This window comes from Cryptotermes secundus, unplaced genomic scaffold (genome assembly GCF_002891405.2).
Source record: "Cryptotermes secundus unplaced genomic scaffold, Csec_1.0 scaffold968, whole genome shotgun sequence".
Taxonomy (NCBI): Eukaryota; Metazoa; Arthropoda; class Insecta; order Blattodea; family Kalotermitidae; genus Cryptotermes; species Cryptotermes secundus.
This window is the reverse complement of record NW_019719376.1, coordinates 206,433-321,283: the sequence shown is the minus strand read 5'-3', so window position 1 is coordinate 321,283 and position 114,851 is coordinate 206,433. Positions and strand designations below refer to the sequence as shown.

The 114,851-nt window shown below is 40.7% G+C and overlaps 2 protein-coding genes across 3 annotated transcripts in view; both read left to right on the top strand.

Annotated features, from left to right (window-relative positions):
* The first annotated feature begins 14,792 nt into the window (after nucleotides 1-14,792).
* On the top strand, nucleotides 14,793-100,893 carry LOC111865717 (protein tincar). Its single transcript, XM_023853953.2, has 9 exons — nucleotides 14,793-14,877; nucleotides 63,968-64,000; nucleotides 68,313-68,886; nucleotides 78,234-78,460; nucleotides 84,004-84,868; nucleotides 85,079-85,250; nucleotides 96,459-96,600; nucleotides 97,051-97,257; nucleotides 97,581-100,893. Exons 1-9 carry the CDS (start codon nucleotides 14,875-14,877, stop codon nucleotides 98,283-98,285), a joined length of 2,928 nt encoding a protein of 975 aa, XP_023709721.1. The 5' UTR covers nucleotides 14,793-14,874; the 3' UTR covers nucleotides 98,286-100,893.
* A 3,513-nt stretch (nucleotides 100,894-104,406) lies between these two features.
* The window catches only part of LOC111865750 (metal transporter CNNM4), a 61,913-nt gene continuing 51,468 nt past the window's right edge, over nucleotides 104,407-114,851 (top strand). Inside the window, exon 1 of one of the 2 annotated variants that reach the window (XM_023854027.2) lies at nucleotides 104,407-104,529. In XM_023854027.2, coding sequence (XP_023709795.1) covers nucleotides 104,510-104,529 — 20 coding nt within the window. In that variant the 5' untranslated portion in view covers nucleotides 104,407-104,509. Of the gene's footprint in view, nucleotides 104,937-114,851 lie in introns of both variants that reach the window. The other variant, XM_023854021.2, reaches the window with a different exon arrangement.

Genomic DNA, 114,851 nt, shown 5'->3' with positions numbered 1-114,851 from the left:
ACCTGTACACAAACACAGAAAAACGCGCACACACAAACTAAACATCCATGCCCTGAGTGGGATTAGAACCCACGATCCCAGTTTCCAAGCGAGCGGAGACAGTACATGCCTTAGACCACTCGGCTACCGTGACCGGCGGCCAACCTCTTTACCAGCGTCAATTAGACCTTCTGTGTTATTCTTTAATGTATCTATGTTATCTCCCAATAGAGTTGCATTATCAGAATAGACCAGAACAGACGAATAGATAAGGTCCTACCTCACTGTACTGTCATTTTTCTCCAGTATCTGACGAATGCGCCGGCCACGGTAGCTGAGCGGTCTAAGGCATTCNCAACGCTATATTTCTCTTTGTCTTATTTAAATACACTGGGTTATTGGGGTTCCACAGTTCCGGTAGGGCTTCCTATGTCTCTATGAAGTTTCGAAGAATTTCGCCCTCTTCTGCATTCACTTAACTTGTAGGGGATTCAGTGACGGAGATCTCTCCTTCGCTGTCTATGTCTAGTTACTGCCACTCTGACTCCACAAAGCGAACTGAGTAATGAAAGAGTAATGACTCGCGCACTCTGCATGGTCATTATTAATGACAGTATCCCCACCACGCGCCAGTAATGATGCCTCGAAATCAGCAAATCCGGATTCGCATCATTACTGACCATCATTCCAGTTCCATCAACCTTACGCGATCATTATTAATGTCATTCCGATAAGATAATGACATTATTACTGCTCGTGTAAGGTCCGCTTTACACCTTTCCCAGGGATGAGAGTTGCGCAACACTGCAGCACTAAGGATGAGGTAGGAGACAATTTCCGGTGCTACTTCCGGCACTATCTATCATCTCTGACCTTGCAGCAGCCAGTTCGTTACCTCCGTGAGATGCATTCACAAGTGAGCAAAGACGTATTCACATGCTCCCACTGTACGAGAACACTGTAGACATTTACATTATGTGTTGAAGTTGTGCTGGAAACAGAGCGCGCGCGCACTTCAGCTAAACCCACACTCCGCAATTGTGACTCACGGTCTTTGTTACGTACTGTAAACATTTTCGTTGCTTATTTTTTCATCGTCTTACCGTTCAAGAGAGGTCGAAGTCACCAATGCATACACCTAGGGCTTTCAAATTAATTGACTATTTCGCCGAAGTGAGATGTAGGTTCTGTGCATATTTTTTCGTACTCTCTCTGTGCCTACTATACTTAGCTCAGTTCTCTCCATTTCCCCACAATTTTAAACTCCGATGTATTTATCGAGTAGTACACCCGTATTTCCAATTCCTTCATTTAAATTTCGTTCGCATTTATAATGATAACACTCAACAGATCGTAATTAATTTATAAACTAATTAAATGTATATAGATATGGAATTGTACAAGCGTCGCGGGCAAATGGGTAAAACCTCTGCTTCGTATTCGATAGATCCCAGGTTCACATACCAGTCCGGAGATTGAGGTATTCATGCTTTTCCTCAGTCACTCCAGATGAATGCCAGGATATTACCTCCGATTAGACCTTGACCGCTTTCTCCCAAATCTTTTCCAATTCAATATTCATTAATTATCTTACAGTTCCATGCTGGACTGTCTGAGCAACTGGAGGCATAGTAAAATAAACTATAAAATAAGGATTATTTCCTGTTTATGTTTGTTTATTAGATTTTAATCAGTTTCAACTTACTTTAATCAACTAGGACCGCGCCGTAACTCAAGTGGGGCTTTCCACCGCGGCGGCCCGGGTTCGATCCCGGGTCTGGTCAAGTGGGATTTGTGGTGGACAAAGTGACGCTGGGGCGGGTTTTCTCCGAGTACTTCGGNTTTATAGACACGGAAAGCTGTGTTCACACAAAATTTTAATTTTGTGAAGTTTTTAAAACTTACGACCCTGAGGAAGGACCAAATGGGCCGCGGTTAGGTGAACAAATATCGAGAGGATCACATTGTGTTGTCAATTTGTTTATAATAATATAGTTTGTTATTTTGATTTTTCGGTGGCTATAGGATGGGCTGCGGACTGGGCGACCGTAGTTCGATCCTCGGCAGGGCAAGGTTTTTTCTCTTCGCCAATAAAGTCCAGGCCGGGTCTGAGGCCCACCAAGCTTCCGATTGTTACCGGGGCTGAATTTCCCGGGGGTAAAGCTCCCGGGGCTTGTGAAGATGACCACTCACCTCCAGCTATTGCCGAGGTCAAGAATTGTGGAGCCCCATATGTCTGCATGGCATTGGTAAGGGTAAAGTTGTCCCTGTGCTTAACTAATTAAGCACTAAGCCATGAAGGGAGTGGATATATAGATCCATATTTTCTTGACCTCGGCACTAGCTGAAAATGAGTGGTCAGCTTCACGCACCGGCCGCTTTACCCCCTGGGAAAGAACCCCCGGTACCCATTGGATAAGAGGTTGGGTGGACCCCAGAGACGTTCTGGATGACGTGGAGAACAGAAAATTCTAAACCGTACCGGGACTCGAACTCCGAACCCTCGGTCGTCCAGCCTGTAGCCAGTCGCTATACCGACTACGCTATCCCGCCACCGTCTTCATGGCATAGTGTTTAATTAATTAAATTAGCGCAGGGACTTTTCACCTTTTACCTTATTGCGATACCACTAGGAAAGTACAGCTAGACAAAATAAGGAGTTGTCGAAAGTAAGGTTTGAGAACTCGGAGAAAGTTCAGTAAGTACACCAGTAGATTAAGGGTACTGACGAAGGGGTATAAAAAAGTAAAGCTATCCCTTAACGGGCCATGAAGGCCCATAGGGTTGTGAGAGGTTGAGGGTCCCACATTATCTAGACAATCGGCTCAAAGATGGCGGTAAGGTTGTCATCCTTACGCGCCGGCCGCGCTTTACTCCTCAGGAAAATTATTTAATTAATTCCTAGTACTCATTTCTTTTAGAGGCTGAGTAAACCCCAGGGCCATAGTGCGGCTGGAAGAATTAGGTCAATTGAAAAAAATCCAATGACTTCATCGGGACTTGAACCCGCGACCTTCCGGCTTGTAGCATAGCCCCTCAACCACCTCGATTCTGTGGTAATTACTGGCATTTCCAATAATTCTGAGAATTACAGCAGTTTTAATTATTACATCTCTTTCATGGTTCTCGGTGCCCTGTTTTTAATTATGCCTTAAGAAAACCAGCGGTAAACTACCGAAACGCTCCCCCTCAAGCCATAATTTTGCTTGAAGAACTGCGCAATGAACTGTCTCCTCTCAAATAGCCTTGGTCATCAGCCGGATATGTGTCAGCGATATTTTGAAGGGCCTCGTTTGAACCTCGCAATGTTCCTGCAGCTGGACGGGATCACACCGTCACTTGTTTTCGTCGTGTGGTCCAGATCATCTCGCCTGCCACCTGCCGGCAGCTGCAGTAACACCTGCCCGTCCCAAGGCATACAAGAGGAGAGTGTATGGCAGGTAATAATGTCACTAATGTATTTCGGCCACTGAAAATAACATCCATCCTTCGCCATGTCTGCCCAGCACTGTGGGGACCGTAAAATCTAGGAGAGAGAGACCATTGTGTGGTGGGTAGCCCAATCTCGCCAAGTTCTTCCTCTCCTCAGGTCTTTATCGTCAGATCAAGGCAACTGTAGCAAGCAGCAGCTGGCACGCGAGTGGCCAGCGCGCCGTTCACAACAACGCCTGTCCGAAATTGGAAGGAATAAAATAGACGTGTTTCGTTTTAGGGTTCCGATAATATAGTATGTTCTGTACCATTTTATAAGCACATGTCAAGAGAAAACATAGAGAGGATAAAATACGAGTAACTGTCTCATTTCTATTTGGTTTGGAGATGATTTTGAAATTATTGACGGCATCATGAAATGATGGCCCATATTGATTGAGAACTTCGGAGATATATAGTTTCGTGAAATTATTTGCTGTAAGACCAAAATTATAAGCAACAAAAATATTTAAACTTAAAGAGACTCGTTCGTAAATTAACACTAAAAGCTCGTCTATTAGGCATCATACTCAAAACTTTGTGTGAGAAACTGCTCAGAAGAAAACAGTTCGTCTTCTACACTAAGTACATTAGCGTGCCCATGTTCACAATTTTTACATTGTAGTTTCAGAATCTATTTTTGTTGTTCGTGGTGATTACCTTGCACTTAAATTGTTTAGATTCCTGGGCTCACAACCATGTAATTTTTATGACCTTCAACACAATTATTTTGGGACAGGCCGTATACAGAAAAATATAGTCCCGCACTAAATCGGCCCGCAGCAGGAATTTCACTTATATATATATTGTAATAGGCAGGCGGTGCCGTAGTTGGATGAGGCACTATGCTACAAGCCGGAAGGACGCGGGTTCAAGTCCCGATGAGGTAATTGGATTGTTCTCAATTGACCTAATCCTCTCAGCCGCACTATGGCCCTGGGGTCGACTCAGCCTCTAACAGAAATGAATACCAGGAATATTCATGGGGGTAAAGAGCGGCCGGCGCGTAGGGCTGACAACCTTGCCGCCATCTATGTGCCGATTGTCTAGAAAATGTGGGAACCTCAACATCTCACAACCCTATGGGCCTCCACGGTCTGTTACAGGGATACTTTTCCTTTTTTTTACTTATATTGTAATATAACCTACACTATTTATAAGTACTCAAACACAAAATTGAATTATTTTAAAACAAATACAAATGAAAATATATCACACCGTAGTTTACTCGTAGTGTAAACTTTAGTTCCGTTCATCAGATCCTTCAAAGCAACTTCTTTGAGAATAACGTGTTTCACACAGAATGGAATTTCTCTGATGTGACACATATAAAATTGTTCGTTATATGAGAAACATTTTCAAGTGCGTCGTATTTTTCTTTTTTGGGGGGGGGACACTCTGTGCCTCTTCATTGAAATAGAAACATAAGACAAATTCAATTATTTCTCCAAAGATAGTTCACCAGGAAGAACATTCCTTATAGACTTATTCACGTTTTTTTTTTTCCTGCACCACTGTGGGGAGACAGGTTAATTCTGGATATTCGTGTGGTTATTTTCAAATTAAAAAAGTAGTCACTTCCTGGGCTACCTCTCTAAGAGGGAGGTTTTTGTATTTCCCTATTTCCTACTATGTCTTGTTTGGGAGACGGGACGGAACGCACATCCTAAACAAAAGGAATGTTATCGGCAAGTTTCCGAACCCGCTCATACATTCAGCCGTGGACTCTGAACACATTCGCAGTTGAGAAGAAAAATGAGATAAAAGGTAAAGTTATTCCTGTAACAGGCCGTGGAGGCCGTAGGGTTGTGAGACGTCGAGGCTCCCACATTTTTTAGATAATCGGCTCACAGATGGCGGTGAGGTTGTCAGCCTTACGCGCCGGCCGACCTTTACACCCAGGAAGATTCCCGGTACTCATTTCTGTTAGAGGCTGATTCGACCCCAGGGCCATAGTGCGGCTGGAAGGATTAGGTCAATTGAAAAATCCAGTGACAGTATTGATAATAAAGTGGTAAACAATTTGCATCTTCCAATACAGTAGACCTAAGTAAAAAGACTTTTGTAATGGTGAGATGAAATGACTGAATTTTGGGTTGACATTTTAATGGAAAAACCTTGCACGAACGTGTGTTATGTAGCAGGTCACAAACCGATGAGCAGTCTTTAGTGTCAGTATATAGTACCTATTCTGTGAGTACTTACGTGAGAATATAATGTGTAGGTACATCTTATTATGGAATTTGACTCAGTTTATATCCGTGTGGAGTTTATCAGACCACCGTCTGCTTTCATTCTGGAAGCTGTGGCTGTTTTTCGTCACTATATACAATCGTGAGACCGTCCCGGCGAAATCAAGCGAGTTGTCTTAAAAAGGCGATATCTCGCTTCTCAATTCCAATGCGTCTGTTATATCGCATTTGCCTCCAGCGAAAGCCGAGGGGCTTATATACCTTCAATAAACTGAATGCTTGTCCTTTGCAGCCAGTAGTTTCCCGCAACTTCATCAATATAATTTGCTCATATATAGTATATAAATTCGTGTATTATTTTACTTAATGCACAGATATAGAAATTGTCAAGGTTCGTACATGGGCGGGGCCCGTTTTTAGTTATTTTTGGTGTCTCATATGAACTGGTTTTACCATCTTGCAAAATCAACATTTCCTTTTTACAGAAACTTTGATTCCGTCTGAGAACCAAGTGCGCTTGCGCGCCTGACATATTTGTGTTCATCCGCTTCTTTCTGCATGAATTCCAGCACAGTAGTTACAATCTTCCGATACTGGTGTTCCAGCGTTTTTCAATCAAGTTTTCCCTGAACGGGAATATATTATACACAGCTTCAAACTTCGCTGCGAAATGCACTTTGGAAGAAGGTTCCTACGCTTATTTTAATTTGTCTGTCATTCCTGATACAGACTCCTTCACAGACATGGTCGACAGCATTATTTCCTGAGTATAAAGTTGCTTTATTAATGTAATGTGTAGAATAAATTATAGATGTAATCTTTCCTGATATTTTTATCATCTGTGATTCAATGCGCAAAAGTTTTTCTCGCTAATACGAGTTTTATAATCTAACAATAAATGGTTACACCCGGGTTCAACGCTTATTAGTTACAAGAGAAGATTACCAAGGAAGCTCTGGATGGGCTTGGAGACTTCAAATTAGGAGGGCAAATTATTCAAACTGTGAAATATGCAGATGACCTTGTGTTAATGGCTAAGGAAGAAACTGTGCTACAGGGTATGATTGACAGACTAATCAAAATTGGAAGGTGCTATGGCATGGAAATGAATGTGGAAAAAACAAAAGTAATGAAGATTTCGAAACAACCAACCCCAGTCAAATAAAGATAGACCAGAAACAACTGGAGAATATGAAATGTTGTAAATATTTGGGTAGCTTGTTAACAGATGATGGAAGGTGTACGTGTGAAATTAAATCTAGGATTGCCATGGCAAAAGCTGCATTTAGCAACAAGAAAAATCTTTTTACCAGCAAATTGGACTTAATTTTGAGAAAGAAACTAGTGAAATGCTACATTTGGAGCATTGCTTTGTATGGGGCAGAAACATGGACACTTAGGGCAGTAGATCAGAAACACCTGGAAAGCTTCGAAATGTGGTGTTGGAGAAGGATGGAGAAGATCAGTTGGACCGATTATGTGAGAAATGAAGAAGTGTTATTTAGAGTCAGTGAGCAGAGGAATATCCTACACGAAATAAGAAAACGGAAGGCTAATTGGATTGGTCATATCTTACACGGTAACTGCATTCTAAAGAAGTTATCGAAGGGAAGATAGAGGGGCGGATAGAAGTGACCAGAAGACGAGGAAGAAGACGTAAGAAGATGCTGAATGACCTTGGGGACAGAAGAGGATATTCTCATTTGAAGGAGAAAGCTCTAGATCGCATTAAGTGGAGGAACTGTTTTGGAAGAGACCGTGGACCTGTCGTCTGACAGATTACTGATGAATGAAGGAATATATATTTACATTCTAATTGTGCGACTTTAATGGTATATTTCTTTAACAAAGCTATTATGAAAATAAACCCATTGTCAACACAGTCCCATGTTTTTCTTATGGGGAAGGAAAGGAGAAATAAATTGACATGACCTCCAACTATTCAGCATAATAGCAAAATTTACATTTTTCCGTGTTTTTCCTGCCCAAGGGGAACATTTTGTGTTTGCCCTTTTCTTCAGCGACCCGCTGTTTACAAGAAACAGGGTGAGACACACGTGTAGACAAGGTAGACAGACGACCGTTCGGCTCTCATGTAAGTTATAGGAATGTCTGCCTTTTATCGAGGACTTACTTCAAAATTCCGTTTTGTATAAACAATAGAGTCTCTCGTCAGCTTGTGTCAAATTCGCTGGGAAATTTCGACCTCTGAAGTTCTATCCGCTTGCCACGTTGGTAGTTAGTTATACTGCGGTCAATTTTGATGACCATTCAACTCCATCTAGTGCCGAGGACAAGAATGGTGGATCTTTTCCTCCACTCCCTAATATGTCCACATGACAGTGCTTAGTTGGGGTACACGATAGCGTAGTTGGTCGAGGCACTAAGCTACAAACCGGAAGGTGGCAGGTTCGAGTCCCGATGAGGTGAAATTATTTTCTTCAGTTTACCTAATCCTTCCAGCCGCACTATGGCCCTGGGGTCGACACTGCTTCTAACATAAATGAGTACCAGGAATCTTCCTAGGAGGTAAAGGACGGCCGGCGTGTAAGGCCGATAATCCTACCGCCATATGTGAGCCGATTGTCTAGAAAATGTGGAAGCCTCGACCTCTCACAAACCTATGGGCCTCAGCGACCTGTTACAGGGATAACTTCACATGTTGCAGTGCTTAGTTAATTAAGCACAAGGACAATTTTAATTTTACATATTACATTAAATTTATTCTTGCCTTTGGGGAACGTTAATTATAAGGGAAGTTGAAAGAAAGGAGAATATCTGGTATCCTATTTCTCTGCTGAGAGTGCCGTATGAATTAAGAGTCTCTGTTATATGGACTCGTTTTGCTGCGTCATCTAACTTAAATTTCAAAACTACAACGCTTCAGTGCCTGAAATTTTATCTGTAGCCCCTCTTTCCACTTCACAAGACGTATCACAGGAATCATTGTTGCAACTATGTAATTGAATTAGTTTCCACTTCTTGTGCTCTTAATTTGACCAAAGCCTCATTTCCCGAGTGTACAACTTTAAGATTCCCTACATTCACAAACAGGGTGCCACTAGTTTATTCCCTTTACTGTAAACTTCTGTTCTCACATCAGTTTCACATCTCATGTGTTGAATTGAAGTTTACTTTTTAAAAAGGTTGTTTTGACTGTGCCCAAATTGTTGCCGTAGGATTCAGGTCAGGCCCGTAACTTGAATATACTTTATTAAACATTATTTCTTGCAAGACGGTTTGTGAATTAGAACGAATTCACTATTTCATTAGAATATGGGATATATCCACGAAGCTAGTGAATCATCTCACTCATTTTGCTAATTCAATGAGGGACTTTGCCGTTTGAATGGTGTGGTCTAATTTCAGGCACAATTATCGAGTTCGGTTGGAGATTTTGAATTAATATCCAACGCAATAATTCATTCGTTTATTTCACTCGCTTATGATAATCTCCATTGTTCCGGCTAGTTTTCCATACAAACATAGCTGTCCCGCTGGCACACAGTACAATTAATCATTCACCTTTGTATTTTGGTCACTGTAACATCCAATTTGTATCACCTCTCCCTGAGTTCCTTGATACATGGCAGTGAAGGATAACATTCGCCTTGATAAACACTTGCCTTTCCTCGCTATTTATATCGCGATATCTCTGTGAAAAAATATAAATATCTTTTTTCAACTGCATTACTTGTTGATTTCAGGTTTTGTCCACTAGAAGCACAGATCCCGCGAAATGTCTGCCCACGTTTAAACTTGCGGACTTTTCCAGCATCTGCCTTAACATTCAAGATGTAGAGCAGTCTGCTCAGTCTCATAAAAATCTTGTACAGTTCATCGAATAACACGTACATCGACAGTACTAATTTTCTTTTTATTGCTAGTGGGGTGGGACTAAGTCCCTTGTACTGCGGCCACTTCTGGCCTATTGTACCAGCCCCAGATGATACACGTAATTGAGGGTGATTGTGGAGAAATTGGTGGAATGAAGACCGGCAGGGGAAACCGAAGTACTCGGAGAAAACCTGCCCCAGCGCCACTTTGTCCACCACAAATCCCACTTGACCACACCCGGGCCGCCGTGGTGGGAAGGCAGCGTCTAACCGCTTGAGCTATGGCGCGGCCTCGACAGTACTAAGTCCAGTAATTGTTTGAATGAATTGCGTCATTTATATCACGTTTTGTGGAAGAAACGGGCTCTTATATTTTTAATTTTTGCTCTTCTTCCGGAATCTCAAGGGTAGGCTTATTTTTGAGACTTGAACTTCAGTTTTTGAAAAATGTCTACAATATCTGAAAATCAGCTGCAAAATTCAAACTAAGAATGCCTTTTAATGTGTTCGATCTGATGAGATAAAATTTTGGTGGAAGGAGATATGAACTTAAATAATTTGCATGGTACCTGTTGTCTACCTTGTCTTTGAATTTAAAATGACGAAGATGGAGACTACGTGAACCTTCAAAAGAAAATATTCCAAAGATATGGAAACAGTAATACATCTCATAGATATATTCGATCTGTAGACCTATGCCGTACCTCTGTGTTCTACATCCTGTTGTGTGTCATGTACTAACGGTATACTTAAGGGCCGTCAACACAATTGACAACAAATCGATATTAAAACATTTAATATTAGGGCTATTTTATTTTAGTCCCACTACATGTTTCGAGATTAACGGCGGTGTGGATCCGTTGCTCGGATCAGTATAACTCGCTTGCGGACTACAGGCAACGGAGTTTGTTTTGCTTTTTGTGCATATTTCGATTGACAAAAATCATTATCACTTGGTTTTTATGAATATATATATCGTTACTGAATTATCAAAATGAATCCATGTTTTACATTTCGCAATATATTATAACCTAAAATTCAATTTTAAGTTTTTGTGGGGGTATATCTCGAATAATGTGTGATAAAAGTTAAATATGTTAAAAGTTAAAATTTATCAGTTAAATAAAATTTAATATAAAAATAATTCTATTTTTTTTTTAACATTTGAAATGGGAGGAAGTGTTGTGCTGGGTGCCGTTTTTGAAATAGTTTAGCTGGGCATCGTGGATCCATTCTGATAATTCAGTAATGACATGTGTAATCATTAAAACCCCTTGATGACGATCTTTTTCAGTTCGAAACATATATTGGGATGAAAATAGGATAACTGGAATATTAAACATTTTAATATCGGTTTATAATCAATTGTTGTGTTGACGGCTCCTAAGTACACCTTTCATACCTCTAACGGCAGACTATCCAAAACGTTTTCCTTCTGTGGTGTGGATGTTGCAGTACAAAATGAGGCAAGGAAAGAGGCTCAGTGCAACATGGCCGAACAGTTGGTCGAGAACTGTGTTTTCAGAACATTTTCCATGTGGATGGATGGATTTATTCCCTGTCAAATATTTCGCCGCAACGATCAAGCCAGAGAATGACAATCATAGGATACGTCACACTTCCCTGACGTAGCATACGGCGCTGCTGCTTAAGGCTGATATTTGTCATCATTACGGTGTTAATTTATAGAATCTAATTACACTTCACAAGTGATTACAAATGAGTATATCGTCATTGAAAACATGGAATAGAACAAGAAATATTAACAAATAAGAATGAGAAGAACAGTAAAATAATTACGAAATTTTCCGTAAGAATGGAAATTGACAAATATATTCTTTCACATTCATGTTTTATCGTATCAAGGAAAGACCAAAAATAACGGTGAGATGGTGTAGGCGCAACATGGCGGACCACATTATTGCTGCCCCTCTCTTTCTCGCCACTATCAACACTTCGGTTCATTTGCCTTTTTTATGTTATAATTTGTGGCATTTTTCTGTTACACCCGCAATTAACCTACTGCCGGAGATACAATTTTGTAACTGAATTTTGATTTGTAAAAGTAAAAGTAAGTAAAGCTATCCCTGTAACAGGCCGTGAAGGCCCATAGGGTTGTGAGACATTGAGGGTCCACATTATCTAGACAATCGGCTCAAAGATGGCGGTAAGGTTGTCAGCCTTACGCGCCGGCCGCGCTTTACTCCCCAGGAAAATTATTTAATTAATTCCTGGTACTCACTTCTGTTAAAGGCTGAGTAAACCCTAGGGCCATAGTGCGGCCGGAAGGATTAGGTCACTTGAAAAAAGTCCAATTACCTCATTTTTGATTTGTAAACAATCTGTAAAATGGATTTAACTTTTATGATGACAATTTGCATACTCGTCGAAATATTGTAACAAGCCAGAGATTATTTTTACAGAATTTGGGTTACTGAAATATCGCACAGATGTATGTTTTTGGTTTGTGAACTCGATATCCTCTAAAATACGAGTATGTGTCTTAAAGGCAAAGGGAATGCAAGAGGCAGATATCAACGTTTCTCATGCAGAGAACACTGATTCCGGAAGTCCTGAGTCTGTAAGTTAGAATGCAGATGGATGACGGTGGGCGTGTATTCAAAGTAACAGCAGCTGAGGGAGTTTACGGAATTCGTAAATGAATCTCCTACCAGGCCGTCTGCCCACAGTTATCAACCTTCCGCTAAATATAGCTACACCTGTAAACAGTCATCTCTTTGTGAACCTTAAACAATGCCCGCGGTGTGTAACTTGATGGCTCGAATTTCTCTATGGCTGGGTCTGCTTTGGTTTCTAGCCACAACAAACATTTCTTACGTGAAAGTGCAGTAAATTGGTGTCTTCTTGCAATGTTCTGTACACCCTTCCAGCACTTCCTCAAGTAAAGTAAAGATAACAGAACACAAGCGACAGCAGGTTTTCGTGTAACAACAGAACAAGTTCTGTTCTGTTCCAGATTTGTAATAACAAAAATGATTTCGGGAACTCCCACTAGATGTTTTTGGCAATTCGTCAGTTTGAAGACTCGAAAGAAAAATAGTGCTGTAGGCCTAAATCTTGTGACAAAAGACACTAGGATGTGCACAGTAATCATGGTCCACAGATTCTAGTAACCAGAGATGCAAAAAAATCAGCGGACGTGCATGACAAGTCGGAGACGTACTTACCATATTCAATCAATATTCAATATTTTATTAACTCACTTCATTTCATACTTCCTACTGTTAAACAACTTACTGATAAGCTAATAGTATTTTGACTTGTGAAGAATCGAATCACCTTTGGTGATACCAGAGGTTCGTTATTGTGTTTACAAGAATTCGCTGCCTGTTCCTATCTTACACCGGATGAATTGGCTCCACATCCTCAAACTTTTCTTCTTTAAGATCCATTTTAATATTATGTTCCTTTCTATACTTCTGCCGGTCTAGAAAACCGAGATTAACAGCCGTGAGGATCCGTTGCGCTGACCACGTGACACCCTCTATCCACAAAAGTTGGCACTAACTTCGCCGACAAGCGGCGGTCGCTCGGTCGGTATAGTTCGCTTGCGGACTACAGGCCGCGGAGTTTATCTATACCTATGTCTCGCAAGTGGTCTCTTCTATTGATTTTTTCCGCTTAATGTTTTGCATGCATTTATCAGCTCTTCTATATGTGCTATATTCTCATTGTCGTTGACGTGATCACCATAATAATATTTGGTGAAAAGTAGTTCAAATTATATTTTGGTGTTGGGTTATACATTGTGTATGCTGGTAGGTGGGCAAGGCTACCAGCTTTTTGGAGCAATATGCTGCCTTCAACTACTCAGAAATATTGACACCGAACAGAGTGCTTTAGAATTAATGGCAGAGACTTATATTTGGGAGGTAATAGGTTCGAGTCTTGGGCGGGATACCGGTAGACTTGACTGAAGTTGAGAGAGACAACAAGAGGTATTTGTCTCACAGGACACTCGTCTACAGCAAGTCAGAATATTTGGCATGTACATTACTTTGATTTGTTACTGACAACCTAACTTATTACAGTCACAGTTCATTCAGATACGAATGTATAAGCCTATTCAGTGCCCGATTTCATTAATTTACTAACAGACTGCGATGTATGTTACCGGTACNTGCAACAGGATACTTAAATATAATATTGTAAACGGAAAGTACCGTTAAACAACTTACAATGAAACCCCCTGTACGAGACTGCAGGTTGCCAAACCAAAGGAAAACGATGTGAATCCTCATCGTTTTTAAGTTTCAGCAGAAATTAGCAGCTATTCCCAAAACACCCTCATCCTGTGTTCTTTCCTCAGAGCGAAAGGCCAAGTTTCCTTCTGCTACAAGGAATAATTTCATTTCAATTTCAATTCTTTATTTANGCCGCGGTGGGAAGCCAGGGACTAACCGCTTGAGCTATGGCGCGGCTGTTGTTACCGTTAAGTATGAAAAAATCTAAGAAATTTCTTAATTAATTTGAGGGCCGCACTGTGGGCTGTAACGGACAGCGGCGGGCATATTTCTCTAGCATTAACCTGTCTTCTCCACACTCTAGCCTCTTTAGGGGTTTTAATTACACTATTTCCCATTAAAGGCGACCTTGAGTTACTTCATTTCCTCTGCCACGGACATGTATTGTTTGAAAATGTCTTCTCATTTTGAGGAAGTAAAGAAGAAGGCAATTTATTTCTCTGGCTTTACACTGAATTTCGTTGTCGAATGTATGAAATTTCTGGTCTGAATTCGGTAGATTCTCAAATATTGGCCCGAAGACCGGATACCCTGATTGAGGGTTTTCGTGGTTTTCCCCAACGCTCCCAGCTCTTCTCCAGTAGCTCAAATTAGGCCATAATCGTTTCCTTCCACATCCGTGTTCATTCATTGTTCTCTAGTCATCCTATTATTTGACGCTAAATAATTAAAGCTATTGAAAGCGTCGTTACACAAACCAAGAAGAACTATTATATAACTTCACTTCTGCTACTAGACACTGACAGCAGATTTCTCCCACACTTAAGAAAAGGAGCACTAGCAACCGCTTTTTCTCTTTGAAGTTTAGGAATGCTGGATTTGAGATTCTCGTCAAGTTCAAAAATATTTACAAGCGTAGTGAGAGCTGATAGCATAGAACAAGTGGCCGTTATCGAGAGTCGAACCGGGTTTCTTTCGTCTCCCCCATTAACTTCACCCCCTTCCACGGAACTGTCTCTTAATATGCTGGGGTAGTCAGCGCCGTCAGCGCCATTGCGGCCGGCATGCGATCTAGTAGCTTGTGGGGCGTTCGATCGCAGAGAGAAGTGCGACCGCGCGCATGGAAGGAGGGTTTGGTGTGTGCTGCTGTGCTGATGTGTGTTGCGGTCGGCCTGCTGGGCTCGGCTTTGAATGGTATGTATCCCGTCTTGTTTTCTGAGTGTTCAGTCTTTATATGCTAACATTGAGGTTAATTTCCCCCACACGTGGGTTAAGCCCAGCGTTGAATGTCTCTTGTATAGTGAGATTGTAAAATGTGTATTCAGTTAGCATTCTGTATTCATCTGGGAAACTGTGAAACTCATAAATGTGATCCCCAGGGGGTTCTATCGGTGATATTCCCGGAAATTGCGTACTTGAAGTTCTCCCAGACTTTCTTCGACTGTGACAGCTTGTAAAATATCTTTGTTGATATTTTGAGAATCACGTTTTAACGAATCTTCGCAGCATAGTTGGATCAAAATGGCGGCACGGGGCTCAAAATTATTGGATAGCTTAATATTTACATTTTGGAATCCAGCGAGTAAGCGCAGGTAAAGGACTGTTAACTGTTGCAGCTCTACAGCAGTACGCCACAAACTGCCGCACCTTCGATTCTGGGACATGAATCACAGTTTTAAGGATGTGTATAGGTACATAGTATATTAGTGAAATTTTATTTGGACAATAATGCGGGTTTCTAACATTTTAATTTCTATCAACAAGAGCCGAAGGCTAGCAGAGATGCCCGAAGGTCATCCATAACAGAAAGCTGCAGACGTAGTCACAAGATTAGTTGACAGGCGGCATTGCAGTCTCGAAATTTTCAGAAAACTTATATCCATTTCTGGTACCGTATGCATAAGGGAAACTATGATTTAATGCATATAAAAGTTACGAGTGGAGGACTTATCTTTGGAAACCGTAGCTAGAAACGGAACTTGTTTATTTCGGGGGTTCCGCCTATAAACTATGCTAGGAATATTTTCGAGGGAGGTGATATCATATAAAATTTAAGCCGTATTAGAATATTTTTACGCATCGCCCCAGTGTCGTGGATGTCTGTATTGAAACGTAGATGGCCCACATTTAAAATATATTCTCTTCCACTTTCAAATTAGTCCCTTTCGAAAACTCGGGGGTAGTTAGATGCCTGACTTCACCCACACTGCCGAAGCACATGGTTCAGTCCATACGTTGCATCTGAGGCCGTCCTATCAAATCTGCGGCTGCGCATTAAGGGTTACGGAATTGTCCTAAAGGCAGCCGTGAATTCCAGAAAATGAATTTCCATTGCTGATTGTTGCATACCCACCAGAAACTTTATTTAATGTATGTAAGAACTGATCAGTAGAGGGCTTATGTGTGGAAATGCTTCGTCATTTGCTGCTTTCTACATAATTCAGATTAATATATGTTTACGAGTGAAATGGGAAAGTACAAATGTACAGGTATAAAGGATATGTTCATAGCGATAATGTGGAAGAAATAGATACTATTTACACTTAGACAATATTTGTCATTACTTGTTTTGTATGTGAAAGCGAAATCACTCAGGTATCAGATATTATAGTTGGCCATGTCGTGACTGAAAGAAGTGCATTTCTGATAATTTATGGTGAACTAAACGTTGGTCGTTATGATAATCTGTTGCTCGTGGAAGAAAAAGTTTGTTAGGTATTTCTGACGAAGTTTGTTGTTATAAACAATCTTTGCCGGAAATGTTTCGCAGTGATACCACCACTACTTAGACAATATTCAGAACTGTCAAGTTTAGTACTTTTCTTTTACAGATCTAGCTGTCTTTCCAGAATTCTTCAAGTTACTGAAATTAGGTATTTTTGATGATGTATGTTTTTAAACATTCCCTCTTGAAATTTCAAAGGGCTCCATGCTAATAAAAATACGAATAAATATGCGAGCTACTGATTCTTGGCAAAGGAATGGGTAGTGGCTACCGGCAACTACAGATGTTTGTTACCGTATAAATATCGCATGTCATTTCAAAATGATTAGTTATTTACCATCAGCAAACAGTAATACTCATATATTGCCTAATTGCTTAATGGATATCTTCCTGAAACAGCAAAACTGTACCGTGTGTCTATATTCGTAAACAGTATAAACGATTCACTGTACCATATACGTATATGCATTCATGTGTCCGCTTTGCATGTCAAATTTATGGGCACTTTCCACTCGTTGACTGTCCTGTGAGCACCACATCTTGTGTAACTGACTGTATCTTGCAGCAAGAAGTCTGTGTGACGATTGTACAGTGAATTGTTTATAACTGAAGATAATCGTTATAAATTTCTAAGGTCTATCACAAACGTAACATTTTGGGAACCTGCACTGAATAATGCTATTCTGAGGCCACAGAAAGTAGTTCCTTGGATGGTGAGGATGACGGCGGNGTATCTCTCGATGCTTCCCCCATCTATCAGAGGCGTTAGAGACTACTGTTGGGCGGGAAATGCCCGATCAATTTGGCTCAGTAGTCCCCTTGGGACACGATGTCCTTTTACGTGCCGTAAAGCTACGACACGGGACCCACGGCTTAAAGTCCCTCCCGGACGACTTGTTCCCTGAATTTTTCCGCCCTTAAAAATTCCACGACCTCCGCCGGGTTTGAACCCGCGTACCTTGAGTCATGAGGTAGGAACGTTACGGAGGCCGCTTTCCCTCTGGTCTATGTCAACGTGCCTAAAGCTCCTGCTCTCTCTACGTCTCCTATATAAAAACGTAATAGCTAATAGAATACGAGTACAAATAAATAATTTTAATTAGGCCCGTGATGGTGCATGATATAAATTGGATTCAACTGGCTCTGGGTTTTGTGTAATGAATTTTTGTAGACACTCTGATTAACCTCTGGATTTATTCTTTATAGTTGAGCAGTTGACTGCTGTCTAAGGGAAGCTCTAGGGGCCGCGCCATAGCTAAAGCGGTTAGTCGCTGGCTTCCCACCGCAGCGGCCCGGGTTCGATGCCGGGTCTGGTCAAGTGGAATTTGTGGTGGACAAAGTGGCGCTGGGGCAGGTTTTCTCCGAGTACTTCGGTTTCCCTGCCAATCTTCATTCTACCAATTGCTCCACAATCCCCCTCACCTATCATCTGGGGCTGGTACAATAGGCCAGAATTGGCCGCAGTACAAGGGACTTAGTCCCACCCCACTAGCATTAAAAAAAAAAGGGAGGCTCTATATCGTGTGGTATATTATTAGTCGATCTACTCAATTGTCCGAAGTGATGGCCATTTGGTTTCAGCATGTAATGTTTGCTGCTGGTGTGCAAAGCCTAAAGATAGCTTGTTTCTGGACTGTCGCCTGAAAGGTTGAATGGGACAGTTTAGGTCCAACGTCATACTGAGTAACTGAGAAGAGGGAAATATTTATACAGAATTTTGGTTGAAAATTCTCTCGGAAAGCAGGATTTTGAAACATGAATATGGATATGTGAGAATAACATAAAGATATATATTAAGGTATTGAATTTTTCAGGTCAAATTTATAAGTAATAAATGTAAATATGATTGTTCAAGGAAGATCTTGCATTATTTAGTTTTTTTTATATATTGCCGGTAAATGTTGTTAAGGAATCCGAAGGTTAATAATTATCAACAGAGAATCCTGCCTCTGGTCCCTGTGTGAAGTTAATTTGCTGAAGTTCATATTTTGCACAACATGTTCCAGTAAAACCAGTTTCAGAATTATCCTTCAAATTTGTCTCGGTCACTGAAGGGTTTTTCTGTGGAGTTTACCAAACGAAACGTGTCCATATGTCATGATTCTTAGCTCGTGTTGTATATCATATCCATTAAGAACTCCTTGGTTTCATAATCATAACAAGAACAGGTGACGTGTGAAAAGTCTGGGGTTTCTGATTCGTTACATTTCTGTAGACATTCTCGGATTGAATTGAGTTAATCCTGTGAATTAGTTGTTTTAAAACGAAAAGTGTTTATTGGGGACTCACAGGATAATATTTTATGAGTGTTCATGAAGACGCATTTTTTCATTAACTGGACGAGATTTCTGTGTTCGCTACCGGCCAGCACATAATGAAACTATGATCAGAATTTTTGACTGGATGAAGCAAGCAGCCAGTGCTGGCGGACTCTGTTTCGTGGGTTGCGTAAGGCTTACGGCGCCGCGTGATCAATACATTACAGTGCAAGCGAGCAGCACATTTTCGATAGCGCGCCTACTCACTTTCTAGTAGTATAAAGTAGTTTTCATGAAAATGCATTCCACGTAGTCCATACTGTTCTGTTATACAGAATATTGTATTGGTACATGCTCCGTAACTTCAACAGTGGACACAGCATCGTTAAATATACTCTGAAAGCATCTACCTGATCTTCTAGATCGGTCAGTGATAAGTATGAATAAATTTCTAATGTTTCGCTCAAACTTCTTCAAAGCGAGGAACCTTACCAGGGACAAGTCAGTGTAGCGGTAACATTTGTATCTTGCCTCTAGGCGTGTATCATCCGATAAACTGACTTGCTAAACATTTAGGCTGACATCTCGAGGTCTCAGACACGAAGACTGCTTCATGGTTCAGATGTTGATTCGGGTAGTTAGTTTAGCGTCATTGTTTAGGCCGGGCGGCTAGAATAGGGCTCGTAACAATGAAAGATACAACATAAGTAGCGATGACTAGAAACTCAGGCCTCAAGTGCTGTTACAGTTTAAATCAGACATTCATCAGTAAAGGTAGGCGATTTTTTCTTGTTTGCGATTAGTCCTTTGTCTTTGTAGGATTTGATGTGATATGGGCGCTCAGCACACTCTCGGCCTCGAACTACGTGGCTATTTTTTTATTGCTAGTGGGGTGGGACTAAGTCCCTTGTACTGCGGTCAGTTCTGGCCTACTGTACCAGCCCCAGATGATAGGTGAGGGTGATTGTGGAGCAATTTTTGGAATGAAGATTGGCAGGGGAAACCGAAGTTCCCGGAGAATACCTGCCCCAGAGCCATTTTGTCCACCACAAATCCCACTTGACCAGACCCGGGATCGAACTAACCGCTCGAGCTGTGGCGCTGCCAAGCTATGTATCTAACTAACAACCAAAAGTTGTGCCTAATGCCCGAAATGCTCTATGAGAAAGGGAAGCAGTCACCCGTACAGTTTGGCAGCGGAGAGCAGAAGAGTTTGTGCGCCTAATTCTACCTGCAAATTGGACTCGTGTGTATTTCCCGGCTTCACATTTTTCTTCCCCGTGTCTGCTTTGTGACTTTCGACGACGGATCTGAAATGTTGCAGAAAACTGCCTTATCTGTGGCTGGACCCTGCCATGATCCCAGTCGAGACTCGGAGAGGAGTGGGTCAGAAACTTGAAATAATTGGTCCGTATAAACATTTTCGTTTTAAGAGTGTTCGGTGCGTGTTTCCGTGCGTACAAGTAGTGACAAGTATAATATCCTGTCCGCATCGAAACGGCATTGGCCCACAGTGATGTCACCGCTATCAACCTCGAAATGATAGTAGGCGACAGTCACGTGCTATATGTTTTACTTGCGAGGCATAGCCCACCATCAGATTTGTCCTGGCTGCGCTTGCATACTTCATAGTTTTGACTTGAAATGAAGACCTGACAACAGTTCTCCATTAACCTTTCCGAGTTTGAGATGATACACTACACGCAGGCGGGACAAGGGTCATTAAATCGCGGTTGGGCTGTAGGGAAACCGTTCCAATGTTGGTCTCTGAGTGAGATATTGGGGCATCAAAAGCTTTTGGTTGTGAGTTTCGTGGTAGGTGGTGTATCTGCTGCTCAGCATGAATTAATTCGCGCCTGGTTCCAGAGAAAATAACCAATAGCAAGAGCACACTGGATTTATAAGATTTTATGTCTATAATTTAAGTATAGCCTGTTTATGAGATCCTTATGTTGTTCCAAAGAAAGGCCTCCAGCAAATATCATAGTACTTTCTCGTTCCTCCAATTAAGTGTTTGGTGTGTCTGCATACTTTAGCATTCCACGAGCTTGCCACATTGCTGGCTCTTCTGACCGATAAGCCCACACTCATACTTCGTCCTGAATATTCAGAATGCAATTTAAAAGGAACTAGTATACAGAAGTATCAACCTTGTGCTATTCCCGCTTCTCTTCCTGTTTTTCATAACACAGCCTAGTGTATTCGTGGATATGTATCTTCTTTGCACTGTATTTTGATTTACAAACTAATTGTTTTAAAACAGACCCACAATATGCCCGAATGAGCTAGCGAGCTGCTACAGACAAACATTCTGCCTGAAAGCATATTGACACATATTGGAATGATTATAGACAGGTTTTTAATTTATAATCGGATTTGTTGAACACTTACATACATAACTAGTGACTTAAGCAACTATAGTACTATCGCTAATTCACACATTCTGCAGTTCACTACAGCACGTACTAAGTCTTCTGTCTGCTGTGTCTCCACCGGTTGCTGCCTGATTACGGATTCCTTCCGTGCTCACGTTCTTACCGGCTGGCGACTGTCCCACAACTAACTCATTGCTCCAGTTTATAGCATCTCGGCACGGACTGCACAGAAAACACCGTTGCTTTTTTGCTGTAACCATTGTTGCGTTCGAGTCTGTTGGCATACCCACGTGATCGCTACTCAGCCATTGTCCAGCAACGTCCGTTTACTTAGTAACGGCTGTTATATTAACTGTTTATCTCGCGATCGTTGCCTAGCAACGGGTTCACGTGCCATATTATTATTATTATTATTATTAATATTAAGTTATTTATTTAATTGTAGTTCCAATATAGAGACTATTTATCGTCGATGACAAGAAGATTATTGAATGTGGAGTAGTTAATGGGACATGAATTTGCAGGGGTAACAGAAGTAGTAGGAGAGAGCACTTCCCCATAATAAAACCTGATTTTCAAAATGCCATACATGGTCTAAACCGTTTTACAGATGTTAAAACTAACTTACAAATCCTCCAGAAAAACATATCACCAAAGTAGGTCATGAATTTCCAATTTTCAGTCACATTCACCCATAATAAAACCTAGTTGGCATAAGGCCATGAATAGATATTTCCATGTATACCGTAAATTGGTACACAAATTTTGTTGAAATTATACATGGGAGGCTTATCTGATATTACTGATGAATTAAAATTTTCAACCATGTTCATCCATTAAAAGTCTAGATTCGTAAGGCCACAAATGGGATTTTTTAAGTATCCTCGAAACTCGTGTACAGATTTTGTTGAAACGCGATATGGCAGACTTCCACTTATTTGCCTGTCTTTATTCCTGTTTTAAGTAAGCTTAACACATTTCAAAAGATGCCATTACAATTTTATTTCCTTTCTCGTATTGTTTAAATTTTCTTGGACGAATTTCATGCTTCAAGGGTTACTCGAACTGTGAATTTAAGAAGTGACTAATTAATCTTGTAAACTTTTTCCTTGTTATTTCGCTTGTAATTCTTTAGCTCTTACAGTTTTGACCTCACTCTTACTATTCAGAATTAATTCTGAGAAAGCGAATATTTTTCACATTTGGTAAGAACTGGGGGCCGAGCCCATTGCAAGGCATCTACAGTATTCGAATTGCAGGCCGCGCTGTTCTGTATAGTGGCAGTGCTGCTCCCATCCGCAGAGGGGAGGTTTGATAAATGACAGAAGAGAACTGACTACACCTGCTTCACTGCCTATCCTTAAGGATCATATTACTATCATGTTAAATAGAACGATGCTCCTTGATGACTTAGATTTTCCTCATCCATTATGGGATGTGTGACTAGGATTGACTATTTATGGCGAGTGCGCCCGCCTTGTATTTGAGCGCTCTTAGCTCTCTTGAGAATGTAAGTTTTCCTTAGTTCCACCACAGTCTGCGTTCCATTTTAGTGTAATTATCGATCGGAGTGAAGTAGCGTTTTCAAGCTTGTCTTGGTTTAAGCAGGTGCCTAGAGCAAATCATGTACGGGTCGCCCGTTATCTTGGGATTTCCGTGGGGTTCAATTAACACAGGGACATTTACTGGAATAGGCTACGACCACTTCTTCCACAAACGTTTATAAGCTTCTTTGTAGCTCACTTGGTGCTATGTAACCGTTCAGCTGATGCACATCAGCATAGGCCTGATTTATTAGTTTCATGATCATTTTACAGACGGTAGAACTCCTTGGACGGGTGATCAGCTCGTCGCAAGGCCTCTACCTAAACACAGAATAAGGCGAAAACAGAAACACAGAATAAAAGCATACACACACAAAACATCCATGCATTGTGTGGGATTCTAACCCACGATCCCACCGTGACCGGCACATGGGTATAACGTATAACCTCCGAGTAATTTGCAGTCGCTGTAAGTCTTGTTTGATTTCCAATTTGACACTCTTAGTGTTGTTTGGTTTGCGCAAAGCCTTCTGTCAGCTGCATAGCTTCGAGTGGTCGGATAGTTGTGGGTTATGAATGGGGATAGACGTGGAAGAGACACTTCCAACAGTTGCTGGGAAGGACGGAGGAAAACAAATAATAACTGGAGTCAAAATATCCGCTGCTCTTGATTGAAATGCGAGCAACGACTTAGAGAATACGAAACAGAAGGGTTATCCACTTCACCGCTGTGTTCTTTTCGTCACTGCATTTGACACTTTGTGGTTAACTGATAAAGGAATGTATTATGATTTCCAACGTCATATTGCTTACAGTATGAGGGTCTGAGGAAGACCACGGCCGAGCTCATCTAGGAGGTAAGATCACAGCAACCAAACTCTTGCGCTACTATCTTCTTCAGACACACTGGTGATAGTCCTTATAATGAACAGCAGTGTTGCCAACCGAGGGCGAGATGACAGGGCTATCTTGTGAACTTATATCGTCCATGTGCTTGTCTCCCAGTCATATTTAGGATATACAGGCTGAGTTGAGGGCCGGCTGGCAGCCTGACCTACTCTCGGATTAGTTAACATATTCACTTATTAACTGACTAACTGGCTGACGTGCAGCCAATGTTTGGCTGACTACCCAAGTAACTGGAAGACCGTCAGACTATCTGACTGACTGACTGACTGACTGACTGCTTGATTGCGCTTGTTGCCTTCTTACTAAGTGATTGTCTAACGGGCTGGCCAACTGGTTGAACGATCGATTAATTTAATTGACTGACGGACGCACGTACTGATCGATGGTGACAGTAGCATCACTGATACAGAGGTAGACTAGTGGACTTCACCTACGCTCAGATATTTCAGTCCAGCAAAAAAAAAACTCCGTGGTTTTTAGTCCGTAAGCGAACTATACCGACCGAGCGACCGCCTCTTGTCGACGAATTTAGTGCCAAATTTAGCGGGTATAGGGTGTCACGTGATCAGCGCAGCGAATTCCTACTGTCGTTAATTTCGATTTTCTAGACCGGAGCTCACGAGGCTGAGTGGACCCCGTTCCAGACCCACTACTTCTCAGAAAATGTAGTAGCGTCGGGAATCGAGCCCGCACCTCTGAATCTGTAGCCAGGAACTCTGTCCACTAGACCACAGAGGCCGTCTTTCAGTCCAGTATAAATTCTAATAACATATTAAGGATACGAATGGCGCTATTGTTTTTCCTACCTCAGAATTTCGCAAGTTAAGTCAGGGACCTAATGAATATCAGGATGTTAGGGTCTCCAGTGTCATGGCGTTTATTCTGAAAGTCGATCAATTAGTGTCTGTACTGCCTGTATCTCAGCTTGCTTGCGCTTGAGTCTGCAGCATTGCTGTACGTGGTGTGGGGGCTCCGGCAGGTGGCACTAGGCCCAGGCAGGTGCAGGCACTCCGAGATTTGGAGCCGGTTTTTGTGTGGCAGATGTTCTTGCGTTCACTGATTAAAGCAAGGCAGCAGGAAACAGCGATATTGAGCATATGTCTGACGATTCGCGTACAAAGTAACCACTAGACGGAGCCCGAACAATGTTAATATCCTCAGAACAAAATCTGCAGCGAAGCCATAATCAAATAAAGATAGGGCCTAATGTATGATTTGTAAATTTTTTCAAATAAAGAATCTGGGAGCAACAATAAAATCAACTTTCTTAATCATTAACCAGCCAAGTGCCGAACCAGAGATGCAGCCCCCAACTTCAAAACCGAAGATGTTCTGTCTCTTCGGGTCTGTCTCACGCCTTAGAGGCTAGTAATGGAACCTCCTTCAGTAGCACTTCGTCCACCACAAATCTCACTTGAAGTCACTCGGTGAGTCCGGTGAGAAGCCAGCGTCTACCGGCCCAAGCTGTAGCACGGCCTTGGGAATAACCATAACAATAACAAATACAAAGTACTTTTGTGATATTATTAAGATCAAAATAAATTCGGTAAATTCTTATCGTTGATCACTCCAAAACCTGTTATTATTCGCCTGCTTTTTCTCTTTGTTGCGTTGTTTGTTGTTTAACGACGGTGTCATTATCGAGATCATGTAGTGTTTGGTGTTAGAATGATTAATGAATATGAAACGGTTGATGGAATGAAAATTGGTAGTGAAACCGAAGTGTTAGAATAGACCTACTTCAGTGACAATTTATCACAAATCTGTGATCGCAGCAGGGCCCCCGCAATGGGAAGCCAGAGGCTAACCGCCTGAGCTATGGCACGGTTGCCCCTCTGCTTTTAAAATGACGTAAAACAGTAGTTGTGTCAGTTATGTTTGGTTTGGCTGCGCCAGAGCTCAAGCGGTTAGTCGCTGGCTTCCCATTGCGGTGGCCCGGGTTCGATCCTGGGTCTGGTGAAGTGGGATTTGTGGTGGACAAAGTGGCACTTGGTCGGGTTTTCTCCGAGTACTTCGGTTTCCCCTGCCAATCTTCATTCCACCAAATTTTTCATCATCATAATCACCCGGGGAAGGTACAATAGGCTAATCAGTGGCCGCCGTGCCGAGTGGACCCAGCTGGACTCGACCCCTCACTAAGCGAATTTTATGTTCGATTTGAAACGTGGTCTCATACTTTGAGAACAGAATAAATTGCAAATGTTTGGAAACAAAGAAACCAAGATTTTATTTGGGTCTAAGAGGGATAAAATAAGCAGGCATCTTAGGATATTACATTAAGTGAAACTTCTTGATTTATGCAAGTCACTTAGAATTGTTAAGATAGTAGAATCAAGGTCGTTATGATGTGCTGGAAGTGTAGCTCGAATAGAAGAGACACGGAATGCATGCAGAATTTTGGTGCTGAAATCCCATGGAATATGTGCGCTTGGAAGAAACAGGTGACGTGGAAACACTAATTAAAATATCATGAGGAATTTGAGGGGATGAGAAATTGGTGGAACTGGCTCAGAGTCATGCTTAATGGCGGACATTTATATTGCTGATGCTGGAGTGTCAGAAGAAGACCCTCGGTCCAGATTAATGAAGCTGAGCCGCACATTTATCTGAAGAAAGCTTTCTGAACTTGCACCGCCCTGAAAACCTACGAAGTCATAGAAAAATTCATATTGGTTCGCCTGTTGGTAGGCGCTGGAAATGTTGTTCTGGATATAAAGGAAAGGCGACACGCCAACAAACGGGTTTAATTGAATTTTTGGAGAGAACCCCCCGCCCACCGACGAATAATCATCAGTGCTTCGTCAGTCGTCATTTTTCTTTCGTGCCGGTCGAGAGAGCGAAATGGAAGTTTAGGATTTCGGTGCTTCTTTATGGTTGGTAGCGCTCATGTAACTCCCATGAGATTGTTTTTGTGAGCTTTTCAACAAAGTTCTCAGTATTCTAGACTATCTGCAATACACAGCGTTGGCTGTAGGATAACTGTTGTTCTATGAATTGGACAGAGTTCGGAAGGAAGTAGTTGTGGCCTAATTGAAGAATTTTCCCGGCATTTGCTTGGAGGGACTGAGGAAAAATCACGAAAAATCAGGACCAAAATTCGAACGGAGCATCTACCGAATAGAAGCATAGAGGGCTATTTCTAGATCAGGCCGTTAGGCATTTCTGATGAAGCGTTACGAAAATGTTTATCAAATCCCAGAAGACAGGTTCAGCTTTTAAATTACCGTAGATCGGTGAACAGCATGAACGTGTTCCACGTAAATTGGGAGCCAATAGAACAAAAAATAATGATTCACAGGATCTAAATAATAAAAAATAAACAAAATTACCCGAGCTTAACTAATTAAGCACTACGCCTTGAAGACGTATGGGGGAGTGGATTCATAGATCCACATTTTCTTGGCCTCGGCACTAGCTTGAGGTGAGTGGTTAGATTTACGCCTCGGCCGCCTTAATCTGGGGAAAGAGCTCCCGATAGGAGCCTCGGTGGGAATCAGAATCAGTCTGGGTGACGTCGACAGGAGAAACTCTTTCCCCCTACCGGGACTCGAACTCCGACTCTTATGCCGTTCAGTCCGTAGCTAGTTGCTATGCCGACTGAGCTATTGCGACTCAGGTTCTAAATAATACACTCACGTTTAAGCCCGCCATATGTTTAAAACACTTTCCATATTCTGGCTCTCATGAAGAAACAACAGCAGAAATGTAAGGACTATTCCAGCATAGTTCACACATTTCTTGGTTTGTTTTCAAGTTTGCATTCTTCACTGTCCTTGGGGTTCATTCGTTTCAGATGCAAATCTCTTATTGTGAAAGCTATTCACAAAACAGATAAAATGTGCTTTGCCTAATGCCGTTCTCCTGTATTTTGTTAAATATTAATTAAAATTGTTTCAAATAAATATAGTTTTATATCTTTTTTCAGCCCCTAACAGAAATGAGTGCCAGGAATTAATTAAATAATTTTCCTGGGGAGTAAAGCGTGGCCGGCGCGTAAGGCTGACAACCTTACCGCCATCTTTGAGCTGATTGTCTAGATAATGTGGGACCCTCAACGTCTCACAGCCCTATGGGCCTTCACGGCCTGGTACAGGGATAGCTTTACTTTACTCTTTTTACTTTTATCTTTTTATGTTACGCGCCTTAATGTTTTTGCACGATCAGCCATTTTCTGAATTATACTGAGTTATATTGAACCAGCACGGGCGAACGTTCATTATCCCACGTAATGTAATATAGAGTCCAAATATTAAATTTAATGGAAATTCCTTCGTTAGAATCAGAGATGACGCACGATATATGGATCGACACGACATCCTCTCATGTATTCACTGTATGCATTTTTTTGCAAGAATAAAACAATTCATTCTGAATGTTTGTAAAGAGTGAAATACTTTTCTTTTTCTGAAAAAATAAAAAGTTTTCTCATATAAACCCTTCTTATCCGAATTAATTTACTTTTGAATATATTCCGAAATTAGAATTCAGACTAATACAAGTTTATAGGGGTTAGTCGCTGGCTTCCCACCGCGCGGCCCGTGTTCGATCCCGGGTCTGGTCAAGTGGGATTTGTGGTGGACAAAGTGGCGCTGGGGCAGGTTTTCTCCGAGTACCAGATGGGACAGAACTTCATGTAATTCAGGGCAGAGCCATTCACTTATGCTCCTAATGTGGGGTTACTTACCTTGCTGTTGTCGCGTGATTGTGTTTTGTGGCAGTCACAGTGTACTACACACACTCTGCAGTACTGTTTAGGGCGTGTTTCTACTTCCAAATTCCATAAAATAGCGTGCGTTTCTGCTAGTGGTCAGATTTTCTGAGAAGCAGTGGGCCTGGAACGGGGTCCACTCAGCCTCTCGAGGATAGTTGAGGAGCTACTTGAATGGAAAAGTAGCGGCTGCGGTCTAGAAACCCGAAATTAACGGCCGTGGGGATTCGTTGCGCTGACCACGCGACATCCTCTATCCGCTAAAGTTGTCACTAACTTCGCCGACAAGCGGCGGTCGCTCGGTCGGTATAGTTTTATTGCGGACTAAAGCCACGGAATATGTTTTTTCTTCTCACAGATATCAAACGTTCCGCTTCCTTCAAGATATAGCTTGACCTCGATACAAGGTGGAAGTGAGTGGCCATCTTCACACCGAGGCTTCCTTACTCCGGGGAAAGAAGCCATTGGATAGGAGAATAAATGGACCTCGGACCCGGTTCGGACATTATGGAGAAATTTCTTGCCCTTGCCGGGAATCAAATCTCTGCCATCCATCCCGTAGCCTGTCTCTATGTCGACCGATCTGAATATAATGATGTGGCATCAGTCAGTATAGTGACTAGGCTACGGGCTGGAGGACCAAGGAGTCGGGATTTGTTTCCTGGTAAGGACAAGAGATTAACTTTTTCTCCACAACGTCAATACTGGGTCTGGAGTCCACCCAGGCTCCTACACAATGGGTACCGGCGGATGTTTCCCGGGAGTAAAGCAGCTGGAGCGTGAAGCTTACCACTCGTCCCTATCTAGGTCCCAGATGGAGCTATAAATCCACACCCCCATAAGTCTCTTTGACGTGGTGCTTAACTAATTAAACCCAGGAATAATTCTACCCGATCTTTTAACTACCTGAATATGTTACGTTTGTGCCACAACCTTAACACTTTGCATGGATCTTCTTTACATCTCGTACAAAGTTACAGTCAGACTGTGGACTTCTATGTGAAGGGATAAAATGACTTTGTATTTTGGTCACTGTAACATCCGATTTGTATCACCTCTCCCTGAGTTCCTTGATACATGGCAGTGAAGGATAATATTCGCCTTGATAAACACTTGCCTTTCCTCGCTACTTATATCGCGATATCTCTGTGAAGAAATATAAATATCTTTTTTCAACTGCATTACTTGTTGATTTCAGGTTTTGTCCACTAGAAGCACAGATCCCGCGGAATGTTTGCCCACGTTTAAACTTGCGTACTTTTCCGGCATCTGCCTTAACATTCAAGATGTAGAGCAGCCTGCCCAGTCTCATAAAAATCTTGTACAGTTCATCGATTGACACGTACATCGACAGTACTATTTTTTTTATTGCTAGTGGGGTGGGACTATCTCCCTTGTACTGCGGCCACTTCTGGCCTATTGTACCAGCCCTAGATGATACACGTAATTGAGGGTGATTGTGGAGCAATTGGTGGAATGAAGACCGGCAGGGGAAACCGAAGTACTCGGAGAAAACCTGCCCCAGCGCCACTTTGTCCACCACAAATCCCACTTCACCAGACCCGGAGATCGAACCCGGGCCACCGCAGTGGAAAGCCAGCGACTAACGGCTTGAGCTATGGCGCGATGTTAAGGTATTAGGAAAAGATGTGTTTATGGAATACGGGTTTTTGCACAAGAGAACTTCGTTAATATAAGAAGTTATATCTTCTTGGATGTAATGCCGGGTGGTCTGTTTAAAGTCAACCGACGTTTCGGAGGAACTTATCCCTATCTTCAGTGTCGAAGAATAAAGCAAGCAAGAAGTAAGCATGAAGTAGGTAGCAAGCAGAGCTCTGTTCTTGCTTGGCCTATGCTTCAACTCTGAAGGTGGAGACGACATACTCCTCAGAAACATCGGTTTACGGTCAACGGACTACATGGGGTTATATACCAGAGATAGAAATCTTCATAGCTACCGTTGTGAGAGCCTCAAATCCCGGTCCGTTAATGTGGGCTACTAAGAAACAGTATGTCTCTCTTGATCGTACACCGAACTGTGGTCTCACATAAAGGTATGGGTTTCTCACACTAGGGCGTCTTCATTCTCTGCTTGTAAAACGACGCTTTATCAAGGAGGTAACTCGCTCCCATCTACAAGTTGTAGGAACATAGACTGGGGTTGTTGAGAACAGAGTGTTGAGGAGAATATCTGAACGGAAGAGAAATGAAGTGACAGGAGGTTTGAGAAAACTGTATAATGAGGAGCTCCATAATTTGTACACATCTCCAAATATAATTAGAATGATAAAGTCAAGGAGGATGAGATGAGCGTGACATGTAGCACGAATGGAGGAGAAGAGGAATGCGTATAGGATATTGGTGGGCAAGCCAGAAGGAAAAAGACCACTAGGAAGGCCAAGACGTAGGAGAATGAACAGTATTAAAATGGATCTTAGAGAGATGGGATGGGATGGGATAGTATGGTATGGTATGGTATGGCATGGACTGGATTGATTTGGCTCAGGATATGGAGCAGTGGAGGGCTCTTGTGAACGCGGTAACGAAACTTCGGGTTCCATAAAATGCTGGGAAGTTCTTGAGTAACTTATTGTTAGAAAACTCCAGCGCGGTCTCAGCTCAGTGGAGACCTGGTGTGAGCGCTGGAATATTAAAATTAATGAAGATAAGACTCAGTGGATTTACTTCTCTCGTGGTCGTCGACCGTCCGTGTCTTGTCTCACTCTAAATGGACGAAATATTCCATTGTAAATAGCGCAAAATATCTAGGTGTAATCTTCGATAAGAGAGTTACATGGAGATTTAACATAGAAATGATCGAAGCCAAGGCCTTCAGAACATTCATTAGAGTATATTCCCTATTCAAAAGTAAGCAATTGAGCGCTTACATTAAACTGACCCTCCACAAAGCTCTTATTAGATCCGTAATGACTTATGTTAGTCCCGCATGGGAATTTGCGGCAAACACTCATCTAGTGAAATTGCAGTGTCTGCAAAACAAGGTTCTCCGCACCATTGGCAATCTTCCAAGGCGCACACCGGTCCGTGATTTGCACATGGCATTCGAAATCCCATACGTATATGACTACATAACAAAATTGTGCAGGCAACAAGCGGAAGTCATACAAAATTATGTTCAATGAGACTGTTCACAATATTGGTCAAGGCGAAGCCCGACATAAAGAGTATAACAGGCTTAAACTTGGCGGCGGTCAGGCATACAACCGTTCAAGTGACTAGACTGCCGTGGTAGCGAATACTGGTAGAAATAGGGCATAATCTGCTGTACTGAGCCTGGACTGACAGAGGCCCTGTATATATTGTCACCTGTGGGTTATATAACGGGACAAATAACTTCACGCCGTTCTGGATCTAGCGAATTTATTGAACACTCGCTCACACAATTACACAATTCACAATTGCACAACTACTGCCATATGCAGTATCACAGTTACTTCTCCTGCTTCCTTTCACTCCGGCGAATGCTAGACTGCAACTGACTGGTTACTCTCTCTCTCTCTCTCTCTCTCTAGTAACTCACTACTGAATAGTGTTCGCTGCTCCTTATTTAGGCTCGGCACGGGCAACACAGAAAACAGTTACGTGATAGGTACCGGTGTTGCGTAACGTCGTGTTTACCGATTTCCTAGCAACAGTCGTTGCACGGGCTCCCCTGTTGCGTGACGCTGTGTTTACAAAGGCGTTGCTGGGCAACGCTGCGTAGCAACCAGTGCGCTTCGGCTCGGCTCGGCTCGGCTAGGCTCGGACAAACACCACTTACCGTACTGTTGCGTAACTTGGCAAACGACCGTTTATCAAGGGTCTGTCTTCGTGGTAACTTGTTCCACCTCCCGTTGCCCAACAACGGTTAGACATGTCACACTATTGTACGTTGGAGTAGATATAAGAATAACCTTGTAAGTAAGTGTACATACTGAAAATAGACTTAATATTACCGACTACGACTGACAAATGACAGACCCCGACCTCTCGTTAGAGAGGGCGCCCGACATGGACAGGACAGTAACTTTCGTATAAAAAGAAACATCTGCTCATGAAAGACAGACAGACTGTCTGACCGTCAGTTGCAACATAAGTTTGACTTTGACTTGAGTAGCTTCACACTTAGCGGCTTCTCAAGGAGGGCTCACTGAGGAAGATGAACCTGTTAGGTTGGCAGCGCTAGAATAGGAGGGTGGGTCATCAACATCCCTTGTCGAGGGGTAACAGCTGGTCGACATTCGGACTGGGGGGAATCATGTACACTCCCCGCTACAAGTCACAGCGACTCGAGTCCTGGCCTGCGGAGGGCTTCTTGTTTTTTTTTTTTTCAGTCTTTTCAGATAGCTTATTCTCAGGTTGCGTTCATAATCATTTGATGATCCTTCTGTTAAGGAGGTGCAATTAAATAGACTGAAAGGAAAACCTCGAGTGATAATTACGTAACTTTCCACTCCAGTGATTGCAGTAGAGAAGGAAGGCGACACGACCGTTAGCACATCGAGGCTTTAACGTAACCTGATCTGCTGCTCACAAGCTGCAATAACCGAAATACTACTCAGGATATTCTTGGATTCATGTTCCGCCATGACTCGATATTCTGGAATTAAGATAATGGCATATTCCCCGCTTGCTTGTAATGATTATGACCACGACTCGGTCTTCTGGAATAAGGCAGCAGTATAATTTCCTCTGGACCTGATGTAATGGCTCGGTCGCCAGCAACGCGTTTGTGACAACTAATATGAAGTTTACACTGAAAGAGAAGAGGCTTTGTATTGCACATTCTACCTGAGGGTTGCAGGACGGCTTGACGTGGGGACTCTTCCATCGTGAAATCTTCCTCTTCTAACCATCATCGGAACATAACAGGAGTACCAACTGTGCGAGTTGAAGAAAACAACTGTTCTGTGCTATGTGCAACTAGCGTGCTACCTGCATCCGGATTTGAGCAAATTTCGTGGGAATTATAATGATTGTGATCTCTAAATACTAATGTACAGATCGTCGTACTGCCGAAGTGCCTGTTGAAGAAATCATTATGTCGGCTTGTGATGTTAGGGTCTGCTCGAAGTTGACAGGGACAGAAATTGAGCGGCCTAATATGTTTTCATTTGTTTATATGGAAATAGAAGTGCCTGGAAGAAGAACGCATATTCTTTTAGTAGCTACGGACAGCTCAGTCGATATAGCGATGGGTTATGATCTGGTAGGTCGAATATCTGAAGTTTGATTGCTGGTAGGGGCAAAATATATTTTGCCCCTCCACAGCTTCCAGACCGGCTCCAGCCCATCCAGTAGGCACTGAAGGCTAATAATATGGCTCAGAAAAGACGAGAGAGTTCTTGATTAACTGATAGACTGTGTTATTAAAAAGGACTGGGGAAGTATCCAGTTCGAATCTCGGCAGGTACACCGAGTATGCAAGCTGAAATTTTGATGGCTTTCCTCAGTGTCTCCAAGCAGATAGGAGATTAGTAGCTAAAAGTAGGCCAAGACAGTTTTCTTCGACAACTTTGCAGTTCTTTATTTACTATTATCAAATTATTTGACTCTATAGTCTGATTTACTGACAGCGTTGTTAAATAAACTGAGAGGAGTTCTATAGCTAATTATAGAACAGCGATATGGCGAGCATATTAAATCCACACATCGTTTAGCTACAAGTAGAAAATCATTTCAGCCAATATTGTGAAATCTGCTATGGAGCTAAATCACCTGCATACCTATATCGTATACAGGGTGTCTGGATGAAAGATATACAAAATAAAATCGTTATATCTCTGAAATAATTTACTATACACATTAATGAGTTACACCATTATAAAGGAAAACTATCAAAGTTTTTTCTGCGTATATAACTTTCTCAATAAATTTAAATATGGGATCCCTTGGTGGCACGACAAATATCCATGCTTGAATCATGTTTGGTGTTACCGTAGCCACACCCTCCTTTTTACGGGCTTTCAGGTGTTGAAGGTCGTTGATATTAAACTGGTAGACAATGTTCTTCACATAATCCCACAAGAAAAAATCCACTGGGGTTACACCTGGCGACCCAGGGGCCAAGCGATTGGCCCACCTCTGCCAATTCATATCCCAGCCATCTCTCTGTCCAGGTGATTCCTAACATGGTGACAAAAATGTGGCGGCGTATGCGCGTAAGCCGGGTATGAAAAAGAAACTTTCAGTTTTCCTTTCCGATGACATAAACCGGATACGTGTATGACAATTAGTTTTCGAGATATACATTTTTCTTTTATTTTGGATACCTTTCATCGGGACATCCGGTACTGTGACTGGAAGTTGCTTTTAGCCTACTTTTCTGAAGTAGGCTTATCCTATCTTCCTCCTGTCTGTGTGTCTGTGTAATTCCCCACTCACCTTTTGAATTCCTGAGCCAGTCTTCATGAAACTTTCTATGTATCTCTTTTTGGTGGACTATTTTGATATTTTTTCCCCCACTCTACTGAGCGAACCTGCCCTATGCAAACTTCTTAGATTCCATGCCCTAAATCTCATATCCATAGGTCGTTTATCCAAATAATCCGTCTGTCACGCCTAAATAATTTAGATGACCACCATTCTGGTAAGCCGGAGTGTTTTCCCTGGCAAACACATGCCAGCTTAACTGGTTCAAACATTGTCGCAGTAGGAGGACATGCTACCCTGTGAATTGTCTACAGTGGTTTTCCTTACATGCGCCTTGAAGTCTGTGTTGAGACTGCACGCTACATAGTGTTGCCGGAGAAGTTGCCGCGCTAGCACGGAGAAGTGTTTTCCATTGCACTGCTGTAGGGGCGATAAGGGAAGTGGGGGCCGGTGTTTCCTGTTTCTGACGTCTTGAGATTGTTGATTACGCAGCTACAAGTCAGCCACGCGTCCTTTATATGCCGAATACTTGTGAATAAAGCTAAGACCTTGTGGGAGGGAGGAATGGTTTTCCGCAGTGGGTGCATGGGTTAGTGTTTTCCCCTCTTCTGTGCAGTCAGATGTCACATCACCAGCGCCGGTGTTTCCCATCAGCGGTTAGAAACTTAAAGTGCTGGTATATAAGTAGCTTATCACGTGTTTTCGGGAGAGGTAATCATTAGCAATGATTAGTGGCATGCAAGCTTGGAGAAGAGGTGTTGTGGGATCAGTAGTGTAGTTTCCGGTAACTTCATGTCTATAGTAATATTCGTAATAATAATAAAATAAAACTATGTAGTAGCAAAAAATCATCTGATAACTAGAGCAATACATACTGGAAACAACCATACTAGAACAGGTCAGGGAAATTAAAACGCTGCAGTTCGAAGCTTGGAGCCGTAGATAGGATTCAAGGGAGATACTAGGGCGAAACCTCGAAGAAGAAATCTTAGAAGACTGAGAAGGGTGTTGTATAGTTAGTTTTTACTTTTGTGGAGTGGGGTGAGACTGAGTCCACTTGGTACGTCGGCCACTAACTCGCCTATTGTACCAGCCCAATATGATGAGTGTGGAGCAGTCGGTGGAATGAGAATTGGCAGGGGAAGCCGAAGTAGTCGGAGAAAACCTGCCCCATTGCCACTTAGACCACCACAAATCACAAATGTCCTGACCTGGGCTCGAACCCGGGCCGCTGCTGTGGGAAGCCGGCGACTAACCCCATGAGCTATGGCACGGCCATAGGGTGTAGTGCGTATATAAATGTAATAAAACTTAATTTTTTAAAACAGAAAAAACTGCTCATTGAAAAGAAAAATTATGTGCTGTAGCAAGTAGTTTCTTTCTGTAATTATGCTTGAAATGATTTTGAATGGTGGACATATGACTGATCACATAGGTCTGCAGTAGCATCACAGTGAATATGTCTACAGCTTGATATATAATTCTTGTTGCTTACTCCTAATACCGAATTAAATCCGAAGATCCATATTATCAGCTGGAAGATGGCGCGTTGGTCTGGCGATCGATACAGCAAAGGGTGGTTAAGCCGTCCTCGCTGCATCTGAATTCTAAATTCGGAGCACAGAGACAAGTGTCACAGACATGTGGATTCGTTTCCTGCTTGTTTTATTCAGTTCAGTTCTCATCTGCTTTCCAAATTCACATTTCCAACTGCTCTCTGTGGTTGTAAAACGTGATCTTTCAGTTTGGGACGTAATGTAAATTGCTAATGATGGACTACAGCTTCTCAGACATAAGGGGCTTGAAGTAAATGGTGATCGGAGGATATTAAAAGAGTATATCGAGAAGCTTGGTGATTTATGAATGCCGCCTACATGTTCTAGGTTAAAGAGATTAAAGGGGCTATGAGTATCATTCTGGAGATACATTTTGGCAAATTGCCACTTGGAAGTTGAAGAAAATGAGAGAGTAATATTAAAATAAATTGTAGAGGAGTAGATTGTGAGAATATGAACTAGACTGAATCGTCCGCTGGCTGAATTAAATCCTCGGTTTCTATTACTAGATAATATGGAACGTGTTAGTTACGTCTATTATGTCTCTCCGCCTACAAAATGAAATGCGGTGACTTCTGGGCTCATGTCGACTGTGAGTGAGCACACCATTTCCGGAGCAACACTAGGAAACATCATCAGTTACTGTGCTGATCAGTAGCAACCATCTGCGCAGGCGCGAAAATATTGCAGAGAAATGTTTGTTAATGATATCGACCGCCAGTTTCCTGCAACGTTTCACATACTAAACCTTCCCGCGTGCGGGCTAGCAACCGGAAGATTTTAGTAGTCTTGACCGTAAGATCCATGACAGCGATCGGACTTACATAAATGTTGCATTTGATAAAACGTTAATGTTATACACATTGTTAATAACGTGCCTATATCCGAAGGTACTGCCTTTGTGCTGCAGCCTCATGCCTTGAAAGCATGCAAAATGCGTGGAAGTAAATAATATTCAGAACATATTTTTTGCATAGAACGCACATATTTTTCGTATTACTGGGCTTATTCTTCTTCTTACGTGCGTAGTTGGTTGAGGGGCTATACTACAAACCGGAAGGTCGGGGGTTCAAGTCCCGATGAGGTCGTTGGATTTTTTTCAGTTGAACTAATCCTTCTAGCCGCACTATGCCCTGGGGTTCATTCAGCCTCTAACAGAAATGAGTACCAGGAATTAATTAAATGATTTTCCTGGGGAGTAAAGCGCGACCGGCGCGTAAGGCTGACAACTTACCGCCATCTTTGAGCCGATTTTCTAGATAACGTGGGACCCTCAATGTCTCACAGCCCTATGGGCCTTCACGGCCTGTTACAGGGATAGCTTTACTTACTTTTTTAGGGGCTTAGCACTTCACAGATACGTCGTTCTTGTGCTCCATACCTGTCATTCGCTTCACACATTCTGTTTTTCGGCCACCCATTCTAGTCTTTCATGTTCTGCATTCTGCATTTTTCTTAATTCCCATTTCACGGGAAACTTTTTATGCACAAATTGTCCGAATCGCACTAAGTAAACGCACAGAGGGGAGGTCGTGTTTTGTCTGTCTGATCGGTTGTTCCATCACCGAAGCTTTGAATGGATTTCGGTGGAATTTGGTATTGGTTTTGCAAATTTGTTGTTGGTATTTGTCGTTTCAATATAGCCCCTACATTAAGATTACATTAAACTCAAATAACTGCCTGTCTTTTTTTTTCTAAAAATTGACTCATGCTACAAATTACTGTTGTGTGATCTGAAATTTAGAGTTTGTTAAGTTATAAAAGTTCATGTTTAGCCTTAAAGAATATCTACTGTTAGCAGCCGTTGCCTAGCAACGACTAGTTATGACAGCTAAGAAACTGAGGACTGCGTGCTGTAAGTGTAGTGATTTATAGAGTATGTAAATTGGCGAGACTCTTATAGTAATTTGTAGTTAGGAGTTATAAGCGCCAGATAAATCCAGTTATCAATCCAAACCCCATGTCTGGTTACACGTGACAATGTTGTGAAGACAAGTATAAATGTTATCAAATGTATTCAATTCTTTTATGATTAAATACTCTTACACTCAAACGTATTTCTGCCTTAATTGGCCACCTTCAAGGACAACAAGTACTAACTTGCATAACTCACATATAATATTTAAAATATTCCAGGCTTTTATATCAAGTATAATTTTTTAACCCTTAAAACATTAGAAATAATAATAACTGAAGTTAAATTTGTGGATGATATTCTTATTATGTGAATTAAAAACCAAATTTCCCCTTAAATAACAGCAACCAATTTCAATGAACAGCACGAAGCTTGCAGTTTATTTCCACAAAACAAAAGAATCAATTATTATATCTAGAATTGAACTTAAAACATGAGAAACAAACCGTAGAAATAGACGTATACAGAAAACTAACTACACCAGACATAAGAAAAATAGTACCAACTTTTAGCTGATAGATGGCGTCGCGTGGTGAGCGCAACGAATCCCAACGACCGTTAATTTCGGTTTTCTAGACCGGAGCTGCTATTTCCTTGAGAAAGCTCACGAATAAACTTGTGGCATGGCATTGACTGGTTGGTTAGTCGTTGTCGTCATCGTCGTCGTCATCATCATCATCATCATAATCATCATCATCATCATTCTGAATATCATGACTCGTCAGCTGTCAGTAAAGCGGCTACCTACGGACCGGACAATCTTTCGACAATCGGCAGGGGATGACAGTTATTTCTGCAGTAAATCGACTGTGGGTACAACAGTGAATGCAAAAGACGGTCTCGTGTAGGGTAAAGCGACCAGAATGTGGAGGGCCGTTGTATGGCGGGGTCACCGTTCACATATATTATGGACCCATTACTGAAATATGCCCATTGTTTCGAGGTCGACGGCCAGGGGTCAGCTGTTCCCACGAGATCCCATCTCGGTCACAGCAAGAGACTTCAATGTTGGACATGTAGCACATTCTACTGTATATTAATGAGGATCATATTCCAACCGTTAACAGCGACATTTCGCTTGTCTCATTCTCATTCACTGCTCATTACAAAGGTAAACTTATTTCCATAGGCCTTACATTAAAGTTGTTTTATTTCAATCTTACAGCCAAGAATTTTATCACTGAACTAAATGGGAACTTATAAACAGGTTGTCCGGCAACAGCAGTACTTATTACGTAACCGTTGTTTACTCGCTTTTGCCTAGCAACCGTTGTTTACTCGTCGTTGCTAAGCAATGACGCTTGCGTTGTCACACTTGCTTGAATGTGGGCAGTTCCCACAAAATATTTTAAGCAAATTCTCAACCTTGCGGAAGACCAATTAAATTAGCTCATTCTGTTTTTACACCTGAAACAACTCGAGAACCACTCAATGGATTTTCATCTAATTTGATATTGTGGAGTTCCAGTAACATTTTTATGCATTCTGATTTGGGTTGAAATCAAACAAATAACGGACACTGAATAAAAACGTACACGCGTTTTTGGGCGAATATAGCTAAATATTTGTCGAAGCTAAACACATTCAGAATAAAAGGTGTCAATGGAAAAGAAGCACATATTTTAAATTTACTGCAGTTTTCCTGTAACGCGGTTTTGGAGCTAATTAAGCCACACAGGCGCTAGCGTGTATTTCTGAACTTGCATATTCACCAATCAACTGTTATTTCCCGAACACATCCAAAAATTTTAGTAGCCTCTCTAGTCTCTCCCGATAATATTTACAGACGCTTTCTCCCATTAGATTCACGCGTCGACATTCATATGCATTTGTAACTGGTCGTCTTTCCGAAGCAAAAACAAGCTAATCTACACAAAAGAATTACATTAAATATTTCAGAAAAGCAACACAACTTAGAATTGGAGACAAAGTCTTGGCCGAGTTTAGACTGCGTTGAAATCGGACTTTTTTATCCATGTAATTCAGGACTAGTCACATATTGAAATAGACATCGAAGTACGTGTATACTAAACAGTTTGTATGTATTTAAATGTCTGTTTTTTTAATGCTGATGGGGTGGGACTGTTTTTTTTAATGCTGATGGGGTGGGACTAAGTCCCTTGTACTGTGGCCACTTCTGGCCTATTGTACCAGCCCCAGATGATAGGTGAGGGTGATTGTGGAGCAATTGGTGGAATGAAGATTGGCAGGGGAAACCGAAGTACTCGGAGAAACCTGCCCCAGCGCCACTTTGTTCACCACAGATCCCACTTGAGCAGACCCGGGATCCAACCCGGGCAGCCGCGATGGGAAGCCAGCGACTAACCGCTTGAGCTATGGTGCGGCCTAAATTTCCGTTAGTGTTTGTAGTAACAGTAAATAGTAAAGCCTTAGTATTGATCGCCTATTTATTTAGTATACAGTTTGGATTTCGTATAAATTGAAATATACCCGTATATCAGCCAAAATTGAATAATTACCTGTGAGTATAAGGAGTACTTATCATGAAGAAGAAGTTAATTTTAGTTTTAATTACTCTGTTTATCTAAAATAATTAAAATGGCAATTACACAATCTCTCTCCCCTTTCTGAAATGAAGTACAGTTTCTTTTCTTCTTGAAGGTCATAGATTCTATCATAGGATAGTATGTATGAATGATTCTGTCTTAATTGCCTATAGCATTATTTCACATTTTTATTTTAAATGCAAATGGGTGTTACAGAGCTGGTCTTTGAAATCAGCTGTAAATTGGAAATATTAATACAGGAATCCTTTTTGTTGTAGTTTGGTTCAAGAGGAACCCATTCCTTATTGGAAGGAATACATATATGAAATGGAATGGAATTATTTGTAGAAGCAGTACAGTTTCCGAAGTATGTCATAACAGAGGGCAATGTGATTCATACATATTTACGCTATAACAATGTTGCTATTCAAAAACAGCTTATAATCATTACATCACTAATTAAGGATATATCAGAAGAATACAATTGTAATTGAGTGTACATATTACATTAATAAAGCAGTTTTATGCTCAGGCAGTAATGATGTCACCGTATCATTGAATAAGTTTTACAATCTTAACAAAAAAAAACTCCGTTGCCTTAGTCGGCAAGCAAACTATACCGACCGAGCGACTGCCACTTTTCAGCGAAGTTAATGCTAACTTTAGCGGATAGAGGATGTCGCGTGGTCAACGCAACGGATCCCCACGGTTTTCTAGACAGGAGCAGCTATTTCCTTGAAAGAGCTCCTCAGTTATCCTCACGAGGCTGAGTGGACCCTGTTAGAATCTTAACAGGTATATTAAAATAAATGTACATTACATTTTGTGTAGCTCACCTGAGAATATACTATATTTTCCCGTGTATTTTCAAATCATATTTAACATATTTCTCTTAATTTCGTAGTAGGGTCTACTGTAGACGTACACATTTGCAACAGATGATCGCATAATTTTGTTGCTTTTTACGCTTAGAATTGAGAGGAATCATACACGGATGGAGTGCACTCAAATACGCATTATCATCCCAGAGATGTAAATTCAAACAGTGGTGTAGGTATATTGCCGTAATATTACGCACCAGACTTGTCAAGTATCCGCTTGGGCTACCTTGTTGGTTTCAGGGCAGAGCTCTGAACACAGTTTCGCTGCAGTGGTCTTTATGGATACTTTCTATGTGAACACAGTTTCGCTGCAATGGTCTGTATGGATATCTTCTATGTGAATGTTTCGAAAAGGGGAGGGGAACCTTCAAACTATTCGTAAGCTGAGTCATACTCCACGATAACTGCTAACTAAATTTCACATGCCCACAACAATATAAGATCAGTGCCAACAGAAAGAGGCACGGCACACTGAACCAAAAGACTGCCCTCTCATTCGTGACAGTTCATAAATTACGTTCATCGAGCGTGTTATCGCTAGGCAGTTTGTCGTTATGGTAATACGAAATTGGCGTAATTTCTGATCTTTCACTCACAGAACTTGTTTGTATGCCCTTCTTATATGTGTAATACGCATCTATCATATTCAAATACACTCCACCTCCACCCTCGCCCACACACATCTAACAGCATGTCGGTGTAGTGGTTACATACGCCGCAAGGTTACGTGAGTACCTTGCATTCCTCTCCTCAATTCTTATGCAAAAATTGAAACCACCGAATCAGTTTTGGCCTACATTCCCTCCTTAATATAAGACAGTAGGCTTATGGGATCATAATTCTATGCCAGTGCCGTGTGTGTGTCTGTCGGTCTTCCTGCCTATTTGTAGTCCCCCATTTCAAAATTGAACCACTTCGTTAAATTTCACGAATGTTTATATGAACGTTATGCATTGGAGGTCACCCGTACTTGTACTTGTTGATTCATCTACACACGTACAGTCGACACTGCTAACCTCGTGAGCACATGAACTTGCAAGGTGGGAGCGACAATAATTAGAGAAAGGATTAGAGACTATCTGATCGCTACCTACCTACCTACGTACCTACCTACCTACCTACCACTAAATCCATGCACATCACCTTCGCTTTGAGACACGGAACCTTCCCTCCGGTACTATTAAACGGAACACGCATACTACAAGAGGAATCAATCAAATACTTAGGCCTTCACCTGGACAGGCGGTTGACCTAGCGCACACCTATTCTCGCCAAAAGAAAACAATTGGACATCAAATTTAGTCAGATGCATTGGCTAACTGGCAGAAAGTCAGAACTGTCTACCGAAAATAAACTCCAAGTTTACAAGAAAATACTGAAGCTTATTTGGACTTACGGCGCACCACTATGGGGACCTGCAAGTACATCCAATATATAAATGTTGCAGGGATTTCAAAACGAAGAACTTCGCGCTATAGTCAATGCACCGTGGTACGTCCCTAACAGACTACTATATGCCGATCTAGGCATATCCACAGTACGGGAAGAAAAAACAGACATCAGCCGTAAATACAAATACAAGATAACAGCACATCCAAATGAACTGGCAACCATACTATTAAACGATGCAGACGAGCCCAGAAGACTGAAAAGGCATAAACCAAACGACCTAACGACGCGCTTCATGTAAATGCAATACACAAAATAACAAAGTCACACTCGAAATAGATCCGTAGAGAATGCTCACTGGAGCATTACTCTCCCCGATATATTCTCTCTTAGTATTTAAGCCAGCCACGTCAAACATACGGCCCGCGGGCCGCATGCGGCCCCCATAGCCACAAAGTGTGGCCCTTCAACATTTAGAGCTAACTGATATTAAAATCAATATTAAAATTTTAGTAGAAATACTTTTTGTAAAGATAATTTTCCAACAGACAAGAAGTCTCACGCAGACATAAATTAGCAGGCTGCAGGAAAAGTGATTCTGAGAATTGCAGAAGGGTTTGTCCAACTAACGGTTTGTAAAGTTCGTGAAGGACAAACTATTGTATTTCAGAAGGTTAATGCACTAAAATCCGCACAGCCTCACCACCCCAAGTATTTCCAAGAATCCCTTTTGGAGGCGTAGTAAGAATGCAAGGAGGGTGGCAACTGACAGAGAAGTGCAAGGGATTTCTACCTTCAAAACTAGCTTGCAACCCCCAGTCATTGTCTGATGGGCTGCTAGCAAACTTTCACTTTTATGACCATTGAGACAAGATACACCTTCCTACTGGTCCGGTAGTCTCTTGTACAGTGTCATTCAGTTCATTTTCACACAGCGACAGGTGCTGATGTTACATTGTGATGAACGTATAAAGGTTATAATTAAACATTAAATTATCAACTACGAGTTTTCTTGTATATGTACAGTAACTTTTAAAGGGCAATGTCGCTTTCAAAAAATTCAAGTAGCAAAAAAAGAACTACTGAAATTGAGTGCCATGTTTTTCAAGAAAAATGGGAAATCGTTTATTTCTGTTGTGAAATAGAAGGTAAAATTACATGTTTGATTTATTGGCAAAATATAAGTGTTCCACTTTAGGTAATTATATTGAAATTATCCATAAATAATAAATAGAATTAAATTTCCTTGTATATTTATATTTTGAAGTGCGGCCCTGATCTATTATTTATAGGGCTCAGGTGGCCCTCTGTACAAGTTGAGTTTGACATGCCTGATTTCAGCTTTAGATTAAGTATCACATAAGATGTACTTATAGCCCACAGTGGGCTGATTGTACAAATACATGGAGATACAAAAAAACCTACCTACCTACCTACCTACCTACCTACCTACCTAACTCCAAGGAGCTGAGTCTTTCTTTAGAAGCCAGCAGTTACTCAGCCACTCAATAAATTCCTATCACTTTAAGCAACATGTCGATTCATTACCGTCCTTAAGAGAGCCAACTACTGGTCCCTGCCCTGAGCCAGATGAATCCATCTCACGTCATCTCATCCTATTTCCTTAAGATCAGTTCTACTATTCTCCTATCTTCGTCCAGGTGAGCCTAGTGGTCTCCTTCCTTCAGGTTTTCCCCCCGCATTTGGTAGGCATTTCCTTTCTCCCCATGCGTGCTACGTGTTCTTCGCATCTCCACTTTGATTTTGCCATTCAGATATAATCTGGCGAGGAATACAAGTTATGAAGTTCCTCATTACACAACTTCCTCAATCCTCCTATTCCTTAATCCCTCCTAGGTTCAAATATATTTTTAGCACCCTCTTCTCAAACAACCTCAGTTATACTGTTCCCGTAAGGTGAATGACCAAATTTCACACCCATACAGAATAACAGGAAAAATTACGGAATGATAACAAGTATTCCCAGAATTTTATGTGCGGCTAATGTTTTTGAGAATGCAGTGTTATACGAGTATTTTATGTCGCGCCCGTATGTAATCCGATGTGCGTCTCAGACGTGCCTCTCTACACGTATATCGACGCGGGAGAAATCGAAATAAAGTCGCAGAGAGGAGTGCTACATATATTTTATGCTCAGTACACTTTCCGCTGAAGTCTTCCGGTTTTAGAGATATCGAATAAAAGCGAGCTCACGAGCCAGAATTTTTATGCTGGGCGTGTATGTGTTGATCTGTTAGATTAGTTACTGAATTCCAAAATGTATATTATTTCTCATCATGTAATAATTTTTAATAAGAATACAATTTTAGAATATCTTCCAGTCTTTTTAAGTCTGCATATTAGCTGATTATAGTTTCTGTTGCCTAGACCAAAGTGACCGAATAGACGAAACGCGTCTTATCAAGGGAGCTAGAAGCCGTTTTCAGACACTTGATCAGATGAGCAGTCTCCTTCAGTTTCTGGGGTGTGATAAGGTGAACTTCATGATTACAGATGACATATACTAATTGCTGACCAGCCAAGTGATTTATAAATTATTTTATTGACTGATATCCAACTTAATGCATTTTAAGTCCAAATGAATATGCGACAAGGAAAGTGCGAGTGTCTACTTAGTGCAGAGGAGAGCACTGCTAACGCAGTCGGAGTCTGTAGAAACTGTTGGTTCCTACGTCGGTTCTGAGAATTTGGACACAAAGAACTGTGAACTTATACAATTTCCAATTGAAATAGCAAGTTCGAAGTTAAGGTTACCGGTGATATGAAGACACTGAACTAATTTGCCCTCATCGGTCTGCTACAGAGAACACAGAAGGACCACGAAGGCGTGAGAGAAATGAAATATAAGTTGGGACTTTAGAAAGCTTAAATTTATGTATTTTTCTTGTATCGTAAACGAAGTTATGTTATGTGAACGTGCCAGCATGAGCGCTAAGTCAATATTCTTGCCTAAATAACGTCAAAGACCCTTCCCGTGTTGTCTGCACTGTTTATTTTCTTCCAGGTCAAAAATCTGATCTACCAGAACTCGAAGTAGCTGAAGCCTCCATTTTGATCCTTTGTTACTGAATGCGAGAAGCGCTTCACACTCGGCTACATTTCATTTCTCGCCAAGAGTTGAAACAAGCGCTTTAAACGAAAATTCCGAGAAAATGTTCAGGAACAGAATGACAGACACGTGTAACACACACCACGCTGATTTGAAAGGCGAGGCTGTTACCAAACAGTTCAAGGGCTGGTAGTAACACCGGAAGTGTTTCTTCATTTCTTCTTTCCTTCTTTCCGTGAATGGATTGCATGACGTTGCTTTATTAATATAGACTAGTTATCGAGGTTGCCGTACGTGCCCCCACTGTCGCTACTATAGTAAGTTGCCTGGACAATGGAGGGTGAACTGAAATCCCAGCACAGACAAAAATGAAATTCGCAACATTGGCAGACTTTCTCCAGTCAGAACCAAGATGGATTTAACCATGACAAAGAAAATATTTTACGACTGATAATGATAAACGATTATAATAAATATCACATCACAGTATAAGCAATAGAACATCCATTATGTATGTACTTAATCTTCACTGTTGAAGTTGCAATCACATTTCCTGAAGCTTGCGATGGTTAGTTCAGACACATTGCCTCTGGCAGTCTCAATCCGAAAATCTTCTTGCATGAAGTTCTCAAAGTTTCAGTTTCCTGGTGTGTCAACCTCACAATGTCGGCAGTTTTGAAAATGTTATTGTTCTCTGCTGAATATAATTTCACTTACATATGTATTACTTAAGTTAGATTGTGATGGCAGCAGTAGGGCAGTAGTTGCACAACTTTGTGATCACTCTTCCAGTGCAGTAGAATCCGGCTCGTAAGTTCTGCATTATCTCTTATTCATTTTCTCTAGCAGTGTATGTGCTTGAGAGACAGTGTATAGAATCGTCTCACTGTTGAGCCATGCCATTATATCTGGTGTTATCCATGGCAATAATTTATTGTGGACCGAGATACATTTTCATTGTTACCATTTTCTCTAGCAGTGTGTGTGCTTGAGAGACAGTGTGTAGAATCGTTTCACCGTTGAGCCATGCCATTATACGAGTCTGGTTTTGTCCATGGCAATAATTGATTGGGAACCGAGATACAGGATAAACTGTTCTTCTGACCACTTCTTAAATATGGTACAATTATTTTCAGACTTATAGAGATCTTATATCTGGGGCGGAAAATGAATTTTCTCCTTGGAATAAATCCTGTGGCCTCTGGATTAGCAGTGCATATAACAGATAGCTTCTTTTACCGAAAAGAATACTTAAAGCACCACAGTCATCACGCGTCTTCTAGCAGCTCTTTCTTTTATGTTTCTGATTTTAGTAGCTTTCATTTCCTAATATATTATTCTGATTTAATACATGTTCCAATTAAATAATACATCTGAGCTTAACCATGTCATTTTGTGCGTCATCCATAGGAACATTCGCTTTAGCAGCTACAATATCAGTGTGTTCTATTTAGAATTTCCTGCCATCGTTGCATCTATAACCTATGCTCCATAAAATCTCAGTCATTGGCCATTTTCTGAATCCGAATCCCACAACTTTTTTCATTTTTACAACCACTGACGTCCAACTCCAAGTTCTGCACAGGAGAATGTTCTATTGAAGTGGCCTACCTCTATGCTTTGCTTAACGCGGTTATGATACTTTGCGCATGCCCTTAAACTAGCAGTTCCGACTGTGTTAAGCGACGAATATCTTCACTCGCTATTCTTTGTACAGTACGAATTCCGATGTGACCACCAGATGCCGCTGATTTCTGACATCTGGCAAGATTGTTACCAGCATTATGGATTGCTTCATCTGCCTGCTGAAATTTGGGTTCGAAATACTGGTACACTTTATACAGAATTCCTCTCTCTTGTTTGTGCAAATCATTACATTTGTTTCAGTCACCTTCCATTTTCGAAAGCTCAGCACTATGTGTATGTATACGCTACAGAGCATGAAATAACATTTACAGCACATGATCACTGCGAACTAATAGCACCAATTCCTGAATGATGAAAGTTTTAACCAGTTTTGAGTATATTACATGAGAAGTTTTAAGAAAGAAACTCGATGAAAAATGTATGTTAGAGGGGGCAAAACTAAACCAGTTGCAAAACACCGTCCAATAAAACTAGAAATGTGGGTAGATTCTAATGGGTTTTGACGATGGGGTATAACACTCAGAATTACTAGGTTTTTGGACTTTTTCCATCGCCCGGTATTCTAGAGACTAGAAAACACGACGTTTCGGAAACTGTATCTATTTCTGTCCTCAGATGAGAAGGAAGACACCTACTCAGTTGGGTTCCTAAGAAAGAGCTAATAAAAGTGAGTAAAATAAGTAAAAGTATCCCTGTACCAGGCCGTGAAGGCCCATAGGGTTGTGAGATGTTGAGGGTCCACACTATCTAGACAATCGGCTCACAGATGGAGGAAAGTTTGTCAGTCTTATGCGCCGGCCGCGCTTTACCCCCAAGAATATTCCAAGAATATTCCTGGTACTCATTTCTGTTAGAGGCTGAGTCGACCCCAGGGCCATAGTGCGGCTGGAAGGATTAGTTCAATTGAAAAATTCAATGACTTCATCGGGACTTGAACCCGCGACCTTCCGGCTTATAGCATAGTGCCTCAACCAACTTCGCTACGGCGTAAAGAGCTGACCTCAATTTATGTCCCCCCCTTCATCTGAGAACAGAAACAGATCCAGTTTCCGAAACATCGTGTTTTCTAGTCTCTAGAATACCGCACGATGGAAAGTGCCCAAAAAAACAGTTATGAGTAGAAATGTGGGGTTTACTCCTGAACATTCAGCAAACTACGCTGCCCGCTCTACTGAAATAATTTTTCGCTGATAGCATATGATGTTTGTACCTGTCCGTCACAGCAGTCGACCAAACGTTGCTTACGCAGCAACGCCACACCGACAGCCCTGAGCGGAGAGCAAAAAGACAAGGAGAAGCAACCAGACGTCACCTGTTACTGAATGATGCCGATTGGGGCAGCACGTGGCATCCCTTTCCACTGTCCATGCAGTGGGATTCTGCCAACGTTTATGCACACAAGTTTACCTCCATGTTTACCGATAGGATACGCCATAATTCCCCTCCACCTGTCGGTGGGACACCGGTTCGAATCTTTGTAGTTCTACTTGACGGGTAGGTTAGCAGGTTATATTAGTGATAAAAATACAATTTTATGGAGGTACCCGCTTAATATCAGGAGCCGGGATAGCGTAGTCGGTATAGCGACTAGCTACCGGCTGGACGAGAGAAAGGCTGGATTTCGAGTCCGAAAACCGAAATCAATGGCCGTGGGAATGCCTTGCGCTGACCATGCGACACCCTCTATCCGCTAAAGTTGGCACTGACTTCGCCGACAAGCGGCGGTCGCTCGGTCGGTATAGTTCGCTTGCGGACTAAAAACACGGAGTTTCTTTGTGGGTTCAAGTATTTTTCTACTCCACGTCGTCCAGACCGACTCTGGGGTCCACCCAACCTCCTATCTAGTGGCTACCATGTAGTCTTTCCCCGGATAAAGCGGCCGGGGCTTGAAGCTGACCACTCACCTCCAAATAGTGCCTATGTCAAGAAAATGTTGCTCTATACATCCACTTCCCAATACGCCTTCATGGCGTAGTACTTAATTAGTTAGGCACAGGGACGACTTGACCTTACCTGCTTAATATCTCGGTCGGCCATATGATCATTATTGTTTCTGCGGGGATGAAGCACGAGGCTGTGACCAGTCATTTTGATTTAGTACCAAGCCAAGTGTTGCCTTTGTACCCTCCGGGCGGCACATCTGCGTTGATACAACGTTCTTAAAAATGTGCTTCACAGTCAGCAGTCCCCATGAACTGTAAACCTGGCAGCAGAGATTCTATTTGGGCCACAGCCTCCAGAAATAGACCGCTGAGCTTCCGTGTCAAGCACCCCAAAAAATGGCGTCGTCCGAGCACACAGGTTTTTTGCACAAGATATTAACACAGGACTCCAGGAACATGAAGAGACTACTCGAAATATTCATTGGCTGTGCAATAGACTGTGGAGCATTCTTCGAAACGTCTGATTCCTCCGTTGCTTTTTCCTTCTTCATTGTCTTCTCCCTATTTTATTTGTTGTTTTTATTACTTTTTATGTCCTACTTCCTTATTCCTTTCTTCTTTCTTTATTTTTATTCAGTCTTCCCCTTTCCCATTTTTTCTTCTTTCGTTTGTTGTTCTTTCCATTTTCTTCCCTATATTTTTCCCTTTCTTAATTTTTCTTTCTTTCGCATTTTTATTATTCTTAGTGGGATGAAACTGAGTCCAGCTGGCACTGCAGCCACTGCTGGCCTATTGCACCACCCCCAGGCGATAGATAGATTACTGTGATTGTGGAGCAACTGGTGGAATGAAGATTGGCAAGGGAAATCGAAGTACTTGGATAAAACCAGCCCCAGTGCCACTTTGTCCGCCACAAATCCCACATTACCTGACCCGGGCTCGAACTTTCTTCCACTCGCTTTTTCTTCTTGTCCTCCAGTCGAGATCCTACCTTTATATCGTTTCGCCTCACAATTCTCTTTGCTCTGAGCTGTTCTCAACCCGTGACGAGTTGATTTACTTTGTTTATTTGTTATTTATTTACATGTTTATGTATTTGATGACATTCTGTAACTTGCATGGCTTACGTTGCTTTCAGTGAGATAATTACGGTGCATGATGAATTGGTAAGGATTCAAAGGGACAGTGAAATGACGCTAGAACCGGAACCACAGCAGTAAATATCGGGATCGGGAACTCTATAATGGACACGAGCCTCTGTGGTCTACTGGTCAGATTTCCTGGCTACAGATCCAGAGGTCCCGGGTTCGATTCTCTGCGCTGATAGGTTTTCTGAAAAGTAATGGGTCTGGAACGGGGCCCACTCAGCCTCGTGAGGATAATTGAGGAGATATTTCAAGGAATTAGCGGCTTCGGTCTAGAGAACCGAAATTAAGGGCCGTGGGGATCCGTTGTGTTGACCACGCGACACCCTCTATCCGAAAAGTTTGGCAGTAACTTCGCCGACAAGCGGCGGTAGCGCGGTCGGTATAGTTCGCTTGCGGACTACAGGCACGAAGAAGACCTGCTAAGCACTCAGACCGCGCATTCAATTGGCTGTATTCTTTGTACGCTGCTACTTAATTTATTTGGACAATAGAAATACCAATTGAATGATAAACAAAAAGAAACAGGAAGTTAGTTTAAACTGCAGATAACAAACGAACGGCGAAAAATCCAAAACAAATGTTTTATTTTCTGTTAACATGAATTCCTGGAGCAAACAAAGTAAGCTGGTTTATTTATTATGCTTGCCGGTTGCCGGCTCAAAGGTGAACAGTGGCTGTGATAATTGTGCAGGTTAGTCTGGACCACCTGATCTGGTGGCAAGAGCCGAAGAATACAACAGGCAATTGCGGTCAAAATTACTGTCTGTAGGCGGTTCTCACAGTCGCACATGCTCGGATAAATTTCTGTGGAATTTATGATGCTTAGGTGGGTTCCTTCCGAATGGAGGAGTGCTTCGTTGAACAGAGTGTACAGTTTATCCTAAGAATGCTTCCCTCAGCTGACAGGCCACTCTTTTCTCATAGATCCGACCTGGCAGGCGATAAGTCTTGGCCTGCTTTTCAGCTGTAGTTTAACTTACCTTGTTTTATAGAAGAGTCTCGAAGTGAATACTCTGCACTTCTAAGCATGCCTCAAATCGTGATAATATACAGAGTGGGGCGCAGAAACTTCCTTTTTTTGAAGCTGAATAAAAGAAAAATTATTGTTGATAGACAAAATTTATGTTTAGCTAATGAAAGAATAAAATTTTAAATCATGTAGTTTTAAACAAAATATCTTGACGGTTGGTGGCCACCGTTCTCTATGCACTGATGCAACCATTTTCTGAAGTTCCCCTCTGCACGTTCCAACATGTTCACCGGAATTTGGGCTACTTCCTGTCGAATAACATTCTTCAGCTGAAGTAGGTTTGTGGGGCGATGTTTAAAAACCTCTGTCTTGGGGTATCCCCATAAAAAAAATCATAGGGCGTCAGATCAGGTGAGTGCGCTGCCCACGGGATGTCACCTCGAAGCGAGATGAGGCGTCCGGGGAAATTTTCCCTCAAAACTGTCATGGAAGCTCGGACTGTGTGGGCCGTGGCACCATCCTGTTGGAACCAGACATTTCCTAGATGCATTTCTTCAAGAGCTGATTCGAAAAAGATCTCAAAATCGACTGTCGAACTGCCTCCACATTTTCTGGCGTCGTAACGGTCCGTTGTCGTCCTGATTATTTTTTTCACCACACTCCCGGTTGTCCTAAAGTTCTCTACCCATAAAACAATCGATTTCCGGTCAGGAACCTGCCCTCCGGGCTTAATTCCGAAGTGAGTAGGGAACGCACCGCCACATAGGAATGGTTGTGCGAAAAATAGGCTCCGACAGCAAACGCACCCTGCTCACTCGTCCGCCTCATGTTTCTTACTGAGAGGTATTAGACAGAAACTTCCGCGGCTGCTGCGTTCGCCGAGCCTATCCCCACTTCTGCGACCCCCCCCTCCCTTCACAATGCGTCTTCACAAAAAGGAAGTTTCTGCGCCCCACGCTGTATTTCTAGATACATGTCGAAGCTGCCTTACGGAAAAGCGAAAATTTGATGCCTAATATTTTCTTGAACTTCTTCCAGACAGTGAGGATGGAACACACACACAGATTTTCAGATTTCCTCACAAACACATGTCTCAAATATATAAGACGGGTGATCACGGAGGCCATAGCTTTCGGCTTAAGACTCATTCGTCGAAGACTTCGTCTAATGCGCATGTGCAATTGTTAGCAGTGTGTGATGTTGCATTATCTTACACAAAATGCCCACAGAATTTTCCTTGAATAGTCGGGGGATGCAGGATGGGTGACAGAATCTCACATATTGTTACGGGTCTGGTTGTCCTCCACACACTAAACTCAGCTTTCAGATCATGCAGGGGAACTTCATGAACAGCTTGAGGAATTTCTATGCTCCAAACTCTGGTATTGTGGCATTTTATATAACCATTTAAAGTCAACCATGCCTCCTCGGAATAAAGTGTCAAGAAGAATACTGATTCCTGATTCCGCATGTTGTAACGAAATTGGCCCTCTTGTTTATACGTGACATTGTCAGTCCCTGACATTCGATCGCTAGGTGTCTGCTGCACAGGACTGCACACAACAAAATACAACAGACATAAGCCAAATCTTTTCCACAGCGGGATTTGAAACTGCAGTATCCACTTACGAACACCTTAAGCAATTACGCGCCTTAGCTGAGCGTCTCGTTTCATTGTGTATTTTTCCGCTGTTTTTATTCAATTACTGATATTATATAACGAGCCTGGATAGCGTAGTCGGTATAGCGACTGGCTATAGGCTAGACTACCGAGGGGTCGGAGTTCGACTCCCGGTAGAGTCAAGAATTTTCACCTCTCCAAACGTCCAGACTGGGTCTGGGGTATACCCAAATTCCTATACAAGGGTACCGGGGCTAAAGCGGCCTGGGCATGAAGCTGACCACTCACCTCCAACTAATGCCGAGGTCAAGAAAATGTGGATCCATGCATACACTCCCCCATAGCGGCCTCCGTAGTCTAGGGGTAACGTTCCCACCTCATGACTCGAGGTACGCGGGTTCGAAAACCCGGCGGAAGTCGTGGAATTTTTAAGGGCGGAAAAATTCAGGGAACAAGTCCTCCGGGAGGCACTTCAAGGCGTGGGTCCCGTGTCGTAGATTTACGGCACGTAAAAGAACCTCATGTCTCTAGGAGACCTCTGAGCTAAATTAGGACAAAAAGTTTCCCGCCCAAGTAGTTTCCAATGCCTCCGGTAGATGGGGAAGTATTGGATACCACTGCCAGAGGAGGGACGACCTCGCTGACAGAAAGGGGCTGATAGCGAGCACCAGTACCGGTAGGGGATGGAGACAGTAGAAATTAAAAGGGGGACGTACAATAGACTATCAGTCGCGGTGCATGGTGAAACCCACCCCCTCATTACTGAATAACTGAATACACTACCCCATGCGCCTTCATAGCGTAGTACTTAATTAGTTAAGCACAGGGACAACTTTACCTTACAGATATTATATAATGGCGTTGAAGGCAGGGTTGGTGTTTCTGAGGGATCTAATGGCATGCGACAAGATTCAGTCGTGGTACTTTTAAGGCACTATCATTGTATCTGACTGGACGCAACACAAGTACTGCAGCCAGTGTAGCTGGTTCGCGCCACTGATTAGAACTGTGTATGTAATTGCTAAAGTGTGGGAAATTTGACCTGTATTTCTTTACCGAGATAGATACAGTGCGCACCCAAAATAAAATATGCGAAAATTGTAACTCGACAGGACAATTGAACGGGTCGTGACCTCTGGCGCCTTTGCTGCGGCTCCGTCGAACTGGCAAGGAAGCCCAGCCTCCAACTTATCTCGTCCGCCGGAGACGTCCCGTCTGTTCCTGCAACTCACAACTCAGTTTGTCGCCATGCCAACGTCTCACCATCGGGCGCGCAGGGCGGGGAAGCCGGCCCAGTTTGCACGGGACTGTGAACTAGAATTCGACTCCGGACACATGTATTGATTTCACTACTGACCACGTGGAATTTTTCGGTCAGTGACGTTATATGGTATATCGAACCATTCCCCTTTCTTAACACCGCTAATAACTGCGAATCGTCGGGTAACTGACCCTTGGACTGCCTCCAAATTCCGGCTTTCAGAAGGCGGATTGTCTGTGGCACCCAACATGGGAGTCATATATTTTGCGCCTAACCCCTTCAGACGTCTAAAAGTGTGTTCGTGCTTGTTAAGTTCCTGCTATCTGCGGATACTGCAGGGGAATTGTACAGTTTTTTGGAAATGCCAAAGACGGGAAAAACGCATTTATTTAAGAACTACTTACTGCATGCCCACATTAACGCAAGGAGCTGGCCGCGCCATGGCTGAAGCGATTAGTCGCTGGCTCACACCGCGGCGGCCCGGGTTCTATCCCCGGGTCTGGTCAAGTGGGATTTGTGGTGGACAAAGTGGCTCTGGGGCAGGTTTTCTCCGAGTACTTCTGTTTTCTCTTCCAATCTTCATTCCACCAATTGCTCCACAATCACCCTCACCTATCATCTGGGCCTGGTACAACAGGCCAGAAGTGGCCGCAGTACAAGGGATTTAATCCCACCTCACTAGCAATAAAAAAAACGCGTGGAGCTGAAATATGAACATGTACAAAGGGAGATATTAGTGGACTAACGGCTGAAGAAATGCGATTTTTAAGAAATAAATTCACGTGAAAATATCCCAGGAGAGAGAGTGTGATAAACGAAAAGGAAAGAGAGAATTCAAAGATAAATACACTGGGAGACGAATACATAAACAATAGTAAGGTGGTATGAGAACGTTGCGAAAATGGGGTTAGAAACCTAAATCAGATTTTGAACATGAAAGTAAACGGAAAACGCCCTATGGGAAGTTCGAGATCAAGATGAGAACAAGATATGAAAGACGTCACACGAAAGGGCTAAAGATTATGAGATGAAACAAGTGCAAGCATTGAAAGAATAAGTGCTTTCTACTCAGAGAGGAGGGTTCAGATCACCCTGAACCCGGTGTTGTTTAAGGAGAGTTTGGGTTCGTATACCGCTGACAGTTGTTAGTGTTCAGAAAGAAAGTTTTACGGCTTAGGTCATTGTGTTCACACTGTAAATTTCAAGCTGAGTTGAGATGTTTGGATAGGAAGTGTCATTCCCGCTGTGTTCATACAGGAGGAGAAAAGCCATGCTGTGCGGATAGCAGAGCATTCAAATGCGTGTGTGTTGATCCTCTACTGCTCTTAATATTTCTGGCTCTGTCAACGTTTTTAGCTTAGATAGTAGTCTGACTGCCTTCTCTCGTTATGCAGGTTCGGTGACCCGACGCTCGGCATGGAAAATCAATCGCTCGCGATAATACGCGAGGCGTCCCCAGACATTTCCTTGTAGCACATTTTCTTCTCTGGATGTTGTCTGCCTGTTGCCCAAGTTAAGTGCGAACCTAAATGATATTCTTTGTTCTGGAGGGAGGTACCCAAGTTAAATGCGAACCTAAATGATATTCTTTGTTCTGGAGGGAGGTACCCAAGTTAAGTGCGAACCTAAATGATATTCTTTGTTCTGGAGGGAGGTACCCAAGTTAAGTGCGAACCTAAATGATATTCTTTGTTCTGGAGGGAGGTACCCAAGTTAAGTGCGAACCTAAATGATATTCTTTGTTCTGGAGGGAGGTACCCAAGTTAAGTGCGAACCTAAATGATATTCTTTGTTCTGGAGGGAGGTACCCAAGTTAAGTGCGAACCTAAATGATATTCTTTGTTCTGGAGGGAGGTACCCAAGTTAAGTGCGAACCTAAATGATATTCTTTGTTCTGGAGGGAGGTACCCAAGTTAAGTGCGAACCTAAATGATATTCTTTGTTCTGGAGGGAGGTACCCAAGTTAAGTGCGAACCTAAATGATATTCTTTGTTCTGGAGGGAGGTACCCAAGTTAAGTGCGAACCTAAATGATATTCTTTGTTCTGGAGGGAGGTACCCAAGTTAAGTGCGAACCTAAATGATATTCTTTGTTCTGGAGGGAGGTACCCAAGTTAAGTGCGAACCTAAATGATATTCTTTGTTCTGGAGGGAGGTACCCAAGTTAAGTGCGAACCTAAATGATATTCTTTGTTCTGGAGGGAGGTACCCAAGTTAAGTGCGAACCTAAATGATATTCTTTGTTCTGGAGGGAGGTACCCAAGTTAAGTGCGAACCTAAATGATATTCTTTGTTCTGGAGGGAGGTACCCAAGTTAAGTGCGAACCTAAATGATATTCTTTGTTCTGGAGGGAGGTACCCAAGTTAAGTGCGAACCTAAATGATATTCTTTGTTCTGGAGGGAGGTACCCAAGTTAAGTGCGAACCTAAATGATATTCTTTGTTCTGGAGGGAGGTACCCAAGTTAAGTGCGAACCTAAATGATATTCTTTGTTCTTTATGGAGGTACCCGGTTCTAATATCTGTCCGGCCAGCATGGTGTCATTGTTATCGTTCTTTCTGGTTTTACTCAGTCCCTTCAAGGTTAATTCCATAATAGTACCTTTATATTTTTCACGACCACTTTCTCATTTCACGCCCCAGAGGGCAGCCAGAGCTTCTGTATGTTTCGGGCTGATCCTGTAATGAGACTTGTGGCTTAGGTTTTATCATTAGAGGAAAGAAAGAACAACTTTGAGTATAATAGTGAATACACAAACTGTATAATTAATCTGATCTTCTGTGGTGTGTTCACATTTCGTTAATTACTTTAAAGTACTGAAATATCCGCTCATAGTTAAAACCCAGCCTTAGGCGCGTAATGACTTTGAATGCCTTTCAGCAGTGGGCTCGTTAGTTCGAATCCCACCTCAGGCACGAATATTTGTCTGCTATTATTTCTGGTTTATGTTGTTTTGTGTAAGTAGAGGCCTTGCGATTGTCCAGTCCCTGCGCAAGGTTCCTGCCAAAGGTCTGAAAGGCTCATCTTCTCAGAAATAAATTCTGAATTGGAAAGTGGCAGTCTTCCCAAGCTGTGAAGTTGACGAAGTAAAAGATAAAATTAGATTTTCAGCTCTTGCATTTCAGTTGTATTTAAAACAGCTTTGGGGAATTTCCTGTAATTTGACTTTGTACAAGTGGAACCTTTGACGCAAGTGCCCATACAACTTGTAACCCTAATTCTGGACAGAGTAAAGGCGAAGTCTAGATTACTTGGAAATTTACCTCTATGTCTTCATAAATTTGTACTTAGGGATAGGGGCAAATATTCATAACAGCTGCAAGCTTCATTCACTTAGAAAACTGTTGGAATACACGAACACTTGCGCTCCTTCTTCTGTCTATATTTATTTCCGAATTATTATACTCTGAAATTTGAAGTGAAGGAACTGCGCGTGAGAGCGTTTCGCATATGTAGATTTGCAAGACTTAATACTTTCACAAAAATTCAAAGTATTTGCGTTTGCAGTCAAATCCTGGTTTGTTTATTCTGGTCTCAGCATTTCCACTTCCACGACTACGAGAATTCTGCGCTTCATTTATTTGATTCTAGGGGGTTCACGTTCATACAAATTGCGCCCATTACTGTTTGTGCGTGTATCATTTCTGTTGTTAATTGAAGAGCGTAGCTTTGTTGCAACGGTTTTGAGAGTAACACTTATTGGCCTATGGACGGACGCAGACTTCACCGAAGAAGATCACATCATTTTTTGAGAACAGACTTATTGACGTCTGGATTCAGGTGACGGAGAGTTGAACTTTAAATAATTCCGAATAAAATATGAAACAATAAGCACAAAATTGCGTTTCTTTTTTGTTCGTTCCTATGGTTTTTGTTAATACACGTATGTATGCGAATCAGGACTTCATGTGACGAGTATATATATTCGTCATTACAGCCCAATCGCTTTTGTTGTCGAGGCTACAGTCTTCGGGCCGTGCTTCGTTCACGAAACCTGACATACACGTACCTTGTTCTAAGTGCATTGAAAGTTTGCATCATTTCTTAAATATATGTATATGAGCATCTTGAGGGAAGCCGGGATAGCGTAGAGGGTATGGCGACTGGCAACGGACTGGATGACCGATGGGTCGGAGTTCAAGTCCTGGTATTGTCAAGGATTTTTCTCTTCTCCATGCCGTCCATACCAGCTCTGGGGTCCACCCAACCTCCTATCCAATGGGTACTGGGGACGATTTCCTCCGGGGTAAAGCGACCGGGGCGTGAAGCTGACCACTCGCCTCCAGCTAGTGCCGAGGTCAAGAAAATGTGGATCTATACATCCACTCCCTCATACGCTTTCATGGCGTCATGCTTAATTAGTTAAGCACAGGGACATCTTTAGCTTTTATAGCATAATGATCAGTTTTTTTACTGTAAAAAGCAAACTGTTTTATTTAGCGTCCTGTTTAATAACAGTGACTAATGCTTACAGATGACCGCGCCGTAGCCCAAGCGGTTAGTCGCTGGCTTCACACCACGGCGGCCCGGATTGAATCCCGGGTCTCGTCACGTGGGATTTGTGGTGGACAAACTGGCGTTGGGGCAGGTTTTCGCCGAGTACTTCGGTTTCCCCTGCCAATCTTCATTCCACCAATTTCTCCACAATCACCCTCACCTATCATCTGGCGTTGGTACAATAGGCCAGAAGTGGCCGCAGTACAAGGGACTTAGTCCCGCCCCACTAGCAATAAAAAGAAATGCTTACCGATCTATATGAATAGTTAATTAATATTTATTAACATGGGGACGGAGCTAAATCTTAATATATGTGTGACAAGTTTGACATAAGTGAAGCCATATTAATGAACGCTATGCATAGAAAGAAATCGAAAAATTGCTCAATTTCTGCTGGTGGTGCCGCAAGTGGAAATGTTTCTGACTTGTGTTCGAGAGGTACATGCCTCGAAACTGGGTTGGGATACCGCTTATCGTGATTGAGTTTTCCATGGCTTTCTTCAGTCCCTCCAAGCAAAAGCCGGGATAATACATAAACTGGCCACTCACTTCCTTTCAGATCCTCTCCAATTATCCATGTACAGCCTCTCTCTTTGGAGGCTGTATAATTAGTCTGAGATTGTGACAGCTTTGTTAAATACGTCACCAGCAAATAAATAATCCCTGCTAGTCTGTATAGTAGCAGGAACGGTTTAGGGAAAAGCAGCATCATACTTTTTCCCTTCGTAACTAATTGATTTGTTTCAGCTTCCAAATCTAGATGGCTCTGGGCCTTACCATCACTGTCAGAGTGACTAAATGAAATTCCACTTTATAACATTCTCTGATAATGCTGTAGGAGGGGGCAGTGCGCGTCATTTGCAAGAAGCTGTTTTTGTTTACACGCATACTCATGATATGGACCTCGTGCAAGACAGTGTTGTTAAAACAGTGGAAGTCCTTCCTGTTGTATTCTTTAAATACCTACTTTCGCTACAAGAATAAGCTGAACGGAGACATATTTCAGTGGTCCTTAAATCTTTCAATGCTATGCACAGTATACCTCGGCTAGAAGCAATTGCTCTTCCTGTCCGAATTTGATATCTGAGATCAGTTAATAGAGCTAGTTATTTGCATCATTTCAAAAACAAAAATTATATTTTGCCATGAAAATATAGCAGCCTAAACAGAGAAAGGCTGTTTAAGTAAAAGCAGACCGTAAAACTTATGAAGTTCAGCTGTTTAGCAGTGCCTGCTGAATTGTCAGAATAAACAATGAAGTTTGTTCCCTAAATCTCCATTTGTAATCTCTCGTAAAGTAGAAGAAGGTACTGTGACCGTACCAATATCGATGTCGGGATTTTGACTGATTTAAACGTTTTCATTGTCCTGAATATGGTCTGTGTGTATGTATGCATATCTGAATATCTGTATTTATATAATGGACATGCCCCTTTCTAGCGCCTGAACTGCTTCATGGATTTTATTCGTATCAGATATTTAACAATTTATTCGTCATAGGTCATAGGCCGTTAAGGAAGTATAGAAGTGGATGATTGAACAGAGCACGTAGGTCAGATCTCAGACTCCAGATGATGGAATGTAGACCGTAGAGGACAGACGGGTCATTGTGGCAAATGAAGTGTTATAATTTTATTTCTCGGATATCACCGTCATAACCTGCCTACAGCTGTACTATTTAATAAGCCTTGTGACTCCACAAGTTGCGTTTACGTTGTTTGTGGGTTATTTTAACGACGCTGTCAGTGTATAAACTATATATAGCATCGATAGTTGAGGTGACTTACGAATTATAAATCGGAGCGGTGTCTTCGAGATACTCCTTTGGAATTTGCCTGGACGGACGGGGGAAAGCACAAAATAAATTAGGATAAGCAGAGTCGCAGCGGAGATTTTTGCAGAGTATTTCCGGAATGCAGCCTAGAGCGTTACTTCTAGATTAACTCGTCGGTTTGAAGGTTTCAATAACAGATATCCCACCATTCTTTTATTTGAGATTTATTTTCAGTCCGGAATACCTGGGAGTATTCAGTATGACGTATGTTACAAGTAAGATCTAAAAGTTCGTGACGTTGGTATAATAATACTATGGTCAGATATCCATGTCATAATTTTTATTCGAGAGGACGTTCTGGAGACCAGACTTGCCTCCATTCTCGGGTATTATTATTATTTTAGAAGTGGTGGGTTTCCCCATGCACTGTGACTAGTTATTAATCTATTGTGCGTCCCCCTTTAATATTCTACCAGTCGCTATGCCCTTCCAGTACTGGTGCTCGCTATCAGCCCCATTCTGCGAGCGAGGTGGGCCACCTCTCTGGCAGTGGTCCCCGATACTTGCCCATCTACCGGAGGAATTGGAAACTACTTGGGCAAGAAACTTTGCCTAATTTTGCTCAGAGGTCTCCTAGAGACATGAGGATCTTTTACGTGCAGTAAATCTACGACACGGGACACACCGCTTAAAGTCCCTCCCGGAGGACTTGTTCCCTGAATTTTTCCGCCCTTAAAAATTCCACGACCTCCGCCGGGTTTGAGTCATGAGGTGGGAACGTTACCCCTAGACTATGGAGGCCGCTCCATTCTCAGGTAAATAAACTACTCTGTTTGTCAAATCGATAGAAATAATCCCTATATTCCAGATAGCTCTATCGATTGGACCCAAGAACATGTTCTGGACCTGAGGACTAAGGTAGGCCGCACACCGGCATTCGTCAAGACATGTAACAGTCAAGACACGATTTTTGCGACATGACGCAAAGAAAGGAGCACAGTTTAAACGAATGAGATTATGAAAACCGCTGCACACCGGTCTGAGCCATGATGCTGACGAATCACGAATGAAGCAAGACTGCGTCTTTTGTCTCATGTCTTGATGCTTGTCTTGACGCAGTTGGTGTGCGGCCGCCCTAAGACGGAACACAGTCAGTGAAAGGTCGTCTAGAAACTAGGATGCTGGATAATGCCCACAAATTCTATCACTGTAATATGTTAATAGTGAAAGGTTTTTTCTCTCCGAATAGGTTGGTATAGTGGCAACACTGTATTTAGGAGGTGTTCGGTTCGAATCTCGGCCGAGACACTGTCTATGCTGAACGAAATATTTTGTGGTTTCCCTCAATCCCTCCAGGAAAATTCCTAGATAGTACCTCGATTAGGCCACGACCGCTTCCTTCCATTTTTTTCCCAATTCATCATTCACTGATCTTATCATCGCTTCTTTAAATAACAAATTAAAAAAAATAAAATTGAGTGAAATTACATCCCACATGCTTTGTCATATACTGTTGACCTTGATTACGTTACCTGGGAAATGACCCTTGCTGGTTACGGAATACCGAACCTTAATGAAATCCGACCGATCGGAAAAGCCAGTTTCCACAAAATCGATATTTCGCCTTTGGGCTGCTGTTGTGCGTATCACAGTTTTCTGCAGTTGCTATCTATTAAGGAGCAGGGATAGCTCTGTCATTATAGCGACGGGCTGGACGACCGGGGTTCGATGTTCTGGGGGGGGGCAAGAGATTTTTTCCTTCTCCACAGCTTCAAGATCGCCTCTTGGTCCCACCAAATCCAATGGTACCAGGGGCTCTTTCGTCGGAGGTAAAGCGACCGGAGCGTAAATCTGAGCACCTCCATCTAGTATTGGGTCAAGAAATTTGTAGCTATATCTCCACTTCCTCACGCGACTTAATGGCGTGGTGCCTAATTAATGAAACAAAAGGACAGCTTTACCTTTACCTTACCATTTAGTCTTATATAAAGGAAATGATTTCCATAAATTAATGAAATTTAATGAAAATCGCAGAGCCGTTTTCAAGAAATTTGCCATTTTTGAGGTCGAAAAATGGGTAAATCCTCCAGAATCTCAAGACCGGGTTTCATTCACCTTCACAATACTTCCTCGTACTACGCATGTGAGAAAGCAGAAAATATTCAATATTATCCTCCCCTCCACACCTAAATGTTCCTAGCAGTCTTTTCCTTCAGGTTTTCTACTAAATCCTGTATGCACTCCTCTCCCACGCATGCTGCATGTCTACCCATTTTATCTTCGTCTTGATCATTATAATTTTATTGAGTGAAGAATACAAGTTATGAATCTCCACATTGTGTACTTTTCTCTACTCTCCTGTTATTTCATACGTATTCTGTCCAGATTTTCTCCTCAGCAACCTGTCCTCAAATGCCTTCAGTCTGTGTTCTTCCCTCAATGCCAGAGATCAGGGTTCACATCAATTCAAGACTAAAGGCCAAATTATAGTTTTCTATATTTCGATTTTTACATTTTAACGCATTAGACTACAAGACTAAAGGTTTTGAACTGAATGGTAGCAAGCGTTGTCTGAATTTCATCAGATCTTAATCAGAAATAACCATAATACTGTAAAATGAGAGGGTGTCACCCACGGCAGAGACCAGTGTTTGTTGCTCACCCAACTAACGTATCCGCAAAAAGCGTGACATCGGCTGTTGTTACAATATACAGCGTAATGATTCCAAACCGACCTTCCCTAATCAATAAGGATTACTAGAGAAATGTTATGAATGGTTTGTGTTATAATTTCAGGCAAATTTACAAACTGAAACAGTAGTACTGTGGGTTCTGTTGTATTTTGTAACACTAGTTTCCACACCTTTCTGAATGCAAGTTCTTTATGAAGAACCCCATAAAGATATATGTGCTTCTGAAGCCGAGTGGCTGCTCCAACACTTCTATGTATGCAATTGTTTGCCCATTTCAAAAGGCTGCTTGAAACGTTTGTGTTGGCAACTGCAGGGTCGATTTCATAGCTTATTAAGTATTCAATATTGACTTTATAAAAGCAAATATCCACAGAGTGACTATGGACGAGTGGTTTTAGAGCAGTTCTGTTGATAGCGTGCTCTGCAACGGGTCATCGAGTAAAGAGCAAGATAAGACAAAGAGACTGCGATGAAGCACCCGTGGCTCTGCTCACATTGCACAGCTGAGCACATGCAAGTGATTGCACTTAACTAATAAACTCTACTTGACTGACAGCCTCCCCCTCTCTTGTGTGTTTCAGACGGAGCCGTACCATGTTGTAGTCGCGTCTCAGGTGAGTGACGTCATTTTGTTTGTCTTATATTTAGGGACCGGATTTTTATGCCCTTATAATCCCTTAAATATGTATGCATTTATGCATGAAAAACTTCCGAAATATGCACTAAAATATGCACATACAATTTATACCAAATATTAAATTGATTTTACATTATTTTAAGACCAACAAATCAATATTTCAGTTCATTTTATGTAATCACTGAATGGTTCATTTGCAATAAATAGCTATACTTAAATACAAATCATGCAACAAAGCCAACATATTTCATTACAAATTTAAAACACCATTGGTACTCACGTTTAGCTATCCGAACTTTCAAATTCTCTTCTGTTGCAGTTCACAATTACTAAATGTTCTAGGTCTTCCATAGTTAGTCGCCTCCTATTGTCTCGTAAGATGTCCTTATAGCGGGAAAAACTTCTTTCCACCTCACAGGAACTTAGGGGCGCATGTACAAAAGCCGCTATTTGTCCACAGTTAGTGATATTTTACTTGGCAGTTCAGTACGTTTGCCGGATAAAATTTCTTCAATTTCACAAAATTTGTTCATATCCTGGATTTTTTTAAGAAAGCTGTGTACTTTTTCCTTTACTACTTCACCTACTCTTCCAGGAACCGAATTCAATTTGGAAACAGTGGTTTTGAACACACTTAAAGACTGATACACTGTAGTATTGCTATTGATTGCCTCCAGTGAGGAAATGGCAGATGGAAGGTGTGAGAAGTGAGCAGCTATATCGTATAGGAAAGTTTAATTTCTAGTTCTGCGCTTTTTAGTACATCTTGGGCAATTTGAATTGATGCTGCACTTTTGGGNTCTTTTCTGTATGGCGCTTTAACAAATACCTTCTTCACAGAAGACACCAACTTGTCAACAAGCGGAAAATTTGCACGAATTGTTTCTGCAACACGGTGCAGACCATGGGCAAGGCAAGTCAAATTTGTCATATTTGGATATATAACAAAGTAGATAACTTTCAGTTCAGTATGACATACAGGTTTACAACACTTCAGTCTTTATTCGCCTTACATGTTTCGATTCAAAAGAATCATCTTCAGAGGCGCACCACTACGAGCAGGAAACACTGTCACATAAGATGTTTTAACATTATGCACTTAGGTTATGAATAGTGCTCACTATATCACAATTTGCCCTATGCAGCCACGTTGACGTGTAGATTTACGTATGATGTTTCATTTAAGCGTATTTGCTGGATATTTGATTGGGGTTTCCCACTGCAGGCAATGTGATGTTCACATTTCCATAAAATAGCTTTCATATGTATTTAAAATTGTATTAAAAATCTTTTGTATGTAAAAAATTAGTTATTATGTTAAAAATCGTGAACCAGCATTGGGTCATGTTGTTTTTTTCTTCGGATGGTAGAAGATGTCGATTATTTCTCTTGGTTGTATGTTCTGTAAATATATTATTATATAAATTGTTATTTATTCTATCTTATATATAGTGCTTATAAGGTTAGTAAGTGTCTAGTTAGGCCTTACCTTATTGTTAGTTGTGTAGTTTACGTGCGTGCTGTGTCGTATGTACTGTTTTGGAGAGTGCTGTGTCGCGTAATATATTCTTCCTGTGTTTATGACGTTGAAGAAGGTGTGTTCAAGTGATGTATAATAAGGTCAAACATGTTGTTTTGATTGTTTGTTTCCCTTATTTGTTTCTGTTCATCTATCAATTTATTGTGTTTGTTGTGGTAATATATTTGGAATTCCTCTTTTATGTTCATTATATTGCCCTTATTAGCTTTTTCGATGATTTCCATGACAGTTGAGATTGGTCCGTATTTATGACGATTGTTTAGAATATGTTGGACGTAAGCGGAATCATCTCTATTTAATCTTATGCTTCTTATGTGTTGATAATTTCCTTCCTGTTTGACCTATGCATACTTGATGACAACTTTGGCAAGTTAATTTGTATATACCACTTTGCTCGTATGGGTTTGTGTTGTGTCTTTCGTGTAATGTTCTGCCTATTGTGAGGTTTTTTTAAATGCTATCTTTATATTAGTGTTTTTAAATAGTTTTGTAATTTTCCATATGTAGTTTCCTGTGTATGTGTAGGTTACCCATTTTTGGTCTTGTATACCTTTGTCATTAGGATTACTTTTTTTTTGTTTTAATCTATTATATATATTTGTGTTATATCATCTTTTTTATATCCGTTGTTTAGTGCGATATTAATAATAATGTTTAACTCTTTATTTTTAGTCGTTTCTTCAAGTGGTAATATGAGTAGCCTATGCTGCTAGTTTTTGTTCTCTAGGATGGCAAGATTTATTATTTATTGTTACGTCTGTTGCTGTGGGGTTTCTATATATTTCCATCTTTATTTGTCCCTGTTTGTTGGTTAGATTATAACTTAATAACCTTATAAGCACTATTTATAACTTATAAGATAGAATAAATAAAATTTATATAATAATATATTTACAGAACATACAACCAAGAGATATAATCGACATCTTCTACCATCCGAAGAAAAAACAACATGACCCAATGCTGGTTCACGATTTTTAATATAATAACTAATTTTTTACATACAAAAGATTTTCAATACAATTTTAAATACATTGGAAAGCTATTTTATGGAAAAGTGAACATCACATTGCGTGCAGTGGGAAACCCCAATCGAATACCCAGCACATACGCTTAAACGAAACATCATACGTAAATCTACACGTCAACGTGGCTGCATAGGGCAAACTGTGATATAGTGAGCACTATTCATAACCTAAGTGCATAATGTTAAAACATCTTATGTGACAGTGTTTCCTGCTCGTAGTGGTGCGCCTCTGAAGATGATTCTTTTGAATCGAAACATGTAAGGCGAATAAAGACTGAAGTGTTGTAAATCTGTATGTCATACTGGACTGAAAGTTATCTACTTTGTAATTAATAGTATGACGGACCAGAATGAGACAAATCAAATTTGGATATATAACTTTAAGCGCAGTACCGGCTTTCATCATATAACTTGCGGCATCAGTCACAAAGAACAATATGCGCTCATACTGAATGCCATTCGGCCATAGTAAATTCATGGAATTGATAAAAAATTCGGCAACTGCGGAGCTATTTGTGGTTTCAAATTGCTCTACCACAAGAAGATATGGGGTAGATTGTTCATGCTTATTAAGGGATCCAACTATAGAATTTGAAATAAACCGTCCATCACAATCTTGTGTTTCGTCGATTGATACCCACACAAAATAATCTTGAAACTTATCTCTAATGATTTCAATTGTAAGATTGTAACACTGCTTGACGTAATTTTTGCGCACGGTAGATTCATCCGGCACTTTGCACTGTGTATACTTCTCTATGAAGTTTCTCAGAGTAGGACTGGTTAGTTTCCACAGCGGAATATCTGCCGCTAAAAAGGCTTCGCATAAATCAGAGGAAAACTGTGAAAAACTATTATTAGAAAATTCACTAAGCAGTTTTTGAACAGGAGCACTTTTCGTGGATTTCATTTTAATATTCTCTTTGTGTATATTAGTGTTCAAATGCTGAAGCATTTGAAAGCGCTTTTCCCAACTGTCTTCTCACACGCTCGGCAATAAAGAATGTTGTTATCCGTACTTATCATCTCTCCTTCGAACCCCCGCTGATACAGCTGTAATTTAGTTTTCTGACTTACTTTCACTTTCGGCATGACTACAGAAAGCTAAACAAACTTAACTACATACCAGTCACCACTAATGTGAATGGCCCCCGGCTTCAAATGAAGAAGCGTAACGAACCTCATGGAGACTTCGGAAATAAATAAGTGAAGTCCCTTGTCGGTTGAATAGTATTACGTTGATAGCGGCTACATGTGAACGCTTCCGACTAATCTCTTCGGGGCCACTTTGATGGTACGCGGATGAGGCAAGTTACGAGTAGAGGGATCGGGGAAGTCCCATCCTGGGTGTTGCATCAGAAACATGAATCATGACGAAATGTTGAGTCAAATATGCAACATATTCTAATACGGAAAAGAAAAATTGTATACCCATGACCATAACTGAAAACATAAAATTAAAATATATTAAAACATTTTAAAAGGGAAATGTGCAGTATAAACAGAGATCTTCGAAAATATGATGGTTGTTCATAAAACAGGCAAAATATGCATTTATATGCCCCATCAAATCATGTCCAAAATTTAAGAAATGAAGTAATTCATACATATATCTAAACGAGCATACTTTCTGGTTGCAAGAAAGAAATATGCATTTGCATTAAAATCCGGTCCCTACTAGCACACTGTGAGTCTTCTGTCAACCGCTTGTTGCTGTTTTAGCGGACCATGTCCATGACGCGGAGCCTCATGACGTTCGACAACAACAATGAGAAGAAACAGCCTCAGGTACAGGCCAGCAAACCCGTGCCTCAGCAGCCACAACCAAACACGAAGACATCGTGTTTTCGGGCGCACTTCAACAGCCTGTGGTCGGTATGGTACGGACTCTGCACTGCCGGTCTGCAGGCGTACATCGCAGAGCAGAGTGCTCGGCGCTTCTTGGGCTACGCAGCTCTACCATGGCCCGGGTCGAGCCTGCCCCCTCACCTGGAGCTCCACGCGTACTTGGTACTGAACGGAATCGCCGTACTACTTATACCATTCTTCCTCGCAGCGGCTCTGTTCAAGATTGGCAACCTCGCCAACGATGGGTTCAAGTTGGGGCGACACCTCAGCACTTGCGGTGCAGATCCTGCTAGTAGTGTGGTGCTGGGCCGCGCGGGCGTGCTGCGGTCGCTGTGGCAACATGGCGGCCCTACCGCCCCCTTCTTGCATCTGGTGACATCATTTTGTCTCCTGCTTCCGAAACTTCTGGTGGAAGCGCGCCTCATCCAGACAGGCTTCCTGCACAAAGGTACAGTACCCTGCTGTACCATGTCCGCAGTAATTGCGAGTAGGCAACTGAGTCGAGCAGAATCCTTTTTCAGAACCTGATAGTCACTCAGCTAGTCAGGAAACAGTAAGATTCATTACTCTGCTCACAACAGTCTTGACACTGATCACATGAATTCGGTTCATCCCAGTCTCCACACCGTACTCTTACAAGCTCAAGTTTGAGAGTGCGTTGGATCTAAGGTTCTTCTGGTTTGCAATGTCGTGTAGGTCGGAGAGAGCCCAACGCGTAGAAGAAATACTTCACATCTTCAGATCGGAAGAGTAAGAAATTAGGAACCAGCAGAAGCAGGCGGAAAGCTGAGCAGAAAAGTAAAGCTATCGCTACAACAGGCCGTGGAGGCCCATAGGGTTGTGAGAGTTCGAGGATCCAAAATTTTCTAGAAAAGTGGCTCACAGATGGCGGTAAGGTTGTCAGCCTTACCCCCCAGCCGTCCTTTTCCCCCCAGGAAGAATTCTGGTACTCATTTCTGTTAAGAGGCTGAGTCGACGCCAGGGCCATAGTGCGGCTGGAAGGATTAGATAAACTGAGAAAAAAATCCACATTATTCGGACTCGAACCCGCGACCTTCCGGTTCGTAGCATAGCGCCTCAACCAAGTAAGCTACCGCGTACTCCTAAGCTGAGCAGTGCTCAGACTTATTCTGAGAATTAATCAGAGAAAAGTGGTAGGCCTATGTAACAGAAATGTTTTAGTCACAAGAATGTTCGAAAAGTAGTATGCATACGTCTTATTTAGTTTTTGGAATATACGTATGTGCCAAGAGGACGTTATCCTCTGTACTTTTGCGTAAATAAGCATCACACCATGAAGATGTATAGGGGAGTGAGGGAATAGCTCCACGCACATTTAAACCTCGACATTAGATATTGGTGATTGTTTAGTATCACACCCCGGACGTTTTATCCCCGGGTAAAGAGCCCTCAGTGCTCATTTGACAGGACGCTGTATCGGCTGCAGAGCCTGTCTGGACGTTGTGGGAGAGAGAAAATCACTAGCTACAGCAGGGAACCGCGGTCCATTTCGCAGCCTAGTTGCTGTACGAGATTGTATCAATGAAACGTCGTGCCACGGAACTGAAATTTCGGAAGTGTCGTGTATTGAAGACTTCTGAATTACCAGTATGACCTGCTCTTTCTTTGAGAAGTTAATTTTTCTGTTAAAAGTTTCATGATTTTGTTTTGTGTATTTTTCGCAGTTGCTTCCGAAACTTAGCAGTAGCTTTCGCCATGTTAGCAATACTGGTTTCTTCGTAGTTTTTTTACTAAACAGTTGCGTCACACAACTAATTATTTATCTTTCTCTCTATGAATAATGGCACCACGATTTGTTACCCCCATCATAATTATGACAGTGTCTGGAACATGCCAGTTTTTTGTTACTAGTGGGATGGGGCTAAGTCCCTTGTACTGCGGCCACTTCTGGCCTATTGTACCAGCCCCAGATGATAGGTGAGGGTGATTGTGGAGCCCCTTTGTTCACCACAAATCCAACTTGACCAGACCCCGGGATCGAACCCGGGCCGCCGCGGTGGGAAGCCAGCGACTAACCGCTTGAGCTATGAAGCGGCCCTAAACTAAACATCCATGCCCTGAGTGGGATTCGAACCCACGATCACGTCTTCCGAGCGAGCGAAGACAGTGCGTGCCTTAGACCGCTTGGCTACCGTGACCGGCAACCTGCCAGTTAATCCACAGAGAAGTGAGTTCGCGCCGCACTGCTGGCGGCTGTACCCAGTGAGAAAATACTCATAAAAATGTAGTATTTAATGACAGTAGAAGAAACAAAGTTTTAATTAAAACGATAACTTACTGTGTAGAGTATTTAGCTATTAACGCCATATTTTGAAACGTAATAGAGAAGAACGTAATCACAACATGAAAAGCCAGAATATGCTGCTGCATACTGTATACGAAACTGCTTCAAGAAGAGACCAATATTTTTTAGTTCGGAAAAGAGCATTCTGTCTTTCCCACTACAGATAAAGGTGCAGGAACATGATCAATTCTCGCATACAGTAAGGGTGCTTAGTTTTCTCTGCCTTTACTTCGAGACCGTTCTTTTAAATATAATTTAGCAGAAACTCTGTATTTTTCTCTATGATATTTATGTTTTTGTCCAGTGTTTTAACATCAGCAGCCCAGGCCATAAGTTGGTGTGTCCCATTCCTTTCCAGTCCCTCCTGGTTTTCAGAGACCCTATTAAGGCATATTCTAGGCCGCGCCATAGCTCAAGCGGTTAGTCGATGGCTTCCCGATCCCGGGTCTGGTCAAGTGGGATTTGTGGTGGACAAAGTGGCACTGGGGCAGGTTTTCTCCGAGTACTTCGGTTTCCCCTGCCAATCTTCATTCCACCATTTGCTCCACAATCACCTCACTTATCATCTGGGGCTGGTATAATAGGCCAGAAGTGGCCGCAGTACAAGGGACTTAGTCCCACCCCACTAGCAAAAAAAAAAAAAAAGGGCATATTCTACATATGTTCGCATACATGGCTTCCTTGTAGTTTTAGTATGAACACATCTTGCTTAGCACACCGGATTGTGTGACTATTGTAGAACACTTCCCTGCTAACTGAGGCAGGTTTTCTTTATCTCCATGCTGATGTAGTTAATAACAATGATATGCCATGACGATGACTATAGACAGTTGTATCGCCGTTTTTATAAATAGGACGCATAACTGTGGCCATGGTTGCATTAGTGAACGAAAACGATTGGGTGAGATTATCTTGGTTGGAATTAATGAAAGTACTTGCCTGTCTAGGCTCTTCTCCTGCAAACTGGAATTAATGAAAGTACTTGCCTGTCTAGGCTCTTCTCCTGCAAACTGGAATTAATGAAAGTACTTGCCTGCCAACCTCTTCTCCCGTAAGTCACACCTGACATATTGAATAGATCCCAGACCGTAACAGCACAAGAGCTTTTAATGGAATCCTTTGAAGTAACCAGAATAGTTTGATCATCTGCGAACAACCATAAATTATTTTGCAATTTTTAATTACTGTATTCAAGGACACCCCTGCCTTATGTCTTCATTAATTTGAATTTTGTTTTTCTTATTTGTTTTCCATTATCAGTTAAGTATTTGTTTCGACATACATTTCGGATTGCTGTTTTTAGTTCAAGCTGATGTCGGAAGTCTTTAAATCCAAGAATATACCGTGCTTCAGGTTCTCTTTGCTTTAACAAAAGTTGTTACATAATCTTTGACGTTTATATATGTAGGAATATCAAACTCTGTTCCTTCTTCAGCTAACTGAGTCATTGTGAAGATGAGGCCGGCTTTTGATCAACCATTTCGAAAATAGTCTTACTCTGTTGCAGATTCGATTTACTAGCATTCTTGCATGTACTTTACAACAACAGCTCAACAAACTTATTCCTCTATCATTAGAACATTAATTTATGTTGCCTCATTTGAATATTCGAGGTGTCAGTGCCGCTTTCCATTCATCGGACAAAATACCGCCCTAAACAGCTCGTCTCATGCACTGCCTTCGCTCGCTCGGAAGCCGGGATCGTGGGTTCGAATCCCACTCAAGGCATGGATGTTTGTGTGCGTTTTTCTGTGTTTGTCTACAGGTAGAGGCCTTGCGACGAGCTGATCACTCGCCCAAGGAGTCCTACCGTATATGTAAGATCTAGAAAAACCGAAGTGAACGGAGTTCATGGAGGTAGGCCTAGGCCCACCGGGGCTGTAGTGCCAAGGGGAAAAAAAAACAGCTCGTCTAATTAAAACTCGTAATTTATGTAAAATTTTACCGTGAATATTCATGGCCAAATTCCGGTGAATAAAATTTTGTTGTCTGAACTTATATACCCCACTGGGAACAGTGACTGACTACGGGTTGGAAGATCGCGTTTCAATTTTTAGCAGGGGTAAAGCTTGCTCTGTTCTTCAGAACAATTTTTAGGTCGGCTGCAGAGCCCATCAATCCAGCGAGTATTGTAGTCTCCTTCCACGGGATCAAAGCTGTTGCAGAGTAAATCAGCCCTTCCCTCCCTCTAATGCTTGTAGATTTGCCCCTACACCCGCTATACTCCTTCCTAGTAACTTTCCAGTTTACTGAGGCTTATTCTCAATGTAGACTACGAATATCGACACAGTGTTGTATACTTCTACGAAACGCGCCAACCTTTCAGGTGTCCGAAAAGCCTTGCTCTTTACAATATGCATTTCAGCACCGCTGCCGAATAGTTTCCAACCCCAATCCAGTATCCCCCTCATGTTTGGGTAGGGGTGGGAATGTGATAAGGGGATGAAATATGCAAGACTTGTGATACTAAAGGAGGAGGGGCGGAACTACACTCAACAGAAAACAGGAGAGAAATGTTTGTTCGGACTCTTTAAGATAGATTTTGGGCAAATCCTCGCCAGAATCCGCAATGTTCAATACAATTTTACAGTTTGTTTAAGTATTATATTCATGAAATTCGATTTAAGATTCGACTTCAATTATTTTAAAGATGAAGATAAATGATAAAGAATTTTCTGTGTAGCCGACGTTCCTTCAGAAGTATAACAGAATGTGCGGCTCAGTGGTTCACGTCCAGTGTGACCCATAATTGTCTTGTCAGCTACTTGTCTCATTTCTGCGCGAGTTCATGTACTGGCTGATTATCATCTATCTGCTCTGCAAGACAGAATTAACCGTGGAAAAATTTGCCGCACATTCCGTGGGACATGGAATAAATATATTTATTTAGTTCCTCCTCACTTATATTGATTGGGCCCTCAAGCCTGTTCCCATTCTGAGTTTACTTCTGAAACTGTGACTCTTGAAAAAAATTAATAGGATTCGTTCAACTGAGGATCGACCCACCGCAAGTCAATACAACACAGAAGAAATGCAGAATTAACCCATTTTCATTTATTCGTGTGGTGGAGTGAGACATTAGTCACTCGAAGGCCTGTTGTACCAGCCGTGGGTGATACATAATGGTGTTTGTGGAGCAGTCGGTGGGATGAAGATTGGCAGAGGAAACCGAAGTTCTTGGAGAAAACTTAACTCACTGCTGCATAATCCCACATGACCTGACTTGAGATTGAACCTTGGCCGCTGCAGTGAGAAGTCAGCAGATAACCGTTTGAGCTATGGCACGGGTAATGCTCCGAAAGGGATTTGAACCTACTATCCCAGTTTTCGAGCTGTTGAAGACAGTACGCACAGCCGCTGTAGTCGGCATTTATTAGGTCTTTGCTTGTAGATTCACGTATAATTCGACTATATATATCGATGCTGAATCTTCAGAAGTTGTCCAGCCACTTTTAGAATTGAAGTGCTGTCAGGTGAGCTATATCTTTTAGAATGAGTGGTATCCGCCATAGCTCAAGCGGTTAGTCGCTTTCTTCCTACCATGGCGGCCCGGGTTCAATCCCGGGGTTTGATGAAGTGGGATTTGTGGTGGACAAAGTGGCGCTGGGGCAGGTTTTATCCGAGTACTTCGGTTTCCCCTGCCAGTCTTAATTCCACCAAATTCTCCATCATAATAATCCGGGGCAGGCTACAACAGGCCAATCAGTGGCCACCGTGCCGAGTGGACCCAGTTGGACTCCACCCCCCACTAAGCGAATCCTCAGGCTTTAGACAGAGCCGTCTCTGTGCCACACTTCTTGACGTCATCATACCCCCAGAACCGGACATACGATGACGGAATTGTAGACCTATTTTTCTGCCCCCTCCCTCAAAATAGTTTTGAACGAAGTGAGTGAATTTTATGAACCTTGGTAATAATATTTTGATAGTGGGCCTTGCATCTTCAGACTTTAAACCGTTCCCTGCACAACACCAACTTGAGAGTTATGCGAAAGTCTAAGGCTGGAGCGTCTCTAGGACGTTTAATGCAATGTCCTAAAGTACTGTGCGGTGGTAGGTATTCAGTGCTCAGTGCCTCTTACGCTTTACTTTTCTTTGAAGTAAAACAATGACATACCAGCAACGCGAAGTCCATAGGAGGCTTGGCGTTTTGAGTTCGATTATAGCGCACAATTGGGGCTACGCATGTGAAATTTCATGTGGAGATAAGCGATAAACATACATAAAAATTCTTTTGAAAGATTAGTTTTGAAGTCATATTTATCAAATTTGTTCTAGTGAAAACAATGGAATTTCTGCTCCTCCAGTTTGAGAGGCTAACAGTCTCTCACAATGAAAGGATTCACACGTTACGAAATGTTTCACATAATTTCGGATTTGGGGGGATTCTTCGGAACTACCTAGGCAGCGGAAATTGACATAAGATTTGGAACTTGAAATGTCAGGGGCTTCCTTTAGGTCGTGTTTATTAAAAGCTATATCTAGATAATAATTGCACAATTTTAGTCGGAAACCCTAAAGCGAAGAGACCTCTTGGGGTACCGAGCCGTAGATGAAAGTGTAATGTTAAAATGTATAGCTGAACACTCGACTCCTTGGTCAGTCACGCGTTGTACACAAATTTATTACCGAATAGACCTTCCGGTGAGATGGCCTCTCTCTTATGACCAGGAAGCGGATTTTGATGACCTAAAATATTTAAAAAATTACAGAAAAATTACCTATAAAATGACCTAAAAGTTAAAAAACAAAATGTATCATGTCATGGATATGTTGTAAAGTAATGCAATTATGATTGTCGTTATATCCGTCAACACATTAAATTACTTATATAGCTATAGAATCTGCCGCCCTACCCACTAGCAGAATGGTCTAAAACAAGGAGATGCTTTATCGCCACTCCTTTTCAACTTTGCCTTAGAATATGCAATTAGGAAGGTCCAGGGAAACCAGGTGGGACTGAAATTAAACGGGACACATCAGCTCTTGGTCTACGCCGATGATGTGAATCTACTGGGTGATAATGTAAGATACCATAAAGAAAAACACACAAACTTTAATTAACGCAAGTAAAGAGGTTGGTCTAGAAGTAAACACAGAGAAAACTAAGTATATATTACTGTCTCGTCACCAAAATGCAGGGAAAAATCATGACATAAAGATAGGAAACAGATGTTCTGAAAATGTGGCACAGTTCAGATATTTGGGAACAACGATAACAGATCGAAACCTGATTCAGGATGAAATTAAGAGGCGATTGAACTCAAGTAATGCTTGCTACCATTCAGTCCAGAACCTTCTGTCTTCTCGTCTGTTGTCCAAAAACATACAAATTAGAATATACAAAACTATAATTTTGCCTGTGGTTCTTTATGGCTATGAAACTTGGTCTCTGACATTAAGGGAGGAACATAGACTCAGGGTGTTTGAGAACAGGGTGTTGAGGAGAATATTTGGACCAAAGAGAGATGGAGTGACAGGAGGTTGAAGAAAACTGCATAATGAGGAGCTTCATAACTTGTACTCTTCTCCAAGTATAATTAGAATAATCAAGTCAAGGAGGATGAGATGGGCAGGTCATGTAGCACGAATGGTGGAGGCGAGAAATGCTTGTAGGATATTGGTGGAGAGACCACAGGGAAGACCAAGGCATAGGTGGGTGGACAATATTAAAACGGATCTTAGAGAGATAGGATGGGATGATATGGATTGGATAGATCTTGCTCAGAAAAGGGACCAGTGGAGGGCTCTTGTGAACACGGTAATGAACCTTCGGGTTCCATAGAATGCTGGGAAATTCTTGAGTAGCTGCAGAATTGGCAGCTCCTCCAGAAGGGCTCAGCTCCATGAGTAAGTGAGTAAGTGCGATTTCACACACATCATGGTGTCTATAAATGTAGGTCGCGGCCCTCTCTAAGGGAGTCGCCGAATTCTCAAGAATCATCGAAAATACGTCTGCATCCACACAACACTTTCGCACGTCAAAGGTTTAGTATAGGTAAGTAAGAAAAAGTAAAGTAAAGTTGTACCTGTGCAACTAATTAAGCACTACGCAATGAAGGCGTATGGGGTGGATGTATATGTATATCCTAGTTTTGCTGACCTTGACACTAGCTGTAGGTGAATGGTCAGCTGCATGTCCCTACCAATTTAATCCAGGGAAAGAGCTCCCTCCTTCATTGGATAGGAGTCTGGGTGGGCACCAGAGCCAGTCTTGACGACGTGGAGAAGAGGAAATTCTTGACCCTACCGGGATTCGAACTCTGACCCTTCGGTCGGACGGCCTTCCCGTAGCCAGTCGTTATACTGACTACGCTATCCCGTCTCTAGATACTATTGGAGAATGTACGTAGCTGCAGGCGGCAAAATATTTCACGAATACTTTCGTGACTGCAGAACATTTTATACGTGTACTTTAATGTAGGTGCAGAGGTTGTATAACTATTTACTATGAAATTTTCGCTGACCGCCAAAGAAAGTGAGGGGGTCACTTGAATTTATGTACGTGTATTGATGTAGGGGGTTGTGATATCACAAGTTTGAGATTTCATGGTGTACGAATTTTTACAAGAACATTAACTGCTGCTAATATAACACGATCTCTCTACATGTTATTTCAACAAAATGTGTGATAATTCGTAGCTTGTTGCGTAAACTTCCAGTGAAGCGTCATTTATGTCTTACACACACATAGTCTTCCCCTCAGAACCTGCCGTAGATTTTTTATCAGTATGAACGTTATATTTTCGACTGTGTGAGTCGCACGTCAAAATCCCACAACCGGAAATAAACAGGAAAGACCTGAGAAACGAGTAGAGATAGAGCTCTACTGCACAGTACTGTAACGCAACATAATCAAAGCATTCCATTACGCTATGTTCTAAGCAACCCTATAACACAGCGTTTGTTACGCATGTTCAAAATTTTGCTGCATGCATCGTACATAATTATTTCCTGTTAATGTTTTCTGTTAAATATACGTATATGTATATATATATACTTGTATGCAAAGTTATTCCATACAAGAAGAGTTCTAGATTCTTGGGTGTAACGCCGTGTAGTCCGTTGAAATTCAACTGATGTTTCGGAGGAACATATCGCCTCCATCTTCAGGGTCGAAGAATAGTCCAAGAAAACATAGCATTAACCAGTTAATTCATGTACATTCTTGTAACCCAGTGTTTGTTATATTCGTATATGGTTGATTTACATTCATAGGTCTGCTCACTGGTCGTGAAGTTCCTTTAACACATTGTTTCACTCACGTATTCACTCATGCAGTGATCCATACATTACGGTACCACACAGTGTTCATCAACAGCCTGTAATATGGAATTCTATATATTTCTGAATGCTGTGTTCCTGTAACAAGCATTAAGTACATATTGTAGCCATTGTTACACTAGTCAAGCAAGTCAACAGTTCTTCCACCGCAGTGCTGTTGCTATTATTATTATTATTATTATTTATTCATATTATGTATTTTGCAGCTGCAATCTGGCGAACAGATCTGGATTTCATGGTTGTGCACCGAGACCGGCTCGTTGTCTTGAGTTTTATGACGTCACCGAATCATACGAACTTCCTGCCCACACCGCTGCCGTTTCACACGTCGTCGTCAGCAGTGCCGTCATCGAACTTCATCAACGTCACTGAGAACGTAACAATGGTGCCATCTATCAGTACTGCAAAGAGCCAAGCCTTGCGCAGTATGCAGGTACGACGAAGGTTTTTTTGCATAGACTGCATTTGTGAATATACCGCAAGTTTAGTGCGTTTTAAAGGCCCAACAGACTCGCTTCTACGATTTTGATATCCTTTGATACACACTTTCTCATATTTTTAAACCGAAATTTGTGTATGTATTTCTTGTTCCTTGCGCGAACATCAAATTATATTCATGCCACCCAATTTACTTTCTCATATTACTTACTTCTGGAGCTGAGCCACTCTTGAGAAGAAACCACATCTGCATCTATCCAATAATTTCCCAGCATTTTATGGAACCCGAAGATTCATTCAAATGTTCTCAAGAGCCCTCCACTGGTCCCTATCCTGAGCCAGATCAATCCAATCCACACCATCCCATCCTATCTCTCTAAGATCCATTTAATATTGTCCACCCACCTACACCTTGGTCTTCCCCGTGGTCTCCTTCCTTGTGGCTTTAACACCAATATCCTATATGCATTCCTTGTCTCCCCCATGGCCTACCCACCTCATCCTCCTTGACTTGATCATTCTAATTATACTTGGAGAGGAGTGCAAGTTACAAAGCTCCTCATTATGCAGTTTTCTTCAACCTCCTGTTACATCATCACTCTTCAGTCCAAATATTCACCTCAACACCCTGTTCTCAAACACCCTCAATCTGTCTTACTCTCTTAATATCAGAGACCAAGTTTCACACCCACACAGAACCACAGGCAAAATTATAGTTTTGTGTATTCTAATTTTTATGTTTTTGGACAGCAGACGAGAAGACAAAAGGTTCTGGACTGAATGGTAGCAAGCATTACCCAAGTTCAATTGCCTTTTAATTTCCTCCTCAATCAGGTTTTGATTTGTTATTGTTGTTCCCAAATATCTGAACTGTGCCACATTTTCAAAACATCTGTTTCGTATCATTATGTGATGATTTTTCCCTGCATTTTGGTGATGAGACAGCAACATATACTTAGTTTTCTCTGGGTTTACTTCTAGACCACCCTCCTTACTAGCACCAATTAAGGTTTGTATATTTATCTTTATGATTTCTATATTATCACAAAAATAGACATACATCATCGGCATAGGCCAACAGGTGATTTTTCCCGTTTAACTTCAGCCCCACCTGGTTTTACTGGACCTTCCTAATTCTAAAGCAAAGTTGAAAAGGAGTGTGATAAACATTTTCTTGTCTTAGACCATTCTGGATACACAGACTTTACTATACGTTTCGTTTAAACACATTTTAATCAGCCTAACTAGTTTTGTGGGTATCCCAAACTCTATCATAATAATGTACAATACTGAATCATAGGCTTTCTTGAAGTCTATGAATAGCTGATGTACTGTCTCATCGTACTCCCATTTTTTCTCCAATATCTGACGAATGCAAAAGATCTGACCTGTAGTTGATCTGTTACGTCGAAACCCACACTGATGATCCCCAATAATTTCATCTATATATGGACTTAACCTTGAAAGAAGAATATTGGACGAAGTTTTATATGAAGTTGATAGCAGTGATATCCCCCGATAATTACTACAGTCAGTTTTGTCACCCTTCTTGTGCATTGGTACAATAATAGACTCCTTCCACTGATCAGGCAATTTTTCCTTATTCCAAATAGATGTAATTAGATTGTAGATCTTAGGATGTAATATTTCGCCTCCCGCTTGAATAAGTTTTGCCGGAATTTGATCACTACCTGGCGATTTATACCGTTTCAATTTTGCAATGGCACTTTCAACCTCAAAAGGGCTAGGATCAGGTAATAATGGCTCAGTTGTATACATTTATATCTGCCTAACATCACTGACCCTATGTACATACATTCTATAACAGAGAGACGTAGTTCTTCCACCCGTTCAAAATGTTGTGGGACTCTGCAAGCAGATCACCCTTCTCATCCTTCACTAAATTACTTCTAGGTTGGTAACCCCGCTTAGAGTCATTTATTCCTCTACACAGGTCTCTAATGTTCTAGTTCTTACTGTTCATTGCAAGCTCATCAATTTTGTCTTTCAGATATAGATATTCCCTCTTTTTGTTCCTGAAATGCCTGCTGGTTTCGGGTCTTATATTGTTCAGATTATCCTTATATATTTTGTTTGGATCCTGTAACCATTGCAATTTGGCTCGTTTTCTTTGGTCTAGTAATTTTAAGAATCCTTCATCTAGCCATGGCTTATGCTTCTTCAGTTCATAATAACCTAGATTTTTCTTGGCAGAAATTTTGATATTCTCCCTAATATTTTTCCAAGCTTTATTAACATCCACCACAGTGTTCCAAGTTTCCCAAAGCCGCGAACCTATTTGAGATTTCAACACAATACTGCTCTTTACCCTCTACCTCATTTAATTTCTTGAGATTGAACCTCTCCATATTAACTCTGTCTGTTGCTTGTTTGCTCACTGCCACTCTTTCCCTAACCTTTGCCACGACCAGGTAGTGGTCAGTATCACAATCTGCTGCCCTGAATGATCGGACATCAAGTATACTTGAGTGCCATCTCCTATCTATCAAAATATGGTCTATTTGATTGTGTATCTTCCCATCAGGAGATGTCTAAGTAAATTTATGGATGTTACGATGCAGGAATGTTGTACTTTTGACAGTAAGATTTTTTGACGTGGCAAAGTTTACAACTCTAACTCCATTATCATTACTAATTTCATGCAAACTCTCATTCCCAATTGTTGGTTTGAAAATGTCTTCCCTCCCTACTTTGGCATTGAAATCTCCTAACAAAATATTCATAGGGTACTTCGGGAATTTATCAAATACATTTTCTAGTTCTTCATAGAATCTGTCTTTTATGTCATCAATTTTATCTTCTGTTGGTGGATGAACATTCATAAAAATGATATCACACCAGTGACCTTTTAGTATTATATATGATATCCTATCAATGACAAACACTACCCTCATAACTGCTGATATTATTCTCATATGTGCGAAAAAACCTGTACCTAATTCATGATTTTCATTCCCCTTTCCATAGAAAAATGTATATTCACCTGCTGGTGCGTTGCCACCTCCATCCCATTTGACCTCATGTAATTCCACTAAATCCAACTTATATTTTAAGATTTCTTCTGCCACTGCCCTGAGCAAACCTGCCCTATACAAACTTCTGACATTCCAGATACCGAATCTCATGTCCATTTTCTTTAGCTTAAGTCGTTTATCTAGAAGATTCATCCAGGTCCGAGGCTTTGTGTGCATTTTTGTAACAAAGTTATTTTTTATGGTGAGGAGTTTTTAGCCCCATGCCTAACCCCCAAGCTGGAGGGCCACCCCTTGACAGTTGTCCCAACTGCTTATTCAATATATTCGCAGCTTCCTTCCTTACCTGGAGGGCGTCTCCTCCATTCGCAATCTGAGCTCACACTATGCTGTGGTGACAAGGGATCCACCTAATATGGTTTTACTTTCTCATATACAGTGTTTAAATGAGGATGTCTTGTGATAGTGAAAAACATCGATCTCCAGATTTTGGTGGCTATATACATTTTTAAGTCCCCTGGAATGGAAATAAACGTGGTTTTTGTAATGCTCTTTTTGTATGTGTATGTGTACATGGATGTGTGCCTCACTAGTGTCTGAATAGTTGGACAAAATTTATTTTTATTACATATTTTACCAGTCAAGTGATGTTTTTCCGTGTTCTTATCTCTCCCACAGTGGCACATAGAATTTCTCCAACATTTAAATTTGTTACTGCAGCGTTTAATTTTATAATTTTACTTTGTTTTCAAAATGCATTATTTCAGTCATGTGTTATAAGGTTACAGAACAAAAAGCTACTGAAAGACCAATTATCAGACCTTATGTATCTATATTTTCATTTCTATAGCCAGTGTCTTAAAGGTAGTATGTATTTTTTTGTAAAGTTCTGTACTTTTGGCTTTACTCTGAAAAATCTGCCACTTTCGCCACTGGCTTTCATTTCCTTCAGACTGCGTGTTTGCACATGTATGCTTGAGCCATTCAGATTAAATATATGGGTTCTTGACTGGCCCCCGGTGTTTAGAAGTGAAACCAAATCATAGCAGTCAACTGACAAACCTCTCTAGTGACACTGTGTATGCCTCATTGATAAACAGAGTTTCTTATTGGTGTGGGCTTGAAAATTGTACTTTCTTTGCGAGCTCAAGTCTAGTATGGATGAATGAACTGAACTGTTCTTCCAAACATCATTGCAAAATTGTTATCTTTTACACACTATGAAATCATCACTAAAACATTTATATCACTGGAAACATTGCTGCAACTCAAGTGGCAGATATCAGCCCAGCAATGTGTCCTAGATTTTGGTTTCAGATTAGGCATGTTTTCTAAAAATTTTGGGGTATACTGATTTCTTTCTCTGGCTATAATTTCCGACATATCTGGCATACAAAACAACTCAAAATATTCCAGGGGGTACTGGGGTCTTCAAAATCAATGTTAATGCCAGGCTTGCCCGGAAACAGAAAATGTGATTGTTCAGCACCTGAATTTGCCCATACATCAGGTTGCATGCTACTGTTGTTGCTGACATTTTCTGCTTCATCAGAGCTGACAGTTTGTTCTCATTTCCACATTAATTTCACTATCAGTACTATAGTCACTCTCTGAAATACTACTATATCCATTCTCTTTTAACAGTTCATAAAACACCTTTTCATCGCTTATGCACATCTTCTTGCTAGGACCTGCCATAATGTTTGGTCAAAAGAACTTGAATCCAGGACAGCTCTCAAGCAATCAACAACTTCCTGTCACTCTCCAAAATAGCTAGAACATCTTGCAAGCACAAGTTTCCATTGCTGACTGGCATTGCCCATATCTACAACTGAGTATTTAGAAACATGCGTGATGCCTATAGACATCATGGCCACTATGATACAAAGTACTGCATGATGTCTACAGATGTCATAACCACGTGACTAGTTAGGGGTTTATCTGTCATAGGTCAGTACCTGATGAATATGAACACTTGAGCTCCAAAATTAGGAGCCCTTCAAATGGACCTCAAAAAACAAAATGGAGACCATCTCCCTAAACAAAACTTCAGGAAAATAATGAAGCCCAAACACAAAATTTTGTTTCTTTTAACAGGCTCTACTTCTCAGATCAATTTCATTGCTGTTTGGTATTCAGGAATAAACAGTGGTCTACTGAGCAACAATTGGTTTTATTTCCAAGGTACTGTAGGCAAGGTCAGTTGTTTATGAGAAAGTATGTGCAGTGTCTTCGCACAGTTCTCTTTGTTTTTGTTCTATCAAGAGTACAAATTATGAAGAAGGACCATGTTCTCAAACTTCTCGTTCTATTTTTTCCTCCAGAGTGAGAGACCAAGTATCACACCCATGCAAAATAATAAATGCAGATCACATATGTATTCTTTACACAAGATGCAAAATCACCAGAACTGCCATATAGGGTCCAAAGAAATCTGGTGTTTTGTTCTGCACTGAAAATTATAGGGAAAATTTTTTGTTGTTCCATACATTTATTAGCTGTGTGTATTATCAGTAAATTAAATTAAGTCTACTATTTTATGCAGGAGCTGGTATCACCCAATCTGGAGGCAGAGGAGTGGGCTACCAGCATGGGACCTGTGTCTGCTGAGTTCCTTAACTATGCACTGGCTCTTCTCGTGTATGCAGTGCGCTACCCAGCTGTGTTCTGGAACACCAACAAAGCCTTTGCAGCACTGTTTTCACTGCAGCTGTTGGCCAATGGTATGCAGAGTTTGCTGGCTTTTGCAGGAGTCAGTGTACTTTACAAGGTACAGGTAGTGGGGGCAGCTGAATCTCTGCCCCTGCTCAGGACCACTCAGCCCTTTCTGCTGAATGCACATGTTACACTAGCTTTGTTTGTGCTGTCCAGTATACTGGTTCTGGCTTCAAGCCTTGTGCTATACTTGTATGGCTATGGACGCTTCAACTCATTCCTGCGCACTGAGCGAGAGCGGCGAGTAGTGGTGCTGGGCAGTGCAGGTGGTCCCAGTTGGGGATACTTTACACACTGTGCTGCCCTGTGTGTGCTGTTGGCACTTGCAGTGTGCAATGCACCACTTCTGTTTGATTACACCATGGTATACCGTGGGTCACTGGATGGTGCCATCCTTGCCACAGCTGTGGGTGCCATCCTTCATCTGTTCCTGTGGATTCTTCTGTGGCTCCTCCTTACCATCAAACAGCACTGGGTTTTCAAACTGCGTGTCACTGTGGGACGTGCCACTGTCCGCTCTGCACGATCTGTCAAGCTTGTGACAGATGTGGATCTGGTGTCAGCACATCATGATGCCTTGGAGGCCCCTCTGCTGGTAGTTGGAAATGGCAGAACTTACACTATCGCAGACATATCACCCAAGAAGGCCATCATGAGTGTAATCCAACGGGCAGCTCTGGAGCGCAAGACCAAGGGTAAGGGACAATTTATTAACAGTATATAGTGCTGAGCCACTGTCTATGATACCCACTTGTATAACAGTTCTTACTTGCAGGCACTGGCAACACATTGCTAGAGATCACAATACTAATCTGGTCTCTGCATTACTCACAAAATTGCTCTTGCATGCAAGTACAGCAAAGTGTACAGTGCTCAACCTCTCAAATAACTCCTCCTGGTTGCAGGCAATGGACCTGTCCCCACTCCTGATGATGGTGAGGAGCAGATCTATTGGTTACGGCACAAGCCACCCTCACCTAAAACATCCCCTGAGGTGACCTCAGACCGCCTGACCTGGCTGAACCGCAAGCTGAGTGGCAAACACAAGGTGACCTTCGATGACAATGCCTCAGTTAGGTGAGACATGCCACAGCACACCAGCTGTTGAAGATAACCTTCTGTTTGATATTTGAACCATCCACATGTATCTTTGTATTATATCAAAATTTTGTCACAAAATGTTTTGGTGACTAAATAAGAAGATTAAAATAAGTATATTTAAGTCATTATCTGTAACCTTAGACATGAACCTTTATTTTTATTGACTTTACTTTTAACTTAATTTTGATCTTTTCTTCTGCTATTATTTCCATTGAAATATGGATTGATAGTTAAATCCTCCAGTTACATCTGTCATCCCAGATATTTTCTTCTCTTATCTGATTCCAACCCTTTAGTATAATAAAGCCTCATTATGATGTAATCACAAGGTAATTGAATATTGAGTTGATTCAGGCTGCTTTCCATTTAACATGGCCTTTTTAGATATATATGCAGTATTGTGCAATATGTATCCCATGTACGGGTGGTTCCTGTCACAAGTCAGCAGCAACTCATGCTAAATATGTATGGTGTACTCTTACTGAGCAGTTCCTATTTTGTGTTCTTTTCTTTCCTTCCTTCCTTTACTTATTCCTGCCTGTATCAGTAATCCATCATAGTAGTCTGTACATATTTGGTTGCCATTGTGAACATTGTGAAAGGAATTTTCCTTTTCAGATAGTTGAAAGAATGAAAGTGATATGACAGTTTCTTTTTATTACAGGCAAATTTAAACTGTTTCAGAAATGCAGAAAAAACTACAGACAGAATCGAATAGTTATATCTTCTGGGATATAACTCTGTGTAGTATGTTGAAAGTCAACTAATGTTTCAGAGAAACATGTCGCCTCCATCTTCGTGGTCAAAGAATAAACCAATCAAGAAACCAGCATGAAAGCCACACTGCTTAGCTTATACTTCAACCATGAAGACTGGAGTGACGTATCTCTGAAATGTCAGTTGACTTTCAGTGGACTACACAGTGTTATATCGTAGGAGACAGAACTCTTCTTACCACCATTGTGAGAACCTCAAACCCTATACAGACAGAATCGTTTAATTTGAATATGCAATATTGTTTAAGTACTTTAAACACTGATGACAAATCAAAATCATGTTCATGGCAAAATTAGAACAGATTACATTCAGAAAATGTATGCCAGTATTCAGTTCAGAATCTTTCATCTTCCCACATCCCATCTAAAAATGTTCCATGAAAGATAACATAGTCTACTTTCTGTGCTCATGATCTAGAGAAATTAATAGGATTCATAAAACTGTGGCTTGTTCAACCCCTGGATAAGATTACCTTTTCCCTTTTCCATTCCTGTGTTTCTGGTTGAGTCTATGGTGAATGTTTATAGTTACTGCAAAAAAATGCATTCCCATAACTTTTGCAATTGGTGTGTATTAACATAAAGGTGTACAGCTGTTGGTGCCCATCACAACTTCATGTAGAATGAATTATTGGTTACAAAAACACCAATACCCGTTATTCTTGTGAGCCATCTTTACAGTGAAAGTAAAATACAAATATAATTGAGGGAACAATTATAATAAGAATATTACAACATAATATTGAAAATCAGCCTGGTGGCAGGCTTGAATTATCTTAACTTCTAAATGAGAATTTCAAGTAACAAACATAAACCAGATGTTAGCAGAGTGGCACATTTTCCAGTGAAGCACAACTCTACCCAAAAAAATCTGACCTCTCTGCCTTGGAGGGCAAACCAGAATGCCTCTCTTCAGGACTTCAAATTGGAAAATTTCTCCAGAACAGGGCCTCAGATGATCACATACTGGATTGTAGAGGAAGGAAGAGGATGGGAACAATGATGATCAGATCAGGAAGGGAGGGTGGGAAAATGTTTCATGCATCACTGCTAATTGACTACATATCAGCTCAGCTGTTACACAGTACAAAACTCAAGTTCAGTTAAAGACACATGTTACTCTGCCATGAAAATAAACTAGTAGTTGTATGAGTGGCTTGGTACAGAACACTACTAGTAATATTCTGCCAGTGCCTGAAATTGGAGTGGTCTTGTGCCTATTTCTTGCCTCAGATTTAGTGCTTACATTTACATTTACATTTATTTTCACTTCATGGATCCAATCATCTCCCCATAGGGTTGGATATAAAACATGTCACATATTACAAATTCATGATGACTACACATCATGTCCTTGGTCCAATAAAATACAGGGGATGGACAAAAATATGGAAACACCCAACAAAAAACACATTACCATGACTAATATGGTGTAGGACAACCTCTGGCTTGCAGAACTGCTTGCAGTCTCCTTGGAATGGATAAATAGAGGTCCTGTATGATTTGCAAGGGAATCTTGTACCATTCTTCTGTTATCGATGATGGAGGTGGATAGCGCACACGCAGATTGCTCTCCAAAACAGACCACAAAAGCTGAATAATATTGATATCTGGCGATTGTGGGGGCCATGGCAGACGTGACACTTCATCTTCGTTCTCAAAAACCAGTCCTGGACGATGTGAGCCATGTGAACACAGGAATTGTTGGCTTGGTAAATGGCATCACCATTAGGGAACAAAGTTTGCACCATGGGATGGACCTGGTCACCCAAAATGGTCACATAGTCATTGGCAGTGACGTGACCTTGCAGGGTAATGATGGTTCCAACAGAGTACCACGATATGGCTGCCCATACCACATTTGAACCCCCGCCATGTTTCACTCTTGGCAGCAAACAATCTGGATCGTAAGCTTGGGATGGCGTTCTCCAGACGTAAACTCGGCCAGAAGTCGGAAACAGTGTGAAGGTGGACTCATCTGACCAGATGACCATCTTCCATTGCTCCATAGTCCAGGTTTGATGACTTCGGCACCACACTGTCCTCTTAGTGGCATTTTGATCACTGATGAGTGGCTTTGGAATTGCAGCTCGTCCAGAAATACCCTGCTTGTGGAGTTCCCTTCATACTCTTTTGGTGCTGACAGGGTTTGTGAGTGTGACATTCAGTTCAGCAGTCACTTTTGCAGCTGTAGTCTTCTTATTTTTTGTCACAATCCTACGCAATGTTCGTCTGTCTTGATCACTCAACACACATTTCCATCCATGCTGGTGTTTATCGGATACGGTTTTTTTCAGTCCTCCTGTATGCGGTCATAATCTTGGATACTGTGCCTCACGAAACACCAAAAACCTCGGCTACCTTGATTACGGAAGCACCCACCATATGGGCCCCAACAATTTGACCATGTTCGAATTCTGTTAGCTCTGACGTGATGCACAAAAAATTGCACAGAACACTCTCTCGACAACAAATGAAGCTTGTAACATATTGCGGAGGTTGTACAGGTAGTGGTGTTGGGCAGATATGACAACATGACCTACAGACGTCGCTAAAATAAACACTTCAATTCAGGCATGCATTTCACGAGGTGTTTCCACATTTTTGTCCATCCCCTGTATATAACCAGGCCTCATGCAGACAGCACAAGTTGTCAAGACAACATGCATAGGCCATGGAAAAACCACTGTCATATTCACACCTTGCCATTCCGCACACACTGGCCAGCCATATGATCAATACAGTTTCATTATAACATATTAAAATTCATAACAAGCACAGATGTCATACATACTATCACACTTACAACAATCAAGTCTCAACAACATATGTATAATACAAGCACACAGACCATTTATTAACTCTTAACTTTTGAGCCCCTTGCATGCTTGACAAATTCATCAGTAGAGTAAAATGAGTTACTTTGCAGATAATATCGTAAAACAAACCTAAATTGATTTTCATCATTTTTTAAAACAGATATTTGATGGCAGATGCTTGATGCCTGAATAATACACCCTTCTCTGATAGGATGATAAATGTGTTGTAGGTATGTGAAGGTGGTCATTGCTCTGGTACCAATCACATATACAGTATTATTGGTTTGAAACTTATCCAAATTATCAACAGCAAATATCATCAGTGAGAGCAAATATACACATGGGATTGGTAATATGCCAAGCTTTTTAAATAGATCTATACATGTATGAGTTGGGCCCACTCCCATCTTTATTCTTATTATTTTCTTTTGTATAACAAAGACCTTATGACTGTCTGATGTATTTTCCCAATATATTATTCTATATTTCACCAATGAATGATAATATGCATAATATACAGCTTTAAGACTATTTATATTTAATATATAAGATAATTTATGCATTGGAAAACCAACTGTGCTCAACTTATGAAGCAACAAATCTATATGTCCCTTACAAGTCAGATGATTATCCAGCTGCAAACTGAGAAATTTTATCGTTTCTACTTCTTTCAGCATTCTGTTAAAAAACATTGTATATAGAGGGTAGCTCGTAGCTGCTGTTGGGGTGAATTTTATCATTTTTGTTTTATCCAGATTTAACACAAATTGATTATTTTGAAACCATGTAAACATTTGATTAAAAACAGCATCCAATTTTATTTTTAAATTATAGTAGTCTTTAGCTGTGCAAAGAATACTAGTGTCTTCTGCAAACATAATAACTTCAGAAATTCTACTTATTTCAAAGGGGAAATCATTTATGTACATATTAAAGAGTCAGGGTCCCAACACCGATCCCTGAGGCACACCACATCCAACAATTTCCCAGTTAGAATAATATTTATTATTTATATAATTTAATTCCACCCTTTGCATCCTATATTGGTGATAAGATTTGAACCATTGCAATAATACACCCTGCACTCCATAGTACTGTAGTTTCAGTAACAGAGGTTTGNAAACATTGTATATAGAGGGTAGCTCGTAGCTGCTGTTGGGGTGAATTTTATCATTTTTGTTTTATCCAGATTTAACACAAATTGATTATTTTGAAACCATGTAAACATTTGATTAAAAACAGCATCCAATTTTATTTTTAAATTATAGTAGTCTTTAGCTGTGCAAAGAATACTAGTGTCTTCTGCAAACATAATAACTTCAGAAATTCTACTTATTTCAAAGGGGAAATCATTTATGTACATATTAAAGAGTCAGGGTCCCAACACCGATCCCTGAGGCACACCACATCCAACAATTTCCCAGTTAGAATAATATTTATTATTTATATAATTTAATTCCACCCTTTGCATCCTATATTGGTGGTAAGATTTGAACCATTGCAATAATACGTCCTGCACTCCATAGTACTGTAGTTTCAGTAACAGAGGTTTGTGACTGACGCAGTCAAATGCCTTGGCTATATCACAAAATATACCAGTTACATATTCTTTTCTATTCCAAGCTGTAAGTATTACATTGTTTAATTTATATATAGCATCTTCAGTTGATAATCCCATTTGGAATACTNCAGCATCCAATTTTATTTTTAAATTATAGTAGTCTTTAGCTGTGCAAAGAATACTAGTGTCTTCTGCAAACATAATAACTTCAGAAATTCTACTTATTTCAAAGGGGAAATCATTTATGTACATATTAAAGAGTCAGGGTCCCAACACCGATCCCTGAGGCACACCACATCCAACAATTTCCCAGTTAGAATAATATTTATTATTTATATAATTTAATTCCACCCTTTGCATCCTATATTGGTGATAAGATTTGAACCATTGCAATAATACATCCTGCACTCCATAGTACTGTAGTTTCAGTAACAGAGGTTTGTGACTGACGCAGTCAAATGCCTTGGCTATATCACAAAATATACCAGTTACATATTCTTTTCTATTCCAAGCTGTAAGTATTACATTGTTTAATTTATATATAGCATCTTCAGTTGATAATCCCATTTGGAATCCATACTGCTCTGAAAGTAATATTTGTTTTACAATATGATCATTGAGTCTTCTAAAAATTTCTGTTTCAAATACTTTTGCAAACCCAGTTACTATATATAATGGCCTGTAGTTACTAATAACATCCTTTTCCCCTTTTTTGTATACTGGCTTAATAATTGCATATTTTAATCTTTCTGGATATAGACCCATGGTTAATGACTTATTGCTTACATAAGTTAGAGGTTTACTAATTTGTTGTCTGCACAGTTTTATAATTTTATTAGTTATGCCATCATAATCTGAAGAGTTTTTCAAATTTAATTTGTTAATTATACTAATTGTTTCCTCTTCTGCAACTAAATTAAGATTCATATCTGGAAAACCCTTAGGGAAATGGGTATGCAAGTATGACATTGCAGTAAAACATTAGTTTTCTTAATATTAAGATGTTCTGTTACTGATGTGAAATATTTATTAAAACTATGAGCAGCTTCATCAATATTTATTTTTTTACTATTATTTTGAAAAGTTTGTAGTAAACATTCTTTATTATTATTGTTATTCTTCCCTGTTTCAGTGTTGATAATGTTCCAGATAGTTTTTATTTTGTTTTCAGCTTATGTAATTAACTGATTTTAATATTTCCTTTTAGCTTCTCTTATTACTCTTATTAATATCATGCAGTAGGATTTATAGTATGATTTAAACAAATAATTGTAATTGCTTCTACTGAGAATGAACAAAGATTCCTTCCATCTACAGGAGGTACTTATTCCAGCTGTTATGCAGCCATTATCATTGTGTTTGTTTGTTTGTTACATTTTGCTTAGGAAAGCATGACTGATAGACAAGTAAATACCTATTTAAAAATGAATTTAATATTTCGTTTACATCATTAAGTTTATATATATTTTCCCATTTTTCATTAGGTGGTTTATTAAGAAACTGTGCAGTTAAATCTTCATTTACTAATCTTGTGATTCCCTGCACTTTTTTCTTCTCCAGGTAATTGATATTTTTCAGTATGAGACACTGAACATCTTGATCCGATAGTCAATTGCTAATAGAGATAACATCATATGAATTTATCCTTGCATTATCATTAAAAATATTATCAATTGCAGAGCTTTTGGTCTCAGTTATTATATATGTAGTTGGGAACTGTACTGTATGAAATATATTATATGATTGCAACAGCACTAGTAGTTGTGTTTTACATTTCGTCTCTTCTAAAAAATTTACGTTACAATCACCACATATTATAAATTCAATTTTTGGTTCAGTACCCTACTCTATTAGCAGTTCATTCCAATGCCCGAGAGCAGAAATAATCAGTCTGCGTTTTCCTTCTGGTCTTCTTTTTCTCATATATCCAGAATCACTAACAAATACATAACTACCTCCCTTGATGGAAAACAGTTCTTCTAGGTAACTGTTACCCAGCTAATCAAGAAATTCCTCTGATTCTATGGAAGCTGAAAATTCATTATCATGTTTACATGAGCCCACTGCTATTGCCTGTCATGAGCCAGATGAATCCAACCCACACCCTTCCACACCCTATTTCTTTAATATCTGTTTTAGTGTTACACTCCTCTCTACATGCAAATCTTCAAATTGGTCTCTTTCCTTCGGTATTCTGACCCAAATTTTATGTGCCTACCTGGTCTACCGGCTGGACTTGATCACTCTCATTATACTTGGCAAAGAGTGGAAGTTATGAAGCTCTTCTTTATTCAGTTTCCTCAAACCTCATATCACTTTATCCCTCTTTGGTCCATATATTCTCCTTAGAACCCTGTTTTCAGATATCCTTGATCTATGTTCCTCCCTCAGTATCAGAAACCAAATTCACACCCATGCAAAATGACAGGAAAATCTGTAGTTTTGAATATCCTAATATTTATGTTTTTAACAGCAAATGAGAAGACAAAAAGTTCTGCAATGAATGACAGCAAGCATTGCCCAAATTCAGTCTCTTCTTAATTTTTGCACATATTAAATTTTGATTTCTTACTGTTGTTCCAAAATACAGTAAGCCCTTGGTTGGGCGTGCCATAGCTCAGTGGTTAGTTGCTGGCTTCCCACCGAGATGGCCCGGGTTCGATCCCGGGTCTGGTAAAGTGGGATTTGTGGTGGACAAAGTGGCGCTGGGGCAGGTTTTCTCTGAGTATTTCGGTTTCCCCTGCCAATCTTCATTCCACCAGTTGCTCCACAATCACCCTCCCCTATCATCTTGGGCTGGTACGATAGGCCAGAAGTGACCGCAGTACAGGGGACTTAGTCCCACCCCATTAGCAATAGAAAAAAAGCCCTTGATTTATGATGGTTTGATATATGCTGATTTGTATACCACTGGTTTGAACGTTTTCCAGTAAATCCATTTTTTTCTCCCAAAATTCTATAAAATTCTGTATCATGCCACAACTATCAAGAAGTGTCCTTGTGCAGCCCTATTGGGCATCTGTTCATGGCAGTGCTACTTTTGGGTATACAAGCAGCAGCAAGAACAAGAAGAGCCCATTTAATGGTCTGTAGAAACCGGTGGCCATCAGGAAATTCTGACTGGGGTTGATAGTTATCTGTAGAGGTTAGGCAACATTCATCCTGACTGGGAAGAGAGTTGTCCTGTTAGAAGAGAAATCAATGCAGTGCTGTATCCTTATTACAATGTTCTGTCAGAGCAGTGGCATCAAACAAGGCAAAGAACCCTCCTTTCTTATTTTAAAAAGAAATCTGAAGGGCCTCCAGTTGATCCAAGATGGCAGATCATCAACTTGACCCTAATGATCCACAGCCAGGGCATTCCTCATGTCAGCAAAGCCTACATATTTATGTACAATGTAAATGTGATGCAAATCCATGTATTGTATAATATTTGTTTATGTTTAATGTATTTAAATGTTTTATATTATTTTATGAAAGAGAGTCTAAATTCTTTTATACATGGAATGCATCCCATTATAATTTGTCTTCCTTTTATGCTGATTCACTAGGTTCCTGGTCCTCTCTAGGAACTTAACCCTGGCTTAAAACAAGAGCCTACTGTGTAGGTACTGTGCCACATTTTCAAAGGATCTATTAGCTATTTTTATGTTGGACAAGAATGAGGTACAAATAGGTAAAGTTGTGTCTGTGCTTAACTAATTTAGCTCTGTGCCATGAAAACGAATGGGGAGAGGGGGTATATAGATCCATGTATTCCTGACCTCAGCACTAGCTGGAGGTGAGTAGTCAGCTTCACGGCCCTGCTGCTTTACCCCTGGGGAAAGAGCCTTAGGTACTGATAGTAGGCTGGTTGGGCCCCTTAACCTGCCTGAATGATGTGAAGAGGGAAGAAGTTTGACTGTCACATGATAGAGTAACTATAGATGGGGTTTGGATTGGTAATTGGATTTATTAAACACTTACAGATCGTAACTACAAGTAACTATAACCCTATCACTAATTCACACACTCAGCAGTTCACTACAGCACATATTAAATCTTCTCTGTCTTCACTGGTTATCGCCTGGTAACTGATTCCAATGTTGTAGCTTCCTCAGCTTCTGTGTTCATGGCCTTACTGGCTGGTGCCTGTATCACAACTAACTAAACTGTAGACTTGTCCTGCTTTTAACACCTCAGCACTGAATGCCCAGAAAATGCAGCTGTCACATGGACCATGTAGAGAACACCGCTTTCCAGTTAGTCCATTGGTGTATGTTAGGAATCTGTTGCCTAGCAATGGGCGTTGTTTACAGAGCCATTACTTAGCAATGGGTCTACATGCTACAACATGTTACCAAAATTTTCCTTTCATTTTCTCTTATAGGTGCTGTGAAAGTGGTAAGGTTTATTTCCCAGAGAGTTAGTGGCAGTGTTACCAAGGGGTAAGAGTCCATATGTGGCAGTGATGAAGGGTGACTATAACACCCGTATGTTTGTTGGTTCTTTCCCAGTGTTTTACCTAACCCTTGCAGCAGCAGGATAGGATTAAGTGATTATGATTGTCATTTACAGGCAGACACCAAACTCACCTCCAGGGAGCAAAGCAGGTGCTACAAATTATGAAGCTTTTTGTTATGTAAATTTTTTCAGCCTCTTGTCACGTCCACTTTTTGTTAGTGCCATGTTTTCAAACACCCTCAGTCCATGTCCATCCTTCAATGTGAGAGACCGAGTTTTATGAGCGTACAAATAAATTTAGAACTCTACATATTATAATCTTAATGTTTTTAGATAGCAGGTGTATAGACAAGATTCTGAACTGAATGACAGGGAGCATTATTATTAGAACTTAAGCAGTTCTTAATTTTAAATAAATATGGAAATGAGCTTGGTATTAAATAATATTGTTGATTTCTTCTTGAATGCAGTTTTAATTTCATAACAGTCATTCCTATTTTCTTTAACTTTGCCATTTCTTTAGAAAACTTACATTATGGTGAAGAAAGAGCAACATAAACTTTGTTCTTTTTGTTTTTACTTTTAGACCATCTTCCTTACTAGTGTCTGTAGCATCTATTGAAGCTCTTTTTGTTTCTATATGGCATTTGTGTTTCCTCAAAGTAAGTTAACATCATCAGCATAGAATAGAAGCTTGATTTATCCAATTCAGTTTCGGTCTCTAGTGGTGTTCATAGACCTTACAAATGGTAAATTTGAAATCAAAGGTAAAAAGAAATGATGATGGGGAATCACCTTGTTGTGGACCATTCTGAGTAGGGAACACATCAGACAAATGTTTCCTTACTGTAGGTGTCATTTAAATACTTGTAATTACCCTAACTGTTTTATGGATACAATACAATGGCACTTTATGCAAATTTGAAATAGTGCGATATAAAGAATATTAATAAAGTGTCACTTTTTGCACAAAGTTTAAAATAATGTGAAAAAAAAAATTGGCAAGAATCACGATTGTGTTTCAAAACTTGTCTGTAATTGTGTGAGGTCTTCAGGAATGCATCACTTGTACAAAATGCAACCACACTGTATGTTGAATTCAATGAGAAAACAGCATAACCACCATAACTGAATCATAGGCTTACTTGAAATCTGTAATTAAGTGCTGTACTATCCCACTATTCATTTATTTTTGTCCAGTATATATGAATGCAGAATATCTCATCTATAGTTGAGGTATTTTCCACAGTAATAATCATCAATAATTTCATTTGCATATGGCATTAACCTTAAGAAAAGAGTGATGAAAACATTTTTATATAAAATTGATAACAATGATATACTTCAATAATTATTACAGTCTTCTATATCACCCTTTTAATAAATAGGTACAATAACAGATTTCTTCCACTGCTGTAGTAATTTTTCCTTATTCCAAACAGAAGTAATGAATTACTGGATCTTTGGGTGTAATGTTTCAACATCAGCTTATGAATAGATAGGTTGAATTTGGATCCATGATTTGTAATTTCAAGTTGAAAGATGTTCTGTCAGCCCAAAGCAGAGGTGGAATTTTTTATCATAGGAAGGGCAAGTCACTGCTAGCAAAGTCTGGTGGAAGTAAGGGAAACAAGGCACTCGACCAGCTGACTGAAAGTGAGGAGGATGATGGTGACTATGCAACCCTACGGGAGATTCCAAGTGACACTGTGTCTGAGGAGAACAAGGTACTGACTTACACATATTGCTTGCCATATGAAGGTTTGTATTATGACATTTTGCACATATGAACTATTATAAGGAAGTGCATACCCGCAGTTTGGCTTGTCATCCAGACATAAATAAATCACTCATCCAGAATTTCTTCCAAACAAGAATGACATTTTTTATCATTAACTTAATCATTGAGGAACAGAACCCCAAGTTATAATATTACAGCTATGGGAAAGAGTGATTTGCATTACAAAATGTTTCTCTCCAGGAACATATCATTTGTCAGAGTAGAGACTGTACTTCCCTGATCACGAGCTGTATGCTGCTATGTTAATAACCTCTGGGTGTTTTAGTGCTGTCCTCTAACTGTAGAAATGCTAAGCAGTAACTGTATTCACTACCCTGTAACTGACCTATAATGGTGTTAGTGCTACCCTCTAACTGTACTGTCCTGCCCTCTGCAGCTCCTGGACTCTGCACTGAGGGATGACAGCATCACATATGCTCGCACAAACCGAGATCTCACACCAGGAGATTATGAGGACCCTAGCCCCCTCCTCACCCCAGAGCCATTTCATAATGAGTTGCCACCTCCTAAAATCTCACGTGACACTCCTGCTACTGCCCCTGTCACAGCAGTGGTGCATAGCAGCACTGCAGACTCAGAGCAGGTGAGTAATATAGAATGAACTGGGGTGTCACTAACATCTGACACTTATAGGTGAGTGTTTGTGAGTGTAGTGCAGTGTAATATCAGGAGAGGTGAGAACAACCTGATGTTTGTAGGTGAGAGGGTCAAGTTGTAAAGCACTATGATATCAGACTATAGTGAGAACAGCCTAATTCTTCCACATGAGTAAGTATAATTTTATGTTGAGGAAAGCCAGACATTTGTGACTGGCTCAGAATGTGAAGTAGTAGAATATCTGCCACAGACTGGCTCAGAGTATACTGAATCAAGCTGTCAGCCTTACATTCAGTGCTTGTGTTGCAGCCAGTCACCACCACACCACGCTGTCTACGCCGTGCAGATTCAGGAATGCCTCATGATGAACTGACTCCTCGCTCTGATTCTGATAGCTCAGGAGGCTCTCCACCAAGTCATAGTGAGACTTCTAGTGGTGTGCACTCCAACTCAAGCTCTGAGACTCACAAGCCACGATCCACAAGTGTAGATGACCTAACAATGGAGTCGTCACGGCAGCCTTCTCCTCCTTGGCGCAGCTTCTCACTACAGCGTAATGTGGTGCCACCCCCACCACCCCATGTTGCAGAAAGCACTGTAGTGATTCGGCGCAGCAAGCAGGCTCGCCCCAAAACAACAGATGAGCCCTTTGGCCGCTCCACCAACATGCGCATGACATCATTTACAGACCACCCTGCTGCCACACTTCCCCTGTACCCTACACAACAAGTAGCCACAGTATACCCACACTGCTCCACCATGCCTCTCCCTACAGGTGGGCCCAGCATCCCCCGTCAGCACACAACCATTCCTTCACATGTACGTCTCTTTAATCCATTCATGAAGCGGCTGCACCATTGTGCTAGTGGAGTAGTGCCCAGTACAGGGCTGTCTGGGGGACACCACACCTTCCCTCACAAGTACAGCCCATTGCAACACAAGCAGGACCGGGACTCAGCCAACTTCTCCATGGCATCAAGTGGTGACTCAGATCAGTACCTGCCGCACACATAAAGATGGCATGTAATAAATAACAGACAGCAGCAAGTGAGACAGGTTCCATGCACGAGTACATACAGTGGACCAAAAGCATACCTCCATGTTGTATAGTTCAGTCATTTTTTTTGCAAGAATATTAATGCTGTAAGAAATCTACAATTGTAAAGGAACAATACTGGTTCAAGATTTCTGGGCTTGAGCTCAGTTTTCCTGGCACTTTAAAATGCAAACTTTGCTTTTTACAGTATAAAGTTTGCATTTTATTCAAGCACAATGAGTTTGAATGGATCACTTCAGCAACAAGGCTTCTCAGTCTTATGTTTTAAGTGAATCATATATAGAGAAAATTATGTGATATTAATTCCTCATACATATGCAGCGATTGACCCTGGAAACAAATAAATTACTCATTCTGGAACTTGTTTACGATTTATTAAAATTCAACTTGTTGTTACATTATATATATTTGTGTAGAGGCTACAGAATCCTAACATCTGGAAGATGTGACATTATAGTGAAGATTAACTTCTTGTCTCATTTAATTCAGATATTCAAACTTCTTTCAAGAACATGACCTGAAATTGTACTTTTCATATGGTATCTAACTTCCCTTTCAGGAAATTTTATTCTAACCAAAACATCATATGGAGTAATTATAAAGGATAGAGGATCTTGCTGATCAAATTTGTTTCATAATGCCTGGAATACTTTTCAGACTGTAGTATCATGTGAAATATAATAACAGCTTCAAAACTTAATTTGACATAAGACTCAATGAAATTAAGTCAACGGTAAATTCAAGAAATGCTTATTGTTTCACGTGCTTTTGAAAACACTTGATATGGTACATAGAACCACATTTTGTTATGTCTAGTTGTGAAATATGGATTTGCACATTGATGGATGAACAAAAACTATATGTATCTGAATGTAAAATTCCAAGAACCTAAGAGAAAGAAAAAAGTTGGGAATAGAGGAAGTTACATAACAAAGGATTTTGTGAATTTATGTTCCTAAGTATTGTTATGGGAGTTAAATGAAGGAATTTATGCATGTATAGCTCACATTGGTAAAACCAAGAAATGCATATAGGTGATCATTTGAAAAATGGAAGGATATGGGAAGATAATATTAAAATGCATTTTAGAAAAGTAGGATGTAATGATGTGGACTTGACTGGCTGGAAGTTTTGCAACTGTTCTGTGTCTTACTTAATGCATTGCTGTCTGTGTATGATGATGGAAGTTAGAAGATTTTTCTATTCAGCATTCATATGCTGCCACAGTAAGGACCCATGTTGTCGACATGGTATTCTGACATCACAACGAACATTCTCTCCATCTGTCTACATGTTGTGTGTGATGCTTACTGTTTGCTGATAGCCAGTTGTACATAGTTTTTGTGGCTGTCAAAGTAAGCGAATAATTTGCACATACAATATTTGTACTCAGTCATGTGAAAATATTCATTCTTTATATCAAAACCAAAGCAGAAATCTTGTCATCGGGTGGCTAGTATTCTAACAACAGATGCCATTTAAAGGAATCTGGTTGAATGATTGTAACTTGTGATTCAAATTTAGAGAATGGACAAAGTTTTGTTACAGCTTTCACAGTGATAGCTTGGTCATGATAAGGGAAGAATTCTCATTCATTCTTATAAGTCAAACTGTAGGACTTTTAGAAAGTGTCAGATGAAAATAAAGTGTGGAAGTTAACTCATAATATGCATGGTCACTGTTAGGATGGGTGACTGCATTCTGGCATATTATTATACTAGGAAGCTGGAGACACCCACTTAAGCACTGGTTTACAAACACTTGTAGTGACCCTAAATCTGTTCGAAGTAGAACCTCCCACACTCAGACTAAACTTCCATACATTTTTTAACACAAAAAAAAACATTCTTGTGATAACATTTTGTGACTGAACCAGGAGCGTGAAATTGAAAGCCACTGAACTGTAGCCTCATGACTTGAACTGTATCATGATGTGATTGGCACATGCTGTAATTCAGAGTATAAGTTCAAATATTTGAGTAAGCGTATAGTTTACAATTTTGTATGTAAGGAAATCATGAGAGTGAATGATGATCTTCATTGTTTCCTTGATATTTATTATATCCACCCGATGACCACCTGGGTACCAACATACCTGTCTGTGTGTGTGTGTGTGTGTGTGCGTGCGCGCGCCTGCCTGCCTGCCTGCCTGCCTGATGATGATTTTGTACATAGCCTGGCTGAGTCTCCCACAAGATAGGTCTGACACATGGTATGGCTATACACACACAACCTGCCAGAGGTTTGTAAATTTTTAAAGTTTTTGTACTGATTTTCATACATTTTATATGTTGCATTTTGTGAAGAGGCAAGTTGTGTGTGAGACCAAAGCACATTCCATCAGCTTGTATATCAACAAGTCTGCCTTTTGCATTCCTTGTCTACCTCTGCTCTGGCCTTGCTCTGGTGGGAGTACTTGGCACTTGTATAAAGACTGATGTGTCTCACGTGTCTTTACATTTGTATGAAATGATGCACTTTTCTGATTCATGATATTTGTAAAAACATTTTCTCTGTGTGTAATGTGTACTTCAGTCATGCAATAAAGAACCTGCAGTACGTCTACTAGTGCTTCTATTTCTTCTCTGCTTGACAGGTTTTCAGGGTTTGCCATAGTCAGCACTGTAAACTAAGCTAGTAAAGCTTCCTTCCATATTCTTTTATAGTGCTTTTAATCATAATCTTTCAGGTTGATAAGACATTGTTAAATAAACCAAGAAACAAAAATCCTGCAGCTGTCAGCTAGTTTGTTCTTTTTATTTGCTAAATTAATTACCGGATCAGTAAAACAAATCTAACCACATTTTGTGACAACAAACATTATTTTGTAATTTGTGTTAGAGTACTGATTGAGGAAAGTTTTCTGTGTGTCTGGCAGCTGCAAAAATAATGTGTAATGATGGTATGCAGTCATGAGAATTCTTGTTGGAAAATGCACTTTTATTACAAGATGGTGCTCTACTCATAAGTCTAAGCCACCAAATCAGTGCTATAAAATGGCTCAGCCCACCAAGAAGAAGAATCAAACCAACTGTGTGCCTCTGTACTGCAGAACATCACTGTACAAGTGGATGGTATTGAGTACTGTGAGTTTTATATTTTTTGTATTACAGGGGGAGCAATAAGTAGTTTTACATTTTTTACACCGTGTAAAATATTTAATGTCATTATACCTATCCCTGTTAGTTCTAATACCTACACAAAATTTATGAAACCCTGCATGGTAATGTGAAAGCACACCATCATGCATCAGCATCTCCAGTAATGTCATCTCTGATTTGCTTGAAGCATACAATCACATGTTGCAGTGACTATAGACAGGTTTTGGATTGGTAATTGGATATATCGTACACTTGTACAGACAACTTGTAACTACAAGGAACTATAGTGCTATTGCTAATTCAAACACATTGCAATTCACTAGAGCACATACTCAGTCTTATCAATCTGCTGTGTCTTCACCAGTCATTGCCTGGTGATGGATCTCAATAATGTCCTCTTCTTCCATGTGCATGTTCTTACCAGCTGGCGACTGTCCCACAGATAACTCATTCGGAGTCAGAGTCGGCATTGCTTTATGACTGGCAGTTGGCCACCACAGTTCGTCTTGGCACCAAGCCCCTGGAGCATCATGAACAGAGATTATTTTTTTTTGCAGTAAACCCTTGTGGTCATGGTCCTTTTGTAACATCCTCTCTGTCTAGAGGATGGTCTCTTACAAATAGGATCTGTCCTTTTCAAGTGTACTTATTGCACATATGAGCATAGATATAGCATAGGTCTACATGGTTATTGGGAATGCCTTTTCTTCGTGGGAAGTGATCATTCTGATAATAGTGGAAATTTGGAATAGAGAACCTCACGTGTTCAAAGATGTGTCTCTGAGAGCAGAGCCATATTTATATGTAAGTCTTTCAGCTATTTACTGAACTCATAGTGCCGCCTACAAATGCAGTTTGCATTAAATTTCAGCAACCTATGAAATCTAGTAGCCATTTTGTTTCATTAAGTTAGGTACCATTTCTGTAATGACCATTAAATTTTTTGCTTAGTGGGGTGGGGGGGTGGAGTCCAGCTTGGTCCACTCGGCATGGCGGCCACTGATTGGCCTATTGTACGTGCCCGGGTGATTCTGATGATGGAGAATTTGGTGGAATGAAGATTGGCAGGGGAAACCGAAGTACTCAGAGAAAACCCACCCTGGCGCCACTTTGTCCACCACAAATCCCACTTGACCAGACCTGGGATCAAACCCAAGCCGCCGCAATGGGAAGCCAGTGACTAACCGCTTGAGCTATGGTGCAGCCTATAATGACCATTATTTTGTCTTTTTCTGACACATCTTCACTGAGCTCTGTAATGATCTGTTGCACTACAGTGGTGACTTTTAACATGTCACTGTTAGACAAACTGGGAACCTGTACTGACAGACCTGTTGTCTGAATATTCTGCATATGACTGCTCTGGTGAGATTAACTCAAAGAAGGTCTCCCTGAGGGTCCCTTGGGAACTTGTGCGCTTCTCTTTTGCAGTTTTCCTTTTGCATGGCTCCAGCTTTGATATTATGCTGGTAGAGATTTCTGTTCTCCTTGGATGCATCTGCAGCAGCTCGGCATAGATTCTATATTTGTCATTTCATATGCAGGTGTGTGTTTGTGTGTGCATGCACTTGCGCATGCATTTGTGTGTGTGTGTGTGTGTGTGAGAGAGAGAGGGGGGGGGAGCGAGAATGTGCGCATCCATACATTGTGTGTGTGTGTGTGTGTATGAACTTTGAATGGACTGACCAAGTTTCATGGAACTTGTAAGAAATGCAATACCTGTGTGCTTGCAGTGGTGTCACCCAGCATCAAATCCATGGCAGAAGCACAGACAAACAAGTCTGGAGCCACATAATTTTAGGAGCAGCATGTTTTACAGACCCCTTTTCAATTTACCTTTGCTTTTGTTATATGAAAATTAATTTCTACTGATCCTTTGCTCATATCATGGTCATTAATTATCAGTAACCTAAACATATTATGCAACAATGTAAATACAAATTTTAAGAATTTCAATACCAGTGGCAGCTTTGGTCACATATTTGAAAATACTATGTTATTGTAACAGAGTTTTGAGGTCATTGACATTTTTTTAACTGGGATGGGAGGCTGGGAATATGCTAGTGGTGCCCAGTGGTTTTAGTACAGCCTGTTAAAAAAATTGAAATTTAATGGAACATAACAACTTCTGGACTATGATAACATAAATACCATAAAGAATAAAACAGAAGCTATAATAGGAACTAGTAAGGAGATTGGTCTACAAGTAAAAACAGAGAATACTAATTATATCTTCTTGTTTTGTCACCAGAAAGAAGGACAAAATTGTAACATAAATATAGCTAATGGATACTTCGAAAATGAGGTTAAGTAACAAATCCAAGATTCAGATCATGAGACATTGTCAGATTAAATTTAGGCAATGCCTACTACCATTCAATTCAGAACCTTTTGTCTTCTCATTTCATCATATATACAAATGTAATTTTACCTGTAGTTTTATGTGGATGTGAAACTAGATTCCTGACATTAAGAGAAGGACATAGACTGAGGATGTTTGAGAACAGGGCGCTAAGTAGAATACTTGGACCCAAGTGGAGTGAAAATTAGAGGCCTCTGAAAATTTCATAAAGAGTTTGATAATTAGTGCTCCTCACCATATATAATTTGAATGATCAAGTCAAGGAAGTGAAATGGTTAGACATGCAGTTAGACAGTCGTGCATACAGGGTTTTGGTAGAACATGAAGGAAAAAGATTGCTAGAAAGACTTCAATGTGGATTGGAAGATAATAGTGAAATGGATCTTACAGAAATAGGAGGGTGGTGTGGACTGACGTCATCTGGCTCATAATAGACATTATTAATGTGCTCTTGTGAACATGGTAATGAATTAGCATGTAACATAAAATGATTGGAATTTCTTTCCTGGCTGTGCAAGTACAATCTTTCCAACATCCATACACCACCATGGTGCCCATGATGCATGTTCTAGTTTGCTACGATTGCTACCACGGAATATTAATCGGATATTTTCTACTTAATAATCCGTGGTTGCGCCTATCATGGCGGCAGAAGTAAGGTGTTTTGTTAAAGTGTTGTGTACTTTCGTGATTTTGTACTCTATAGAAGTTCCTGTACATGGAGAGAAAGAGCCAGTGGTGAATACAATTTCATTATTAAATGTGACATTAATTACAAATGCAGACAACGAATATTTTAGAAAATTACTATTAGAATTTAAAGGCAACAACTTTTTTCCTGGGATGGCTGTAGGATCTACATCATATCCTCAGAAGAAAGGTACCGAGTGTGTGAGTGTAAATGATTCTGGTGCTGAACCATCTACATTCAGTTTAGTGTGGCTAACCCAAACTGTTGCCCATATGACAGCCATTCTTCCCGCCGAAAATGAATCCATTATCTATCTTTGCGTGAAGACAGTTCACATTGTGGCCTTAAATTCTGAAAATAATATGTTTGGTGGTGAAGTGATTAAGTGGGTTCACCAAGGTGAAGATGTGGTGTTACGGACAGGCAGTCATCTTGACAAACATCTCGTGTCCAGGTAGGCTGTAGCGTTTGTTGAATTGGGAGGTGTTGATACCATGCCAGCTGGGAGATTGGAAGACTTTCATTCAGTATACCTTCTAGCATGTGGTTTGAACACACCCGGCCCATATAACTAAGAAAGGGATAATGTTTGATATATAGGAATGCTCTCCCTAGAGCACAACTCCCTCTCACCCTCTGGTAATAAAACCCAGAAGTTTTACATGGTAAGCTTTTTTTTTATTATTATTTTAAATTCAGTAAATCCTTTTTAGCGAAGCCTAGGATGTAGAACAAGTCACTATTAAATCAAAACATACACAAGAACAGTTCATAAAATAGAACTCAGTCACATACAGAACAGTCATACAACAAAATTATACATGATGATAATCAAACCACAAGAAAGTGTAGGTTGTTCAAGTTATAATCAATTGAATTACAGCCCGTAAAAGCTGGCACAACACAACCATAACATATACATTTCACAAAAGTTCAAAATTAAAGTATACTAAAAGTTCAATTAACGAATACAAATATAAATTATTGTAATTACATATATCTTATGAGATAAAATAACTGAAGATGACATTATAGATATTTTCAGTCCTAGTATGGTTACTTATTAATACAGGCAATCAGCTGAGCACCTCAGATCCAGTCAAATGTACTCCTGTCAGTCAAGATGACAGAAAAGACAAAGGTTAAAACAGCGTAAAAAGTTATACATTAAAAACCATACAAAAAGTATCAAGATTACCATCTTTGTCATCCTTGTATTGAAAATATTTATTTATAGAATAAAAAGGATGATGATACAAAAACCTCTTCAATATCGATATGAAACATTTCTTATCATTGGCCAAATTTTATTGATTGAGGAAGATGATTGAAAACTTTAATTTCTGATATATACGCTCCTTTGTGAAATATTGTTATATTCACTATAGGTACATGTAAATTACTGTGTAATCTAGTGTTACGAGGGTCATACTGAACGTCATGAGCAACAGTTTTTTTTAAAGTAACATGCTTTATTATTCACAAACAAAATACACCACCTCAATCTACAGACCTTTCTTTATTTTTACACATATCGCCACTTCTTTGTACACATTTCTCCCAGTGTTCTGGGAGTTTGAAAATTCCCCTTCTATAAAATTCCGTTCCAGCCATCTGAAGACACTGACGCACTGCTTTCTGAATTGCCTCCCTTGTCTCAAAACGTTGTCCATGCAACTGATCCTTCACAAATCTGAAAAGATGGTAGTTGGAGTGTGCCAGATCAGGGCTATAGGAGGGGTGTGGAAGAACTTCCCACCCATTTTTGCAATTGCTTCCAATGTGAGGCGAGTGGCTTGGGGGCGAGCGCTGTCATGCAGGATGATGATGTTTCGTCCCGGACGTTTATCGTGCAATGCATGATGGAGCTTGTGCAGNATATCTCTGCAGCAGTTCTGAGGTGATGGCTTTTCACCGACCTTTGTGGTCTTCGGTCAATAACCGCGTGACCCAATGAGCACAAACTTTCCTATAGCCCAAGCTTTCAATCATCTCCTATACTGCACTGTGCCCTATTCCAAGTTTTCGGGCTATTGTGTCCACAGTCACACACCTGTCATCTTGAATGATCTCATCCACTCTTTCCTTGTTGTGTTCAGTTGAGGCTGTTCGAGGACGACCGCTCCGAGGCTCATCTTCAATGCTGGTGTTCCCATCTTTAAAATGTTTCACCCATCTTCGAACACTCAGAACAGGTATTGTTCTGTGTAGGCTCTCTCTGTGTGTGTGTGTGTGTCGCTGCTTATCTTTAATACAATACCTGAACAGCGATAAAAGAAGAAGTGGTCGCTGCAGCACTATAGACATAGGGCGTGTACCCCAAGAGAATTTTAATTAAAAAAAATTGGAAAAAGAAAAAGAACAGAAAATTTATAGACATTTTAATTTGAATTGAAGTTTAAAAAAGTGCCAATTTTAGAAATCAAATTGACGCGTGTAGGTTAAAAAAGATTTTATACATACATACATACATACATACACTTGGAAAGACTGGTGATTTTAAATTTTAAACTACGGGCAGTGTAGCAGCTACGTAAGAATACACACCTGATGATGGCCATTTAGGGCCGAAACATGTAGTGTAGAGGAAGGGAAGAAGAAAGAACTACAATTAAATTGTTGCACTTAAGATGGAATTTGTCTCATATATATTGCGAACTAACTTGAATAGTCTTCGCTGCTCCTTATTTAGCCCCGTTCCGGACAACACAGAAAACAGCCACGTAATAGGGACCACTGTTGTCTGGTGCCGTGTTGCTAGCAACGCTGTCGGGAGTTGTTTATTGCTCTATAGCAACCGCGGCATCCCTTGGTCACGTCACCGCTGGCAGGGTAGGGGAAGGCGTGTTGACTTGCCTGTTACCTTAGTAACGACACCGCTCTGATGGTGCTACGTCACCGCTGGCGGGGGGAGGTGTGTCCCGCATAGCGCAACACTTCACACTGGGAATATAACATCATTATTTCCAGTTTCATAAACATTTCCCTTCATGAATCTCTTGGTTTAGCATTCGTTATACTTCTAATAATCAAACCAAGAAATTTAGTTTCCGATGCATTGGGGATAAATGTCTGATCATAATTTATATGGGTAACGATGTTATGATGTTTTGTAGATCAAAAAGCCAAATATTGAGTTTTACTGAAATTCAAAGTAAGCAAATTGGTATTAAACCAGGCATTTATATCTTTAAAGGTTTTATTAAGATTTGTTTCAAAACTTGAGTTATTTGAATCAGCAACTATAATACTAGTGTCATCTTTATTTATTATTGTGGTTAAATCATTAATATAAAATAGGAACAGCAGAGGTCCAAGAATTGAGCCCTGTGGAACTCCATGTTTGATTATTTCCCACTAGGATATTTTATTGCTATTATTTTTATGGTCCGGTACAACTCTTTGACATCTACCAGTTAAGTATGATTTAATTAATTTTTTGAAAGTACCTCCTGTTCCATAAAATTTGAGTTTATCCAATAATATTTCATGATTGACACAATCAAAAGCCTTTTGCAAATCACAAAAAACACCTCCCACAGTTTGCTTCTTATTCTCAGTCGAAAGATAAGTCCTAAATCCATACTGTTCAGGAGCCAAAATACATTCACTTCAATATGCGCAATTAATTTGGAAAAAATATTCATAGCTGTAAGAATACTGTCTAATAGTGAGAAGGCTGCCTTCTCAGTCAAAAGAGGAGTCCTAAATCCATACTGTTCAGGAGCCAAAATATCATTCATAGCTGTAAGTATACTGTCTAATAGCGAGAAGTCTTCCTTCTCAGTCAAAAGATGAGCCCTAAATCCATACTGTTCAGGAACCAAAATACATTCACTTCAATATGCGCAATTAATTTGGAAAAAATATTCATAGCTGTAAGAATACTGTCTAATAGTGAGAAGGCTGCCTTCTCAGTCGAAAGATGAGCCCTAAATACATACTGTTCAGGAGCCGAAATATATTCGCTTCAATATGTGCACCTCAGTCGAAAGATGAGCCCTAAATACATACTGTTCAGGAGCCAAAATATATCCGCTTCAATATGTGCAATTAATCTCGAGAAAATGAGTTTTTCAATAATTTTCAATAAAGCAATCAGCAATGATATAGGCCTGTAATGGGCTATTTCCGGTATGTTTCCTTATTTAAAACAAGTCTTAACCAAAGCATATTTTAATCTATTTGGGAATACACTGGTACTCAAAATAGCATTATAAATATATGTTAATGGTGAAATTATGTATAGAGCACTCTACTTGAAATCTCGTCATACCCACAAGAATTCTTCATCTTTAATGTTTCTATAATTTTTTTTCCAATTTCGTGAGTAGTGGCACATTGTCAACTCATCTTTGAAAACGTTCTATTAAAAACATCTGTCAAATAAGTAACTGGATTAGTTATACTTGTCCTTGCATATTTGTTAGTATCTGCTATAACAGAATCCGCAATAGACAAAAAATATTTATTAAAAACATCAGCAATTTCATTCTGTTTGGTCATAAGTATATTATCTTTCACAATAGAATGCATGCCTCTATCTCATTTTATTTTACATTTTTCTTCATTTATTATCTTCCAGCTGCTTCTCATTTTGTTGTTAGAATTAGTAATGATTCTGTTATAGTATAATTTGTTTGCCTCACTAATTACATTTGATAATAGTTTACAGTATTGTTTAAAATATGTTTTTAGACTTGAGTCATTACTATGTGTCTACATAATAATGAAAGTTCTCTCTTTCTCTTCTTACATGAGATTCTTATCCCTTTAGTAATCCAATTACTATGATTACTATTAAGACTAATCTGTTTTTTTTTTAGTGAAGCAAGCATAAAAACAACTTAAATACATATTATGAGAATTATTAAACATAATATTGACATTATTACCAAATACATATCCCAAACTTCCCAACTTAATAGGGATTGAAATTCCGTGATAGTATTATTATTAATGTTTCTAGTGTAGATAGTCTCATGTGTCTGATTAGGCATAAGTAAGTTATTGAGTATAATAAGCTGAGCGTCCTGGTCTGATAATCAATTTATACATGGTTTTATGGTATAACTTCTTTTATATCAATGAATATATTGTCAATCAAGGTAGCTGAATTATTACCGATTCTTGTGGGAAAATACACTGTACCCATTAAATTATAAGTATTTAACATGTCATCTAATTTAGTTTTTTTTACTCCTTGATTCCAGGTAATTTATATTTATATCCCCAAATATTATAAATTCCAAATTATATTTATGAAAGAAATTAAGTATATAATCAAGTTTATTAATAAAGTAATCAGAATTACCCAGTGGAGCTCTATATATACTGAATATAATTATCTTAACCTCATTTATTTTTATTTGAATGGTGGCAATTTCCAGATCTTGTTCCTTACAATATTTATGTAAATTTATTGTAGAAAATTTGAAATCTTCATGAAGATATATACATACCCCACCATTTTTTAACTTTCTTCTACAAAATTTTGCACCCAGATTATATTTCTTAATATGTGTAGCGTCAACTTCATGATCCATTAAAAGATGCTCGGTCAAACAAATTAAGCTTGGAGCCTGATTACATAAAGAGATTATAAGTTTGTCAATTTTCCTAATATTTTGATGGAAAATACTGAAAAGGTTTTTGTAATCATCATTCCTATTGCTAAAACAATCACTATTTATAAATAATATGTTTTATTTTTAAACAAATCAGCTCTTTGATTAACATTTATATTATTAATCCTACAAGAAGGGTTATTATCCCCATCATTGTTGACTAGCTTCAGACCTATTTCTACCATAGAAAACCACTCTTCCTTGTCACTGGCAATTTTTTTGATCTAGTGGGGAATCTAAGAACCTTGCTACAGGACATATCCCAAACCACTTCATTTCACTGCCTCACAATCCAATTCCCTAATATACATTTCTGCACCTTGGTCTTTCAGGTGGTAGACTTACAGTAGGTTTCCTCACAGACATTTTGTATAGATATTTTGACATCATCTAAATTTCATGTCCAGCTTGTTGGTTGACTTCCCAAATGGTACTGTGAGTTTACTGTTATGCTTACATAATTTCTTTCATTCCTTCGTCCCTTACAGGTCCAGGTATTTTTCTTAGCACTTTTCTTTTAAGATACAGGAAGTTAATTTTTTTTTTCACAGAGTAAGAACCATGCTAGATGAACATTAGATAAAATTATTGTTCAAGTAGTTTGTTTTTAGTGTTTGACCTGAATAATTATAAGCTGTTTCTGAATTATTTTTGCTGTTCTTTCTGGATGGAAGGTAAAGGTAAATGTAAAGTTATACACATGTTTAATTAATTAAACATTACACCATGAAGACTTTTGGGTGAGTGGAGGTATAGCTCCACCCTTCTTCAGCTTGACTTGAGATGGAAATGAGTGGTGAGTTTCATCCCTCATCCCCACTATAACCTCAGGGAAAGAGATGATAAGAAGCAGGGTGAGCCCCAAAGCCAGTCTGGACACTAAAAAACTCTTGCACCTGCCAGAAATTTAACCCAGGCCATCCAGCTCATAGCTCTTTTTTTTTTATTCACATAGTTGGTTGTGGAGTCCAGCTGGGTCCACTTGGCACGTTGGCCACTGTTTGGCCTATTGTACCTGCCCCGGGTGATTATGATGATGGAGAATTTGGTGGAGTGAAGATTGGCAGGGGTAACTGAAGTACTTGGAGAACCCCCCCCCCCCAACGCCACTTTGTCCACCACAAATCTCATTTGACCAGACCAGGGCTCGAACCCCTGGCCGCTGCGGTGGGAAGCCAGCAACTAACCGATTGAGCTATGGCGCGGCTATAGCTCATAGCTCTTAATTATACCTACTTAGCTATCAACATTAAAATCTTCAGCATTTTCATACTATTTTATGATTTTTGTATTTAATGATGCAAATACAAAATGTTGTAATTGACAGGCATATTTTCACATACTCATATTTTGTTACCACGTTACAGTAAGAGTCTTTGTGCAGAATTCTATAAAGACTATGCAGAATATTCTGAAACTGAGAGACACAGTAAGGATAATAAGGATTGTGTGTAGAAACCTCAGCTCATGAAGTGTCTTCTGGCTCAGGATTGTCATTCCCTACACTTCCAACTGACCATTTATAATCATTCTCTGAATTTGATACAACACTGATATATAGCATACATCATTTGCAGTTATTCCTGTTGTTACCTTTTGTCTGCAGAATTTTTGGGATTTGTGGAGCAAAATGATAAAAGCCTTATGTAAAACTGGATGATGTGAGAAAATGCTCCTCTAGATAAGTGCTTCTCACATGGCATTTTGAGGTGCCGTGGTGATTTTTTGAAGTGAAAATAGGGAGTTCGCAAGAAATTTCCATTGCATTACATAAAAGCATGATGTGTGTATGTGTATGGGTGGGTCATAGTAATTTGGCCCTTGGATCACAACCTCATTGTTCTATTGTGCTTCCCATTTGATTAACTCTTTATTAATCCTACACTTCAGATGAAATGTAGGGCCCTATTTATGGGGGTGTCATAATAGTCACTTGGTTCCACGAAGTACTGGCCCAGATGATGAAATCTTAAATAAGATATGACCCCACAATCATATATGATATGTGTGGCTGATTCAACCTCTTCTAGGTACCTTTCATAAGTGGGATCATCTATCAATCCCAATTCGAAAATATATCCTTTAAGGTGACAGTGTCCTGTAAACACTCCTATCACCCATCTTAATTGGTCTCTTTAGCTTCAACAGATCCTTCGTTCTTCTGGCAGAGGGCCCGGGTATAAATTCCTTTTCCTGTTTGATCTCAATTGTGGCTTCCCAGTTTGTTTGTTTGTTTGTGTTTCTTTTTGTGTGTGTATGTGTGTGATTTCTGGTCATACAGTCCCTGACCACTTTCATGGCAACTCCAATTGAGATGCCGCAGTTTGGTTCAGGTCCTGTGAATGGATGATCAGATCCTGTTCTTGCCAGTTGATCTGCCATTTCATTACCCACAATACTGTCATGACCTGGAACCTATATCAGTTGAACCGTATTGTGTTTGGCCAGTTGTGTGAGGGATTGATGACCAAGTGTTTTAATTGCAGCTTGACTGTCTGATAGAATATAGATGTTCCTGTTTTTATATTTTCTATCAAGATTCTCAACTGCGCATGCATACACTTCTGCCTACAATACCGTTGTGTACCACCCAAGGCCAAAGCTAAGTTTTGACCTTGATCACTTCTATCAGGGAATCTGATCCTGAAGGGTTTATCATAGGTAGTCTCAGTATCATTTTATGAGACCCCATTTGTAGGATGGGTTCTTGTTCCATGTCCTGAGTCATGTATGCATGTCTAGAACCTTAAGATTTGGGTTTCCATTGATTGTTGCAACATAGTCTGTAATTTCCTACCTGGGCCTCAGCTTCCACCTGAAGGTGTAGTGAGCGAAGACCTAGGAGGACTTCCATTGCAGCTGTTGTAGCTGTTCTCAATGCTCCTCTGTTATTCCCAAGCATGCCATCCTTTGCAGTTTGCTAAGTTCTGCCTGACTAAACTTGAGTTTAACTCTAGGCCACCATGTAGTGGCAGCAGAGGTACCATAGGCCTTACAACTGCAGTGTATATCTAATACAAGGTGGTTCAAATACGACTGGGACTGATTTTTTTAAACCAAAATTGTCAAACACTTGCTTGCACATGTCAGTCTTCAACGTACTCCCCTCCGGAGTCAACACATTTTTTCCAACGTTCTGGAAGCATCCTGATGCTCTTTTCAAAAAAGTTTTGTGGTTGGCAGTGTATCCACTCCCGAACATTCTGGATGACGGCGTCGTCGTCCACAAACTGCATTCCTTGCAAGTCTGATTTGAGCCTTCCAAACAGGTAGAAATCACTTGGTGCCAAATCGGGACTGTACGGCGGATGTGTCAGAAGGTTCCATTTCAATTTCCGGAGGGTTTCCATTGATTTGGCCGTATGGGGGTGTGCATTGTCTTGAAGGAAGGCTACCCGCTTTCCACCTATCTTCCACTTGGATCAGATCTTTTCCTTCACGTCTGTTGCCAGGAGGTCTGAGTAATAAGCTGCATTGACTGTTCTGGCATCTGTCAGAAAGTCTACATGCATAACCCCCTGCCAGTCCCAGAAGAACGTTGCCATCACTTTTCCTGCTGAACGGCTCCTCCGCACTCTCTTGGGTTTGGGAGGACTGGTATGACGCCACTCGCATGATAATTGCTGGGACTTGGGAATGAAGTAGTGCACCCACGTTTCATTGGTGGTCACTATAGACTTCAAAAATGCATCACCTTTGTCTTCAAACTGCTGTAGGAGACGACTGGCAACTTGCATGCGCACCATTTTGTTCACATCCGTCAAAGTGCATGGTACCCACCGTGCATTCACCTTGCGATAGTGCAGGTGCATGTGCACAATCAATGTTTGGCTTGGTGGCGGATGTTCACGGCTGACGATCATGTGGTTCATACTCCACGCACTCTCTGCCCTCTCTGAAGCACTTACACCACTCATACACACGGGTCCATGAGAGACACTCTTCCCCATACTGTTGTTGGAGTCTATGGTGAATTTCAGCGGACGGGACGTTTTCTCCGAGGAATTTGATCACAATGCGTTGTTCCATGCTCCGCGGTACCTTCTGTTCACTCATCACTCTAGCAACTTCCAGACAGGACTGAACAAGTTCTAACCCTAACAGGAGGGAGGGTGGAGGTTGTGGCTTCACTCTGTCAAGGTCGCACAGCTGCTGCGCAGTGCGGCTTGTTTACAAAAAAATCAGTCCCAGTCATATTTGAACCACCTAGTATATCATCTTTGGTTTCAGTCCCCAAGTTTTCCCAAATGTGCCTCTGCACGTCCAGAAGGCTTTATAGGCCTTGTTGATAACCTTATCCAGCTGCATTTTCCTTGTCAGTCCCTTGTCTAATGTTATTCCAAGGTACTGATATCACTGGATTTTTTTACTGAAGAGTGTTGGCTTCTTGAGCCCCTTTATGTTCCTCATGCTAGTAAAGGGTATAACTACAGTCTTATTTGGGTTGATAGACAACTTTGTTCTTTCACTCCCCTGTTGGACTGTGCACAGGGCTGTTTATAAGACATCAGACCCAGTGTGAAGGAATTTCCCATTGATTTGGATTGCTATCGTCAGCATATCATACCGTGTAATACCCACTATTGTTGAGCTCCAAAAGAAGATCATCCATGACCGGGCCCCACAGCAGAGAAGAAAGCACACCTTTCTGTGCACACCCCATGGCCACAAATTCTCCCAGGGTCTCTCTTGACAATGTAGGAATTATGTTCCTGCTTTCCAGCATAGCACATCCATCTGCA

What these genes read in the sequence shown, in the direction of transcription:
- LOC111865717 (XM_023853953.2), top strand. An exon ending in CTGTGTCTGAGGAGAACAAG is followed by an intron (nt 96,601 to 97,050) that starts GTACTGACTTAC and finishes TGCCCTCTGCAG; the next exon opens with CTCCTGGACTCTGCACTGAG. An exon ending in GCACTGCAGACTCAGAGCAG is followed by an intron (nt 97,258 to 97,580) that starts GTGAGTAATATA and finishes CTTGTGTTGCAG; the next exon opens with CCAGTCACCACCACACCACG.